Source organism: Cyclopterus lumpus, chromosome 10, assembly GCF_009769545.1.
Source record: "Cyclopterus lumpus isolate fCycLum1 chromosome 10, fCycLum1.pri, whole genome shotgun sequence".
NCBI classification, from domain to species: domain Eukaryota; kingdom Metazoa; phylum Chordata; class Actinopteri; order Perciformes; family Cyclopteridae; genus Cyclopterus; species Cyclopterus lumpus.
The window spans coordinates 10,146,896-10,267,209 of NC_046975.1; the positions used below are offsets into that span (position 1 = coordinate 10,146,896).

The following is a 120,314-nucleotide window of genomic DNA, read 5'->3' on the forward strand; positions in this document are numbered from 1 at the left end:
TGATGCTGTAAATTAAGTATTATACATCACGTGTTCAGATTACATTTCACAGTAAACCTTTCTCTAAAATGTCAAAGATTGCCGTAGAGTCCTTCTGGATATTAAAGTGCTATTAAATTCTTAAACACCTCTTGTTAATGGCTGAGAGAGGCCATGTGGCGTGGTATGTGTTTGTTTGGTTTTTGTTTACGCTGAAGATGAAGGTCACCCCCTCATTAGTGCAGCAACCTCTTTTTTTGATGTTGTGATATACATAGTAATCAAGTGTGGCTCACATCACTGTTTACCATTGACCTTTAGTTAAAAGCACATCGCTGTCGGGTCGGTTCGAAACTTAATTATGCTCCCATAAAACTCCAAGCCCCATGTAGAGTGGACAGACCTCATTTAATCTGTTGTCATTAGGCTACAGTAACCCTGTGCTCCCTCTGTAAATAGGGCCCACAACCAATAATGCTCATGAATCCATTATGCCTTTTTTTATATAAGAAAATAGATGCTGAGGGTTTTTCTGTGTCAAGTGCACTCGTGTACAACTCGGCTTTCAGCTATGTATTCAGAAATCCTGCTTGTCACACAACAATACACTTTGGCACCTCTCACTTCTCTGCAACTACCAGGCATTTGCATGTCAATAGCATCAGTCTACCACTGTGCTTTTGGCATTTGTGAATACTCTGAAAGGGAGCCAGGTAGTGGAGTGGAGGTCTCTGAAAAGAAACGTCGGAACAATGGGTTGGCTTCATGAACATGTTACTTTCTCAAAATGCCTCTCGGCTCAGTAATCACAATTAAGCACGTTGAGACGTGCAACTCAGTTTTAAAAGTATATGCAACATGTTAAAGCACATGCCTCAAGGGAACGGGAGAAGCTACACAACTGCTGCATATGATATATGATACAACACACTGGGATACTTTTAGATCACATGAAACTAATATATCCCCGTTCCAGCAGTCTAACACCATATTTTACCTGAATGTGGAATAGCTCCGTGTTTTGCACATTAACTATAACTGCTGCAAATGCGAAGGTACCTAATGCATTATTACCTCATTAATTTTACAGGCAGCATCTGGGTCATGTCTCTGCTTGGTATATGTATTATTGTGCGGAGCCCTTTCACACCGAATGATACAGCTGATCTTTCACTTTTCACTGAGCACTTCCGCCTACTTACCTTAAATTAAAGCTGTTATTTAGCTTATTAGGCCATGAAAGATTCATTTTCTCAGCATACTTACACTACATATCGTACATGCTCACACACACATACACACACACCCAAATGCACAAGGCAATTACATTTCACAGTGAAAGCTTTCATTTTGTGATAAAAAACTAACTTATAATAATAATTTTAAATTCTTCTGGACAAGTACATCAGAATTTTGTATCTTTCTCTGCAGAACACATAATTCAAAATGCAGTGGACGAAAGTGGTGAATTACATCCACTCATTGCAAGGCTTCACTGCTGTTTAAAATGCATAGCTAAGTGTTGTCCTCAGGATGACCAGCTCTTCAAAGGCCGGGCCTTGTGTGGTTTATGAGTATATATTCCTGTTTGTGTTTTAGTTTCTGGAATTGGTGCCGCAATAATTCATTTTCTCCGTTCTTAGTTGCATATCTACCTTTGATACTGTCTCTGCAAATGACTATTAAGGCCAAGGACACCTGCATGGACTCTTTAACCCAGAGGAAGGTTCAATACCCGCCAAAGGAGCTGGTCCATCTCTGATGTTGTAATGCAGTGCCAATGAACTTGGAGCCCTGATTGTGAGAGATCAACTCCCTGTTGTAATTACCATCCAGACCTCAATTAACTTACAGCAAACCTTCAGTACAACTCTATATGTTTGTGAAGTGTGTATAGCTGCTTTAAAAAAAATGTTTCCCCCACTCCCATCCACGTCAGTTTGGTGCGGCTGATCCACTTGGATCAGTGTGCGTTGCACTGCATGTTCAGATTCATTACCTGAAGCATTTAATAGAGTTTAAATAGGAAACAAACAATTTATCCCAAATGATACTCTCATTAATTTCAAACCACAATCAATCAGTGTAAATGTTAGGTGTGTTTTCTTTTCAGGCAGTAACTCGTGGTAACAAGCCACGAGCTCCACGACGAGCAGCATTTCGTCCAAAGAATACAGCAGAAATAATACTCACCAGTTCACATGTAAAGTGACTGTCCTAAACTTTGATTGGCTTTATATATGTTGTGCCATGCCAGCGCTGTTTAGGTTCCTGGCACCTGCCTGAATTTTATAGGGGCTGCATCCCAGAATCCATCCTCCTTTCAACTGTAAGCCAGAAATTGATGTTAGTGCTGCCATGTTATACGTGCTGTCCTCACATTGAAGGAGATGAGAGGAGCTGCTTGAAATATCTGCTGAATTCTCCTTGGCATGCTCGAGTGTGTATGCTCTCTAGGAATTCAATCAGGTTTCACATGTGCTCACCATGTCCAATCAAATGTGTTGCCACTTCATAGTTGTGGGATGATGATTTGACCAGCAACTCGGACACATAACATACAAACAGGTAGCCATGTTAGTAGAGCACACCTTGAAAATCAGCTGATCACAGGCACTTAGGTGATAATACGCTGGATATTTACCCAGGCGTCATGCTGAATTTGAAACACACAGAAGCCATAGAAATGCTGGCCTACTCTTCTTCACCGTGAATCTTTTCCCCCTCTAGTTTCTCATCAGCAATAGTCTTGTAAAAGTGGTGTCATGGATGAAGGGGACAATAAAAGGCAAACACGAGTAAGGCTGTTATCTTACACCCTGCGGGATGCCGTACACATTGTTGTCATTGCCATGGGCGTGTTGGTTTTAAAAAGGAGGGGGGGGGGGGGTGTCTAGGGCTTTGACATTCTTTTATTTCATGACATGGATTAATCCCAAACGGTCGACTCTATTTCAACTATGAAATGCAATTTTTTATAAATTTAGGAAGAAATGTCGATATTAACACAAAGCATTGATGCTTTTCATCACATCATATAGTGTAGTTTATAGCTTAAAAACACAACTAGGTGTGAAGTTACTCCTTAATCCAGCACTAGGGATGTTAAATGTAAGTTTGTTTACCACCAAGAACCTTTTTGACCAGTTGCATATCTTGGTCTATATATTAATATTTCTGTATTAATCCAGTTTGTTGACGTTGAGCCTTTCAAATTCTCTGCAGTAATCTGCTCCCTTCTCTGAGTTGCTAAATCTGGCATTAAAATAGCAATGCACCAGGTGTCTACCCATTAAGGGGACTAGTTTTTCTGCTACTGTTGCCCCCAGTGCTTGTTCACAAGGGACTGTTAAGTCCCTGTAAATTATAGAGTACTGTCTAGACCTGCTCTATATGAAAAGGGTCCCAAGATAACTTCTGTTATAATTTGACGCTTTATAAATATATCGAATTGAATAAACAGTCTACTGCATGCTAGCATCTCTGTGAGGCTGAGATGCACAGAGGTGCCTTAATCTAAAGGCAAAATTATGCTAACAGTGCTAACACGCTGATTTTCAGCAGGTATATTGTTTGACATTTTCACCATCTTAGTTGAGTGTGTTATTACATTATCATTACATTACATTACATTACATTAAATGTCATTTAGCTGACACTTTTATCCAAAGCGACTTACAATCATGTTACATTCATACACTGTAGACACAGCTACAGGGAACAATGCAGGGTTAAGTGTCTTGCTCAAGGACACATCGACTAGGGCGGGGATTGAACCGCCAACCCCCTGATTGACGGGCATGCTAACCACTGACCCACAGTCGCCCATTATCATTTGCCAAAGTACTGAACACAAAGTACAGCTGAGGCTGATGGGAATGTCATTTGTGTTGCAGGTATTTGGGTATAAATACACAATTATTGGACACATTTTGACCTGATGATGGTGCTAGTTAAAAAGTCATTAAATGTACTTGAACTCGGACCAGACTAACATTGGCAACCATAGAGCCGAGAGATAAGGAAATCCTTAAAATGTATAGTATACCTATGTTTAATACTAATGCAGAGATGTGACAACATAGCCTAGATATGGTTAGATGAAATGGTTTGTAACAGATGATGTGAAATGTGTAAAATGAATTAAATTAACCCTTTTTTAATTAGACTTTCCTTGTTTATATTCACGAGTTGGTTATGAATTAAATTAACCCTTTTTTAATTAGACTTTCCTTGTTTATATTCACGAGTTGGTTATTTATTTTATATAACAACATGACAGAGGCCATCTTTGCCTTGCGCTCTTTTGTTAGCAGCACTTTGGAGCTGCGTTGCCAGGGTGATAGAAAATGCCCACAAAACACTTCGTCAAGTGAACAGATCTCACCCTGCAAACGGCATCTGTGGGAGGGTGGATAATGAGTATGCCATGTGTAAAGCCTTAATGTGTTTACATACAGCTAGATTAGAGACAGACCCAATACGTGCCCCTGCGGTTTCTCAAAGAATCCCTGTGGGCTGCTTGAGTGATTAGCTAGTTTGAGTTTCTTTCCTGAAGGAGTGTCTAGTGGGATGCTGCACTGGATCGATAGGAGTTAGGATGATGAACTCTTGGGGAAATTTTTTTTTTTTTTTTTTTTTTTATGTAACCTCCCCAGTCCTTTTCTATTTAATTCAGTCAGTTGGCCTTGATTAATATCCCTATACCCCCACATATTGTTTTACATATTGTATTACTGCCTCAACCATATCTGACATTCAGAGGCATGCACAGCCGGTGAAGAGAAAAAGCAGCAGTATCAGTGTAGGCACGGGCCGCTGCCTCGACTTGCAGCTTCTAGATCAAATCTGTCCCTATTATTTTAGTCACGAAGAGCAAACAGTTGTTTCAAGCACCGTCAGCAGTTAACAGAATTGCCATTATTTATTTGCTGTGCAGCCATAGAATTCATCTCAACACCTGGAATCTGTCTTTATTTGGCCTGCCAAGCTCACCTCCCCATGTTTCCTTGGCCGCATGGCTGTTAACGATACACGCGGAAGCATTTATCCAGCAGCCAGGAGAAGGGGTGGAGACAGACGGCTTAGCAGGCGGCCACAGTGGCAGTGCCGTCATTCCATACCTTCTCCCTTTTTGCTTCCTTAGAAATATGTCAGCATCGCCGCGTGATTAGCAGTCAGAATGTGCTGCGTCTTTGTCCTTGATTTAATGCGAAATCTCCTAAGTAATAACGACTGCACAGACTCTGTCTCTGACGGGGAAAAAAAGTAAAAGGAAGAAAGAGTGGGCCCTCATCCCTCACTATTCTAGTAGCACTGGTTCCCAGCAGGAGCCTTATGAAGCCGCAGTTTGCTTTGACGTTGTGTGAATGTTGTTTCCGAAACATGCCAATCTCCTTGATTTAATATGGTGGGCTGTTGTTCGTCAAGCCCGGGGGCTTACATACAGAGGAGAGGAGCCGTGCAGTATGTGTACATTCAATATTGATTTTGCTGTGCTGAAATCCATGTTTGCCTATTTGAAATAAACACGTGTAAGCAGACAATTTACACATATTTTTCCCACATTATTGACACACAGAGGCCAGAGAGCAATCCGATCATCAGCTGAGCTTGTTTTAAAATGGAGCCGTCGCACTGATGTCGATTGGTGTCCTTCTGGAGCACAAATGGGCGGTGAAGACACACAATTAAGTTTTTGCCGTTGCCTCTCACATTTTAATGAGTTCAGCCGAGGTAACCGCTCGGGTACATGGGTTTCTGCCTTCTGCTTCCTATCTTGTTGCTCGTCTCTTAACGTTTCTATAATGGCACTTTCAGCCTTTGTTATAATGTAACAGCACCAGAATCATTTGTAATCAGTGATTACACTCTCTCAGGTCAGGACAGCTCACTTCATCGGAAGTTAGATGTTCCAGGGGACTAATGCAGCTTTGTGAATGCTTTTGTTGCAGTCCAGCTACAATAATAACAGAGTGGTGAGAGTCAGAAACTCCATCTACTTAGAACTGGTATTGGTTCCTTTTTTTTTAACAGAGTCCATTCAGCCTCTCTCTAAGGGATGTCAGGGCGTTAGGAGGACATTTGGCTCTGTGCTAAGACTTTTATTGCGATGCAGAGATCTCTCGGCTGCAGGAGAACAAAGGGTCTTCTACAATAGGCGAACACAGCTGTGGGCTCAGACCAAAATAAAGTCGAATAAAGTCCACGTATTTCCTCTAAATATGGGGATCTGTATGGGGACAACTCACATGTTGTTACTTTGTACCTCTTTTTGAATATTGATGAATAGGGATTGGACTGGCAGAATCTAACATGTCCTATCTATTCAGAGACCGTAGAATTGGGGCGGATTGTGTTTAACGGCTTGTACTTGGTGGAGTGCCGTCTGGCATTAAGGGCTAATAACCTCCCTTAGGACTCAGCACCCCCTCCTTCTCTCCTCCCCCGCCTCCATCGCCCAGTTGTATTTATTATGGGATGCAAGGCCACGGTGATGAGACGATCAATATTTCTGGGATGATGAGGGAGAACTCATGCAATCGCTCCCTCTCTCTCTCTGTTTCCTCCCTTGGCAGTGCTTCAGCAGGTGGAGAGATCAAAGCGGAGAGGACCTTTGAGATGCTGTTGGAGGGGAGACAGATGAAGTCCCTGGTGTGCTGTGTGTCCTCCTAAACACACACACTCCATCACACTGTCCTATGTCCTTGCTGTGTCCTGATTAAAAAGTTTGACCTGATGTAGTTCATCTCGACAATAATTTGTGTTATTACACTCATTCTGTGCTGTGTGTGCAGATCTAAACATGAATGGCCTCCGTTGAAATAGAAAATAATGTGTCTATGGGGAATAATAATGTGCCAAGACATCTTTGAATACATGTTGAAACAGTGTTTACTGAGGAATCAGAAATGTGTCAGAGATCATCAGCTGCCTTTTTTTGCTTGTTTTTTTTATGGTGTTACGCCCATTCTGTGTTCATTTTTTATTTTATTTTTTACAAAGCACACACATCCAGACTATGAGTACTAGGTGATGGACAGAGAACAAGTAAGAGACGGAAAAAATAGAGTTTGCACATTAGATAATGCTCCCCATGAACATGTGTTTAATTACGCCAAGTAGCTTTTTGAGTGTCCTCTAAAGAAGTTCATGAGAGCAATATCTAGTCTGCTCCCATTTACATTTGTTTCTTTACAAACCCTTTCGGGCCACAGTGGTCCACTAAGTGGACAGCTATCAAAAGCGTTTTTTTTTTGGCTTTATGCATGGGGCTTGATGGTGTAGCTGAACACCAGCCACCACACTAGACACCATTGCATTCACCCAGCTGTGGGCCACATACTGGCCAGTGCACCTGGAAGTGCCAAAAAATGTTCTCAAACCAAGATGGCCGACGAACAGCCACAAACTGTGAATCCAGGATCTCTTACCCAGCTTCTGTACTAGACCCTTTCAGGTAAATGACATTTGGGAAAGGCAAGCAACAACTAAGGAGTATTTAAATATTTAAATATATATATATATATATATATATATATATATATATATATAAAATATCTGAGTATTTATTTTATATTGAGAGAAGACCAAAAGCCAGCTTCAACATTTTTTATAGTTTTATATTGGAATAAACATCCTGACTGAGGTTATCAAAATGTATGAATGAAAGGGTCTTTAACTATATTCTCAATGTTACTGAACAGAGAAACACAGGACTTTCCCCGGAAATATGTAATGACCCTATTCATGTAATTGCCATAATTTTATCAAATTTGTTTCTGAGAAATCCTGTTTTGTCTGTAATTGGGACAGAGGATATTTCAAAACATTACAATACCCAGGAGCCTTGGCGGCTGTTGCCATGGAAAGGAGGCCAGTCTGGGGCACGAATCGGAGCAGCTGTAAATTTATAATGCTTCATTGTTACAGTTAAGAGTGAATTAATTTAAGCTGAATAAATAATATTTTGCTTCCACTGAATTTCAAGCCAGAGGATTCAATGTTTCTTGCCAAATGCACCTTGGGAGTCGTAGTTAACTTTTCTCTCAAAGTTTTTATGTAGACAGGCTTCTACTCTCGACTTTCTATCAAATATCCAGATATTTTCTTAATTTTTTTACTAATGATTTTTGACTCGAGAATTTCATGCAATCTATGAGAAAATAAATGGGCCTTTCAACTTCAGAACCAGCTTCGTGATCATTTTTATAGTTTATGGTTCTGTTGAATTGCATTGCATCATATTTCCAATATATTAGTCACTGAAATACATCAAATTTGTTTTGGTTAGAAAAGGATGTAAATGGGTGGTCAAACTATTAGAAAACCCTCAGGATATGCAATATAATTCAACAGCACCACAAACTACAGCTTCGAAAATGCCCATAAAGTGTAATCAACACTTCTCTAAAACGGTTTCAACAAAAGCGTAACATTACTGTATAACCTTCATGTCGATGGGATTTGTTTGCAGGACTGTTGTATTAAACAGAATTAGTTAGGTGTAGCCAATAAACTTGCAACAGAGCGCATTATATGGACTTATATTACTGGTTGGGTTTTGTGGTGTTTGAAGGTGTTTTCTTGGTGAGCAGTGTTTTCTCATAAAGGTCCATCCTAGGTTCAATCATATCACTCGTATGTGGCACTGATCAATGATATATGTCTTTAACAATATATATATATATATATATAATATATATATATATATATATATCTAATATATATATATATATATATATATCTTTTAACAATATAGTTTTATATAGTATTTGAAGTTGGTGATATGGCAGTAACGTTCTGCTAGGTTTTCCGCTCCTGCAACGAAGCCTTTGCCAGCCCCCCCAGCAATGCATGCCTTTTGGTATCTGGATTGGATATGGATGGCTTTTCATGTAACTATGATTTAGCCGGTGCTCGGCGGGCCGAGTCTCTGAGGAATAGTCCACCTCACACATTTTGTTTGCACAAGTATCAGTGAAGGTGGACTCATCCGCAGTATTTACAATATGTACTGTGCATTACTGTATATATAGGCTTACGTTGTACAACTTCCAACGGCAGGCTTTCGGTTGATCAAGGTCTGCAGCAAATGGGAAAGCCGCCAGCGATAACAACACCACCAGGAATGTCGGGATTGCTTTCTATCAGTGGTTAGTGGCCCACCAACGGCTGCTGGTACATTATAAATCATTTACACAGTCATTTTGGAATGCAATACCCTCCTCTAAATGCTGGCTTTTCTTCTCCATTGTTATTAAAGCAAATACTGCAGTAGGCGCACACCGCTGAGAGGGACCCTAAGCCACAGAAATTGAAAATTGATCAGGCAGTGTGGGAAGGTGTTGTCACTGGCACCACAGGTTCACCCTGGGATTGTTGATTAGCATTTACAGCGCTGTCGCTGGAGGTAACTGTGCTGCCTGTAGCTACATCCTCCCTTCTGCTGTTAATCCCAAAAAGGGATCTGTTGTAGGAGCAAGAAGGGAGATGACATTTATACTCTACCTTGTTCATATCTATACCAAAGGGAAACGCTGCATAACATTAAGCAGGGTATGTCTTTTTTTATCCTGTTATTATGTGCTTGTGTATGACTGCTGCTGATGGGTTTTAGGAGTGCTTTCCCTGTAAATGTAGATCATCTTAAAGGATCCGTTCATACTTGCCTAATATCCATTCCTCATGTGTTTCAAGGGAATTGACGGGGGACAAAATCCACAGTCCTATCTCTCTGCAAATATACATGCTATAATTAATCTGCGGTTATTATGAGGCTTCAGCACTCTGAAATAGTGGAATCAAGAGGGTGTCTTTTAAGTATAAACCCCTCTCTCTTTGTTTCTATTCTCCCACTGCAGCTTAACGGGAAGAGGGAAACTAAAAGGCTGTAACTTTGGGCGATACCCACTTGATTTGACTCATTCAGACTGTAGAATTCTCATATTTGCTCCAGATAAACCTTTAGATATGTGTTTGTCTCACATCACTTCCATTGGAAGCATGTTGAGCCAAGTTCACACGACACAATCCTCAAAGTCGTCGGGTCGCTGTACTGTTCGTACTACACATGCTGTTTTGTAATCGGGAGTCTTTAAGTTCTTGGGCTTTTCACACTACACGACTGACCGGCGACAGAAGGTCACACACTACAGGATCTTTCACCAGGAGGAATCCCCAATGAGTATGTCTGGCCTCCAAACTACGTTTTATCACAACAACACGCTCAGAAAAGGGGGTTAGTGTAGTCGCTGTTTATGACGTTTTCTTCCGCACATGTCTTTACTATGTCCCCTATGTAGATCAGTCACTGAGTTATGAAAACATCCAACACCCTTATGTGCAACGTTGGTTCACAATGCAAATGCAGCACATACATTAAAGCTCCTACTGTTACAACCCCGTTGTCGGTATTCCCCTCAACCCATGTCTCATGCTCCCAGGTCAGATACTCAGCATGGTAGATATCTGGAATGTGTCTGCGATGCACTGAGACTGTCGGCTCACATCTCTGAACAGTTCACACATAGCACTCGAGCGCCCGATGTGCGAGCGCCAAGCCAATGCATATTTGGCTTTCATTTGGGGCTTTTCACCAAGAGATTCAAAAACTGTCGGCAAGCGGAAAATCCTGGCTTAATTTGTGTCTCGTGATCTCGACATTAGGAGGGGATCTTTAATGGTCAATATACACAGGAGGAAATATTACAGCGAACCTGTGTTAGCGTTCATACTGGCATCTGATGTTTGTTTTATGAAAGAAAAAACATTGTGAACCTATTCTTAAACTATTACCGTAATCATTGGCCTTTGAAATAGAGAATAATGCCCCACTCTCAGTTGATGCCTTTCACATTTCACTTATCAGCATTATTAGGAACATCTTGACAAGTTGCCCAGCAGTTCATTGCAATATCCAAGTCAAAGGCAGCTTCTTGATTATGTGAATTGATGATGAAGCTCTGTCATGTTTTCTGTGAGCTATTTAATGTTGAACCAGAGAAGAACTCTACAAAGTCAATAAAAATGACTGACTAAAAATGATAACCGCAAACTGATGGCCTGTCAAGGAAATGTCATTAATTTTCCTGTCCTCTTCTCTTGCAGTACGGGATAGAAGATCGGACGAGAGGACAGTGAATAAGGAACTCGCTGCAGAGAGGAGTGCGTAACTGTGACTGCTGCTCCTCGTCTACAAGCCGGCGGGCTCCAGTGTCCCAGCTGATGACTGTCCCTCAGGTGGCTGGACTGCAGGGCTGAGCGGGAAGTTTGTGCTGAGGGGGGTTCGCCCCGGCTTGTATGTTGATCAATTACAGTCGCACTCGCTCTCGCTCCCGCTCTCAAGGACCATGTGGTTCTCTCCAAAGAGAGGTCACCTCCCCTCTCAGAACTGGCCCGGTGCCCGCAGCTGCACCAGTTTCGATGTGTCCTTGTGGGTGTTAAGTTTTTGTTGGTGCTTGCTGGCCGTGAGAGGTCAGAACTACCACCCCACTGTCAACACGCAGTATGGCAAACTCCGAGGGGTGAGGGTGCCCCTGCCCAGTGAGATTCTCGGGCCGGTGGACCAGTATCTGGGGGTTCCGTACGCCGCCTCCCCTGTGGGAGAAAAACGCTTCATGCCCCCGGAGGCCCCTTCCTCCTGGTCAGGGATCAAGAACGCCACTCATTTTGGTCCTGTCTGCCCCCAAAATATTCACAACGCTGTGCCAGAGATCATGATGCCTATCTGGTTCACCTTCAACCTGGATATAGTTACTACGTACATACAGGATCAACACGAGGATTGTCTTTATCTAAACATCTATGTTCCAACTGAGGATGGTGAGTGCGTCGAGTAAACAGGACCAAACAAAACTTCTCCTCCTACTATTCTGTCTCTTGCCTCCTTCTCACTCTGTCTTTCCTCTTAAATTGTGTGTCAACTCTGTATTTTGCGCGGAGCATGACCTGTTGTCTGGCGCATGCTGTGTCCGTGTCCATCATCTCAACCCCCCATCTTGACTTGATCCTTCATTTAGTCTTTTCATCAACTTTCCCTTTCCATGCCATTGTTAGAGGTTCCTCTTTTGATGACTAAATGACTTATTAATATGACCCCCCAAAAAGAAAAGAAATGTAATCATACAAAGAGCAGATTGGAAATACTTGGTGCACCTTCCTACCCTCACTGTCTTGACTGTTCTGGGGGTATTGGCCATTAGCGATTAGTAGCCTGCCTCATAAGTGAATGATCTACTACTGTAGGGTTGGTGAAATATTCTGTCTGGTACACGAGAGGCCTGTGGCATCAGCCTGACCTATGTAAGACCCTTTACTCTCCTTGCTTCATCCGGTTTGTCCTTGCACAAAGCTAAAAGCAAGAGCAGGTTTTGTGCAAAAGGCAAACAACAGATTGGGCTCCACTGGGACTCAAAGTCTCACAAGTTTCAGATGTCTTGATGTTGACTCTTTTAAATGGCCACCATTATTTCAGCACTTGAAGGAGACCCACACAGGGAAAAAAAGGCTTGAAATGTTAAGTGCTCTGAGAATCAAATGGGCAATGTCAAATAACACTCTCACTTATCAGATTACAATGTGAACTGCAAAACGTTGGAATGCAGTCTCCCTGCCTACTGTGTGGCTGTAATGGGTCTTAAATAGAAGTGCATGTGAATATGGGCTTCCTGTGTCCCAGGATGCAGCAAATTCATTCCACCATTTTGGAATATTTCTGCAGCAACACCCCAGTTACTTTCTCAACAGGTCCTCTGTTGTTGTTCTTGTTGTTGATGATGACTGGGACGATGGGAGGAGGAGGGTGAAGAGGGGGAAGAGATGGGTGGGGGGAGGGGGAGGGTCTGACTCAGTCTGAGTTGTTGCATGTCACATGCGATTTTTTCCAGAGCTCTCTGTTATTTTGTAGTTTTTCCATTCATTTTACAGTCAAAAGAATATCCAAGGAATGTGCCAGGAAACCCAACAAGAAAATGTGTAGAAAAGGAGGTATGTAAAAAAAAAAAAAAAAAAAAGAAGAAAAAAAAGAGAAAGCCAACACGGAACGAAAGAAAGGAATTGAGAGAGTAAAAGAGAGAGGAGAATGATGGGTGCATCCTTCCAAAGCTGCCAATATCACCACCTGTCAACTCCCAAATCAAAGTGCTAATTGGGATGAACGTGGGACTTGTGACTCAGATCAACCTTGACATGAACGTGAGAGATGAGCGAGTGGTTGTGTTGCATGTGTATGTGTGCGTGTGTGTGTGTGTGTGTGTGTGTGTGTGTGTTTGTGTGTGTGTGTGTTTGTGCACGCATGCTGAAGTGTGGTTTTGCGAGGTGAGCGAAAATGCAGGTCTCTAAATAAATAATGGCTCGTTGTCAAACAATAGATCATGATGTCTGAGAATAAGATCTATTTATTTCTTTTTATACATGATTGTATGGCTTGTTCATGTTTAAAGTGTAATCCTCTTCAATTCAAATACAACTGTTGATTAAATCAGAGGCATGAGTGCTGCTTTAAAACACTAGAAGATCAAATTTGGACTTGGTATGCAAATAACTTTGATCATGTTTCAGACGGCTCTGACAGCACTTTAGACACCAGCTTATTGGAAGTATTTGTCAAACATGACACCTGAAAGCGTCGGAGCCCTCAGCAGTTGATTAAATTTACACTAAAAAGTGGAGGGCCACCTTTCTCTTGAATTTATGATTCACAATTGTTCAAATAGGGCCTAGTGGTGTATTTTATTGGCATGACAGCTTTCATCTACCCATGTGGCAAATGCTCACAGCCACAGAGAAACGCAGTCCAATTTCATTAGCAGCAGTTAAACTCTCACTGTTGGTAACAACAGAGGTCAAATGCTCTCAGCCTGCCTGAAGGCAATCGAGGACCTTACGAGTAGCCTGAAGACGAAGAGCAAGTCTCGCTCCACAGAAAAGATTCTGTTTCAGCTGCGAGACCTCTGCTGTTGATTTCCATGGAGGCAGAAGTCAGCTATTGGCCTCCCTCTGTGCGCTCATACATTCTGCTTCGGTAAAACCAATTTTGTGAGAGAAAGACTGGCCCTCCAGGCACATCTGCTTCCGAATTAGTCCCAGTTGTGGAATATATACAGAAATATCTCTTTAATATTCCCCTTCCACTTTTTCAATTATCTCCCCCATGTTTGGTAATGAGAAAATGGTTTATCACAAGTTTTATATGTTGGTTTTGTGACACATTAATGTGCAGAAAGATGATTGTTTCATAGTTTCTCCGTCGCTTTATTCACAAAGGGTTGCTGGGAACTGGTGTAAATACAGAATAATTTACAAAGCAAGCACTACCTCATATGTTGGTTTTGGTTGAATGTTTGCAACAAGAAAGTTAAATTCTTGTTTGACCAATTCAGACTGAATTGGGAATAACTTCTCTCATTAAATATTTGAATCTCAATAGTTGAATCAGATCCATATAATTGGTAATACAATTAGGTAGGGTATATGTTTTCTATTTAAAGTTTTGCGATGCTTTCAATTGAGACCTGTTCACGGCAGTAGAGTCATACACACACTGCATATTCAGTACTATTAATGCCTCCACTACCATTTCTACAATCCGTATATATATGAATGGGCTTCCTCTGGAGTATTGCATTTGACTATTGATGACTTGATGAAACGGTTGTGTAGTTGTTGCCAAGCAACAGTATGCTGTTTGTGACAGGAGCGGGTAAATGGCCCTCTTACCTAGTGTGAAGGACATTTGTTTTCACTGGTGATGCTTATCAAGTGAGAAAGATAATGTACGTCGACCAGGAACCTTGCAAACTGCATCATACCTGATTCTTCTGTTTTATGAGACAAGAAGCCAGTATGCAATGAGTTGTACAATGGAGAGCTTGTGTAAATCCAGTGGTGGTAACAATATATTTGTAGAATTTGTTTTTTAAGAAATAATTCTCATCTCACTTAGAGATTGAGAATGATTGAGACGGTCTGCCTTATATATCCTGTGCTATTACCACCCTACTGGGCATTGTGAAGCCACTAATATCAAATATGTAATTTTCCTCCATTAAACAGGAGGAAAGCTCTTAAACCGCACAGTAGTGCCCTGACAAAAGATCAAAGACACTCATTCCAAAAATAATGGAAGGCTCAAGACAAAATTATAGTGAATGTAACTATTTTCAGCATGATAGGTTGCTATTGAGGGCTTGTTGTGCAGCGTTTGCTAAATCAACAGAGCATTGCTCTTTGTTCAGAAACAAATTATTGTTTGCACTGACGTAAATACAATTGTGAGAATGGCTGTCCCTACCCCCTGCTAGACCAGTGCAGCACCGTGTGTCCAAGATGTCTAATATGCAAGATCAGCACCGTAGCACACTGCTCCCTCTGAAGTGGCCTTATAGAGCGCACCCAGGGCACAGAGCAGCAGACTCTGGAGCCTTGGCTTTATCACTCGGTCATTTTCTCTTCCCTGAGTCAGAGTGAGTGGAGTGAAGAGAGGGGTAATGATGTGCGGGGACACAGCTAAGCACTATTCAGCCTCAGAGTGCTGGATTGGCTCGAGACGGGTCAATTTTGAAATATTTTTTGTCAATCTTTATCTTTAAAAAAGGTTTACACCGTTAAGTTGATTGACAGACTTTGCTTTTGATGAGATCATTGAGGATCCTGTGATAAGGTGCACTCACTGTGCTGCATGCTGCCCGTTTATGCAATATGAAAATTATTGTCTCTGGGGTTTTAGAGCATGTCTCCTTTACCGCCCCTCACCCTCTTATAAAAAATGTCCTGAGAGTCCTTCAACCTGGTCTCTCTGAATAACACAGCCTCCGAGAGACACTCTGATATCACACTTCCTGACTCCTAAAATCATCCCTCATCATGAGTCTATTTGAGATAAGTGCAACAAAATCTGTTCTACATTTTGGCTTGATTTGGACCACTCAAATATCATTCTTATGCAGCCCTCACAGGCAGCAGGCTGCCATGTGTTACGCAGCCCGGTGCCAGGACCGAACAGCCCCATCAGTTGCCAAACCTGTAGATTAAGTATCCCGAAGCAGAAACACTGGACATTTTTTTCTCCATCTTAACAGATGACCTCCAGATGCTAGAGAGCTGTGAAAGACAGGGCCCCAATCCTGGTGAGACTGCGTCTGTGCCGTGGCAGTCGGTAACCACACCATGGTTAATCCCTGTGGTTGGCCGACTCAACCCTGCTGCGAGGGGGGGGGGGGGGGGGTGGGGGGGGGGGGGGGGGGGAATCTGTACGCCAAGCAGACTGCACAAAAAACCTTCCAAGAAGACGGGAACAAATATTAGCCTGTGTGATTTGAAAACAGAGCAGATGTCTGCTTTTGTTTGACGGAAAATTACTTCCATGATCTCCTGTGATCGTCCTTTCCGGGACAGTTTATGACCCCAGCGAGTGAGGGCTGTAACAGCCAGTGGCAGATCCAGTCACTCTAACTTGAGATGCAAGACGCGACCTAAGCAGGAAGTCCCTATTCAGAAGCCTCATGCCGCTGTGCTGTCCAGCTTCCCCAGTCAATCCAAGGCTCAATATCTCTCTTGTTTATCCCAAACTAAAAAGGAATAGAAGACACAGCCTGTGGGGTCTTAAAGCCCTGTTTATTTGTTGATTCTGGGATCTCTGTAGCTGAGAGCCATGTTCTTGATCCCTAATGTCCCCTTAATTTTCTCCTTTAAGTTTATTTAACAAATCGGTCAATTTATGGCCGCACCATAACAGTCATACTTTCAGACAAATCCTCTTGCAATTCAGGCTAATACATTTGATATCTGTGGGATGTTTTGGCATTTGCCATGGAGATTAAGGTCCCCGACGAAGTTCACTTGTAAACAAATAAAAGTCATCTATACATTTAGCATTTCTCACCAAAACGCATTGTTGCATCCCTGAGGTTCAACACGTTCTTTGAGAGCATTTGTGCGCTGATTCCTTTCATATTTTAAATTGAGCAGCATTCATGCTTGCTTGCTCACAATATTCCTCTTCACTGCCTTCGGCTGTGTTTTGCCACTTTTCTTGGTCTGCTACCGCCACCAACTGTGTTGAAGGCTGCATGCATACCTGCATTGTTCTGGCTTTCAACGGCGTTGAATGCATCGGAAATCAGTAATGACGCATACAGTATTCAGTAACTGTGGTGCAGCAGATACTTAAATGATTAAGAAGCCGAAAGCCTGGTGAGTCTTGATTGTTTCTGTTATATATTTGTGCAGAGTAGTCTTTTTGTTCCTAATATGGGGAATAAATGGTTCATTAGGGATCTAGAACAGAGGTAAGAGACCTCAGTGTGTTCGACTGCCACCATACTCAGAAGCCTGTGGTCTCTGTTAAACATGTCTCTTTTCATTATCGAGCTGTAGACAGGAAGAAAGACAACTTGGCTGCCTTCTATTTGTTTTTCTTTTTGTATTTTGGGAACAGCTGAAGCGCAGTGTGAGTTTTGGCTGTCCTTTACTGCAGGATTACAGCCTCCTTAACCTTTTAGCTGCATTCTCCATCATTCTCTCTTATGTGTCCCTCCCAAGCTGTTCCTTAACCTCTACACTGGGAGACGGATTGAGAGAGATGGAGACAGACACAGAAAGAGAGAAAGAGGGACATGGAGAGCAGAGAAACAGGAAGAGAGACGGATCCGGCACTCTGAAATGGCCACCTGAGGATTAGAGACCGAATATAACTGCTCTAAATTGTCATGGCTGCAACATTTCACATTTCACTAAGTCCCTTTCCACATTCTGACCTTTCTGATATTTAACTCTAAGGCCCATCTATTGTCAGTGAACCTTTTTCCAGCAGAGGAAAAGCAGTTAACATTCAGCCCTTCCACGATGTATTGAGTGAATTTTGTATTCATTCAAGGAGTCTCGAGGGGCTCACAGTACTCTATATCTTCATGTGTGTGTGTGTGTGTGTGTGCATGCTTTGGTTTATTCATGTACAATTCTACAGCCCAATACTTGCGTCTTTTGTTTGGAATTCTATCCTGCTGAAAATGTTCAATTTCAACAGCTTTTATGTAACAAGTAAGCCCATCAAACGCAGTTTCTTTGAACCTGATTTGATAAAATGCAACAGGTTTCTATTTTGCTTGTCAAGGAACATGAATAAAAGCTTTTATTCTAGATGCCACATGTTTTAAAGAGATGCAAATGTCAACTCCTGGAGGCCCGCTCAACAAAGAAACTTGTCAATTCCCTGTATTTGATTGCAATGTCCCACTCGGCGTCACTTTAAAAGAGTCAAGGTCAAATATAGGCTTCTTTGCTGAGTCACTGAGGGTGTTACGTTCGAAGCTCCTATTATAGATCCAGCATTTGACACACACAGACTCACAGACGACGCGATTAAGAGTGACAGAGCTTCCCTGTCGACACCTGCCATCCAATCTATGTCAACCACTGTTTTGCCATGTCGACGGCACAGTGAATGCTAGAATAACCGCAATCACTAACCAGACATAATGAAGCCTGTTTCAGCAGGTGAGGCATCTTTGTTTGGGTGCTGGCTGTTATTCTGCTAAAGCATAGCGTAGGTTCCCTTGCAGCTCACATGAGAGAGACATGACATCTGATAGCTTTTAGGCAGAATGAGTAGGATTTGTCGCCTGCAGCTGACCCCAGAGTCACAATTTCTTTTGGAATGAGCTTTTTCCCGCTTGGCGTTTTGCCTCGCTTTATTCGTTTATTGTCCTCTGCCGCTGTTTTGTGCCATGTTCCTGGCCTCCTCTTGGATGCGTGCACTGCTTACAAACTGGCACGGGGTCGCTACATTTTTAAGTTGATGCCCAGAAATGACCTAAACACAGCACAATAAGAAAGTACAGGCAGAGGGCAGGGTCCCTGCAGACGCAGCCTCCGCCACACACTTCATAAGTGATGAATGAGAGGGATTATTTTTGTATGAGTCTAAACATTGTTTTTTTTTTTTTGAAAAATCCAACCGGTTCTGCCTTTAATGGCAGTTATTCCCTGTACAAGGAATATGCTCTTGACTGACCTGTTGCTGCTATGACATTTGTTCAGCTTTAAAGCGCCATACCTGCCAAACTCTGAGAATGAGGCCATTTTTAGACTGACACTGACGGCCACTGAACAACGCACTGTATCGGCAGCGGTGCCGATGCAGAGGGCTTCAGGAGTAAACGCTGGCTCTCAACAAGTGGAGATTGGCTCATTCTTTATTCGTCAATGTGCTGCGTTGGACAATTAAATACCTGCAAGCTTACAGTCCAGGTGGATTACTTTGTAACGTAGATGTCGTATTTCTGCTCATTCTCTTACAAAAGATGAAACATTCCGGAGTTGTAAAACCCAGTCCGCTACCAGAAACAACACACCACCATCAACACCACTAATATCCACCTGATTCACGTAGTAACACATGCAAACAACTTTAATATTGTATGTTGTTCATGGATTATACATTTTGATTACATTACCACACCTGGCAAGCCATTTACTTTACCCTTTCCAATAGCTAATACAGATTTACACAACCTTCCAATAACCTGTTTCAGCCAAAGTAGTAGCTTGAAGTTGTCATAGTCCTATGATTATGTTTGCTTGTCTAAAGCCCATAAAGCTGCCCATACAGACTGCATTATGCATCATGCCTATTTATTAGACTGAACAAGGTCACCGCACAGACTGTGGAGTCAACAAATTCAAGCTTCTCCACTTAAAGAGCTTGAATTTACTCAGTAAATGTCATGACTGTTGCATGGCCTGTTACATAATGCAATATATTGCAACTTTCAATTAACAATGGATGATGTCACGCCGGAGCACTAATGAAAGAACCCAAATGCACGACCCGAGGCAGAGAGTAAAGTTCACAAGGATTCCTTTATTGATAAAGGTAATATTGCAACAGGATAGAGTCTCTGGAGAAGGACCGCCGAAGGTTCTCCCGATGTAACTGGGGAGGGACTGAGGCCGGTCGGCAAGGCTCTGACCCGCTGTGGTGAGAGCAGCTGTCTCACTCAGGGGAGAGTAGAATCGTCAACGTAAACAGTCCAGGGTCATTCACAGGAAGGCAGTCAAACTCGGCAGAGGTACAGGCAGGGATCGGGCTTACTCGGAAACGAAGGGACGTCGGAATCAGAACAGGATATCAGGCAGGAAAAACGCTGGTAAGTTGACTCACAGGTGAAGAAAAACGAACTGGCAACGAGACAAGTGAAGCACAGAGTATATATACACACTGGGAGGGGAGTTAACGAGACACAGGTGAAACACATCAGGGCAGGGAGAGGTAATCACATATGAGGAAGTAAAGACAGCAGACATGACACAGGAGGATGATTTCAAAGTAAAACAGGAAGTGACAAGACAACAAAAATAAAAGCACTACCGTCTAGTGACGGTTGTGACAGATGAGGTGTTCAAACAGAGAGGTGCATTCATTCAAATGAAGGCTATTTAACTGGTACCTATGCCAGGCTGGCTTGCTTCCACACAAATGACAGTAATAGTGTTTTAAAGACTTAGTGACTTTTAAGGAATTATTGAATGTAACATTTGAAATTGTGATCATTCAAAGAGTCTTCGGGCCTGAGCACATCATGGGACTTGCCACTTTGCCAAATTTCCCCACACTGGCCTGTTTGTGCATCATCTTCTAGGGACCATGAATATCCGCACCTAATTTAATGCTATGCAGACTATTAGCTGTCTTGAAGAAAAAGTTCATACTTTGGTCAAAGGGTAGCAAGCGACCAGGGTTCCCCAGGTAATTGTTTGTCCCATGACCAATTTACTTAGCCGACGACAGCTCAATCAACAGCCACATGATGTGAGATGAGGTTATTTTTGTTTCAACACTTTGAGAAACGATACACATCATGAATGCTTCAGTAAATTCCCTGACAGTCAGCCCATTAGATTTTGATATTAATTTGTATTCATAGAGGAAAAGTCCAAGGTCACAAAAACATTAGGATTTACTGTGTCAAGAGCTGCTCAGGAGGAAAATCTGAACTGACAGTGGTGCTCGATGAAAGGTCAGGGTATCACCAAAACTGTAAAATTCTTCAAAAATATCATATTTCTATAAATTATTGTCAGAAGCTGATCAATTGTTGAATGCATAAACTGATGTGTTTAGCCAACTGACTAGCCAGCAATGAAATCATTAAGCCTTGCTGTTAGTGGGCATTCAAAATGATTACAGACTAATCAGTTTAGAATACCACTGTGTGAGCAGTAGGTCAAGATAGGGCTTGTTCACTATATGTGTATATGGTGTGCATGCGCCCTAGGGTTCTAGATCTTCATACTAACATCTAGCACAAGGACAACGGCATATTACCTCCTCTTTAGGGCAAAGAGACGAGCCGAAGTGACTGCACACATCGCTGAGTATACATAATACACGCAGTCTTATGATTTATTCAAATCTCCAGCACCTCAAGGGAAGTTGCAATCCTGCACATATTTTTTTGTTTTACTTTAAAAACTCTGTTCATCCTGATTTTTATATTCTTTAACTTGCCAGTCACCACATTTTCATTTTCTTTGCCTTGTCATGTCATCTTTGGATGGCCACATTAGAAGAGAATAGAAGGTCAGTAAAGTCTTCACATCAAAACCCTGCTCAAAAAGCCTAAGTCTTTTATTATTTCAGAAAATCTTTTCAGCTAACGGTGTTCCTCAAACGTATATTGGATTCAGAGAGTTTTCCTTATAAAACAATACTAATTATTCTGAAATATGTCAGTGGTGTATGACTCTGCTCCAATTATGCTATGGTATGTTTTGGTTACCTTCTACGTCTTGATTTTTACATTGTTATAACGGTTTTGTGATCAGTATAGTTTTAGTTTTTCTGTATACTATGAAAATGTTTTTATTTTTCCTCTCTGTGTATGTGCTGAGAGCATTAACAAGAAACGCCCTGGTCTATCTGGTATATCACTCACGTGTGGTCTCAAATACAGATTTTTATTGAATTGCCTTTTTTCCCATCTGTGCGTTGCCAAACATGCTATTTTGAATTTCCCTGTGCCTCTCTATGTCTCTCCCTGCTTCAATAACAGGGGCCCATGCAAAAAAACAGGGCGAGGATTTATCGGATAACGACGGTGATGAAGATGAAGGTATTTTCCATGGTGAACAAAGATGGTGCATGTTTTTTCTTTTTTCTTCTAAAAATGTCACCGTTTTCTGATCATATTTGTTTTTTTGTTTGATTTTTGTTTGGTTTCAAATTGGAAAATCAATCATCAAGCACCCCGATCACATTACAATCTGTAGAGCAATGTTGTCTTTGATCAAATGTTTGACTGTGTGAGTGAATGTGAAGACTCCTGTCTCGGAGCATCAAAATTCAATCAATGACTAGAATGTTTGGCTTCAGAGTCAGATGGGACCTAGTAGTTGTCTAGATAACGAAGCCCAGATTGACTCATTTTAATATCTCACATAGTGACTGGAGCAACTGTGACTACAAGGGCAGAGGTAGTGGTGAGAGCCCCTTCTTAAGATGTGGCCAACAGCTGTCTTTGTGGCTATAATGGCAGAGGGAAAGTGAAGCAGCAGTGTAATATCAGACTGTTCACCGGGTCTACCAGCAGATTTAGATGAGGAGCGGCAGTTCAGGAGTGCTGCTGGAGAGGATTAGAGGCGAGAGGTGTTGAAAATGGGAAGTTGCTGCTCAGCAATCGCATTGTTCACTCTCCATATTTATCTTGGGATATTCCTGGCTCAGGGTGGATCTATGCCGAGATTACAATGAGAGACGATTCCTGTGCTGCAACAGAAACGGCTTAAGTCTCTGAATCTAAATCAAACCCTTGATATCGCCCCGCCCTTCTCTTCCTTTGCCACAGTAGGGAAGGTGATGCAAGCATGATGTTGGGTATCAAGGTAAAGCCGTTGATGTGCACTCTGTTTGGTATGCACAGATTGGATTTTTTAACATTATGTGTATATTCGGAGAGCAAGATTGTGTGTTTGGAGCCAAGATGTTTTTAACGGACCTTCTACTTAGCAGGAAAACTAGTATGTCACACCAAGTTGCCATATCCTTTCACTTATGAACATTGGCTTACTCAATACCAGCTTTGCTGAGGGTCCCGCGTTCGGTTTTAGAGCCACTGGAGGCCGACTGGCCAGGCTCCTTTCCAGATGTTTAAGGGATTGAAGTGAAGCTTCCTCTTTGCCGTTGGGCTCTTCTTTCAGAATGAAGCTTCACGCTGGCCTTGATCAGAGAGCAGGAAGCGTTGCCATGGCACCACTTTGACACACAGGTGTTCCTTCATTCAAGCCCAGGGCAAGCTGTGGCAACTGATGCCAAATTGCCTTCAGTTTTTGTCTTTACTGTGTGTACACTTGCGCATGCATGTGTATGTTTGTCTTCCCTCAAGCAAGCCCGCATGCGTCAGTGTATGTAGCCCTAAGTCCGTTCAAAATTGCTGACAAGTGTGGATCCCTTTGTCTGGCAAGTCTTTGCATGCGCTCACAGTGGCTTGGTCTCCAAGCCGTTGTGCAAGACTAGCCTCACTGAAAATGTGACAAGTCTATTCTTTCCTGAGCGCAACTAATGCTATTTACAGAGCATCACCGTAGAAGCACAGTACAGTCCCAGCAGAGTCTCTGCCACAGCGTTGTAACAGAGTTGGCCATCAATCCCGAAACATGATCCAGAAGATTTTCATTGTTCTGGTGAATGTGTCTGTTTTGAAGTGACATGGCCCATCACATGAAGTCAGTGTTCAGTAACATCCTCCTAATTCCCCCAAAAGAGGGACCGTTACCTCTTTGAGGAAAAAGACTTCACTCCTGACAAAGTCCTTGTAAGCTCTCTGACACACTACCACTCTCACTAGTGGCTGTAGGATTATTAGGGGTAATAGCAATCTCCGCGTCTACAGTAAATGTACTGCACACATAACCATTAACAATCAAACATTTGTATTCCAGTTAAAGGACATCTCGAATCAGAGCACACGCAGAAGTCCCTCCCTCTCTCTCTCACTCTTTAACCGATGCACCTCTTATCCACATATTCACATTCTGTCCAGAGAGCTGCTGTCTTGTCTTGTTTCTCTGTCTAACCCCCTCCATCTCTCAGTCTGTTCATCCCAACATTACCATGCTGTCTCAGTTGGCAGTCTGTCTATCCTTGGCTAATTCCCTCGCTCCCTCCACCATATTGGAGCCGCCCTCCTGCCTGTTATAACCCTCCAGACAAAATTCTAATACATTTTATTGGTACAATAAAGGATTTCTCACAACGCCAAAGAAATGTAAGTAACATATGTAATGGAAGAGTAAGATATACATTTACAATAAAAGGCAGTAGACCAGCTAATAAAAACTTTAATTGTAGCTGGGAATATAATAACTTTTTTTTAACACTTTATATCTCAGTCCGCTGGCTGTCCCAGAGGCTCACCTTTTTAGCCATGCTGTCTATCTGTGTATTCACGTGTCTTCCTATCTGTCCCTTTGTGTGCCCGCGCGTCTGTCTGAGCAATACTCCCCCCTCCCCCCCGGCACATCCAAAGTGCATTCAAATTATACGCAACACTCCCTCCAGCAACACGAGCGCATGGGCCAAGTTGCTGCGATTTACATCGGCTCACAATCAAGACTCAATTTTACAGAGGCAGTTATTGCACTGTAAAAAAGAAAAAAAGAAGAAAAAAGGAGCGCAAGCTTTCAATCACCTACCTGCTGTCGTTAGATAAAGGTGGGCATGTATATAGAGTGAGTCAGGCTGTGTAGGAGCTAAATCTCCCAGGAACATGGCATGGTGGAACATGGCAGTGATGCTGAGGTACTGTGCCCAGTGTGAGGCAGAGAGAGGCAGCCGTCCCTCCTCCACTTTGAGAGTGTCTCACACCACTGCTGCCTCGGCCCTCTCCCACTGATGAAAAATGGATGTGTGTGTATGTCTGTCTCTCATTTGGCACTTTGAGACTCCAGCTCTAATCAGGAGGAATGCCTCCACCCAGCGTGAGCATGCACACACTCAGACATGAACACCCGCATCCTTTAAACCAGTGAAGCATGCAAACACACGCGCGCACGTGTAGCACCAAATAGACAACACGCACGCATACCCCCTCCCCTGGAGAACCCCTCCGTTGCTGCTGTGCCAGAGAGCAGAGCTGAGCTCCACCTGCCTGGGTATTACCATTAATTCCATTGCACAGGCCTGACTGGATCCCCATCCAGCAAAGCCCTCAGCTCAGCTCAGGCAGGCTGGAGACTGAATCGACAGTAGGGGCCATTCACACATCATTCTCTCCGTTCTTCCACTATCCTATTCTCTGTGATGTGGCAAGGTTGAGGAATCATGCCCCTTTGAAGCTCTTTTATGCGGACGATATTTGGAATACTGCTGCTCAGCTTCTTTGCAAGATAAGCATTGCTGCTAATGGCTGCTCCACAAGGGCATCATTTGAGCCATTTCAAAGGATGGGGAGACTTAGACTGTTGCTGTCATCAATTTGTTTTTCTCACACTTGTCCTTTACTCTTCAGTGGCACGAAATAATTGGCATGGCAAAAACATGTAAAAACAAGGCTGCTTTTGAAAAATCTAGACAAGTGAACAAGAGTGAAGATAGGTTTTGAATTATCTCACTGAGGCACTTTCCGTATAATGCCACTGCACGTCTGCCCGAGGTTTGTGTTGTTTGTTCCTCTGTAATGTGTTTATCGGTGTGCTGCACTCCACCCTTCCATGGGTTTTTACAGCCGAGCGTCAGATTGTGTGGCTTTCGCCAACGACAGCAGTCTTCCTTGAAAGACTAAAGATGTAGTCTTCATTCACTCAAGGAGTAAAGAGCTGTCCGTGAGTCTTAGAGATGACAGCACCTCTACTGCCTCCTCCTCTCATCTCGATCCTGGCCAGCTGGAGGGGGCTTTGGCTAATAGCCTGGAATGCTTCTCACCGTGTCTTTCCTTTTATTTTTCTATCCCCGACTCTCTTTTCTCTCTATCCTCAAACACACTGCTCTGTGTCTGCCCCGTTGCCAACACCATATTTAACACACAAACACGCCAGCGAAGGGAGCAGGAAGTCACCTTGACACAAAGGTCATTCCTCCCATTACTTTTACTGTACCGATGTCAAGATTCATAGCAGACGTGCACACACTCACACACGTCTCCAATGCCATGTTGAGATTTTCTTTATTTACACATGTTGCTCTCAAAAATGTCAATTGTTGTGGATTCTGACATACTCTAACTACATGGTGCTCCTGTCATGCCCATCCCATCACTCCTGTGGATGTTCAGGCTCTGAAAGTCCACTGGTTTAAAAATAACAACAGCATTTGTTTTCATGGTCTTCTTCCACTGACTTCTCCAGGTCCGAAATAGAAACTGTGTTACTGTGTGTTTCTTCACTGCAGCCTCCGAGGCCTGGTAACACAGTGCTAGCTCATTGGATTCAACATAAAGGGAATATTAAGCAGACGTTTGGTGACATTCAGAATACTGTCAGTGACTTGTACAACAGCACAAGCTGCTGTATAATTCGGTGTAATTACAGTCCCTGTTTTGCAAGGAGCACTCCAGTTAAACGAATTGCATTTCTTAAATGTGAACATGGCCAGTAATGGACTTGTCATGAATGAAGCGTGAAGCTTGGCCTGACACGAGCTCTACAGTAGGGTGCATGTCATGTCCTGCCACATCAGGACATTGTCACCCCCCCTCATTCCCCCCCGTGACCCTCCCACCTCAGACCTCACTGATAGCTGCTGACAGACACCATGTTTTACCAAGTGTTGACACAGTGAATGCCACTGACACTTATCTCCACACTCGCCTCTGTCCTGTCCTGATCCGGAGTGTCAAGGCCGCTTCTGGGGGCGCTTAATGTCAGATATATGGCCGACTGGTTTCATTGGAGGGAAAGCCAAAGGACAAAAAGCTGGAGGTACAGTGGGGGATAGAAAATATGATAGAGGAGAAATGAACGAGTCGTCCCAGCTCTCCTGGTGAGTTTCACTTGCAGCAGCAACACTTAGACGCTCAGCTCAGGCCTGAGTTATGCCTCCCACTGACACTCCAATCAGTCCAGGGCCACTGTGATGCACCTATGAGAGGTTGTGCTCCTCAGATCCTGTTAAAATCCATGCCCTGTGATGTATTTGTAGGTGTGACTGTCCTCTGCCCTTTGAGCTAGTGCAGTGAACTGAGGACTTTTTATTTATTTCCTCTACTGTGATACAATTATTTGCTATTTGATATACATGCCATATTTGATATGTGCAGGGTGTGTATGTCACTGTATAATAGATGCTGCGTGATCTGATTGAGCGAAACATGTGAGAGAGAATGATGTGTTATTATGAATAATGTTTTTGTTCAGCTCACTCTTCATTGCACATCAGCTGTCATCTGCATTTCTATCACGCACAGATTTCTTTGTTTATCACCAAAACATGAGTTTATTGGTCCTTTTTATTCATTCATTTTATTTTCAACTTGTGCATGCGATTCTATTGCAAATATACTCATGTGTGCATTAATGAACCTATCACTGTTTCTTTCCTAGCACAGAGCTCTGTGCTACATTGTGATGCTGTGAATACTTGTGTTGATGTAATGATGTGTTTGCCTCCGAGAAGTTTGTGAATCAGGAGGCAGCTTTTCAAGGTAACCACTGTTACACCAGATTAGGCCGTCCGCAGCAACCGAAAAAGCTCTGATCTGATAGGTTAAGGAGAGCTACTCACCTCCTTACCTCCACATCATGCTGTGCTGCTGCCCACATGTGGGTTTACCTAGAAAGGATCATTATTTCTCACTTTAAAGTCCAATTGGGATCTGTTGCATGTATATTTTCCTCTGACACAAATCAGAGTGAGTGAGAAACTATATATCATATCTGTGTGACACCGCCCACATCAGATCAAAACAATAAATAGATTAGAACAAGTGGAGCTTCAATGTTTTGTATCGCTCTCCCAAAGGGATGTAACTGTTGTCATGGAGACCTGATGTGAATCAACAAAAGAGGTGACTGATAACATTGACATGACTAATCTCTTTTTCTTATTTCTGCCCTCTGCTCCGTCTTCCTCTATGCCATTCCCCTTGTATCTGTGGCCCATTTGTTTGAGTACCTTGTGTAGGATATGCTGTTTTTCTCCCTTTCTTCCCCCCTTTTCCCCTCTCTGACTGAACCTTTCACGCTTTCTCACTGCATCCCCTCCTCCTCTTGTAGAAGATAAGTGTGTGCATAGAGAAGTGTCAGCCGTAAATCACATTTCACTGTGTAGCCCTCTCAGATACCAGCAAGATAAAGAAAGCCATAAATAAGGCCACATCATATACAAGTTATGGCTTTTCTTTTAAACGTAACAGGGCCATGAATAACCAACAGAATAACAGGGGAAAAAAACCTGTGAATCAAGGCTGAGCTCTGCTATAGAGGTTACAGAAAAAACATGTCTCTACTAAATGCATTTAAGTAGTTGTCCTCGGTGTTAGGCATGCTAATGTGATGGGGTGCATAACGACGAGCAGTGCCTGCAGATGGATGCAGATTGGGCCGTGCAGGATGTGGTCTGCGATTAGCTGTTCTTGAGGATTTTGAATTTTGGCTCTCAGTCACCATAGCAACCCAAATACAATACCACCATTTTATATCTGAGTCCATTGCTTTCTCTCTTCTTTTTTTTTTACATGTTCTCTCCTTCTGTGTTATATCTTTATTCCTTTCTGTCCTTTTTATTTTTCCTCCTTTTTGCCTTCCTTTCTATTATACTTATTTCTAATCTCTCTCTCTCTCTCTCTCTCTCTCTCTCTCTCTCTCTCTCTCTCTCTCTGTCTTCCTCACTCTTTGCCCTCCCACCCCATCTCATTCTCACCACGTTTGGGGGGGGGGGGAGAAACAAGGAGTTGGACAGAGATGGAGGGAAGGCGGGAGAGAAACAGGGAGAGACAGGGGAGAGTCTGTGAGTGAAAGTGATACAAAGTGAGGGAGGGGAAGGCGAAAAGCTACACAGAACACAGGGGGGGAGCAGGAGTGAAAATGAGAGAGAGTTTCTTGTCTTGTCTCCCAGCTCTAGCTAGCCAGCCAGTAATTCAGTCTATTCCTCAAACAGAGGCTTTTTTCTTCCCTCTACCTCTGGATGTGCTTTATCTGGCTGGAGTGTCGCTCCAGCTGGGTATCAAGCTCTGGTTCGGGAATAGAATAAACAACATTTTACCAAAACTAAAGCACAGATGTAACTGCCTGCAATGCCAAGCAAGACCGTGCAAATAAAGTGTTGCACAGAGATAGGCCTGCGTAAAAAGGAGGCAGCGGTAGCATTGTGTAATTAGCCGGTGCATTTTCCCTATCCCTGTCAAGCCAGATTAGCCTTCTCCCCGGTTAGGAGATGTGTCAGAGTACCTCTCTCTTTATTCTCCCTAATGGCTTCCTGCGTGTCTATATTGGAAAGTGCGTCCACCTCCTGGAATACAACACAAAGCCAAATACGGCCCTAATAGTTTGGTTTATGATAAATATTTAATCTTGTAAATGGCAAGCCATATTTTCAGCTGAGATGGCCAATTACTATAATAAAGTTGAGTCGACATAATGAGTGGACCTTAATTTGTATCTCATAGAGCAAATATGAAATAATATTGCCTCCATTAGTAGGTAGTAGCAGACTTCATCCCACAGCTGGTATCTGAGAGGTGACCGTCAGCTTGTCTGTTTGTGGCCACCATGCGCTGTATCTGCTGTATCTGAATCTGAGCTGACCCTTTGATCGGAGTGGGTGGACCACAATGTGAATGTGTTAATGATGGCCGCTCTTGCAGACATACGAGACACCGGGGCCAAGCCTGTGATGGTCTACATCCACGGAGGATCCTACATGGAGGGGACGGGCAACATGATCGACGGGAGTGTCCTCGCCAGCTACGGAAACGTCATCGTTATCACTCTCAACTACCGCGTAGGTGTCCTCGGTAAGCAGCTTTTCCTGTCTTTTTTTCTTCTTCTTCAGCGCCTCCTTCAAGGACATTTTTCTGGGCCGTCTTTATAGGGCAGCTAGGTGTAATGAGCACTGCTGATTGCCACATACACTCCAAATAAGGCCGAGGGAAAAAACACAGCACTGTAAATACACGGACGGGTTCCTGTGCTTCTTGTTGATGTGGTGCTCGTGTATCAAAATCACAGTAATTGAGTGTGCTGAATGTGGGTTTGTTGTTGTGACTGGGGTTTAGAATAAATTAAAAAATTATTGTAATGAGGTTGAAAAAAGTGATGAGATGGGCGTGATACTGGAGAGATAGAAGAGAGGAGAAGAGTCTGTGAGAGAGCACGAGAGGTTCTCTCTGAGTTGCAGATTGACACACACAGCTGAATCCTCTTTCAGGATTGTGTGTGTGTGTGTGTGTGTGTGTGTGTGTGTGTGTGCGTGCGTGTGCGTGCGTGCGTGCGTGCGTGCGTGCGTGCGTGCGTGCGTGCGTGCGTGCGTGCGTGCGTGCGTGTGTGTGTGTGTGCGTGTGTGTGTGAAGAAAAGAGTGGAGAGAAAGAGAGAGAGCGAAAGAGAAGGAGAGAGCGCTCCATGGAAACAGCTGCAGTAACACAAAATGGAGTTTGTTAGCACACTACCCAAGCTTTGTAGCTTTTCAAACCATCTCTTAATTTCCCTCCTCACACATTTTATTTATTTATTTAGAGTGGTTGTGTTCTGAGTACAACATTTCCCTGAGTTGTTATCTGCATTTGTGGAGAATATTGCCTCTGATTTGGAAGTTCCCTGGCTGCTATTAACATAAAGAATACGGCAAAGTCTATATGTTTCCTTAGGTCGACAAATCCCATGAAAACTTTAAAACCGACAATTCATAAATCTCTCTCTCAGTGCTGTCAGACTTCTCTACTATCTGTGGCTCACAGCCTATTGGTTGTAACTGAAGATATAAATATTTAATTCTTCACAAATATATCATTCCATTTTTAGCTCCGAGTTCAAGTAATGTAATAAAAAGGCTTGAGCACTGTCGTTTTTGGCAAACGCTTTTCAAGGAGAGGTACATATTGCGTTTGTCGGGGACAGTTCACAGCCGCAGATTAAATTGAATATTTGCAAACAGCTGTGTGAAGTGAAAATGCAGCGTAACATCAGCAGAGAAGTTACGTTGCGTGGCTGCTAAAATCCTATCTTGTTCAAGTAGACCGGACCAGTCAGTGTCCTGTGAGGAGCGACTGACGGCTACAGGTGAGGCCTAAATGTGTGCGAGAGGCGTTGTTGGCTCTAAACAACAATGGCGGCTCCGGAGTAGGTGAGCATAGATGTAACAGCATCAGCTACATCAGAACTGGAGAGTTGTTTTTAGAAAGCGCAAAGAATGACGCTGAAGGCTTTTCCCATTGGAAAAGATGTTTTTGCTTTTCTCACGACCCGCGTCGGTATGAGTTTGATTGACAGATGGTTCATCCAATCACTTGCCGTGTATTTTTTTTAAATGCCTGCCCTTTTCCAAAGAAGAGCCGAGTTGCAGAGAAGTGACTGTACTGTCTACAAAGCACGACCTATTTAATGTTTGCTAGCATGGACCACCGTACACTACCCTGAGAGGAGTGAAATCGAGTGCAGTGAAGAGTGATTTTATTACTTATAATAGATCATATTGTATTCGTAATAGAATGAGTGTGCAATTTCCTCTTTATTTCAAAGTTAAATTGTATTCACTGGTGTGCTAATGAGTATTTACTGCAGCTTTAACTCAAACACACAACAGTGTCCATGGTCAGTTAGTCTCTCCTAACCTGGGGGTCGGGCCCATAAGAGGTCGCTCTAATCAATCTGAACAGTCACAGGATGATTAACAAGATAGGAAAGAAGATGAGAAGTGTCTGCTACACCAACATTTGATTAACATGTTCTCTGTCTCTTTTCTTGTTAAACATTGACTAGATTTACAACATGTATATGAAATTAACAATCCGTGACAAGGTGCCATAATTACACATTGCTTTGTTTTAATGGGTCGAAAGGCAAAAGGATCAAGGGCACTGAGCGATATCAAACTTAGGCTGCATATGCTCGTTGGTAGGATCCGTGCATTGTTGACATTTGTCTTTTCGTGGCATTTGGCGATAGCAAGAAAAATATTGAATATGACCGACCAGCCTTATCCTGAAAGGAGCAGAGCCTTGCTGCTCCACTGTTGAGAGCAATAGGGTGACTGAGGAGAGGTGCCTCCTAACCCTTCAGGACATTGAGATGACTGGTGTGGTTGACTCACGCAGGGACAACTTCATTCATCCTGAGACTCTCTTTTTAATGGAGATGAGAGCGCTGCGGCCTATCGATTTTGTCATCAGGATCGCTTGCCTTGAATGCGCTCTGTTTTCCTCTATTCCTGTCATTTTTGTGCAGTATCACTTTGAGCATTGTAATCAGCCTTCAGGGTTGTCAGGTAATCAGAGTACTGTCTGAGCACACTGCCTCGTGCCACTGCTGCCTGTTTTAAAGCCCAGCACGTAAGCCTAATACAGATTCATGATCATATTTCTTTCATGGCACTTCAATTATGAGTCAGATGTTTCTGCTCTCGCTGCCACATTTCGCTAAATGTCATTCTACATGCATGCACACACACCCTCGAACACCACATAGGAGTACTCTGAGCATGTGCACCCTCACACACGTTAGTGTGTAAGACACAAGCAAAAACAATCTGCACACACACGCGGAATGCGTTTTTTAAAATCAGAAACATGCACAGACATAGACACATGTACTGTTCACCAAGCGGCTCTCTTGGTAAAGCTCCCCAGCAGCCAATCTGAAAAATGGGCAGAGAAGAAGCGATGCATGTAGCTGAACGATAATGTCCATCGCTGGAGAACGGTTTGATAATCTCCCCATGGTACGGCTTTAAACTGTTATTACAGACACACTCGTATAAACCAAATAAAACCAAGGCCAGAGAGAAATCAGACCATGATGGGCCAATTAACGCTAAGCTGTCTGAAGACTTTCAGTCATAAAGCGTGAATTGCAATGCTGAGAACATGAAAAGTTGTAATTACATGTATTAATTTTATTTTTTTGCAGTTTCTCATTGAATACGGGTGCCATTAACAGTTTCAGTGTTAATCTAGTCTAGATAGCATTAAGTGGAGTAGATTAGCGGTTTGTGTTGGACACTGTGCTTTAGCCACTGCACACAGAGTGTAACATCAGGTCATCTGACAGCTAGATGAGAGCAAATACTCCAGTTTGTACTTCTTCTGTGGCTTCCGCTCAAGTACTGTGCAGCAGGACTCCCTTTATTTGAGGAGTGGAAGAAAAGAAAATCATTAACTTAGATTCCACACTGGGTGACGCAGTTCCATGTAGAAATGCTAAATAAATAAATATTAATGAAAAAATGAAAGCTCTTTTAATTAGGCTGCTTAGAGGGATGAGGGAATAATGAAGGCTGAGAGAATTAGACAAGATAATGAGTTTAAAGTGAAAGCAGACAAGGCAACAAACTACGCTTTCTGACACTAATATAGCTCTCCCACCATCCCTGGGCAATCTGTATACGGAATTAATAATGCAGTAAATACCTTAGTTTGAAACAATCAGAATAGTAACTCATTTTACATAAACAATAGGCCCAGAACTATTACGCAACAACACGAACGAATCTCTGGAAGCCCTTTTCAATACGAAGAACAAAAACATGTTTTCACCAGCAAACTTCAAAAATTTAGACAGAACCAAAACATTGGTAAATGTCAGTGACGGATGTTATATTTATCTATTGCATTTATTTCACTTTCAATCTATAGTTTATTTACAGCTTCCAGCGCTTTTTTCAACGTTTTACTCAATTGGGGCAAAGTTATTGAAAGATGATGCTCAGTGCGTTATGAAATATGGATTTAGCATTTGTTTGGTATTTTCCAAAAGACAGGCCGCAGTGGATCTAGTCTACATTTCAGCGTGGTCTTATATAATGCACAATTGTACAGTGAAACTCAAACACTAGCAGAGAAAAAAAGGGAGGAGAGATGCTGTAGAAAGAAGTGGTAACATGGTGGAGACAAATTCCAGTCGGAGACCGTCGGCGACTCCCAGTTCCAATTAAAGAGGAGTCCACTAAGTTTCCAGTGCCGTTCATCCCCCAGCAGCTTTTAGCCCTACGCTGCTGCAATGGTAATTATTGCTTCAAAGGGTGGACCACAATTCTCCTGAGGCACCATTTGGAAACTTTCATATCTGAACCTTCAACTATTTAGAATTCATTTCAGATGTGATCTGATTATTTATTGACCCAGCGCCGTATGATTACCACCGGATGAGGTGTGGAGCGTTTTACACTGTCCTGTTAGGACTTGTCCGCTCTTCAGGTCAGTGGCCCTGAAGAGCAGAGTTTGTTTACCAAAGAGAAACAGTGTTTGGCTTTCTGCTCATTGATCTGTATGTGTGAGAAAGAAAGAGACATTGTGTGTCTGTCTCAAAGTGTGTGTGTGTGTGTGTGTGTGTGTGTATGTGTGTGTGTGTGTGTGTATGTGTGCGTGTGTGTGTGTGCGTGTGTGTGTGTGTGTGTGTGTGTGTGCCTAGTTGCCGTGCCTCTCTAATGATGTGTAATGAGTCCCAGTCAGAAGGGAGAATCTTGTATCACTGCTCTTTACAAATATAATTACTCACTGGCTCTCCAGAGCATGTCAATTTCCCAGTCCATTGGGGGGGAGGGGAGGTGGGGAGGAGGCCCTTAATTACTAGTTTCCAAATGCATTAAAAATTAACAAAGGCTGCCTCTCTTGCCAAAACTCAAGGTGAGATTCTCCCTTCCTCTAAAAAAAAAAGAAAGAGAATGGTCAAGTACACAGAGTTTTCCCCCTCGACAGGGTTTATTTGTGACCTTTGATGTCTATCTCCCATATCTATTTGATCGCAGCCATTTTATGGTGGGACCGTCACACAGCTATGGACTGGCACCTTAGACCACCCGAGTTATCCAGACCTTCAGAAGAATAGTTTTAGATCCAATCAAAATAACCTCAGCCTACGGTAAGAGTGCACGTGGAAGCGCCGGTGTTGAGCTTTGCTTTGTTCAGTTGCCTGAGTTATTCTGTGTGACTCCGACTTACTCTCCTGTCCCTTTCCCAAACTAAAGATGGGGACTGTTGGTAATTCAGCCAGGGATTTGGGGAGCAGAGGATATGTGTGGCTGTGTGCGAGCAAAAGATAGTCTATCACACAAGTTTGTATAGTTGTTTTTCACTTACTGAAGTCCACTGAGAGCTGAAGAGCGCCGCGTGGCTGAATGCCTCCTGACCCAGATGCTGCAGTCTGCTGGATGCTGGTTAAGTAGTAATACTACAGGGTGACTTCCTGCCTGAGGTTTAAAACCATTGGCCCTATAGGTTTTCCAAAGCTACTGTTCAGGCAAATGAAGTTTGGCCTTCTCCAGTCCAGAAGGATCGGTAATGCACCTGATGTTGTTTTCAAACTGCCAGAAATAGCAGAAAAAGAATAACATGGTCACTTTAGCAGCTTTGAACCACTCCTTGAATGTTGGCTGACTTTACAAATGAGTCGCCAAAACACGTGAAATAAAAGTGTAAAAGTTGCGGTGGTGTCTTCCTGTCTAATAACAAATGCTCCCGGCCGCAGGATTTTATTATATTGTTTCATTTATAAAGTCTGTCTGGGAATTACTTTTTTGGTTTCGTTTTACCACAAGTTAAGAAGCAGGATATAATAATTAGAGTGCATCTAAGTTGTCACATCGGATGTCTGGGATCACAAAAATCTCCCTGTGAGTTACTGCGGAATAAAGTTCAGCATGACAACCTCCTGTGTGGCGCGGGTGAATCAACTTAAAATAAAGAGCCTCCCTCGGTAAGTGTTCCCAGTCATTTCGGTTATCATCTGATATATGAGCTTGGCGCCGAGCGGAGGAATTCTCAAACAGTAGGTGGAAGAAAAAGCAAAGGCAGAGTGAGTTCTCTTTGTCTTCTATTACGAGGAAGAGGGCTGAGATAGATATTTACTTGTTTCCATTGCCATTTGGATGGATTCATTCAAATTAAGCAGAGAACAAAAACATTTATTCATCCTATTAATGTCAGGGAGTGAGGGATTGAAGTAATGGTTTTCATGCTCCGGTCTGCAGCCGCTTGTTGATGCTGCTCTCCTACAAATCACTGCCAGGAAATTAACTCTTAAGCCGCTCATGCTAGACACACTGCAACAGACGTCTGGCTCTGCAAGACACGGCCCAGATGGGCCCCATTGTTTCCCAGTGCTCGGCTTTTCACCGTCTCCCAAGAAGATGTTTGCTTTCTAGCTTAAAACTGTTGGATAAGTATTGATTTGTAAAGTTGGAATACTACTGAGTAGTACTTACACAGCAGTAACTACAATCTTCTTCATGGAGGATAAGGTTTGCATATAGCACTGTTCTAAAATCAATAGGTTGTGCGCTATCAACTTTTCATGAATTTCTTTTAATGTTTTTTTTTAATTGATGGACTTTATAATAATTATTCCTTTGTTAAATCCTCTATATAGTACGTTCTTAGTTGCAGTCGTGGCACTGTGCTTTGATTGGCTCACAAAGCAATCTGCACCACATCCAGAGAGTGTGTAATTTAAAATGCTGGAGACCTCCCTGATTGAAAGAATGTAGTCGGTTGTTGAGGGAGGGGAACCAATCAAGACTAATTGTGTTTTCGCACACTGATGGGACCGTCCAAAATGTGGAACCCCCAACTGGGTTTCTCGCAGCATTGCCTTAATGCAGTATTTTTAAATCCACGCAGACATGAAACATTATAAATAGACATTTTAAAGCTTAACAGCGTAATACATATTACTTATAGTTGCTGTTGTTCAGCAATAACCATTCAATGTATTTACATCCATAATGACCTCGTAATGTAGTAGTTTTCATGGCTAGTGGCATGGTCATACTACCTACCCTCCGTGCATGAGCCTAATTCCCACTCCAACAGCACCTGTCAGAGGCTCATAACCAGATCTTTTAATGTAAATTTTAAAGGTGTTTTTAGGACTAGTCTTCTGCTAGTGCACTCACAGAAGAGTGAGGGCAGACCTCCGAGAACGCCATTCACTACGACTAAGCAAAACATGTTTTTAATGCTATTCCTTTATTTAAAAGCCTGTCTTCCTTCTTCTTGGAGAGACTAAGTCTGTGCTCTAATCTAATTCTCACAGTTAAAATGTTCATTCAGATAAATGTATGTTCAGTCATTATAGCCGAAGGAGGTAACACAAATATGATTACAGCCCACTGATGAAAATATTGCAATATTTATGTTTTTTTCGTCTTGGTGTCTGTGGCGTCATTCCTGGTAAAATATATAGGTCTATTACAGTTTTTCTCCACTGTATGCACACACAAATGGAGTTATGCACAATTCTAAACAAAATCACTTTAGCATGTAATTTCAGAGGCAGCCCAATACTCCAGAGTACTAAACTTAAGTTTAATGTCATTGTTTTCACTCAAATAGAAACCCTCAATTGGCCAGGACAGAAATACAGCTCACACACATCCCCGCCCCCACCACACACACACACACACACACAACATTGACCATTGGAGACTCAATAACCAGGGACATGTGCTTCACAAACGCCATCACACACTGTCTTCCTCGTGCCACAGTCCCCGTCACACTGGATGAACTCTTGGACCTCCTGCCCTCACTGTATCAAAAGAATAGTGCTTCATGTGTGGGCAAGCGACACATCCCTTAGGGATGTCTGAGTGCACCAAATACTATTTCAAAGGAAAGTGAAATGAGTGTTTTTATTTCAGAACCCGTTCCTCCATTTCTCGGTCATCTGCACGCCTTGTTGCAGTCAGCATGCAGATCTCACAACATGTTTTGTAACAATAATGTGTACTTCTTCTGGGACTGAGCCTCCTTGTTGATAAGAGTTTATTATTCCTTGTTTATTCATCCCAACAAGCGGGGTAACATTCAGCATCCTCTCCATGTGCATCTACACAATGCACACCCACTAAAGCACACCCCTCTTCTTCTCCCGCCTCATCTCAGGTTGCCGTACTTTTCAATATTGTCAAGGAAATAAGGGTGGAGGGACAACTGTAATCTACAGACCTACCGCTTTAATTGCTGAATTTAACATAGGTGTTGATAATTTAACAGATGCCCAAGCCAAAGAACTGTTGGATTGTATGGCTTTTAAACAGCAAGTTAACCCACCGACTCACAAGCTTGAGCACACTCTAGATATTATTATATATTATTGGTCCTCACATTAGTATATCTTCAGTCATTGATCCGGCTCTTTCTGACCACCACTGTATGTTTTTGTAACAGTTTTGATCCTTCTCTCAAAGCATCAAAGAACTTATTATTAAAAAAATGCTACATTGCCTACAAAAACAATGTCTCACCATCGCCCTGTGAAGACGATAGATTAATGCTACTTACCTCTCGAGAAAAAAAATTAAAATCTTGGACAAGAAAATTAGTAATCTATCAAAATATACAACAATGCAATTCAAACATCACAGCAAACATTTTCCAAATCTGGTAAACACCAACACACAGAGTCCCAGACTGCTTTTTAGTACAATAGATTCTCGAGTAAACCTGACAACGAACCACAGAATCAAGATTCTTAAAGGGATGAGTTTGCTACTGCAGATAGAAAACAATCATGAGATCTATAACACCCAAAAGGGCACACTACTTCTAATCTATCTCGTATACACACTGATGTCAGGTTTTGACCTGGCTGATGCTGAAACTCTATGAGCTGAAGACCTCCACGTGTTCCCTTGACCCAATTCCAGCCTCAATTCAAATGTATTTTTATTCTGTTTCTGAAGACATCCATGCCATCCTAAATTACTCCCTCCAGCTTAGTGTCTTCCCAACTGGTTTTAAAACCGCTTTAGTATAACTGCTTTTAAAGACATGCAACTCGGACATTTCAACATCAGCAATTTTAGACCGATTTCAAATCTTCCTTTTTATGCAAATGTTGGGATAAACTGCTTTTTAAAGTACCTTTTTTAATGCAGACACTAGATTTGAAATGTTCCAATCAGTTTTCGGGACACATCACAGCACAGACAGCCCTACTAAAACAAGTGAATTATGTCACAACCAGATGCTGCTTGACCTGGACAAAACAGAAGGACTAATAATTGGTTTAATGGCTCAGTGAGAGAAACTGGCTGTCAAACTGAATGCACGAGGTTTCAACCGAAGCCAAAAAGCAAGAAATCTGGGAGAGATTTTTTTACTCTCATTTTAACAAGGCTTTGCAACGTATCATACATTTTATCATTTGAAGAACATCTCCAAAGTGAGGCCATTTCTCTCTGAGGAACATAGAGAGACTGACGCACTCTCAAGCTGGACACTCCTCTTTCTGGTCTACGAAAGACTACAATAAGCCAGCAACAATTAATACAAAAATATTCTGCCCGAGTATTAACTTGGACCAAAAGGAGAGAACATATTCTGCTTATTTTTTAATTTTTATTCTGGTTCCGTGGTAGTTTTCCTATTGATTTTAAAGTTATTTTATTAGTTTATAAGGCACTACATGGCCTTGCACAAGACTACCTCTCAGAAATGCGTTTACTTTATGAGCCAGTGAAGCCTCAAACCCTCTGGTTCTTCTCTTGGACCTGTTCCACAGAGCAGAACAAAAACATTTGGCGATGCAGCTTTTAGTCTGAAGCTCGAAGCCGTTGGAACAGTTTAAGTCTATTCTGGCTTTGTAGTGTTTTATCATTTAAATTCCTTTATTATTATTGCCTATTATTTAATCACGCTTATTTCATACAGTGTTTTATGTGTTTTTACGCTATGGTTTTAGTATTTATGCATATTTTATTTCTTTTTTTATTTCACTTTAATTATATTTGAGTGCAGTGGACTCTTCATATTCCTTTTCCATTAGTTTTTCTTCTTTTAACATCCTTTTTGTTTGTGTCTATCATTTTACCTTTGACTTGTTTGAAATGTGCTATATGAATACAACTTTAATAATTAAATGATACCGATGCACAACATTCAAAGGAAAGGATCCTGAAGTCATATCAGAGAAGTATTATGTTACTGCTCATGCAAAACCGAATGTTTTCCACTGCAGCTAGCTCACATTAATTTCATGTAATGTGTTTATGTAACTCTGAAACACTGTTCATTCTGTACACATGACATCTATTGCTTCTGTCCATCCGGGGAGAGGGATCCTCCTCTGTTGCTCTCCTGAAAGTTTCTTCCCTTTTTTCCCTGTGAAAGGTTATTTTGTTTTTTTTTCCTGATTCAATGTGAGGTCCTGGGACAGGGATGTCGTATGTGTACAGATTGTAAAGCCCTCTGAGGCAAATTTGTAATTTGTGATATTGGGCTATATAAAATGAAATGAAATTGAAATTAAAAGTAACGAATAGCAAAACCTGCTGTGGCACGTATGTGAAGCAGGCACAAGGAATGCAAAACAAGACGTTGTCATTTGCGACATTTTGTGATAGAGGATCAGTTTAAAATATGATCTGCATATTGGAGACTATTGGTTTGTGTTACCACCACATCCTTTTATCTCACAGCGGTGGAGCGTTCACTTGTTTTCATTGAGTCTTATTGGCTACATCCGCTAAACAAATCACACTTAGTAAATTAGAAAAGGAGATGTGGACACAGAGAGGCAGCAGAATGAAAAATATTCGCTTACTTTTTTCCCCTTTGATCACTCAGAAACAAGTGTTTGGGTTGATTTTATGGATATTGACTCAACTTTGACATGGTCAGCCTTTGACACCACTGACGGACAACATGCTTAATTACTTTTTCCAATTTCTATTGCCCGTTGTGATATCTTGAACGTCTGTATATTTAATACCTTGTTTGACGTACTGTTTCTTTAAGTTCAACCACCTGCTCAGAATCATCATAGCAGCGTTGTGTAAAGATGTTCGACACTGAAGGACACACTCCCCCCTCACTGTTGTGACTTGAACTCAGATTGCTGATGTATTTTTAATGAGAATTTGTCCTTCTTTTTCATCTTACAACAAATGGAAACAGGAACAAAGCTCATTATATTTCATAAGCATGATATTTCAGAACACTGTGACATTAAGAAATCAATTTCTACGGTACAGTAGTGATTTTCACTATGCAAAACAAGCTTTGTCGTAACACTGCCTTGAGATGAATACATCTTTAGATTACCGCAGTACTTCCACCAAAACAGTAAATATGCATAACAAAGACATCAAAGAGCTGACCCGACAATTTGCTTTCATCTGGTCAAGGGGTCTTCTGCAGCGTCTCATGTAAGAACGCCACACTTCACCCAATATGAAGTGCACAGATGGAACGGCAGTTCACTGAAGGAAAATGTCGACCTTTTGTCAGTGTTTGTGGTTGAGATGCTTTATTGATGGATGTATGACCTTTACTGCTAGTGATGGAAGATGTGCTTGTTGTAAAGCTTTAATTTACATCCTAAACGTTAGTAAACATTATTCTTATTCAGTCGAGGCAAAACTTAGTGCTACGCGGGGTGGAGATTTGAGTGGGAAAGAAGACGAATATCTCTCTTGCAACGGCATGCATGCTAGAGATGGCATTTATATGTCCACCTCAGCAAAATCTGACCTCATACGGATTCAGCTACAATTTCCAGGTTTGAACTTATGCAGGAAAACTTTTTACATATTTTCAAGTGGTCCTTAAATTGAGTGTAAGACTAAAATAAAATAAAGTACCCAATAGGTCATTCATAATGCAACGCATGCACAGTGGCAAGTGTTGCCAATGTAGTGATTATGCTATTCTTTCACCTTTGGTTTTTGTGGCAGAGGATATTAACTTGCACAAATAGACGTTACAGAGTTTTGTGAATCCCCGGCTGGCCTTCGCCTTTGCTTTCAGAGCCAGATGCTCTTTTAATAGCCACGCCAGTAAATCCCAAAATATATTCACACCAACGGGGGCTTTTGTGTGACCTGCTATACTTGGTCGCATTTAAGCTTGTTTATTGCCCAGCAATTTCAAAATGACCTTGGTTTGCAATGGAAGGTCACCTTAACCTTTACTGTGCCGTTGCATAACACACCAGCTTCATAACATCACCACCGTCCGATGTGTCGCTGTTACAATGTACTCCCCCCCCCCCCGAGTCATACAAAACTACATGCATACTGAAATAAGATTTACTAAGATTTCTCAAAACATATCTGAAAAGTTCTAGACTCAATAAAACAGTAAATGTAAGATGAAATTGTAGCACTAAATAATGCAAAAACAAAAGCATTACCAAACTAAAATACATTGAGGTGCTCAAAATGCCCCAGAAACAAAACATTGCAGTAATGGGAACAGCAAATTACTGTTTTGTTCGTCCACTGAGATATAGACTGTGGGAACGAAAATCAATTAAATGAAAACAGTACATATCTTTGTGCAAGGTCTTTGAACAAATATCACTTTATCAGAAGATGACACGTAAGATATATTGTATACCCAAATGTGAATATTTGTATTTTCTGAGACTTTTAGAACTTTAGTCTATTCCCATCTCGCATTTGGCTTCTTGTTTATGGAGCCTGAAAGAATTATCTGTGGTGATTCATTGCGTGAATGCTTTGTTTTGCTTTATTCTCGACTCTAGGAGGGAGTATGGGGCTTCTAATGGCAGCCCTGCTTTTCTTCTTACTGCATTTGTCCTTGAGGGAGTTTTAACTTCACAACCAAAAAAACACACAGGCACTCCTTCTTCCTCAGGGCAAAATACGTACAGGTAACAAACAGCCTTATCGAATGGAAGCCAGCATGGACACTTTCCAGATGAGCCCCGTGCGGCATGTTTGATCATTCAGAGGAGGAAAAAAAAAATCTTTGAATCTAAAACTCCCTCCTTTTCATCTTCTTACTCCTTCTCAGCAGCATTGTGATGGGGGAAGGGGGTGGAATAGAGAGCAAGAACAGGAGGAAGGGCGGAGGTTAGGATTTGTCCATCATCAGGTGTGTCCTGAGACAGGAATGATGTGTGTAAGAAGATATATATTGGCAAGGCAGGTAGAGGTACTTGCTTCTGGTCTTGTCGAGGCATTAATCATAGCAGCGGCCAAGCCTAACCGCCAAGGTCAGCAGTCCTAGCATGTGTGGGAGGCAGCCGCCACCACAAAGCACTGCAGCAGAGGGGCTAACAGAGGCAGGAGTCTGAAGAGGGTGAGGAGTAGGGGTGTCGAATTGGCAAGGTGATAGTAGGACTAGGAAGGTGATAGTAGGACTAGAAGAAAGGGGAGGAGAACATAGTGTGTGTGTGTGTGAGGGGGGGGGGGGGTGGGGGGGGGGGTGGGGGGGGGGGGGGGGGGGGGGGGGGGGGGGGGGGGGGGGGGGGGGGGGGGGGGGGGGGGGGGGGGGGGGGGGGGGGGGGGGGGGGGGGGGGGGGGGGGGGGGGGCATTGTTGGTAAAGAGCAGCAATTGAGGTGGTAGTGAAGGAGATTGCTAAGGCAAAGGTAGGTGGACATTTTGGGATAATGCATTGAAGTGGGCAGCACTACTGGGGAGGGGGAGCAAAAATAACAGCATGTGATGCACTTGTACAGTGGGTGGAACCAATCAGAAGGAGGAAGGTTGGGAGGGACAGCGTGTGAACAAGGTCTGGTCACAATGCTCTTAGTCACACCTCTCGAGTAGGACATTGGTATTATTAGAAGAGGACAGAGGTGAGAACGAATGCCCATTTAGGGAGAATCGTGACTGCTTGAAGCTTTGTGAAAGATGCCAGATGATAAAGGTGCTGCTAATGTAGCAGAATACACAGACAGATATCCAGTGTAGTGCTTACACTTAAGACAAAAATGTGTCATAACCCCTCAATTCCTGCTCAACTGACTGCTGTGAAGAAAAAACAATAATGTCCTCGGTGCTGTGAACAAGAGGTGCACTTTATCCTTACGTTCTGCAGCTAACTGAGCCGTGGCTGCAGATCTACTTAGTCCAACTTCATCTCCTTGAGTATTTAGGAGCTTTGATTGGTATAAAATTGATCCAAGTGGGATTTCCTTTGCCCGTCCATTCCTTTCAATCCCAGGAACGAGGAGAAACTCTGGAGGGAAATGTAGAGAATAAGAACACACTGGAAGGGCTTTGTTGTAGTGAGCCAATGTACATGGCACTGCCTTTGCCCGAGTGCCCTCTGCTTATGTAACTTTTGCAGTCATTTCAGGTGTGGGAGGGTTTGGGGGGGTTGTACCTGTCTCTAGGCATCATTGTATGAGCCTGATTAGTTGTTCTTATTTTGTAGAAATGTGGATGCAAACACAGAAGCTGTCTTCAGTGGTTTTTTTCAAGGTTATGACAGTCTCCTTTATAAATAAACTTGTAGTCAAGGTCTAATGTGCAACACTGTAAGGAAATAGTGGATAATTGGGAGAGTTAAAGTAAGACAAAAAAATTCATATTATTAACAGTGACACAAAAATAATCACATTTTCTCTTAATTTCTTCTACTTTAAATAACAATTTAACATGACTCAAGTGCAGAGAACACATCACATGCATCATTTATAACTTGATATATCTTTTCGTTGATCAAGCAAACAAAAAAACAGGAGAATCTTCCACCAGAATAGGAAGGCAAAACTAACCAAAGCGACCAATGACAAAAGGCTCCCAAATAACTTTAAACACTCTCTTAACAAGGCAGAACTTTCTGAAATGTGGAGGGAGCTCAGCGTTGGCGTTGGCGTCTCTAAGACTCAGCAACTAGGATCTGGAACAGCAAGGTATATATAATGAGCTTTGATGGTGAAGCAAATGATGAGGCTATTAAACATCAGCCCCCAGCAGCGGGATCCCTGAACACAGTGGACAGCCCCATTTCAGCACCTTGGACAGCGGTCATGACATCCACTGATTTAACTTAAGGTAGGGCTGGCTACACTGTTGTATACATTATGAGTGTTGATTTTGAGAAAGAGTCAGATTTAATTTGTAGAAACATTTGATGCTTTGAAATAGGTCAGTGTTGAATGTTTACAAGGTAGTTTTAAATATCTGAAGGTTTAAATGTGAAATAATTGTGCAAAAGATTAATAAAACTAAAAACTAAAACATATAAGTATATTCAAAAAGCATTGCACCAGAGTCCATTTTAAGCACTTGTAGGAAATCCTTGAAACCATAATCTCATCCTGACAGACTGACCTGCCTTTGGTGCTTCATGACTAGAATTAAAAATGTCTCATCCACGTGTTGCTGAAGATTGATTTGTTTTGATTCTAATGTAAGACAACAACAACAACAAAGGAAACAGCAGCCTGAAGAGGGGATGTAAAATAACAGCATGACAAAGCAGCTTACAGAGGAAGGGTAGTGGTGCAGATACCTAACAATTCATTTTAAAATTACATATTTACAGTGTAAGTCTGACATGCCTGTGGATAAACTGGGAAAACAAATCATAGAAAACAAATTAAAATGCCATCATGACATGCAAAGGGAATCAGGTTCAACCAAGGAAGCTTTACGCATGCACATGGTTTGAGCAGCTGCATGTGTGTGTGATGCATGCAAGGAAAGTTGAGACATACTTTTAATGAATTGGAAATGTTCCCGTCAAAATTAACGATTGATACTGCACACATGTTACACAGTTCTACTTTTTAAACTGTTGTCGCTTAATTTGATTTGTAATGTTTATCAGAGGATTACATATGTTTTTCAAGGGGTTGTTTCACCAGCAGAAGATAATAATAATAATAATAATAATAATAATAATAATAATAATAATTCACCACAAATAATACTCGCCGATGTGTAAATCACAGTAAGACTCTGAGGATGGGTGATGAAATGGTACATTTTGAAGCAGATATTCCATTTTAGATTTTTTTTAAATAATAATAATAAAATGAACATAGCAATATGAAATAGTAAGCTATGGAAATATAATTCCATTTAATGAAAGCAAGGATGAGAAAAAAAAGATATCCTCCAGACTTCATACTGTTGGACTTTTTTAATTTTACAGTGTTAATTCTATACAGATTTTTAACTGCACACAGAGTGCCTAATCAACAGCAGGGCTTTATTGAGATTAGTCCATAGAATAAGAAGAGGCTTTGTTCCTCGCAGGCAAAAGAAGTTCATGGGATTCTTGTAAATATCACGCCGGACTGATAAGAGCGAATGCCAGTCTTCTCATGAATAATAGAAGCAAAATGTGTTGATAAGTCCTGAATGTCTTGTTGGAGTTGCTTCAGGTGTTGGCTGACATTCTCTCCGTGGAGCTGCCTGTCAAACCTGCTGGCCCTCTGGAGCGCCGTCTCTCCCTTTGCGTGTTATTTTTCAATTGCTGCACTTGAACATCCTGCTGCTCTTAAGTAATACGAGTGTAATCCAGAAAATCCACAACCTCACTAGCATTGCACCAAGATTCTCCACCCATTATATTCTGTTCCGTTTTTTTTTATTTACACAATTATGAGCCTGGCTGTGTTTTCCCATATCAAACTGTATTTGTCTCTATCATCGCTAACACAACATAGCAGGCTAATAAAAGCATCAGTGAAGCGTGCAGCACATGGCAGCCGCTCAGGGAGGGTTGCTGCAGAGTAGCAGCTCTCATCTGGTTTAGAAGAATTGTGGGTCCTGCTCCCATATATTGGCCAAGAGCCCATGTGAGTTGTGACCCCATGCTACTTGTCCTTTACACTCACTGGCTGCATGCTGGCAAGTTGACCTTTATCATTAACCCTGCTGCGTGCTTGTCATTTGAAGTCTTTATTATTCACGCTTCCCTTTGGGTATATTGTGTACCGGGAAGCATGGAGGAGAGCCGCTCACACATTTACTCTCGGCAATTACAGCACTTAGATGCTGCTAAGAGAAACCAACAACACACTTTCAAGCACACAAATACATGCAATACAAAAATAATTGGGATTTTCTCAAACAGTTACAACCATCTCTCAGACATGCAGCAACACACCAGGAGAAAGACACGCTCCTTTTACTTTATCTCACAGGCAAACATATCCCTTTTTACTACTGCACACGCCCACATGCATTGGCTTCAGCACAATATTGTAAAAGAATACATGAATGCAAACAAAGTGAAACATCAGATGCACATTTGTTTATATTATTGATTAGTCTCATCTCTTCACTATAGTCACAGTTTCTTTCATACAACAGCAGCTGTTCCGTTTTTTTTTAACTTTGATGTTTAAAGCCCAGCCTGGAGAGAGGCGCACACTGTGGCTGAGGGTACTGTTGATATTCTCGACGCTCATCTTCTTCCACAGCAGTGTTAATCAGCAGCCACTCCAATTAAACTCAGTTTGCACTCGAAATGCTTTAAAACATGTTCAAACACTTCTGAACGACAACTGTTTGATAGCACACATTGCTGCTTCTGTCCTGTTCGCGGGTGATAAGAGCAGCTTGTGCAAGGAAAGTCGACAGGGATGTATTTTAAAGTGCAGATTGTCTGCGTGTTATCAAACTAAGTCAATCCGCGTCACACACTTCCCTTATGATATTATTCATGAATGTTTGTTACCCCCGATCCCACATCCATTACATCTTTATCACAACTGTTTTCATTATCATCCGGCTCTGCCACTTACCTTCACTCAACCTCCTTCTGCTGCTTGCCAAGTCAGCAGACGCCCACCAAAAGTAATCCACTGCCTTTACTGACGGGATGTGATGTTGCGCTCAACGTCTCAGAGCCGCCGCGACGGCCACAGAACGTCCGCCTTGTCAACTATTACATTTGAACAGAACCCTAACAACGCAAATCCTATACCAAATTACTCGATTATGGTATAGATCCAATTACAATGATTAGGTGCGGCTATCAACCCGGGCATTTGCAGTTAGGGTGGTGGAATATCAACCTTGTGTTTCGATCCAAATGATACAGCTTACTTGTGCATGTTGTTTGCATGTGCTCTGTTTTGTCCTGTCAAAACCTGTGCAGCCCTGCATACCATATTACATAACATTTAGCCAAAAGACAAAGGACAAATGACAAAACGCTTTTGCCTCGCAAATTTCCCATCATTAATAAGGAAAGCCATTCTGATTTCAAATGTGCAAATGCATGATTTTTTCCCCTTTTGAGCCTGTCTGAATCAATTGAACAAACCAGCAATGATATTTGATGGCCTGTGAGCTCCAATTATTAGAACAATATTATGGATGTGGTAAGTCAGGGGCACTCCACTGGAATTCCAATAGTGTTTGGAAGCTATTTGTATTGGTGTTAGTCCTTCGGGAGCTGTAGAAGGGCATACAGCTCAATAACTCAATTCTTAACAATTAGCCCCTGACATGTCCCCCAGAAAACAGATAGAGAGGACTCTAGTGGATAGAGATAGAAAGAAAGTATAGAGATTATTGTTTCAAAGCCCAAAACAGAATTGCAAAATAAGTTGTGGCTCTGGTTTCAAATCATACCTGCCCCCTGATAAGATCGGAGTTGATAAGTGTGTAATTCCTCATCACTCAGCTGTTTAGGTGGCTTTTATTTTGTCGGCATCAGCATGGACCTCATCACAAGCTGAAGCACCAAGAGCTTCATGTTGTACTGTGAACAAACAACTAGGCTGTTCTCCAAGGTCACTAATTATCAACAGCACTCTTGCAACAAATTTCAAATGGCACAGACCTTATCACTCTCAATTATAAAGGTATTGTACTGTAATCCGAAGGGCTCTCAGATCCGGGATCAGACCTCATCTAACTCGCCGTGTGCCTGCCGGTACCCTCCCCTCCCCCGTGCACACCTCCACAGCCGTGGACCCAGCAGAGAGCGACCTTGGACCGGGGCCGACCTTGCTGCATCACCAAAGTCTGATGTTATTAGATTGTCCAGGAAGGAGAAAGGTTGAAAAAGCATACGCGGTCCATCTCACCTTTCATTTGGTCTTCGGTGCACTTTCAAGGGGATAGGAAGAACAAATAGTGCTGTCTGAGGGTGTTTGACTTTTATGTGCGTGGGTGCAAAAGTGTGTTTGTGTGTTTGATGTTTGACAGATACGGAGGTGGCATTTGGATTTGCCATCTCAGGAGAGGGCTCCCAATGCCGAAGGGGATCATACTCAGTCGGGCTCACCTATGGGTCCTGGTGGGTCGTGCGGCGTAGTCCGATTGTAAAGAGGTCATAGCTTTGTGAAGGGAGCCCCAGAGGCCAGCTAGAACAATTAGAAATGTGTGCTTATGGGTTAGTGGAGCACAGCTACAAGTCTTGTAATGCTATTCTATTTCTTGACAGTGGAGGCAGAGGGAGTGGCTTTACTCTGGCTTTTGTGAGATTTGTGTTGTGATATCTCTGTGGTGGAAACACCATGCCTGCTGCTTTGTTTACACTGGTTTACACTTGCAACAATGCCATAGATGTCCAGGCTTTTACTGTATACTGTATATTTTAATCTTGCTCTCCCCATCTCAGCAGTCCTTAAATCTGAGCTGCAAACACAGCAGTGGCTATACAAATGCATGAGCAGTAACCCAAGGAAGCTAAGCCAAATGTAAACAAGGCCAACATTTCCCATATGCATAGCACACTGTACCATGCACCTTTTTGAGTGATATTTCTATGAAAAACAGACCTCAGTATTCCATACATTTTTGATGAAATCAAAAATACAGGGTCTGCAGAATCCACTATACAAGAAGACGTATAATTCAATCCATTGTTGCTGTACCGCCACTGTGAGGCTAATGCTTTCATTGGTAGCAAATTGCCAGGAGCTGTATACCTCTCTCTGAGGCAGCATATCGGGTGCTTAATATAGCAGTAAACAAGTTAACAATGCTTGACAGGGATTAAAAGGGATATAGATTCCTGAGTGGCAGAAATGCAATGACACAGATCATATTAGTTGAACTGTTAAAAGTGTCAGACCATGTAAGCTGAATTCAGATTTTAAGTTGTGTGTCACTCTCCCTGACTGATTCAGGAACTCTGTAATTCTTTGACTTTCTTGAAACGTCAAGATCACCAAAGAGTACAAGGTTTTCACCTGACAACAACAATATATGGAGGATGTTACACGTTTTATATCTGCCTTCGTGAAATATGAAAGGGCATAGGCAGGATGAGTCACACTGGGTCTGTGATCAGTGGCTCAAGCTGTTATGTATGACTGAGAATATGGAACAGTATGAATTATTGTAAGTGGTATAAGGGCTGCATCAAAACAGATTATTGACCGACTCAATAATTGTGTAGGGTTGTCTAACTTGATCATCCGCCCCCATCATTTTAGACATGGATTGTGTATCAATTACCTCCCCGGCAAGAGCAGGCTGGGCTCTAAGTACAGCCCGGTATGATTTGGTATCATAGTTTTGGTATCTAAATGCAAGGTAACATTTATCATGCAGGATTATAAAATGCTGACTGCATGCCTTTACGTGCTGCATTTTAATGTCAACCCCCATTTACATTTGCCAACAATACCACGGTGGTCAAGATGATAATGGCAATGCCAGGAATTGCGTGTGAATAAATAGTTTGGAGGAAAAATGTCTGACAAGCTTTTAAGAACAGGGAAAGCCCCATTTCTTTGAGATAGAAAGCAAACACATTTTTCTCTGCAAACAAGTCAGGGTTCAGTGCCATTTGCTGGTGGCACCACTGCTCTAATGCCCATTTCCCTCCATGTTGTAAAGGGCTAAATTAGCCTCCTCTGGAGCCAATTTAGCTGAATTAAGGAGCTTAGAAAGGTTAGACTTACATTTCATTTGAATTTAATAGACATTGCAATACGAGTGCTTTGCTGTGTTTGCCTACACCACCAGCAGACACTCTTCAAAGACCAAATATTCAGTCATTATTCCTGATCCCCCATCATCCAGGAGCTTTACAGGTGGCTAGGCCAAAACATCTCAGATATTCAATATCTTTGTGGCATTTCCCCAAATTAGGCCTCACGATCCATTGTATGTTTGGCCACTGAGCCACCTCGTTAAATTAAATAATGAATGAATTGCACGGTTAATTATGAAAACTCTCACACTGCTCACAAGCGGGACTAATGCTTCTGCTGGTTTAATTAGAGAAGGAGCCTGCCACTCAGGGCTGTTCCCCACCCCAATCCTGAGGACAGAAAGGTGGATTCTCAGGCTGGGAGAGATAAGGCTCAACTCAGGAGCTCGGCATGGAACAAATCTGCCACCGTTGCACAGGCTGCTGCAGGTAACAGGGCTGCATGGTTTCTCCCCACAGGTAAGGATGCTACTGGCAGTGAGTAACAACTCACAAACAGGAAGAGCAGTTAACCACCTGTCTCTTAACATGGGAGCTACTGTTAACCTATCCAAGAAAAGAGAAAAGAAAGTATTGTCATAAGCATATGTCTTGATAGCACCACAGAGAGCATTAATAGACATTATAGAGCTTTATCCACAGCGCAGCCAGTTAGTGGACACTGAAGTGAAATAATAGACGTGGGGTTGCAGAACGGGGGATGATTCGATCAAGACAATTGGCTTTATTTCTGCTCTGCACCTCCAAACTGTTTGCTGCTGGTGCTATCATGCAGCCAGAGGGGATACTGCAGCACTGACTGAAACAAGATGTCCAGCTAATAAGATTCACAATCCTTCCTTCCATTAGAACACGTCAGTTTCTCTCCCATTATTGGCATTGTAGTCGGGTCAGTAATCCACCCTTGTAACCTCTAGGCAAACACACTCTGAAGGATACAGAGTTGACAACAAAGAGTGTCACATGGGAGATGGCCAGCGGCGGGGCAGCAATGCTCGTTTAGGCTTGGGCTGGACTCAGGAGAGGTGACATTGGCCTTGACTACCCAGAAGGTCCACAAAACAATCTGTATAATGAGTGGTTTCCCCTCTGACTGAGTTGGCTTGTCATTCCATTCATACGTCGGAGCTCGATTCATCCTTCCCAGCTCTAGTCGGCCCTCTTAAGCATGAGGGGAGAAGAGAAGATAGTGGGGATGACATACACACAGAGTGTTAACCGAGGGGAAAAGGAGCGTACACTTTATAATGTCTTTAAATTAAATACACTGTCACATTGATTCAGTTGCTTTGATAATAATATCACAATTACAGAGTAACCATGTTCACTAAAAAATGAGAATGTATCGCTTGAATTAGGGTTTTATTTTCTTATATGCTAATACAGTACCCTTTGCATATTTGACAGAAATCGGCTACACTTATTCACGTCCTTGGTGTATAACAAATATCTGAGCTCATGTTATTGTTTACACTCTCTGAAAGGTGTAATGATCTGCCCTAGACAAGCCCATAGGCTTATGCAGCATGCACAGTTCGAACATATGAATGTATAAATGTCTGCGATCAAATAAAGCAAAAAAAACTCAATTAGGGGAAGAGATCTGGTGGGGATAGCATCAAATTAGTTGACAGACAAGCCCTGAAATCTGCAGCATATAGCATTTTTCATGCGATAAAACTCAGAGATGTCCTTGGAAAATGGGGTATGTGGTGATGCTCAGCTGATAGAGAGGGACGAGAGCATATAGCTGTCGGGGCGGGGGTCATGTACGAATACTGTGACAATTTCTTCCGACAATGTCCCGTCATATTTTTGCTTCGTCAGCCTGCTCTTTAAAGCTGGGATGTCATATTTAATTAAATTACCTGCGAGAGCTGCTCCTTCCTTTATTAATTTATTGAGGCGGGGTGAGGGGAGTCGGGGTGAATGAAGGTGCACGGATGAGCCCCTTTGGGATGAGTGTGTTTGTGCTCTCTGAAACATGTACCAGAGAAGGCTGAGCTAACAGGAGCTGACAGTGGCAACCGCCCTACTGCTCGACTGTGAGAGGACCAGTCGGCTTTTTCGCTCGGGCCTCTTTAGGGAAATTGTGTGAAGAGTCATCTGAGGCTCAGAGACGGGAGCTGGCTCTGGTGCCGCTGCCGTTCAGAGAAAAATGGATCAGGTTTGACAGACTGAGAAGCTGCTATCTTAAAGTTGGGTACTAATTCATAGTCAGTGTATTACCTTCAATAAATGGCGGTTGACACCCCCCCAGTTTGGATAAGCAGGCAGAAGTAGAAGATTCAAAAGGCCCACCATAAAAAATATAAAAATCTGATTAAGTGTACGTTGTGGCAGACCACCCTTTCCGACGACGAGCCACTATGCTCTCTTTAAAACCACAAGACTACTTTGACAGGAACAATAATTTTAACTAGAACACGTAGGACTTTGGTGAATCCGGACTGACCCTTTAAAATCACACAATAATACTAACTAACTACATCTTCCTTGTTGTGTACAAATTATTGTAACCTAATTGGATATTGATTTGTTAGGTGGGCATTTCTTTTAGGTGGCTAAAATTGTTTTTGCTACTGCCCCCATCCACAGCAGTACATTGCTTGATTTCCATGCTGGTACTCTGTTTCTTCAAACTGGGGGTGTGCCAACCGCCATCTACTGTAGGTAATACAATGACTACGGATTAGTACCTTATACAACCCCACTTGAAAAAATCCAAACCATCCTTTTAAGTCATTGTGAGCATAGGGGGCTCTTATCCAATCACGTCTCCTTGCAATGTAGAAGGATGCTAAATTAGTGCTGTTGGTGATGATATATCTGTAATAATCTCTCAGGTTAAAACCTCCAGTCTGATTTTCCATCAAAGCTTTTTTTTTTGTTATCAATGGGGATATAACGTGAGAAGTTAACAAAATGTGGCGATGGCACATGCAGCGATATTAACAAGACTGGATGCTGCTCTCTGTCACTGTCTCCTCTTACTCAGTGCGTTGGCCTTCGGGCTCTCAGGTGTACAGTGCATCTGGCCAGCCTATAGGTCGCGTGGAACAAAGCCACGGTGACATTTTATCTGGCGGTAGCTCCTGTGGGGCGTGAGCCATGTTGCCGAACTGTCAGGCAGATTTCAGCACGACGAGGAGGGGGAAGAAAGCCAAACAAACAGAGCACAATCTCCCATCGCCAAGCAGCGCAGACAAGCACAGAGAGACGTCCCTGGGGATTGCAGGATGCCGAGATGAAACGGGAAGCGAGATCTAACCTTTTTGTTGCTGCTGGAACCTAGTCCTCTAGTGCTGCTAGATTAAAAGAAAGAACAGCAAAGGAAAATGAAATACTGACTAACTTCAGCTGTTCAATTGTGCAGATTCTCGCTAGCAACAGGACTTCAATATCAATTGAAAGGAAAGAAAATAAAGCAAATAAGTCATCTTTTGTCTTTTGTATTGTGTGTGCCTCTTGTGTTACATGCAACAATGCATAACAGGCACACTCGAAGCGTTATGGTAATCATACACACTATTTTAAAAGCTTTTCATCCATTTTTCATTTCCCACTGTTCTTGGGGTGAGAGCACAGGCATGTCTCATCAACAAAGGAATATGTGACGCCAAGCAAGCCGAGCACCCTCTGAAGGTAGAAGGTAATATATTCTGCACTGAGTGGTTTCAGTTTCTTGGAGACAGGAACTCATCCGACCACCAATATCGACATATCAAATATGTTCAGTGGTGGTGAGCATTGTTAACAATCCACATAACCACAGGTCCATATTCCCAAGTCACCCACTTTGATTGCTGATGAAAACATGTACTCACAGTTCACAGAAGGGCTGCTGCATTGACTGCTGCTGCATTTTGTTGGGTCTTTCTCAGGCTTTAGATTTAGATGGGCCTTTAAATGCAGATGTGTAGGGGTATAATTAGATCTGTAGCACAATGAAGTTCCTTCCCCCTCTCACTCCTCTCTATAGGGTTGGAATTAACCTCCTGACGCTTTCACAGGCAGATGAAGAGATACCCACCGCCACTGATGTTAAGCTGGAAATGGAGCTGGAGGCCCTGGAGGCTCTGATCAAATCCCCAACTTAGTGCTCCAGTGTGCACTGCGTAGCCCAGTTCAGCCTCACATGGCCCAGTCTGCCCTAGCTTATACCAAAGTGATCCTCTTGCATCATCCCACTGGAGAGAGGAAGAGGAGGATCGCAGCGGAGAGAGACAGAGATCAGATGGAGAAGAGAGAGGGAGGAAGCAGAAAGAGAGAAGGTGTGGGAGAAATAAGACGGTGATTGAGAGGTAGTTTAACAAGGAGGGCGAGGAGGAAAGTCCACAGCACAGTGAAGTTCTACAAGGTCAAAGTTCACTCAAGAAAGGAAGGACTTTGAAATGAGGCTCACTTGCTCCTTAGCAGCAGTCAGACCTTTAAAAACAGGGCTTAACACTTCTTGTGTGGGTGACAGACACTTCAAAATCAGCCCTGGCTACATTCGTTATTGGTGCTAGGCTTTTAAGAACAAGGCTGCAAGCTATGAGGAGGCAAGGCCTTTTATACCTGAACTCAGTTAGTCAGCGCCACTGCTCACTATGGTGACTGGTACAGATCGTATACCTCTTTCTACATCAGAGAGTAGATGCATATCATTACCATTGGCCCAAGTGACTACTCGTATAGCCATCGCTCCGCTGCGGCCCTTCATTAAATTGATATTGTGGGAAAACACACAGGCAGTGCCCAATCTTTAGTTCATAAACACACCCAGACCCTCTGCCAGATCCCACTGGGAAGTGTGCTGGTCGTAGACCTATTCAGTGTGCTTGGCTGATAATATGAATGGTAATGAGTGACTGGCTGCTGGGATTGAAAGCAAAAGTGCTGTCATAATTGAGTTAGAGTAATTAAAGGACCCCCACTGTATCCTTACAGATCAGTGCATCTTGTTAGAGGGCTGTGCTATGAGTAGGGGCACCGGTGGGGGTTGTGTGTTTGTGGCCAAAGTGTATGTGTTTGTATGTGTGTAACCTGCAGATTGTGGGTTAGGTGGGTTGTTGTGTGAGGAACTAATTGAAATGAGAGGCGATGTGCGAGTCTCAGCCAACATGGCCGTTCCATTTGTCAGGGTGACATCACTGCACTCACACCCCATCCATCTCCGCCCGGCGCCACAGAACCATGCTCCTCCTGGTGATTAATATCCATACCTCCCTCACCACACTGCATACACCGCCCCCTTCCCCTTCCGAGCACTCGCACACTACTGCTGCTGCTCCACACATGCTCACCACGCAAACAAATACTCACACACACACTGTTCTCTGTTGGAAGCCCTCTTCTTCACTTATGCACACAGTAGCTGCACACTCAGTGCCACGGCACCTCCATTGACTCTCTCATACACACATGGCTGCAGCCCAGGGTGCAGCCAGTCACACACACAAACTTCCTAATTGTTCCAAACGCAAACTGTCCTTGCTCGTTGGTTGCATATACACTTTATTGATTCTGGTTCTACTTACTAATTCCAGTTATATGATATTAATATATACATCTTTATATATAGTTTTTTAAAGCAAACAGCATCTTTATTTAGGCGTATTCATGTTTATTCTCCATAAATAGTCATGTGTCATAACTAATTAGGTAATTATTGATTATTTTTTGTAGAAATTGTATGAATAATAATGAATGCATTCGCTGATTCATTATGGCTAAGATTGGGAAATGAAAACACTGATTCTTATATTATATTAACTTTCCTCATGTAATTATTTTCCTGTAATGATTTAGAGCTACAGCCTCTGGCACTAACAACAAGCCCATTTGTGACCATTGAAGATGTAACTCACTTAAAAGCAGGGCACGGATATATACTTAGATTATTTTAAAAGGCCAGATAATTGCTCATAAGATCTTGAAAAGTGTTGGGGCATTTCTTTTCAGCCAAAGATTTGTGCTGGTATTTAAGGCAGTTTATGTGAGATTGACAAAAAAGCAACAGTATCAGTTTTCATCATTATGGAGGAACATGTCATCCAGTGCAATGCTGTGTCTGATTCATCTGTTTCTAATAGTTTTTAGACAACAATGGAGCTTTATGTCACATAGGAATACGATATATTAGGCTGAGGCTAGAATTCAGTTTGATTTGTTGTAAATAGAAAACTATATATCACCATAACTTAATTTTAAGTCTTTATTTAAGCGCTCATTATTGTGTGGCACAGTGTAAACAGTGTACACGTGCAATAACATATGTAACATAACTGGCGATCAAGTTAAAATCGGAGCAGATCCAAATTTTCAGTGTTCGTTAAGCGGAATCAAAATGCACGTTTCCTCACTAATCCTTACTTCCTCTCAATTTAGAGCGAGTTCTAAATCCCAACTCAACCTCACTGGCAGCAGCAACACCAGAAATATAATATACCCTTCCGAAGACAAATAAAACATCACTCACACCTTACACACAGCAGTGCTAATCCTCAGGAAAAAAAGATGTCCATTTAAATTGCTGTCGTTGATTTGCATCTAAAGTTGGCAGGGTTTTACAAAGGAACACATTTAAGAAGAAAGGATTGACAGTAGTGAGAATAAAAGCTGTAGAATGGACTGTCTGGGCGTATTTCTTGTGAGGAAGGGTCAACCAAAACTAAAGTCATTAAAGCCAGCTATCAGGGCTACCTGAACCTGAGGAGCTGGGCTTTGAAGATCCGTTAAATGACGACCTCTCTGTCCTACTCTGCTCCGCTGGTGTGCTTTGATAAGCCGGCCTCTGATCTGCTCCGTGGGATCACGGCGCATCACTGCACAACTGCCTCGGCCTCCCTGAGCTGGATGGTGCTAAACTTTCTCACCACGCCCTCAAATTACATCACCCCGACTAGCTGTCATGTTTCACACCATGCCTTTGAACTCCTGCAGCCCACTGGGGCCAACAATTGAGACAGAACACCTTGCACATAGTGTTGGGTTGTTTGAACAAAAGATTGAGAGTATACTGTAAGAATGTATATTCTTTTAAACACGAGATTTAAGGCAAATTGTTGTTCTCCCCAAGATGCATGCTCCTCCGTCTGGAACCAAAGAGCCGCTTGACCTCACAGTTGTGACTCTGCAACACCAGCTTCTCCCTCTCCCTCTGCAGCAGCATGCAGGCCCGCCTCCGCACCAGCTGCCAGATGCAAAGCTTCCCTTAGTGTAAAAAGCCTTTCACTGTCTTTGAGAATCCATTGTCTGTGCTATTCGCTGAAAGGAAAGATGTCGAGAGATGCAAAGAATAGAGAAGGTAATAAGTGGGAGGGGAGGGAGATGGGGGCGGGGGGAGAACAGAGAGAGACACTGAGCGGAGGACGACAGGAAACATGACTCGAGCAAAGGGAGAAATGTTGAAGGGAGGGTGGGAGGGAAGCAAAGGGAGATCAAAATAAATAAAAAATGAAAGCCGACAGCAGCTAGACGATGTGTTATTGATTGAGTGGCGTTCAGGTGCCAGTGCCAGGGGTCATACATATTCAAACTGCTCATTTCTAGTTGCTGCCAGGGCTGCTGTTGAGCCCTTGAATAGTGTCGCCTGACCACCGAGACACATCAAACAATCAGATTAAGCAGCCCCAAAGTCACATGCATGACGACCAACAGCTGCCACGTGCACCACCAGCACTGCTTACAGTATCTGTTTCTCATCCCTGTCTGCTGTAACAGGCCCTTGTCTGTCTGCAAGAGATCTGGGTTTTAGGGGCTCAGATATGTGTCAGATGGGCTTTAGTGTTTGTGCGTCGCAGGTTTTTACTCTTGACATTTTGTTGTTTGCTTTTTTTTCCTACAGTGCTTTGTTGCACACAAACCACATTTTCCATTTGAGTGGCTCAGTCTGTATACAGCAGCACAGTATGCATGATGCTCTATCTCCAGCGCCAGGCATCAGACTGTCCCACAACCTTTTCAGCACACGCAATACAGTCGCAGTGTTGGTTCACGCTTCCTACGCCTCATCTGTCTGTGTCATTGTGTGCACAGGGGGTGCATATTCAAGCTGAACTAGGTTTCTGTTAGTCATTGGTCTACTCCTATTTGAGACCTACAGTTTAGTGAGCATGTTATCATTCAGTTTGAGCTTGCCCAGTGTCGAGGGGCAGGCCCCTGAAACATGGGATGACTTTGTTTCCTTTCAAGCCGGTCTGATATTTCCTTTAATTATTGATTCGTGGTGAGGCCAGCTGGAATCAAGAGCTCATGCATAAATTATTTTTGATTCTGCTATTACGCTGTATTCATTTTATACAGAACTAGTGGGGACGACAATCAAAACGTTTTGGGGTTTTTTCAAGTCTTTATTTTCTCCTCCACCGGAAACAATGATGTGGTGTTGGGTAAATGGCCTGCAGTGTTCAGGCTACCATAAAGAGCCTTTCTTGTGCTTGCCTGCCCTTTTATGTCTCTCTCTCTCTCTCTCTCTCTGTTTCTCTATCGCTCTCGCTCTCCTGCCCTCAGATCAGACTGCGCTCCAGCCATGCTATTGGGCAGCGAGCTGTAAACAAGGAGCTGTACACTGATCCAAGTGGCAATCACCTTCATCTCCTGCCCCCTTGCCTTTACCCTGCTTTCATTTTTTTTAATTTTTGTTGTTGTTTCGACGTCGTGCTGAAACCTTCACCGCCCCCTAAAAAAGAGGAGGACACATCTTGTGGGAATGACTCCCTGTGTGGAGGATGGATCTCTGGGTATGTCCCTTGCTCATCGGGAGCATGACACACAGGGCCTTTATGTGGCTGTGTGGAGGGTGGGCCCCTTCCCTTCCCTCCTCTGCTTCTCATCCACACCCTAGAGGCTCCCATTCAGCCCAGGCCTGGCTGGGGGGAAGTTGGAGCTCTTTTGTAGTGGGGGATTCTTAGGGGAGGCTGTCAAGGCTGCAACTGTGTGGCCCTTTATTTCCCCAGAGAAGAGGAGGGGGGAGAACCGATAGAGGGAGAGGGAGGCGGGGGGAGTACCAAAGGAGAGTTTGGACACAGACGGCCTTGTTAACAGGCACCCCCAAAGAGGGAGAGGATGAGAGGGAGAAAGCAACAGGGAGAGAGTAACAGTAACAGCGAGAATGAATGAAAGCCAGAAAACTTTCCCTCAGTTACGTCACCGCTGTTATTCCCATCCTCCTTGTCCTCCTCCTTTTTTTCTCTCCTCCTCCTCCCTATCTGCTCCCTCCATTTGTCCCTATGTAAGCTAACTCGGCAGCTCAATAACAAGCTTTTGCCCTCCCCGTCACCCTTCCTCACCCCCTTCTCACCCTCCGCCATTACTTTACACACATTCCATTATCTGGGAGACCAGGCTAAGAGAGATGTCTGGGGTCGGAGCGATCATTATCATCACCTCTCTCTCCGCAACACTCTGAGTTATAGCCCACCGTGTGGGAAACAGACATTTAAATCATAATCAATAGAGCAATATCAATGCTGAGAGGCATGGCAAAAGGAAATCGCTGCCGCGGCTCTGGAGGAAACAGAGACGCTCAGTTTAGACTGAGATAGCGGTGCTCGCTTATTGATAAAATACGATCAAGCCGCAAACTGCATTATGTGGCATCACGCTCGGCGCTGGCTTTTTCTGAAAAATAAACTCACTTTTCGTTGATATAATGGTGATGCAACGATTATGGCTGGTGTGTGAATATGTGTGTAATTGGTCTCTGCTGCTTCGTGTGTATGCTTCCGGCCTCGTTGGCTGAAGCTCAAGCTTCCTCAGAGCTGTATACATTAACCGACCCTCTGGTCATGTTAAGTTGACAAGGGTGGCTCAGTTCCTCGCAGGGGGAGTTGTCCTACAGACACACAATGTGTTTGTCCAGCGAGAGCGATGCAAGGTGACAGGTGCGACCTGAACCGGCTGCGACCGGACCACGGCTGCCACCGCCACTCCGACTGAGATCAGGACTGAGTCCAATACCAGCTCTTCATACAGCAACAGTTCACCGCATCACTGTCAAGGACGAGCAGCTCTGAGACACGTTACAAAAACACATCATGTAATCAGTCAGGACAAATTACAGTTCTACACGTCGAGAATGTACAGAATCCCTGTGATTAACTCATACTGGTGGTTTGCTGTGGATCAGGAACTCTCTTATCCAGGTGACACGTGTAGACAGGTTGGATTCCATTTTTCAGTATCTTTGTTTCACAATTTGAGATGTTATTGGTTGAATTTTTGTAACTTATATCAACGGTTTTCTCAACAGATCTTGTTTAATGAGTTTGGGATTTGACGGACATGATTCCAGGCGGTTGGTCTAACACGGGATGACTTTTGGGGATTTCTTCTCTCCAGTGTAGTTCAGAAGCATTTACGACATCGATGTTCCTCCTGAAGGTGTAAGGCTTGGGCTTTGCCTCATTTTTTGAGACTAAATTGAGAAATAAAACATCCCACATTTAATCTAAATGTTGTTACTGAACTAAGAACAGCCACGACTAATAACGTCGCTGAGAAATTGAATTAGCACAAATTGATTTGCATGCACATCACTTTCAAAGTATCACATTAACTAGAACTATTTACTATTTAATTATTATTATTTGGATTAACTTGTAATTGTGTTTACTGTTAAAGTTAATTGGTCAGATCATTTAGAAGATAATTTGCATATCGATTTAAGTGCAGGCCACTAACAAAGATGGATATAATGTGATTACAGTTTATAATTAAATGCTTATTGTAAAGCGGCACCTAGTGTGTATTAAACTTTCGATTGAATGCCAGGCTTAGTAGCGCAGTCAAGCACAAAGTCAGCCTGACCAAATAGTTCAGAAGCACTGAGCTGCAGCCCAGAATCCCGAGGTCCTGTGTAGGAGTGAGCTGTGAACAGATAGTGATCCACACGTCACGGTTCACGAGGGGCCAAAGCCCACGCAGTGCTGATGAGACGGGGATCATCTGCTAGATCTGGAAATCTATAACCCAATCCCTGGTGACTGAGGAGGTTCGGAAATCTAGATAAGTCAATCCAGAGACAAAGGGAATACGTAGTGTGATATGTGACATTATTAAAATAGTCATTTCCTGTACCTTATGAAGCAAAGTAGGCTGAAAGTCCCGAGGTCATGCTGAAAACTAAAAAGAGCAAACACCTCCAGAGCGCAAGCATTAAGTCAATGGTCTGCTATAGATGTAAAAATAGAAATAACCATGCATGAAAACAATTATTTTGCTATCTTAATTGCTTTCCAAAGAAAATACTTTCTGTCACCTTTCCAATTAAAACATAACCAGCAGCTATATTGTATGTATTTTAAAATGGTGCCTGCAGCATGCCTTGTTGTCTAAGATATTGGATTCCACCTCTACATTTTAATGACCAGTTTCATTTATAGATGCAGAGAGGAATCAACACTGCTAAACAAAAATAAATCCCAAAAAGACGAGAACATTAAGCGGTGCTTTATTCTGCCAGCTGGGGATCCAGCTCCAATGATTTACATGTTGTCATTTAGTAATGCCTCATATTACAATGCCAAACGGATACTGTTTTGCTATATATTTTCAATTAGGCAAACAGTTGCACAAAATCCGTTTTTCCTGCCGGTCTCCTGACATTTCTCAACCCATCTGACATACAATTGGTGAAGTGTGAACCAATTCGCAAATGAGGGTTATTCTGGGAGAGTCTTGTCTCCTCCCTCTCTCCACGGCACCCGGGAGAGGGTTGTAAAAGCTGTTGTCCTTTGGATAGGACGACGCGAGGAGGGGCCGCAAGAGAAAAAGAAAAGCTCTTCAATTGGAGTCCTCCTTTCTCCTCTCTCCCTCGTTCTCTTTCTCTGTCTGCGTCTCTGTTCCCCTGCCTGTCTCTTTCACTCTCTCTCTCTCTCTCTCTGCATGTGCCCTGCTGCTCTGTCATCCTCAGGGGTGCGTCTGAAGGAGACCATCTGTTGATCCATTTGTCTCTTGCTTTGCTTACTGTGCCACCGCCTCTCTCCTATCAATGATCAGGCCTGGCCTTGCCCCTGCCCACCCTCTTGGTTGCTTCCAACAGGCACTCAGGGCGAGGCGGGTGTCCTGTTGGGGGTGGGGCAGGAGGCTGTGCCCTGCATAGTCTCTGATTCACACAAAAAAAAGAAAATGCATCATTTTTGTACATACACAAGACCAGAGCATATGCTTTGTAATCAGTTTTTTTTTCTAAAGTGAGCAAAGCAGTCAAAAAATAAAGATTTATATATTTATTTGTGCAATATTGATATCCAAACTATTCCTTTTTGTCCCCTTAGGACTTGAATACGGATAGCGCTTTCATTATATGAGGCACAGACCATGAAATAGATGTTAGAAACAATGCTGTGATACTGAAGAACCGTCACGGGAGGCTTCTGAGCATTCCAACACAGTTATTGCTTGTGAAGTGATGCCACTAAAGAGGGGGGGTGGGGGGGGTCTTGGTTTTTTTCACGCACGTCTCCTAGCTGTCACCTTGCATGCATGTTCAGGGGTTTGATGGACACTGAGTCCACCGTGGGGACTTCAGGGATTGCTTGCCTTTGATCTTCTCCCACGACTCTCGATTACCCATCATTCAGCAGGGCTTAGGCCCTGGAGAGCAGCTGGGAGAGGGTGGTGTGTTAACATGAGCTATGATGTACCCAAGAGAGACTCACTGTCCAACTCAAGGCATCATATAGCAGATTACACGGACACAGAGGAAAATGTGCGCGGATAGTGCCTGTTGTGAGTGTTTGGACTGGAAGTATCTGGGACTTCAGAGTGTGGGAGAGAATTAAAAATATGTCAGAGCAAGGTGGTAACTCTGATGGGATATGTAATGAGGTTGCAGCATCGAAATGATTGTTAATCTTGTTATCATCTTTTTCTCTCCATCTGTGGAGTTTTCATAGATTCCTCAGGTTTTCATCAGGACTGCTCAATATAGCCGTTGATGGGTACTCACCCGGGGAGTAATGCCATTGATTTCCGATAAGGTGCAGACGACATGTGGTCACACGCGCTCCTATTTTACCAACAGCCATGTCGTCCAATAAGTCATGGGGTCAGCGCTTCTGTCACCCGGTGTGATTGTTCTTCTGAAAACATTTAGGGTGGGGTTAGTCACTGCACAAACGCTTTTATGTTGCAGGTGCACAAGGAAAATAATTATCTGCGGCCTATTGCACGTGCAAGTTGTAGAACAACTACTTTTTTTATTTTTGGTCAATTGCAAATATCGTTATTAAAAATGTGATTTTGTTCCTTTTAATTAGAATGTTTCTGGTTGACTTTTTAATCTCTCGTTGTCTGTGTGTGTTGCAGGCTTCCTCAGTACTGGTGACCAGGCTGCTAAAGGGAACTACGGGCTCCTGGACCAGATCCAGGCTTTAAGGTGGATCAGCGAGAACATCGGCTTCTTCGGAGGAGACTCAAACCGCATCACTGTGTTCGGTTCTGGCATCGGAGCTTCCTGCGTCAGCCTGCTCACCCTCTCCCACCACTCTGAAGGTACAGTAGAGCAGGGATGAGGGGGAGGGGTGACACAGCTGTGGATTTTAGAAACTGGCAATGCAGCTAGAGAGTTATTGACTAATGTATTCTACTGTACTGCACAGCATAACAAATGTGTTAGGAGCAGGTGTTTGCATTTAAATTATTGTCTTGTTCATTACCATCCAGAAATTGAAACTGCACGGCAGATTTCAAACCACATATGGGTCTTCATGTACTCTGCTGGTATTCTGGTATCCCTTTCTGTCAGAAATAAACACGTCTCTTTGTAAGCAAGATATAAAAAAAAGGGGACATGGTGTACTCGGGAGAGCTTTTTAGTGGCAGGCTAAATGACACACACTCTCTTTGTGAACATTTTTTTCATCTGCTGGCTACCTTAGTGCTATTTCATGATGATTTACTGCCCACGTTGGCCATGTCTGAAATACTGAATGCAGCATGCACACTCAACCTGGACATGTGATAAACATTGCTCATACTCATTGTACCTCTGATGCGTCATTGAATTAGGATGGAGCCTTACTCTCTATTGGTAAGTTCATGCAGGAAGTCCTTTGGCTTATGCGAATGAGCCGGTCCTTTGAGCTCCATCCATGAATTGCAGACTCCAGAGCCAAATGGACACAGCATCATCCTCACCCTGAAAATATTACAGTCAGTCACGTATTCGACCGTCCGTTCAAAAAGGCTGGCTTGTTTGTTTTGCATTTAATTGATAGCGGTGTCGTGTACAATGTACATGACAGGCTATTAGGATATTGAGGTGTTGGTGTGTATAGCAATGTTTATGTTCTCCTACATTGTTAATGTGGTGGTAATATTCCAAATGAGAAATCTTTAGACTCAGCCACGCTCACAAAGCCTGCTTGTGAACATATTAACAAGCCACAAACATGCTGCTTTGGACATGCATGGTTGGAAATGTAACACATGGCTTTTACTCGACATTACATATCAGCGAACTACATTTAACAAATCACTCTTGCGTGATATAAAGGATTGGTCTAAGGCAATACTGTGGTCAGGAAGATATTAAGTGGCTTACTCCCGAACACCACACACACTAATGCCTAATTTATACTCATACGGAAATGCTTGTGCAGAGCTTCTGCCGAGCCCCAGAGAGGGTTTGAGGAGCTCGCTGAAAGCTGCACCTTCTGAAAAATGTGACTTTCACAAAAGGCTGAACATTAGAGCCGGAAGGTTTTCCTGACAAGTTCTTCACATGCTTTTACAACAACGACCTCCTTTATTAATTCTAGGCCCAGGAGCTCCCCATCATTCATCCAGCTCTTCCATCAATGTTTTTACAGCCATGGAATTACGTTGGGCCAAACTTATAAGGGACTATTGTATCACGCCTATATAATACTTTAAATCAAAGACCGCCTGACAAAAGATTTTAAATCAAAAATGAAAATACATGCTACACGAAATCCAACGCAGTACTATGTATATGCCAGGTGTGCGTGAGAGGTATAAGTCAGGTATTACATACATACACACACATTTAATTTTCTTGTCACTAGGCAGAGTAGACGGTGTGTTCTTGTTTTTTGATGAGTAGGCCCATGTGCATCAGAAAGCGGTCATTTGAGCTGCTCTTCTTGGGTTCCTATTACAGTGCCAGGGATTTGTGATCTGTTTTGCGTTCTCCAATTTGCATTAAAGTGTTACTAATTGCCTTGATTTCCTCCGATGAATGATGACTGCTTTTCGATTGAATTTTTACCATAAATGCCTCTTATATTCATACTCCATAATGTTACGCTCCATGTAGCATGTTATTATACTGCCAGTGAAACCATCTCCTCTGCCTCCCAGTAAATTGGATATTACCGGGTCTGTTTTTTCCCCTGAATGGAAATGTATGCCCCACTGATAGGATAAAAAAAAAAAAGCCACTAAAACTTGACAGATTCTAGCAAATTGAAACAGGAAGCCTTCTATCACGCCGGGACTCTTGCTGCGAATGTTACCAATGGCAATCGGATTTCACACAGTCTCTCTCGGAGCACAGATTGTTGTAATTATATAAAGTTTAGGACTGGAGTGGGCTGCAGGATGTGACAGGAAATCCAAGTGAAGAAATATCTTTTTGCACCTGCTTTCACAACCTCCGCTGTACTCTACCCTTCCTCTCCTCCTCCTCCTCCTCCTCCTCCTCCTCCTCCTCCTCCTCCTCCTCCATCTTAAATGTTGAGGTGAAACCTGGTACGACGTTCTTGTTGCCAAGACAACGCAGTAAACAAGAAAGAAATCAAAGTGTCTGGATCTGCTTAGTGGTGATGGTGAAATCTATCATCAAATGAATTATACACTGTGGCATGAGCACACCTGGTTTCAGGTGGCTTCCAGAAAAGGATTTGTGTAATCATTCCCTATCTGTGTTAGCAGAGCCAGGTAGAGAATCTTACATTAAGTTTTATACTTTGCCCTCTGAATGGAAATTAAGTCAGGAAACAAGATTGTTCATGTCCTGATTCGGCTTTTCATTTCGACTTGCTCGCCAATAAAAGAAAGTCATACTCTCCTGCGTGTTTGAATTCCAGAGTGGCATACGGTAGGATATGATAACATAGTGTGGATAGTCGTGGTGTAACGGACCGCGGGTCTACGTAATGTAGTGTTGTTGAGAACCAAATGTTTGAATGTATAAGGGGGGGGAAAAATCATTTTAGGTGACTCTATAAAAGTAAAAGGAAACATTTTTAATGGTTTACTGACTTGAGATGATGTTTGGGACAGTGGCCAAAAAAAGAATTGTCTGCAACATTGTTGACTGGCTGCAATAATCAAACAACAATTTTGATCAGCACTGATTAGCAATTTGTATCGTCGGCAAAAAAACCTGATCAGGGATCGCTAAAAGTTATATTTGCTCCCTTTTTTCTTTCGTGCTAATCCGATCTGTGAGAACCATGAGTTGTATGATCCGTTGCACCACTAATGGATAGGTGTTCACATTTGTCTCACACAAACATTTCTCTTCCCCTGCTGCTCAGATGCAGGATAACGAGGCCCGGCTAAAGAAAAAAGTAAATCAGCGGTGACACACTGTTCTGGAGTTCCCTGGTGTGTCGGTGTGTTTAATGACAGTACTCCTACTCTTACTGTACACAGTCTGTCATCACTGCCTACAGTACATAAACTTTCCATTTTTTCTAACAGAGACTCCTTTTGTGCCTGTTGGTGGCAGAGTGACAACTTACTTCAGATGCCCCATGCTCTTCCTGAAGCCTATTTAATAAGCTGGATCCTCCTATATCATCCTAGCCCTCTGGCCTCTCTCTCTTTGATTGCCTGCTCCTCTGGCCTGGCCTTGGTGGCGTCTCCATGGTGGGCGTGCCGAGGGCTCCAGTCACAGGGTGCATCCATCACCCCCCCGCCCCCTCTCTGGCCTGAGTGGGGGCTGGCTTGGACGTACTCTCGTGAGGGCTGGATTTTTTAGACCCCGATCTGTGCCCTGCCTCCTCCATCTAATCTCCTCCTCACTGCACCCATCTGTCTCCCTGCCTTCACAGACAGTAAAAGCATGCGAGGGACACACGCTTTCTCTCCATGTGCCAGTGTTTCTCTCTCCCTTTCTCCCTCCCTGGGTTTCTGCTCCTTAGTCTGCAGCATGTGCGGTGTGTTGCTATTAATAAGATGGCTGCCTTGTCTGCTATGTGGCAAGCAATCGAGCCGCACATCTGAGACTTTGGAAGCAGGATGGTCATTAAAAACGCAGTCCCTCTCGGCAGGAGAGTGTTGTTGACCAGCTTATTAAATATAGCTCAACAGTTGTGTTCATCACAGATGGAAATCTCTGTCCCAATCTTCTTTTTACCGGGCTTCAAATGGGAAACGGCTGAAGAAGTTCAGAAGCAAGGACATTAGCCAGTTCCATGTATTATCTATCTGGCATCGGCGCAGGCACTAATTGAACATGGAGATTTGGCTTTTTCCTTATCTCATAATAATCATTATGATATCAAATGTGAGATAGCTTCTATGTGCACTAAAATAATACTAAGTATCCAGTGACTCAGAGGTGAAGCCTATATTTTGTGTGTGTGTGTATATATCTGTTTGTCCCGTGACAACCTACAGAAAGCCTACTGTATATCTATGCACATGTTTCGGTGCGCGTGTCCCGACTTTCCTCATATGTGCATGCCGCCGCCTCTTTTCACAAAGCTCACATGAGGGAAGGGCTAGTTGTCGAGCTGATGAAGGTCGTTTGGTTTCTTCTTTTTTTTCTCCTCTTCCTGTAAGCAATCAGGATAAAAGCTCCGCTTCTGAGGAAGTGCTCCCCTTTTAATGGAACGTCTTGGACATTAAAGACAGCTCGTGTGGGGGGATCCTTCATGCCAATGTCAGCTTTCATTTTTATTAAGACTTCTGGGTTATTGAGGACCATAAATGTTCATGTTAAATGCTTGGCTTTTATTGTGGCAGTGCAATGAGTACCAATACTTTTTAATGCAAGACCACCACCTAGCAAACACTGAAACCCCTTGAACCATCAGTATTAAGAGGGCAGTGTGACAGGTATTCTGTTTTCAGCTAAGTTTTTGAATCCATTTAGTGTGAAGGATGGCATAGAAGGTGATTAAGAGAAGGAATGCATCGTGGGATGTGTAGAAATCGAGGATCAGAGAGATTGAAAAAAAACAAAATGGCGTAGCAGGACATTTTTCTCAAATCTGAAATATTATCTTTATTAATGGCTGCTCTTCATAGTGAAGTACTTGCTGTGGATTTCCGGACAAAAATGTATGATTCATGCAGTCTTGGAAAGGATGTGACTTGGAAGTCATAGGAATTTATGTATTACTGTACAGTTTCCCTCTGATTGGGTGAGAAACTAGTTTCTGTTAGAGTGACTTAAGTGTGATGTTGTGATTACAGGGAGGCACAAACGGCCGTGTACTTTATGATCAAGTATGGTCAAGTACTCTATGTGCAGTCAGTGAATCATCTGAAGGCAAAATGGCTGGCAAAAAAAAAACTCAGATGCGTCGCAAATTTAGACTTGCATATATGAGAGGATTAGTTGGTGAAATAATATAGCAACGTTGGTAAAGGATTATTCAATGGATACATTTGATCTCACGTTTAACTTGAAGAAGACTTATTTAAACAAAAACTGAACATTTATCTTGATTTTATTATTCACTTTGTAATATTCATCGACAATAAATCAGAATTGTGTCACTGAGTTTGCGCTGGTTCGACTTTAGTGTCATGGATAGCATTATAAGCTACACACAGCAACATTCAGCAAATTTTTCAGCACTTTTCTCCCCCACGTCATCAAGACATAACTCCTTCTTCTGTTGTATAAACATAACACATACTTCATATAGAATGGATATTGATACAGAGGCAAATAAGTAGAAGTGATGAAGGAGTAGGAATTAACTTAACAAGAATGATGAGAATGTGTAACATGTTAAATCATGTGTTTAGGTTAAATATTTCATAATATGGACCCCAAATAAATCCATGTTTGCAAAAAAAGATTCTTAATCGTATCAATTGCTTCATTAACCCAAAGGCTGCCTCACTTTCACATGTTCCGGCTTTACACATTTGTGTATAAAAGTCAGACGAACAGTATTCAGTTACAGCGAAGGCTTCATTTCTTATTTAATTTTAAGTAAGTTCTCTTCCTCCTCAGTTTCAAACACATATATTCAGAGCTCTGTCTATTCATACAAAGTAGTTATAATGTGTATTAGTATGAGCACTACTTATAATCTTTAAAGCAACTTTGTGTATTATCTATAATATATGTGTAGTGCTGACATGTCTGGAGACACAATTAGTCTATTAGTCGGTTGACTGAGAATTATCGATAATCAATAAATCTTTGAAACATTACTTGAAAACAAAAATGAGTTCCAGAGCAACACATGTGAATATGTGCTGGTTATCTTCTTGGATGGTATTATCCATGACTATATGCATCAATTATATTTGAATCGCTTACAATGTGAGGGTTAAATGGCTTTGAGTGTGACATCACATAGAAGGTTTGGGACCAGACCTCCTTGTAAAGTGTTGTCTGGGCCCTCTTGTTATTGCATTTATCTCGTGGACCTATAGAGGACTTGAGTAAGACTGGCAACAATGTTTATTGGAACTCGTATCAATCGGCCTCTGTCAATCTTGCCGATACAATGCTGCCGTGGTGGGATTTAAAGCCTGCATTGCCACGAGCACCTAACCTCTGCTCCGACAATCAGTTACGTGTACATGCAGGCTCCTAGTTGTCCTGAGAGGAAACAGTACAAACAAACGGTTGTAGTGAGGCTGCTGGGAATTGTGCGTCTGTGTGGGGCTTTAAGAATGTGTGTACTCATTCATTGCTGTACCTTGAGATATCGACAGGTAATCCAGGGCTAATGTGAAATGCTGCTCTAAATTACCTTATCTCACGGAGTGGGGAAGGAAACCAGAAGACCATATAAACCATATAGATGAAGAGTGTGTGAGTGTTACTCTACATCACTGCTTCAACTGTAATGTTATATCTGGCTCTGACCTTTGAAAATAACCAATATGGGTTTCTTCTCTGAAACGAGACCCGTGGGAGGGTTTCCTTGTGGAACGGCCTACAGGGCTGCATACCCCCACTCCTTAATACCCCCATGCTGGTCTCTCAACGTACAGATATGGATGTGCAATCCATCCATATTTGGTGCCACTGTCTTTTCTGCGGGCTCAGGCATCCTGTAGCAGCCATCCATCTCCTGTAGAGTTTAAGCATCGAATAAAGGCACGTTGCAAGAGCTGGAATGTGAATTGAAGTCACGGGGAAAGATAGCTGCATAACCACATCCCTGGGATTTTATTCATATGCGATTCAGCTGCCATTGTTGTGCAAATGCCTAGTGCTTGAGAAAAACCAGGGACAATTGTCGAAGTTGAATAGACCCTATTTCTGAGATGTCAAAGGCATTCAGCAACTCGACACTGTAAAGTTACATGAGTGTTTGGGGCAACAGAACGCCTCCATCTCCAGGTTTGATTTGGCTGTTTGCTGAAGGGTGTATGTGCATCCCAGGGTGTGAAAAACGCCTATGCGAGATGAGAGAATGGGGACGCGCCTTGTCAGGTGCCGTATTCTTCCACCTCGATTGACAAGAGCGATAATTAAACCAGGGGGATGCCATCTCTGCGGAGCAAGAATGCTTGTATTTATTTACGCTGACTATTCGGCTTTGTTGTCTGCCATATAAAGTGGCCGTTATTGTGTGGAAAAAGCAAACCGCTTTTAACAAGTGGCTTTTGTGGCATTTTCCAGTCACTCTTTGAACAGCAGTGTCTTTGAATTTGTAGAGCAGAGAAAAAAAATTGCTTTATATTAAAGATGGAGAATTAGTCGCCAACTAAAAAGCATTTCTCTCCTTTGGACTCGTAGGAAATTGGAAACGACCTAATTCAAGTTTGTTTTCTCCTCAAGGTTGCAAAGAGAAAATTAAGCCAAAGTTGCATTGAGCAGAAGAAGAATATGGGGTGGGAGGTGTGTTGTTGGGCTAAAGATGACTCCACTGAGGTCAGTTAGCCAGTTTGAGGTAACACTCTAGAAAATAATATCGAGTTGGGCTGTCCATCAGAGTGAGGCAGCTTTACCTATCCCGAGGCAGAAGAGAGCGGAGGAATGAAGAATTGACAAATGGCCTGAAAACGATGATGGCAGTTCATTCAGGTAGTCCAGCCATCAGTCTGTCTCTGCTTGCAGCAGGTAGTTGAGCCTATAAAGTATGGCGTTATAGGTGTTAAAGAGCCGAGCAGCAGGTCAGAGAAAGAAGCAGGGGATAATTGAGTACTTTAGTAAATCCGTGCCTCTATCAACCCAAGTAATATCTCAGAGCATTGCAAATACCTGTAGCGAAACCACGACCGTACGAATGGGCTTCGGCAGCTTGAGCGACATGTGGCACACATGGGCTGCCTCAGCAATATTCTCCAAGACAATACAATGAGACCCATCTGGTGATGTATCGCTGAGATTGCTTTTGGAATCTAATCGCAGCTGATGAACGAGGCGACTACAGAATATGTCATCTGTTGATGACCTGCAATCCCCAGTGAAGACACTGGCAAGTCATTAGTTCAGTTTGATGCTATCCATGAATCATTCTTGATAAATCATTGTGAAGGGCGCATGCATACACCTCCTAATGGACAGTGACAGTAGGATGCCGTAGGGGGGGGACAGTGGCTGCAGCTCCTGGTTGGCTGGCATTCTTTGATCCTGTTAGGCTTTAGATCAATTAAACCAATAGCTGCATCATATTGCTTCCAGACAGTCTCGTCTGTTTCCTCTCTTAATTGGTCTAATAGCTTGATGGAGGTTTGCGTCTATCTGTTTTTCTGTCTCTCCATTTTCCTGCTTCCTCGACTCCACTGCCTTAATCTCTGTGGAATTTTCCTCAGCTCCTTTTCCCTGTTGCTCATAGCTGTATCTTTCTTTCTTTTCCAGTACCCACCCTCCCCCATGTCTCTCCTTCGTCTTCTCACCATGTCTCCCTCTCTCTGCCTCAGTCTTTCTCTCCCTGGCACCAGTGTAAAGCATCCATTATAGAGTGATGCATGGGTGTCTGTGTGAGTGGGAGAGAGGGACTTGGCACTCCTCCTGCCCCACCTGCAGAGGAAGCACTGACAGCTGAGCATTGGGGGCTCATCTCTCCCCCTCCTCCTCCGCCCATCTCCACATCTCTACTGACCTCCCTCCTCCTCTCACACCTTCTCCATCTTCCTCTCTTTCTCACCCTTCCTTTATTCCCTGTTGTTCCACACATATTGGCCCAATTTCTGCCACCACTCACTAGTTTCCCTTTCGCTATTTTCACATTTCATCCTGTTTATCCATCTTTTCTTTTACACCGTCTTCTTCACTACACATTAAAATGTTCTTCTCTTTTTTTTACCCACGGTTGTATAAGAGTTTATTCATTAGGCATTCCGCACAAGGAAACACAGCCAGCTAGATGTGTTGTTAAATAGACTGTTCTCCCTGTTTGTCTGCCAGATGAACAACTACAGTGTAATTAGCTGAACTTTGCCCTTTAGTGATGATCACGAGCACTCTGTGTTTGCTTGTCGTTGCTGACAGCACTCCTCTGCGGCGAGCCAGATCAGTGGTAGACTTTCCATACATCTGTTTATCCCTGCTGAGAGAAAAGTGTGCAGTGCCTCTGCATGAATACCAGAAAGAGAACTCAATCAATTTCAGAGGTGTGCATAACATGTGATTTATATACATCTTCTGCAGCGAGAAGGTAACATTACCAGACTTTTTAAACTTGGTGTTTTGGAAACTTCTCAATTATTTTCAAAATAGGAAATGTATGACTTTGGGCTCACTTAATTCTGCCGTAACCACTTCTTCTGCACAGAGAAGAAAAAATACTTACTGCATGATTATAGGCATCCAGGAGTATATCATTCTGTTTACACAGAGCCTGCTTGCTACAGTCTCTGCTTACAGACAGAATGATATGGAAAGAAAATTGTTTTTTCCAACGTGTGATAAGAAATGTCACATAGAAAAAAAACATCAGTCCAATTACTTTGCTGTATGGACTGAGGTGGTGGGATATGCTGGGTGAGAGCATACAACGGTGTGATATGGAGAATGGAATTCATGTATACCAACTGTCCCGCGTGTGTGCACACGCAGCCACAAGCTGTAGCCTGCCTACCAAGACATTCAATTCTGGGCAGTGCAAACCTTAGCTGTGAAATTTGCATAGTCTGAGCACAATTAAATCCCCAATGAGAGGAACTTCTGCAAAACATGCTGACGAGCAGAAACCTCTACGATAAAGGGCCAGCATTGTGCAACCTGACAAAAAGTCTAAATCTTTAGCTTTCAGGGCCGCAAGGCTGTAATAGATTTTTAGCTTCGAGAGGTAACATACACTATAGATCTTTTTCAGTGGTAAAAGGGAGTTACTCACCAATGCGAATGCAACTGTCAGAAAACAATATTGCAAAGGTGCTATAATAAGATAATGTCCTTCTCCTGGATAGGAAACTCAACGTCAAGTTATAGTGCTCATATTTGTTTAATACCTGAACGGAGAGGCTACCTGCTGCTGCAGACTGAAAAGACATACAGTATATGCAGTTTGACAATCTTCCTCCATGCTTTTAACAAAACTATCTTGCACGACCGACCACGTGTGACAAATGTAATCGTTCCCACGTTTTCCAAACAACTAGTTCTAAGATGGGGGGAGAAGCTGACTAAAATATAGGCATTCGATTATAAACAAGAGAAGTCATAAACCTAAGCAGCTCCGGGATTCCTTTTGTACTGTGTTTCCTAGTCAGATAGAAATCTCACTTTCTTCTGCCTCCAAAGAAATGTCCCAAAATTCCTGTTGCAGCATTATCTATATCAAAATGTGTAGCTCCAAGGTTCTTGGCTATCTTTAGAGCCACAATTCAACACTTGGTGCAGCAGCTTAGCAGAAAAGGCCTTCAAGGGCACCTTACAGCCCTCATGTGTAGGATGTGAAAATGTCAGATTTTTGCAGAATCTTATCTGAAGACACAAAGGCAACACTGAGATCACATCCTTGTGAGTTTTTTTCGGTAATGTTGGGGGTTCTGTAGCTTTGCACTTTGTTCATTCTACAGTCAAAATTAATGTCTAACTGATGGCTTTTTTAAACATAATTGAATTTTGATTTGTAGCATGGAGAAGGTTTTGAACAAATATTTAGAGATGGGAGATGAAATTGCAACACTTTATTTTTTGGGACTTTTCTGGATAGAATTATGTAATTTGGTGCCAATTATAAGCAATATTGTTATTTTAGTTAGTTAGTTGAGTTCATAAACAGCTGGTGATTTGCTGAATAATTCCCCTATAATAACTTTTAATAATAAACATGCAACAATTTTTCACAATGATTGTCTCATTTTTTAACAATCAAAAACATATGCCATCAAAATATATATTTCTGTAATCTCATACTACATCTACACTGCATTGGTCAGATTCCATGAAGGTGTTTTTGTCCCAGATGATTTCAGTAGAATAACAATGGCCGGCATACAAACAGCAATCAAGGAACAAGAAAAATCGCATCGGCTACAAAATTTATTATGCAGCCTGAAGCTTTTATTGTGAAGCAGCTGCAGGAAGTGCCGAGGAAGTGTTTGCTGACAAAGCGCCGCCATGAAGTGGATCAGAAACCAGTAAGGCTGCTATCTGTTAGATGAAAGGTTCGAACAGGAATGTAGGCGTAAAACCAAACTCCCAGTGCGACTCTTATGATATCCGTGAGCTAACAAATGCAGATTAAAGCAAACACGAAAAGGAAAGCGCTTCCTCAAAGCTGTTCATGATGAGCAGTTTAGTATTCAACACAGTGGCAGGCGTAGTAGCTGTGTGAGGAATGAAGAAAAAAAGAAATAGAGTACTGGAAACTCTGCCTATTTACACACCTAAGCACACCTTGCTAATTGCTGAGAAGATACAGTATAAGTGTAGACTTTCAGAATCCCACGTTCAGAACAGCTTTTCATTTCAACCGTGCAGCAGCCTTGACAGCTAAAGCGACTGCACAACTACGGCATGCAAAGTTAACGCATGTATCATTTGAAGGTGACCTGATCCGTCGTCAGACAATGACGCCTTTGACAGACTCCACATTTAACTAGAACAAATGCAGCTTTTTGCTAGTAAAGCATAATGCCGCATCAACTTCATCCAATGAAAAGTAGGCATCGCTCCTGAGACATTTCTCCTTGTTTAAGTGAAGGCTGTGTGGAGAGCATGCATCCTCCGCAGTGTTTCAAATGTGGACATAACCATATGGCATGCCACTAATCTTGATCGATGCCCATTACTGCGAACACTTCTTGCACTGTAGAGGATAATGAAGTGTAGCAATGCAACATTTCACAAAAGTCATCGCAGCGATCTGTTTATTATATATTATGAAAGGCATCATGGCGTCTGCTGTTTTGCACTCGGATAAAAACAATGCAAAAGAGTGTTTAATCTCCAAACACAGAGCCGCGCATAGTGCTCATAAAAATATCTTCTCTGCCCAATGTGCTATTCTTAGGGTTCCCCTTGGAGCCACTCTGTAATTGGAGCCTTGGTTATCCTATCGATGAAGCTATCCTCCGCACAGACTTTTTTATGAGGCCTGTGAGTGACTAAGATTCCCTGTCAGGGTGTCTGTGGCAGTTCTACCGCATGTCCCGGGACTCCCGCTCATCGGTGAAGGCTTCATTAGCCGGGGATGGGAGGTGGCAGCAGAGAGAGAACAGCTGTTTAGCTAACCACTTGCATTGTTAGCCAGCCTTCTCCGTATGCCTAACTGCCTAAATCCGTCCCCTAGCTGCTAATAGATTGCTCATTAGGAGAGGGGAGGGAGACTCTATGGGAAACAGCGCCACTCTGCTGCTGCCCGACCACCTCTTACTACTCCTCCTCTCCCTCTGGTCTCTATTAGAGCACTATATGGAATAAATCCTCCCTGGGTGAATACACTACCTATCCAACCCACCTAGATCTCTCACCCTGACCTCCTGGGAAAGACATGAGGTGTATGAACACCTGAGTTCTCCTCTGAGACAACCACCAGCGTTTGTGATTCCAAAACATGGTCCTCTGAAAGATACAAGATTACACAATCCCAGAGGACCGTCGGATGATACCTCCTGCTTCAAACCCCGAAGACAGAAGGGGTTAGATTGGTGTGTAGGTTAACTTTTTTTGTGCAAATTTCCCCAAGCGGTACGGTTTTAAATTATTCAAACACTGTAGATTGTGCTGCCGTAATTTGTCAGTAACCCAAAAGCACCACTCTATTTCTCTGCGTCGAAACTGATGAAGCTGGAGAAGAGGAGGAGAAAAAGCTGCGACATCCGAGCTGGCACTGTGAATATCTGATGGTGTTTATGGGAACAGCTACAGATCAGAGCCAGAAACACTGCACCCCCGTCACAACCAAAACACATCCCTGGCTGAAAGAGGGTGGCCTGTGTTTGATTAAAATTCAAACGGGAAAACATGTTACCATGGAGGGACTTCATTGAGTAAACACAGGCCTGTCGCTAACATTCCCTGTGCAGAAATGCAGGCAAACAAAGTGCACAGAGACGCGTGGAGGGGAACAATGTGTGGTAGAACTGATATGCTCCAAGCTATTTACAGTAAATGACATCAACTGTAGATGCTGCTGTCATGTGGAAATGCACTCGGGGATAGTGTACACAGAATAGCAAATATTCTCACCTGTGAATAATAATACCACATTGGCCAATTATAAGACCACCATGATAATGAGACAGTGTTCCCTTTTGACTGTTTGTTGATAACATAGGAAGCACTCTGAATGAGACACGGTGGGCATATGTGTATCTTAAATCTTTTAAATTAAGGTTGGGGACCATAATGATGTGTACTGTCAGAGATGATATACTGTTATTTGACCATTGTGGGCAATGTTGCAAATCAATAAGCAGGAATGTTGTCGGTTTTTTAAAATAATGTTTGCCTCAATGTGATGAAGTGCTTTGACTTGTCAGTTATTTATTTTGCTACATTTGCCAAAAACAGACATTCTTGTCTTGCTGTTTTACTCCAAAACACTCTAAAGTGGATTTTTCCTTATACTACATAACAATAAAAAACAATATGACATAAACAGTGATATTTGATTTCATCCATATGGCCCCAACACACTATTTCAAATGCATTTTCACATTTAAATACAAATTAAATAGACTATAACTATGAAAATACATTAAAATAGAGTGATTACATATTAAATCAAACGGCATTATCATTGACGAAGCAATCACAACTCAAAGTCCCTAACGAGCACTTGTGCGATGCAAAAATGGGGTGCGGGAACACAGAAAAAAAAAAAGTTTATGTCATCAAATGGAAGAAATGATTTTATTTGTCAAAATAATAAAGACCTCGACCTCGATTTCAGGGAGGAAATCAATGTCTTTCTGATTACCTTTTCTAGTCCAAGTCTCAAATGTCCCACAAGGGTGTTGCAAGACTTTATAAAAACCCACAAAATACATTTTACAAATGTCCTTATATTGGACGAAAGCTGTGCTTTTTGTGAAATGGTTTTAAAACCGTTCTTATCAACAGATGGAATTCGATTGGTTTTCACGTAGATGAAGCCATTGATATGAGAACTTTGTTTAATTTGTATCCATTGACCTTTAAGGACTACTTGCCAATGCATGGATGAAGAACCTGTCATTTGGTTGAAGGTACCTGAGTAGACCTTGAGGTGGGATTGTTTTGTCAGATTTCTATTTCCAAAGTCAAGGATGAACTTCTCTGCGTATCCTTAATTTAATTGTATTACTTTTAAAAGTAATAACATTTAAAATAAAACATAAATGAATGCACTTAATTTAAAGAAAAGAGAAGATTAATATTAGACCTTTAAAACCCAAAGTAAGTTGCTGCTGTTTGATATATAGATTAATATTTCCCTCATGCCGAGCAGCTAATCTGTCTGATACAGACCGGACCTGTGTGTCACTTCTCTATGTGGTGATGGAAGATGACAATGACACTTTCTATAGTGATGGCAAAAGGCCGACCAATGCCACTCTGAAAGTGTGCTGGAAAAGAATGTCTGCGGGTGAGAAATGTGTCAAGTGTTGTGACGTTAGTTGCTGTTGAATATCTGTTAGCTTGACATTGAGAAAGTGGAGCGTGCCAGCATGCAGCCTAACTGATAGACGAGCACACTGAGTCTCACACACACACACACGCACACACACACACCAGCCCGTACACACACACATAACTCATCTCCACAGACTCACATCAATGCTGCACAAACATGTACGTACTTGCACAAACACTGCTCTACACCGGCTCAGCTCTGCACACAAGCAAACACACACACACACACACACACACACACACACAGAGGGAGAGTCCATCTGTACATGTAAGTCCACAAACTCTCCCACTCCAGGGGATTTCATGTGGCTACAGCTGTGTGCCTACTGGCGCTGGCAGCAAGAGGCACAACAGAAAAAAAGATAATATAGGGGGAGATATGGAAATCGACAGATTTCAGTGAAAGGCATGTTACCATGGAAAAGGGGACAAAAACCTCAGAAAGGAATTTTTGCACTCCCCTTACACGATTTGTGAATTTTTTCCTTTCCTCTTTTTTTTCTTCTTTTCTCTCCTCCGCTGCCGACAACCTGGTTTGAATGTAAAAAGACTGATAATCTGAAGTGTGACCGCTGAGGCGGAAAGGCAACTATTGAATGCCTTTTCTTAGCTTTGCGAGGCGATCGCACAGCTCCACGAGCAGCGTGGGGGAGTTCACCAGAATGCAGACTTGTGTGAACGCACAAGGACCCACACAACGTGAGCTAAGAGAAGGACGCTAGCCAGCATGGGCAGTATGTTAACACACACAGACAGACGCACAAATAAATAGTGAATGAGGCTGACGGGGCAGGGTCACCCTAGCGCAGCTCACAGCTCCGTGCCCTCTGCCATTGTCTCTCTGTTAATCTGCCTTTTAATCCCTGCGCCACCAACTCCTCTGTAAGCAACCAACATCATTTGGGGTTTTGAGATGGTGAAGAAACTGGCCACCATTTCCCATTTGGCCTTTGCATAGCTTGACAGAAAGGACTGGAGGTATAAAAAAAAATACACTGCATTCTGTTCTGCCAAAATTGAATATTGCTGGAGTGCTGCTGTGGAAGGGGAGCGTATATAGGTCTTGTTATTAGGCCGACTGGTCTGAAATGAGTTTGACACGGCGCCAGACATTGAGATGTTTTCTGTCACTTCGTTTTTTTGTGTGTAATCTAAAATTCAATATGATACATTAGTGTCCAAAATGAGTCTGTGCAATAGATATTAATTACTTGTCCATTACGTTTTGTGACACTATCAATCTGTTATCAGCTGGCTACCCCAGTGACTGAAATTAACTGTCACTTCTCAATATCAGCCAAGTCATCTTCGTGCTTTATTGCCTTTGTTACAATATTCATTTCTTAAATGGTATCCTCCTGAGATCGGACGGTGACCAAGACGTTGGCGAACGTTAATACAACAGATCGATGCCACGGCGTATTTATTGGCACACTGTTGGTAAATGTCAATGTTGGTTTCAAACACCTTACAAGGAACAATAATGTGTTGTGGACTTGAGGAAATAATGGGTGTGCAGCCATATCATGATTTCCTGAGGTCCATGTATATTTGATAGGGCCCGCCAGATGTGGCCTTGGATATGTGGATGTTAATCAGAAAGCAATCTCTCTCTCTGAGCTCGCAGATTTCATCTCAGGCCCCAGATCTAATACACAGACTTATATTTACCTACAGTTGCAGAGCGTCATAAGCCAATATGACCCTACAGAGGGGTGGCGGAGCCGGACAAAATACAGTTAAATGAAAATGCTTTCAGCAAACTGTTCCGAAAGCCATCGAAGCTTATTAGCCATGAACTAGTTTAGAGTTTAGTCATCGTCTTCGATATAATATAATAATAATCATCATATCGTTGTTGAATGGTGTAGACGCTCTCACGTTATCCCGTGAGTCTTGGACAGAAAGAGACGAAGCAACAAGGGTTATTTGGGGTTCACACAAGTTCTTTTATTGCGTATCGCACACAAACACGGTACTCTTTTCGCACTGCCTCTCCTTCCCCGTCACTACTGCTCCTTTTGAGGGAAAAACAGACACACACACACACACACTCAGTAACCTCAGCTGGGCTGATTAACCCTCACCCCAGCTGAGGTTGATTAGACCTGTCCCGACACCATTCCTTGAACCACACCCCCGCTCCACCCACTCTGCAGCCGAGCCTAACCACACCCCACTGCCACAAATGGGTCTGACAAATCTACTTCAGGAGGAAAATAGTTGAATCTCTGGTATGTCATGTATAGAAACATGTTGATGTTAAGACGTTTAATTCAACCAAATCACTATGAAAACATTTCAGAGCCTTTGTATTGAGCTCAAGAAACAGCGCGATGTGAAATGGATGCATGAGTCATCCAATGCATTGAAATGCCTGTGTCTTCCTCACAATGAATGCAAAGTCACAGTTAGCATGCAGAGATCCATTTTCTTATGCAGAGAGCATTTGCCTGCTGTGAATACTCCACTGGGACAATAGCACCCACTGAGGAATTGTGAGTTTCCTTGCTTTTTTCTTTTTTCTTTTTTAACTTTCTCCTCCTCTCTTATCCTCCCATGACCTCCCCTACTTTCCTCCCTCCTCTCTCAGTCTGTGACACAATGAAAATAGATGTGTGCAGCCTAGTTCATCCATAGGACTGTCTGTTTATCTTGCTAAGATGTATTTTCTAGTTTGTAGCGCAGATAAATGTGTGTAGTCAGCACGCTTTTGTTCAGAGGAGGCAGAAATGAACGATCTCAGACTGATGAACACTTTGGTCAACAGATGTTTAATCTTTATGACTAAAGTCAACATCTCAGCAAGCCAGCGAACTAACTTGCAGCAGATCGATGCTCAGTGGCCGAATGCTGAGTTCAGATAGGCTGCACAAATAGCTCTTGATTGTTGGAATTTCCAGTTGACTTGATTTGTTCCAGTAGAGTTACTGGGAGACGCGGCTGCCGATGGACATACAGTATGACATGTCATAACCCAATTGTCTCAATGTCCACTTGCAGTAAGTGGCTATGGTGACTAAAGAGACTGCCACAGTAATTGACTCAATAGGAGTTTACAGTATGAAGAATGAGGCAGGGGAGGCAGGCATAGTGCTCTCCAGGGATGGGCTGTTGTGACAGTGCTGCTATCCTTCAAATGTGTTTCTTTCAGCACACACTATACAGGCTACTCATACACACAGGCAGAAGCACACACACACACACTCAATAAAGGCACCAACAAAGCAGCCTTCCGCTGAGCAGGTAATTCCACAGTCAGGTGCTGGGATCACATTCAGGGCACCGTCCCATCCCGGACCTGAGTTTCGCTCTCAATCTTTAATGCGTGCCCAAGAATGAGGGCGAGGCGTTTCCATCCTATTTCGGTCCGCTGTTTGCATGGTGTGCCGCCTTGAATTAGACCGAGCTTGTGTGGCTTCTGGCTGCAGGGCGGCTGGCACAATGGGCAGAGCAGGGAACAGTGGTGTCAGGCGCTGTGAGGGAGGAACACACAGAGTGTCATAGACACAGCTAGAAGAATATGTTCACACTGTTGGAGCCCAGCCTGGCACGTTCGTGCTTTGCACAATAGTTAATCAGCTCGGACGCTGCTGCTGGTGTGACCACACACCCTAAAAGGCTTTGGTAACAGGGGGACTGTCTCTAATAGGAAGGGCACTATATTTTCGAGTGGGGTGGTTCTGCTTCATTAATGGTGGTTTGGATTTAAAAGAGTTGCTGATGTTCTAGGACAGAGAAAAAAGGTTGCTGCCTACTAGGTGCTCTGTGTGTGGTGCCTAATGAGCTTCCTGAATTATATGAGCATGTGTATGTTTGCAGGTGTGTGTGTGTGTGTGTTTGTGTGTGTGTGTGTGTGTGTGTGTGTGTGTGTGTGTGTGTGTGTGTGTGTGTGTGTGTGTGTGTGTGTGCATGCTGGTATCATTTATGTGGGTGTATAATATACAATACATTTACATTTTCTGTGTAGCTGCAGTAGAACTTCCCTCTAGAAACAGTCAATATTTAGAGAGTGAGCATGTGTAGCTAAGCCCAAATGGTTACGAACACCGTGCACATTTAAATTGTTTGCCTTTCTATGTAAGCTACTATCAGATGTAAATTGGGGACATGTCCTTTTCTGCACCAGACTCAAAAGCTTGTAAGCAATTGATCTTCTGTATTGGAAGAATGTGAAAAGGACCAGGGTACGACATAAGCATCCACCCACCTCCTGCTTTAGGCTGAGATGTGTGTATCCATCTCAGTTTCACCTCCTGCACCCCTACAGCTCACAGCTAATCTGTTTCTTCAAGACTTAGGCAGTTAGGCCGAGGTCTGTCTGTCTCTGTCTCTCTCTCTTGTTATCTGTCATTCTCTCTTTCTCTCTCTCTCTCTGCTCTGAATTCATCCGATTCCCCCCCCCCCCTAGTGGGGTGTACACTTGCGATAATTTGTCCGTCACAAATGCAACTGCGCCCTCTTCGTGGCTTTGCTTGGTCCAAAAAAGGAGTTTTAGCCATCACAGGCAAGATGTCGCCAAGAATAGAAGCTTCCTATCCTTCCACATTTCATTACATTACATTACATGTCATTGAGCTGACGCTTTTATCCAAAGCGACTTACAATTAGTAAGTATGACAATATGACAATTCAGCCATTTCATGGCTGAATTGTCATATTTGTGTGTGACTTATATCTTTGACCCTGCTCGGTGAAACATATTTTTACAACTGATTTGTACTCGAAGTGAGTGCACTCTTTATCTTTTGCTGTCACTGCTTGCTGCATATATAAAAATTAACCAAGCGATGGGGCTGCTATACAATGCAGATGGGGTGTAAAATATGGTGCATATATTTAGGAACAACAGGAGTGAGATGTTTGCACGGTTACTGAACAGCAGCCACAATTCTCCTATGAAAACCAGTTACTCTGGGAGCTAAAGGCACTTCCTCTCAGCGAACTGATCTGCAATCTATTTGTGGACGCAGCAGGAGAAGAGAGAGGAAATCAGAAAACATCTTTAACAACTTGTCCCATCTAATGAGATTAGCAGAGGCGCTTACACAGTCATGACATGGAGATACACACAGATAACCCTGTAATAACTCATTATTCTTCCCATTTCCACATCGATGCCTAGTCAAGGCTCGCCGACGGTGCGTGTTGTTGTGCGCACACAGCTATCAGGCCAATCTAGGCACAGCAGCAATGTGGCGTGAGCTCGGTGAATACTGCTTCGAATGCCACAGCACAAAGAGAGCTAGCAGTTGAAGGACACGGAGATAGTATTCTATGCTTTTCAGAGTCTGCAGCATTAGTGACACATGCATGGGTGCAAATGGAAAAATTCACCGTGCAGGCTCTCTGTTTCTCTTGGTTTGGCAGGGAGGCTGCGAGGGAAGAGGAGGACAGAAATCAATTCGGTTTGTATATTTTCAGGCATGAGTGGTCATGAGAATGCACAGATAACATGCCCAAAAATACCGGAAGAAATAGTAAATGCAGTGAAGGGCATTTTGTTGCCTTGATTGTAAGTGCACACACGATCGATAATGATAGAACATTGTTCAGTGATGTCCTCCTTCCGTTGTTGAAACTTTTCTATCTTGTAGTTTTTCCTTGATAACAATGTTTCTATTTATAGATGTAGCGTGATTTGTATGTCTGAGAGTATATGCTAAATACACTGCATGACTTTGTCAGGCACCAAATGTCAACCAAAGAAAGGTGAGCCTACTTGCACCCTGCGAATAAACACATTTTAACAGCAAAGTACTCACAGTACAGCAAAAGCTGCCCTTACTTTATTTAAGTGTCATAAGATGTTTTTTTAGCTGGTAGTAAGTGAACAGATTCATGTTCAAGCGTATGCTTCTGTCTGTGGCCACCATAACTGGATCACATAGGATTTTCGAATAAATAGCATTGTTATCCTACCAAAAGTATCATATCCATCCATCCATTTTCAATACCGCTTATCCTCATTAGGGTCGCAGGAGCCTATCCCAGCTGACATAGGGCGAAGGCAGGGGACACCCTGGACAGGCCGCCAGTCCATCGAGGGCACATGTAGGGACATACAACCATTCACTCTCACATTCACACCTATGGGCAATTTAGAGATCAATTAACCTGCAGCATGTCTTTGGACTGTGGGAGGAAGCCGGAGAGCCCGGAGAGAACCCACGCTGCCACGGGGAGAACATGCAAACTCCACACAGAAGGACCGCTCCGACCGGGAATTGAACCCGCGGCCCTCTTGCTGTGAGGCAACAGTGCTAGCCACTACACCACCGTGCAGTACCATATCCAATTTGGCATATTTGGACCATAAAACACAAAGGGCTAAAAAGTGTATACAATCACAGAAGTGTACTTTAAATTTAAATGTAATCTGCTTTACAGCGAACGACATCATGCACTAATCTGAAATGTCCCGATGCAGATAGGTAGACCCCCGATTACGGCAATTTCTAGGCCAAAATACATTCTGAAAATTAGTCTACAAATACTGTTCGACTCAGGTGTGGTGTGCATGCCTGTGATTAGCAGCCAGATTGATGAGGTCAAGGAGGAGCAGTGGCCCTGTTGTGCTGTGCGTGCCGACCGAGGAAGGCCGGCTTGCATGTGATGATGACGCCTGGAGTGTGTGTTATTGACCAGTGGATGTCATGTCGTGATTAGTAGGAGATATCACACTCGCGGGGCTCAGATACACATCGATCCTGCAACCTGGCTACAGCTTGTCAATGGGGTCATTTGTATCCTCCTTTCCTTTCCTTTCCTTTCCTCTCCTCTCCTCTCCTCTCCTCTCCTCTCCTCTCCTCTTCTCTCCTCTCCTTTTGCCTCCTGCTATTCTCCATCTTCTATTCTCTTCCATACTCATACCTTAATTTCTTCTCCATTTTCCTCTCCCATCCCATCCTTTTTTGTCTTTTATTCCCCTTCTTTGTCTCTCCTCTGTTCTGCTTTCCCATTCCCTCCTTCTTCCCTCCATCCACCCACATGGATCAAACTCTTTATCTGGCCTAAGCCACAGCCTGCAGGCAAGCAGTCAGTCTCTACAGGGGCTGGAGCAGCAGACCAACAGCTTCAAACAACATTATATAGGGCTGGCATGAAGCATGTCTCACACTGATTGATGAAAACACTAGCCCCTCAAACACGGTCTCCATATGGACATGATGAAACAGGAGCAGGGCAGTCCTTCTGTCTCAAAGTCCACTGCTCTTCACTTGTATGTTGCTACAACGCCGCCCGGAATGGAAGACAGGCTTAAGTTTTGTCGGAATTAGGCAACAGTTCACTTTTGTGCTCTGATCCATGCAAAACAAAACAGTCAGTTTCTGGGATGAAGATGCATTTTCTCTGGCAGCTATCCTTTTGGATCATTTGTTATGAAATCAGTCCAGTGGAAATCTGGTTCAGAGGAGATATGTGAAGCCAGGTAACGAGAACAGTCATAAAAGAGCAAGAAAACAAGTCGTGCACACAATGAATCGTAAGTAGTGAGTCCTGTTGGGGACATTGTATGTCATTTTTAAAAAAAATGAAGCAAACAAGTACAGCAAATAAGAGCCATGCTTGGATTAAAGCTCATGCACACACACACACACACATGCTTTAATTTACAGTATATCCCTGTAGCCTGAGGGAATCCACAAAGCGTATTCAAAGACACTGCTGTCTCAGAAAGGAAAGCGTTGCCCTTTTCCTGATTCCATCAGCCCGTTCGTTGGTTTTGAAGTCGATGAGTCCGATATTGGGCAGAACTTTTTATGAAACAAAAAAACAATGTCTGTGTTGTTTCAGGGCTGCCAGACCAATGTGAAATTATCCATGGACTAATGCATGATCACACCAGAGGCACTTGTGTTTAAGTGGATGCAGCCTGTGGTACTGTAGGCTGTAGCCATGGAGACAGCAGCTTTAACCCTGTGTTATGAGACTGCAAGTGGCCAAGGATGTACCATTAGGCAAAATGTGTAAGAGTGTGCATCTCCCAGCTGGATTTAAATATATCAGGTGTTTTATATATCTTTATCATTTGGATAAATAGAAACACTGTGGATTCATGAAAGAGAACTAGGAAAGAATGGGAAGCACTGAGGAAGAGAAAATGAAGAAGAGTGAAATGAAGCAACAGAGGCAGAGCAACATTTATTAAGTGTGCTAGCCTAGTTTGACTGTAGACGGAGAGAAATGTTTGCAACAGAGGGAGCTCTGCACAGTCCACGGGTCTGTGGAGATTTGGTTACAGTGAAGCGATGGTGGAGGTAAGATGGCTCAGAGGATTCAGGCTCTGCTGAACGTGAGCTTATGTCTAATAATCAGCAGGGAGGGACTCAGCATGGTCCCTCAGAAAAAGAGACATGGAGAGAGATAGAAAAACAGAGCAGAGAGCGGAGGAAGGCTTGAAAGGCAAGGAAAAGGCATGTAGTCTAGTACAGTCTAGTGTGTGTGTGTGTGGGGGGGGGACGTGTCCCTGTGGCCACGTTATTTCTCTCTTGCGATGGCTTTTATGTGTCTGAGAAGAATTCCGATAAGATTTTGCTGCTTTACATATTTTCTATCCTATTACCTCTTAAAGTCATGATGAATGCTGTTAAGAAAATGAATCACTGACCTATAAAATGAGACTTGGCCAATCTAAACTTTCAAGGTCATCTGATAGACTTTGTAAAGTTTTTAGTTTTTTATGTGGAGGACATTGTTGAGCTTGTAGTGGTTTATGCAGCATACATATTACAGTCACATTTATTTCCGGGCCAGAGTGATAAAACTCACCGCTGATGCTTCAGTGATTTCTGCCAGCTGTTCCAGATTACAAAGTACAGTCATTTACGGAGCTTACTGGCATCGTCACCAACAGAACATCCTTGTCCATTAACACGGACTGAACACTCACACATGCCCGTAGTTGCCACGTAATACATTAGCAGGGATCCAGCCATGTCATGTTACTCTCTCTCCACTAGTGCATTGGCTTGTTTGTCAGCATGTCATTCATATTGCCGTTTTCAAAACGTGGCCTGAACTGTGTTTGTTTGAGCTTGTGCGGATTTTGGCTCTCTCACCAATATGGGGGTCGTCATACCCTCAAGGTCAAGCTTTTTTTTTCTTTACCTATCAACGTGAATTATCTTCGCGGGCAACTCAGCCAATCCAGGGCCTGAACTGCATGCTCGTTTAACAGGTGTCTAGTGAGAGGGCAGCGCGGTCGAGGTCGGCAAACCGGCTGCAGAGCGACGCAACAGCATTTTAGCAGGGATCCAATGAGTGATTACCTCGGAGCTCCAGTCATAATTCAGCGTGACCTCAATCTGCCAGCAACACTATGGTTTGATGGATCTGCTCGCAGTTTGGGTGTCGGAATCTCGCATGTCAAACACGGGCAAATGATGATAGGGCTATCTGTTGCTTTTACAAAGTAAAACATGCAAGGTATGAACGTGACACACGTGTTGATGGTGTTGCGTCATGCCCTTCCTGTTAATTATTTCAGGATGTGAGTCGATACTGAAGACAAAGCAATGTCACAAATGGTTAACCCCTATCATGATGATGCCTGTCGTCTGTCGATCCATTCATCATCTCTGTGTCTTATCTATCAACGTCAGCATAAATATACATACGTGCACACGCGTGCACTCACAGACACACATGTTCACCTCCCAGTGTGGATAATTAGTGGATTTCCTCAGTGGGTGAGAAAGCCTGTGCTCTTCTCTCCTCTCTCCCTGACCTTCCCCCGTGAGCGTCCTCCCCCAGTGGGGCTCATCACACACAGCTCTAATGCATATTTATCAGTCCGGTGACAGCTCATGTGCGCTGGATTTATATGTTTCTCGACAAACAATAGTAAAGCCTCAGTCACTCGTCCTCCCTTTCATCAACCAAAGCGGGAGATAAATCTAACGTTGTCAAACCGGCTGCAGCCTCCTCAGCAGTCAGCCAACTGTGGGTTCAGACAGACACCTGAGCAAGCCTAGTTGCATTCAAGCCGCACTCCTCAATTACGGCAAACGGATTTGATATACGTATGTCTGTCAAAATCACCTTGCCAATCACAAGAGCTGCTCTGCTGGCAAACGTTTTCCTAGAACAACTTTCTGATCAAAGACATTTAGAAAGTGGCTGTGGATTGTCGGCTTTGGGATTCTGGACAGACTCCCTGCACCATGACTGGCTCTGTTTGCACAGCGCAATCTTGAGTTGAGATGTGAAGAGAGGCAATACCACTAAAGAGCGAGGGGAGGGGAGAGGAGGAAGAGAGGGGAGGGATTGCAGGATTAAGCCCCAGCCCCCCTCTTTGCCTCTGAGCAGCCATCTTTCATCTTGCGGCTGCCCCTCTAATGCTTCCAAGTGGGTGAAACCCTCAACATCTGCTTCAGCTCCCTGGGACACGGCACGGGCCACCGTCCTGCAGAGACGCACATCCACAGGACAGCTCGAAGGTCAGCGTCCCGGCAGGGCCACAGAGATTTGACAAGCTCTTCCACGTAAAATGATGCAGGAACAGAAAAACAGAAACATTACTTTCATTCCGGTTAAATCAAAAATGTATATTCGGCCATGTTGTGAAATCTTCGCTGCCAACAGCAAGCCGCATTCAGACCCAAACTCATTGTTCAAATACACAGATTCTGGCTTATACCAGTAAACACACTCACCACAGAAACATTTCACTAACCCAAACACATTAATTCTACTTACTACTTGCGAACAAATAAATGTAAATAGCTCTGTAAATAAACGCTTCATCTTCGCCAAGAAGAAATAAGCCCCCCGCCGCCTCTGATTAAGACTACCAAAGTGATATATTTGGCACTTAAGTCTGCTGTTTACCTCATAAACACAAAGACTTGAACACAGCCACCCACACTGATGCTGAAATATCTCAAACTGAGTCTACGGGCCTGTATATATTTCTCTGCTAGTCTTTGTGGCTTAAATGTGTGATCGTCTATTGACTCTTCTACGCTTTAATGCGTGCCATTTCTGGAGCATTTCATCTACTGTGGCTTTCAATATCATGAGTTCAGCGGTATTTCAAGACTCTGGCAGTGAAAGCGCCATGAGCAATAAAGAAGAATGGTGAAGTGGTCTCTGATTTTCTTTGAGATTGGTAAAACAGCACTCGTGATTTTGAAAACCCTATCAGGAGGAACCTATGAGTGGTGCTGTCAAACAGAGACTGCGAGGCATGGGCGACGACGTGGGGGAGGGCCCCCGAGACAGAGGGGATACCATGTCACCTTCACTCTACTGTCTGTAAGGAGGAAGGAGGGTTTTTTTCAAAGGGGAAGCAATTCAATTATTTCTGAGGAAATGATGTTTGTTGTTTGGGATCTGTTCCTTGTGGGGAAAAGTCATTGAAGATTTCCTTCATACTGCACTGCGACTAAAATGTAATTTAATTTGATTAGCAGATTTGTTCGCCTTCGTCTCTGAACCCCCTCCGTCCCCCTTTAAAGCCCACCCACGCACAAACACTAAGCGCCTATGTAGATTCATGTAATAGATGGTCTGTTGACTTTCATTGTGTGCCACCATGTTGCATTGTATTGCCAGGTGAATATGTGCAGTTCCATTCCTTCTGCATATGTAGGGAGTAGGAGTCTGGTTTTATTTATATCAATCCAGCCACAGGCCGTAGAATGTAGTGATCTTTTTAGATAAAAATGACTTTTAACTTGCATGCGCAAGGCATAACTGATGCAGAGGTGCTGTGTGTGTGTGTGTGTATGTAATGACTGCGAAAAGGGAGCATCTGTGTCTATAATTGCAGTGTTTGAGCTTCTTCCAATTCAAGCTACTTTGAAAAGTACATTAACAGGGGGGATGGCATGTGTGCAGAGTTTTTATATATTCAAGAACACTTAAATTGGATTTACTGCATTTCTGCATTTCATACAAGAACGGGACTTCATTCTTGGGTATGGACCCATCGACGCAGCATCTGCTCCTGACAAACATACAGGGATTAATATCAAGAGAGCATATAGAGATGGATGGAGGAAGGAAAGATGACAGACAGAGTACTGATTCCCTTCTATGTCTGCGAGCTGTCCAGGCCATCTGCACATTCATTATCAAAGCCATGATTCCATTATTGTTCTGTCTGGCCTCTGTTATTCTTATCAACTGTGGAGCTGACAGACCCCTTTTCATCATGGCAGCAACAAAATTAACAATCATGTGGTGTAGCACATAACTGAATTACCCTCCGTAGTAGTGACACACTGAACATCATCCTGTCTCTTCTTCCTGTTTCCTTGTGCAGGTCTGTTCCACAGAGCCATCATTCAGAGTGGGTCAGCCCTCTCCAGCTGGGCGGTAAACTACCAGCCGGTCAAGTATACACGTCTCCTGGCTGAGAAGGTGGGCTGTAATGTCCTGGACACCTTGGACATGGTGGACTGCCTGAGGAAGAAGAGCTCCAGGGAGCTGGTGGAGCAGGACATACAACCAGCGAGGTACCACGTGGCCTTTGGACCTGTAATTGATGGGGATGTTATCCCTGACGACCCAGAGATCCTGATGGAGCAGGGCGAGTTCCTCAACTATGATATCATGCTGGGGGTCAACCAGGGCGAAGGGCTGCGGTTTGTGGAGAACGTGGTGGATTCAGAGGATGGCGTGTCAGGAAATGACTTTGACTTCTCTGTGTCAGACTTTGTGGACAGTCTGTACGGGTACCCGGAGGGCAAGGACACGTTGAGGGAGACCATTAAGTTCATGTACACCGACTGGGCCGACAGAGACAATCCAGAGACCAGGCGCAAGACGCTGGTGGCTCTGTTCACCGACCACCAGTGGGTGGAGCCTTCCGTGGTGACGGCTGATCTTCACGCTCGCTACGGCTCACCCACCTACTTCTACGCCTTTTACCACCACTGCCAGAGCCTGATGAAGCCCGCCTGGTCAGATGCCGCCCACGGGGACGAGGTGCCCTATGTTTTCGGAATTCCTATGATTGGTCCCACTGATCTTTTCCCCTGTAACTTCTCAAAGAATGATGTCATGCTCAGTGCTGTGGTCATGACCTATTGGACCAACTTTGCCAAGACTGGGTGAGTAATTGTTTCATTGCTTATCCCAACTGGTATTGATACCGATACTGCTTATCTGTATCGATACCTATCGATACTCTCATCAATAATCCTCCTTAATTTAAACTAGACACACCAGTGTTAAGTGTGCCTTTTATTTAATATGATCATGGTATACTTTTAATAGTCCATCGGGAGAAAGAGAAGATTGTGAGATCGATGGCTGGTACTAAGGATGTAACGATCCGTCAATCTGGGTCAATGTAGCGGGGTTAACGAGTGGGGTTAATAGCATAATATTAGCTAGTATGTGGTCGGCAAAGAGAGAGAAAGAGAACCTTTTTGTGTGACCGTGAGTATCAATAGCTGTGAACGTAGCATTGTGTACAGTTTATTATTAGCGTTGAATAAATGCTCCTCAAGACCGCAGCCAATGACTGCAACCTAAGCTCACTTAAGTTGGGATGACTTTTAAGGTGGACAGCTGTTCTTATTTTAGTGACGCGACACTCACCAGCATTCACCAGCAGCCAGACCTCCAAAAACAGGAATATATTTATTGAATCAGGTTTAATGGACTGGCTCTAGTGATGGTGGAGCTGCAGTTGCTTTGGTCAGAAAGTGAAACACTGAATATATACAGCATTTCATCCCATTTGGGTCCCCTATGTTACCCCTGTTACACAACTACATTCAGCCTCCTCTTCGTAGCATTTTAATCTGCCTGCTTTACAGTCCTCATGATGGAAACACAACCATGATGGAGTTGCGCAATGTAAAAAAACATCGTTATTAGCAGATGGCTGACTGTATGTCAGGAAAAACTAATTTAATGATAGTCTACCTGTAAATGCTGAATGAATGAATGATATTCAAATACTGATAGCCATAATGACTACTCAAGGATCATTACAGTATTATGAATCTGAGTAATCAGGAACCAATTAATATCAATTCAAGACCAGACAATATCCATCTCTGGTACATATTTAGATCAAACAGGTTTTTGTTTTTAATCTTGGGTCTAATAATAGTTGTAACAGAACATATTCACGCATGTTATTAGTTTGTCTTTAAATTACGTTTAACAACATTACTTGCAAATTAGTAAAAACAGTGATTGCACAATTATCAACTTGTTATAAATAGAAAGTCACAGAGAGAAATCCTATCTCAGTCCTATTAGCAGGAGGTCTGTGCTACAGAAAAGAAGCTGCAGGAAAAAAGGAAGGAGTTACAATAGATAGTATAGGACAGAAAATGCAGTTTTTTGCCTGGACTTTCTGGGTCCTAGTCTGAAAACCTGAGACATATTGAATCTGAGGAAGATAAAATGTTCCTCCAGAGTGTGCGCTATTTGTGCTTGGCTGCCTGTTTGGGTTGAGTATGTGTGCATGGCTGCCTGCCTTTCTGTATCCTTCTGTGTGTGCATGTGTGTGCTTGTGTGTGTATTTGGCTGGAAATACTATATATGCTCTATTACACCAAGGCTCAAAAGACACAGAGACTTATCAGGGAGACATATCAAACTCTTGCCCTCAGTGGTATCGATTCCCTCAGCGTGGACCCAGTCGATCACCCGTGCCCTGGGTGAGTCCCGCTTCCCACAATGCTCAATTTCACCCCCACCCATCACAAAGCCTGGCCATTTTGTATGACTACTAGTAATCATTTCCAACAATGGAAATTGTATTTGTCATTCCCTGTTGCAAGAGAGGTATTGATCCCATCCTGAATGGGAAGCAATCTGAAATCTTGTTCTGTTTTTTATCTGTCTCTATATCATCTGCTGTCCAATCAGGTGGCATTTACATCTGTCTGTCTGATAGGCTGAGCTCCGTGCCGCCGGCTCCGCTAGTTCCTTGAAATGCTAATGGCAGACTAGTGCAGATGGACTGATCTCGGCTCCTCAAGGAAAACTCTGAGGTCCATCAGTGATGCTGGGACTAAACAGCTGTCTCCTCTGCCTGCCAGGCAACCATCTTGTGTCAACACATACAAGGCTGCAATTTGTAGATACAGATGGATTTTTTCTTCCTTGTCCTTTCAAGAATATTATCTGCTGCTTAAAGAAGAGCGAGTGTGTTTAATTTTAATGAGAAACGTTTGAGGCCTCAAGGTAACAATGCACGCTGCTTATGTACTGAATCACTCTCAACTTGGATCTTGCAACGTCAGTGAAATGAATCCTCATAGATGATGATAGACAGTCTGCCTGTCTTACCCACAACCACTCTGACTCATCACAATGCCTTGGCCAGGAAGCCTTCCATAACCCTGACCCGGCCTTCAACCTTGCAAGCAGCAAAAGTAAAAAAACAAATAGCACTTTCACTCCTGACCCTATGGCTACATCCACACTAATACTTTTTCATTTAAAACCAGGGTTTTAAAACAAAAACGAGCTTGTCCACATGGGCGTTTCAGCATCGTTTTCTAATTAATCCGTACATAACACATGTCTATTCACGTGCACTAGGCATGCGCGTGCCGGTGTAAACAGGAAGTAGATTGGATGCTTAGTTACAGAAAATACACCATAGTATTATAATACTCTTTAATAATAACAGGCTGTGCTTGATACTTAAGATATGCATTTTAAAATGGAAACGTAGTAGAGTGGGTCTAGCCTATGTCAGTTTTGTAGATTTCCACATCACTGATTTATTGAGACCATAGAAGCAGAGTTGTGGGAGCGCAAAGTGGTTCTAGACCTCATCACGTACATAAAGGGTAGTATCCTTGGCATAATTCTAGACTGGGGGGTTACAGACCACAATTAGGCACTCAGATGGTAAAAAGACTGGGATTAGATTCCTGGATAATAGAAAACTCAGCCATGCTGCTCCAAAGGGTAATTTTACCCCAGTCCAAATAAAGGACTCTACCATCAATGCCTCAGCTGTGGGTGGCGGCATTGAGGATGTGAGATATTTCTTATAGTTTCTGAAGTTCATCATCCTCATTTAGACCACACTAGGGATATAGATCTTTCCCCCAATACCACCCAACCCAGTCTGGCTCGAGAGGACATCCTTTTAATTAAGAGACAGTTGAATTCCCTTTGCCTTCGCACATCGTCTTCCCTATATCTCTAAAGCAGCTCTCGCTCCCCTTCCAGATGTTCGTAATGAACTGACCCAGATTGCACTTCCTGCCCCTCTCTAAATTGTCTGTAGAAACATGTGTGACATGATGTGAGACAGTTGGACTGCATGTCAACAGTGTATATCATAGCAGCGTTGCCCCCAAAGCTCTTTCTGTCCCTGGCTCTCATGTGTCATCTTTACAGGGCAAATCCCTGCCCATACGCTTCGTTCCTCCCCCCCCCCTTCCCCTCTCCCCCCCCCCCCCCCATCAGTGTCAGTGAAGCATAAAAGCATACAGAGAGTGCATGCTGTCAAATCTTCTTAGTGTGTGTGTGAGTGCGATTGAGAGAGTGCGTGTTTACACCATGAGAGTTCGGGATGTTTCAGAAGCTGGGGATTTACTCAGCTCAGAGTTATTTTTCTGGCTGTAACATTTGTTTTACTATTGACAGGCAAAGATTGCCTGCGCTTTATTGCCACAACAACTTCTTCTGAACAGTTTCTCCAAAAGTTTTGCAGCAATTCCACATCCTGCGACTTCCATACTTTCTCGAACACAAATGCAAGCACAGCAGCGCAACTATACACGAAAACACTGGCAGAACACTTCAGAAAAGACAGACTGATGAAAGCCCCAGAAAAGATCAATCATTATATATCATTAGTGCTATAAATATGTTGGTCCATCTTCCCACTACTTTTTTTTTCCCTGCTGGCTGGTGCTCATTTCCCCTGTTCTGTGTGAGCTGTGCCCCATGCTGCGCAGGGGCCTTGCTAGGTAGGTAAAGAGCAGAGCGCTGTCATGTGTTGAATATTTTTCCTCATTAATCTCTAAAAAAAAGAAAAGAAAGTCTACTTATGTTTTACATTTACAACATGAGCTAACATATGCAGTATTGATTGCTTTGTCTTTAGTGACAACGGATGTCGAACCAAACAAATGCAGATAGAAGTAACTACAGTGTGTCCACAGTTCAGTTAAACAGCCAGCGCTTTGATTTACAACCCTGCAAGTTGATTATTTTTGTTCTCCTCCCGTCTATCAAATGCACACCCCTCCTCAGTAGGGTTAACGATGCATACATCAACTGTTTTTTCCCGTCTGACCTCATTCACGCACTCCTTTTAGCCTTTTTTTCTTTATTTAATTTTTTTACCCCAGCTGTCTCGTAGTTACATCACTCATCCCTGATCCCCGTTCTTGTCCTTGCTCCAGATTATCCCCTGTTCCCTTCAGCTTCCTTCATTAAGACCAACTCAACCTGTACCAGGAGTCTGTGAATGTTTGGCATTGTGGAACAGCACAGCCATCTAGCTACTCCATTAAATAGGCACTCACTTGATAGGAGATGTATAGCCAATATCTTGATTTGCATTAGAGAAGGTAAGGAAGTGGTGTGGCTTGTTAAGGGGCCTGGTTGCCATTGATCGGTGTCCATGCTGTGTGCTGCATGTAATGAGAGGAGGGCCGCAGGGGGAGAAAAGGAAATAGATCTGCATGTGTGTGTTGTTGTCAGATTAAAAAGGCGATATTTACTAATTGTAAGTTACAAACATTAGAAGATAGAGGTAGAAAGCTGCTAATTGGTTTAAAGAGGGAGAATGGGGATGCAAGGAAGGTGTGGGAGGCATTTTGGTTGATGCCACTCATCTAATCAAACCAATCAATGGCATCCATAATAAGGAGTGGTCCGAGAGCTGTGTCCTCCAACACTTCTGCACGCCCCAAAGTCACAGCGCCTCGCCCTGCATCACTTAGCCTGCTGAACCGGAGGCTGCCATTAAATATGAACCACGCATCAGTCAGCCCTCTGCCCCAGCGTGCAACCACATGAAGGGTAAAAGAGCACAGCCTGATAATTTGCCCGCTCAGTGCTGAAGTTGCCCCCTACACCGAGCCGAGACCAAGTCTACAAAGAGAATTAGATTGAGTGTATTTATAAAAAATGTACACAGAATGCAGCGAGAGGTGTTGGGAACCTTCTGTTGGAGTTCGAAATTACAATTAGCTGCTTACTTTGTGCTACCTGGTAAGTAGATAAACAACTTCAGGGGATGAATTTGTTTCACAACAGTAACAACAATAACTTAAAAAAAAAAAAAAAAACAGGCTTCAACTTTGCATATGTTAGCAGCTACGCAAAATGAGCATCAGTGCCACTGAATTAATGCGTTTTTCTTGTTTTATAATGGGAGCTATACTCAGCTGCAAATTCAGAGACCCTGAGTGTAGTGAAAATAGATTCTTGTCTCCTGCCTTAGGGCGCCTCAACGTGTCTTTTCAGATTTGGTGATGGCTAGGTCTATGATCATTCAAGCGCTTCAAATTACATCAGGATGAGAAGGGGAAGGAGGTACATGGAGAATGAAAAAAGAAAGAAAATGATAGTCATTCTTCCCCCTTATCTACCTTTAACATCAGTGAGTAAAGATAGGGCTTAGAATAGGTAATGAGCTCAGGCCCCCCGTTCTGCCACACGTGTGGGTAGAGCTGGGAGTTGTGTCTGTCACCCTGGTGCTGCAGCATCTTATAGAAGAGCAGTTTAACAGTTACAGAAGACTTCTTTCTCCCATCAGCCTGGAGAGGCTCGTCATCAACACTGCACGGCATGTACTGTTTTGTGAAACGGGACATGTCTTGTGTTCAAGTGCTGCTCTTATGTGGCCCCAGAGGTCATCACAGCATAGTATGCCACAAATACAAACACATACACACACACACACACAGACACACACACACATGTGCACAAGCTGACAGACAGGAGATGGAGAGCACACACATAAACTCCCAGACAATCTCAAATACAAACACATGGGAGCACTTAAACACGCATGGCAGGCCAAGGTTAGCAGGGGTCAGCAGGTCATCACGAGGGGAGAGGGGGGTTGAGGGGGAGATGAAGATGATGGTTTATAGTTCTGCAGCCATATGAACACATCAGAGGAAATCTGAAAGGCCATTAAACGCCTGCTTTTATGGGTGTAATAATCCCTCTCCTCTGCCTGGGAGTCCAGCCATAGCTCCAATGACCATCCAGATTAAGTGGGAGGTCTGACAGGAGGCTGGCTATCAGCTAATGCAGGGGAGCTCTGAGAGCCCGACAGGACCACGAACACCACATAATGCCAGGGCTGTTCATACAACGAGGCGTTTGCAATAGAGCTGAACACATACAGCGAGCTCGGGGAAGTGCTTTGACAGCGACGCAGTGTTCAGCGTTTTATCCTGGTGGAAATATTTGAATGTGAAATTATGACCAGGAGGTTCAAATGGCCTCTGTAATTTGAGGCTATTCAGGCAAACAGGTGAAGCAAAAGCAGCCTTTTATTTTGTATTCGTACCCTTTACACCTCTTCAGTTCGGCTTGCAGCTTAAGATAATGATAAGTGTTTTCATTTGATTTATGTTGATCTTTAACAAAAACTCTTTACAGTGCAGTGGCTTCTAAAAGTCTTCAGCCCATCAAGATCAGCAGACTGTTGATATCTTATCGCCAAGCTTCTCTTTCCGGCCTATTTAATTATATTATATTCAGTCTGTATTTCTGAGTATTCAGCTGCGACCAGTTGACCTCATAGTCAGTATATTGTTTTAAAGCAATAAGAGCCCAGATCCCAAACACACGATCATGGAGCTCACTGTAGAGATTAAGACACTGCACAGTGTAGGTATCACAGCCTCAACCCTTCCTTATTTATTTATTTATTTATTATCTACAAAGTGTGAACACAACAATATCTTGTGGAGCTTGTATTTTTTTGTGTGTCACATTGTGACTGTTGCAAAGAAAGTCTGTGTGCTTTGCTGTTCTTAATTATGTCCAACGTTATTCTTGTTTTTAGTCCTCCCATGCAAGGGAAAAGACCTGTAAGATTTATAGATCGTCAGCTTCAGTCTGGCATTATTCACCATAAAACTATTGGATTGGATTATTTTTGAACAGTTAAAAGCTGAACCACATACAATTTCCAACACCTAAAACGTCAGCAATGATTACATCACCATTTCTTCCACGTTCAGATGGAAAACACAGCAGCGCGCGCAACACACAGGAACCATTATAAAGTGGATCTGACTACAGCGCATCACACACGCCCAGTAAGCCTCAGTACAAATGCAGCAGGGTAACCTGGTATCTCTCACCAAATGGAGCAGCGGAGACCGAGCTCAGATCACTCTCTCCGACTCTACAGCTCAGGGCAGGACTTCAAAGCCAGCATGCAGCCCAGAGCTGAGCAGCGGTGGTAGAAATTGTTCAAAGGAATGTAGCCTGTTTACTATTGACTTTGCAACAATTACCCAAGCATATGTGTGTGTAATTAGATAAGGCAGCCAGTTGTTCTCCAATGCGGCAAATCAAATTAACTAAAGATGCCACATTGATTTCTTTGTGTTCCCTAAATTATTCATCTTCACTTGCATTGAACCAGCCAGCCACCAAAGAGCTTTTCTAACTCCTCCACGCCACCGCTTCTTTGCTCCCTGCACACACTGATTATTTTGTGAGATCCGACCATGTACCTTTTCAATATTTTTGCTATAACAATTGGGCAAATAGACACTCCAGAAAAGAAAGCATTTGTAGTATTATGGAAATGCACGGAATTACCATTAACTGAGATTGCTCTGACCCCCATCATTGTTGTCATGTGCGTGCATGTATACGTGTGTGAGAAAGCGAGGGGGAGACAATTTGCTTTCATGCGCGTGCAGGTGTGCGCGTGTGTGTGCGCGTGTGTGTGACAGCATACACAAGACTGCTGTGAAAATTCATGAAGCACGCAGGCTGCAGACAACCACGTCTCAGGCTGCTCCATTGACGTCCTGTTCTCTGGCATGTTGCACACAGGGAGATCAATATGACCTTACCTCCACCACCCACTCCTTTGAAACTTAATTACTGATATTCAGCTACAAAGTCATCATAGCCTGGCTGTCAATATTCATTGGGGATCATTACGGGCCTAATAAAAGAGGTTATTTACGGGCTGCTCTGCTGACACCGGCCCTGGCCAGGGATTCAGCTCCAACCATCTCAATTTGTTTTACCTCTCTCTCACTCTCTCTCTCTCTCTCTCTCTCTCTCTCTCTCTCTCTCTCTCTCTAACTCTCTCCCACCTCTCCCAGAAGCACTGACCTGAAAAAGAAAAAAATGACAACAGAGGAACGAACAGGAGAGAGGATGGAGGGTGAATTCTTCTGGCATGGCTTTTAATTCTTTTGGCTGTGTTTGGAGGTTTTTATAGCCTGTGCCAAAAAAACACTGTAGGCATCATATCCCCATACCCCGAACTGAATTTGAACTTTGCTTGCCACTGACTTCAATATCAGACCCACAAAGGGGGTATTTCAGACATTTAGAGAAATGTTGTGCAGATCCTTGCCTCCTTCCAACAATACAGTTTTAACTTCTCGGTTCCAACATCAACTCTTGTGTTTTAAAGGCCGCAGCGCTATTCTTCTGGTTCTTTCACAGAAAGTAATTTGCTATAGAAAGTAATATGCTATAGCAAAGAGCCGCAAAACTCCCACTCCCAACATTGTATGGCAACATAGAGTTGTGTGATTGTGGGATGCTGCTATATGGTAATTCATTCAATAAATCAATAGTTTCACTGTAATTGAAATGGGTGGCCATCCGGTGTTGAAGCAACATGTCAAAGGACTGAAAGGTGAAACAGTGAGCTCTGTAGATCAGAAGAAGTACTGCATCCAGAAAATCTCTCTCTCTTTTCCTCTTTCTCTCTCTCCCTCGCTCAGGCACACACAGACACTCTCACACATATCTTTTTACTCTCGCTCTCAGTCTCACACGCACACAAACATCCTTATATTCAACCACACACGCTCCTCTGCAGTTCCCTCTTAGTGTCTTGATTAATATGGTCCACTTTACATCGGTGCACTGGATGCCAATGCACACTGTGCTGCCTTCCCTAAGCAATTAGCAGAGGGGCTCCACCAGCGTTGGATTATCAACATCAAGATGCCTCCTGACGCGAGCCCTAAAGCATGCTGACTTATTCATATGTGTTTACTTTAAAAGCCTCTGCCCTGGTTTTTGTGGGTGGGCTGCATCTGAACGGAAATTAGAACAACATCTGGGGTAAGAGGATAGGGGAGGATGAGACAGACATTGAGACACATTACGCCCACACAGAGGTCGCTGAGAGGGGATGAGGTCGGGCTGTATGGAGATCTTGTGGTACAAACAACAATGTAAGTGGATTGGGGAAACAAATAGAAATCAGTGTCTGTTGATGCAGCTACAGAAAGTGTAATATTTACCACACCATACACACATTGGCCAATTATTACCTGCAGCCTGTTAGTTGCCGTTGTGGGTTTGTGCTTTCGCTGTTGTGGGTTTTGCCAAGCATTATCAATAAATTCTCCAGTGGTGGCTGAACTCCGTTCGCACCCAAATTTAAGCTGTGCTACTGTTATGTTTTGTTCTTAGTGTTTTCATGGTCTTCATATTCCCACATGAATGTGGCAGCATGAATAATTAAATGTACTGTCAGAATCTCATTTAACACTCTACCACGTCTTTCAACTCTCTTTCTGTAGGGATCCCAACAAGCCAGTTCCCCAAGACACCAAGTTCATCCACACCAAGGCCAACCGCTTTGAAGAGGTGGCCTGGTCCAAGTACAACCCCCAGGACCAGCTCTACCTGCATATCGGCCTGAAGCCACGCGTGCGGGACCACTACCGTGCCACCAAAGTGGCCTTCTGGAAACACCTCGTGCCCCACCTGTACAACCTCCACGACATGTTCCACTACACCTCCACCACCACCAAAGTGCCCCCGCCAGAGACCACCCAGAACACCTTGTCCACTAAGAGGCCCAATGGGAAAACCTGGCCCTTCAACACCAAGCGGCCTCCCATGTCCCCGGCCTACAACAGTGAAGACAAAGACTCTTGGAATGACGAGGAGGAGACGGGGCCGCTAGTGGTGGAGAACCAGCGGGATTATTCCACAGAGCTCAGTGTCACTATTGCTGTGGGAGCCTCGCTGCTGTTCCTCAATGTGCTGGCTTTCGCAGCCCTCTACTACCGCAAGGACAAGCGGCGGCAGGACTCCGGCCACGGGCAGCCCAGCCCGCAACGCCAAACCACCTCCAACGACATTGGCCACCACGCGCCCGAGGAGGAGATCATGTCGCTGCAGATGAACCAGACGCACCATGAGTGCGAGGCGGGGAACAGCAATGAGGGGGCACTGCGCTTGGCCTCGCTGCCCGACTACACGCTCACTCTGCGGCGCTCTCCGGACGACATTCCCCTAATGACCCCTAACACCATCACCATGATCCCCAATTCCCTTGTGGGTATGCCCAATCTGCACCCCTACAACACCTTCACAACCGGCTTCAACTCCACCGGCCTGCCGCACTCCCACTCAACCACCCGCGTATAGCTTTAAGGAGGCCAGGGGCAGCCCGTGCAGGCGGGGGAGGAGGAGGAGGAGGAGGAGGAGGAGGAGGAGGAGGCTGCGGTGGTGGTGGAGGAGGAGAAGCAGGATGAACGAACGGAGGCGAGGATTGTGTTTTATAAATATCACAGGGAGGGGGAGGGGCGGGGAAGGGAAGGGCATGAGTCGGATTAAAACGTGAAGAGATTTAACTAGACTTTTACTACAAGGAGAGTTGCTGAAAGCTCTCTATGGATGTCAAGTTGTGCAGAGCTGCCAAAATCAAACTGCTTCCCTTCTCCTGATCGGGGAGGGGTCTTTCTGCAGTGTTTTTTTCTAAAATAATCATTTTAAAAGCCTTTTTAAGCAGACTAAGGAGATATCAACACTTATCGTGAATTCATAACAAAAACAAAGAGAAGTGCTTTTTATTTCCCATCCCTTCTTCCTGCGGGAGACACATCTCGAACAATGGCCTCTATGTCAATATTCGCAAATGTTTTTAATTGCTTCTTTGTTTTCTTTTACGTTTCAATGCCTTACAAAGCTTGTTCTTTTTTGTCATTATTTCTATTCCCTGAGACTATTCCAAGTGGAGTGTGTAAGAAACCGATATGACTCAAAGATGAGAGACTGAATCCAGGGATGGGAACCTAGAGGATATGCAGATGTAGAGATTTTGAACCCATTTTGAGCAGCTCATTTTTTTCTTTCTGTTGTGTACCAACACAGCAGCCACACAAATGGTGTTATCTTTTTTTAAATCTCGTATATAAATGATTTGTCGGGGACAGCTCTTGCCGGGAGATGAGAAGGCAGAGATAAATACTATGTTACTGTGATTGTTTTGTTAAGAAAAAAAGTGAATCTTTTACAGCCAATTTATCTGTTAAGCTATCTGATATCTCCACAAAGTGTGCACGTACACATGCTGCTTAGAGCACCTGTGTGTTTGTGTGCATGTGAAAATGATTTCTCGTTCCTTGCGCGCAAGCGTGCGAGGCTAAGATACAGGAAGAGACTCATTGTCGGAACTTGCAAGAGTGGCGAGCGAGTGAGTATGTGTGTGTGTGAGTGAGAGAGAGAGAGAGAGTGTGGGTGTGTGTGTGTGTGTGTGTGTGTGTGTGTGCGCGCATGTGTCGTTGCACCTGTTTTTTGTTTGTAGGTTGTATAATGTGGTTTTTGGGAGGGGGGTGGGGGCTGAGTACTTTCTCATGTTGTTGATTTTCTTTCACCACCAGCAGTGTTTCTGCTGCGTCTCTGGGTGTATGTCTTCGCAAAATAGCACTTTCGTTATTTTCAAAGTTATATATGTCTAATTTTGCTTAAAGGTTACAAAATAAATATATTATTTTACGTGTAAGAGAAAAAAATAGCTAAAGATTCAACTGAACTAACTGACATGATTCCATTGACTTTGTAAGAGTTCCTCCTCAAAAGCAGACAGTGGCCTGAATAAACCTCCATCAGTGCACACTTGTATTTCTTTGAATATATATATAAATATGGGCATACATACATATATGTATAGGGCTTACAAAACAATTAAAACAATGGTCAGACTACAAAGCACCAACACAAATAATTTCGATGTCTTGTTGTTGTCATTTGAAACATCCTCAAAAGCTAAGACTTCTCTAGGTGTCTTTGTAAGAGCTCTATATGTATATTTATGTATAAAATATTTAATATTTATTTATGTATACCAGATGCATACATGCTGATTGTGCCATGTGCCAAATTAAAACTGTAAAAAAAAAAAAGAATAATATAAAGTTTTACAAAACTTTTTTCTTTTCTTGATCAAAATTATTTTCCTCCCTTTTATGACTTTTTTATTATTTCCTTTTTGAATGAGTTAAAAAGAAACATTCTTACAGCAAGTGCAAGTCTCCCCCCAGGACTTCCTCTCTACCTCCCCCTTCCTCTCTCCCCTCCTACTCCCCCTCCCTCTCTCCTCTTAACTTGCTGAAGCCTTTGAGAAAAACAGGCTAACAGCTTGGGGCCTATCTGCGTGCATAACTCCAGATTTTACTGTAATTCATGCAAAGTAGTGCTGCAGCAATGGGAGATTGTGAAAAGATTGCCTTGATGTACTCATATCGCATCCTATTATATTTTATTCTCGGGGAGAAAACTGGAGTTATTGATTCTGCGCGTAAAACTGGCAATTTTCATTAAGTGTCTTGGCGTAACACATATTGTCTCCTTTCCTACGGCGAAGTGCAGTAATGCGACCTGACCAGTGATCCTCGATCAGTGTTGCAATTCTTAGATAGCTCATGCACGTAGACCTCAACATTTTTATGAAGTATTCCATTACAACTTTCCCTGGTATTTAATGATTGGAGATGCAGCAGAGCGAGAAGTACAGTCTGGTCAGCTCGCCGATCCTGCCAGTCGCAGAAAGTGAGACGGGGTTATGTGAGGGAAATTGCTTGGAGACTGATCTTTATGAGTCATCTCGTTTTTGCTCGTCGTGCCATATATGGGCCTCACCTAATTAGCTACCGTCTTCAGCTGAGCCTCAGCCACTAAGAAAGAATCAGTCTGGTTTCTACCTGGAGCTGTCTCACACATACAGAAACAATTAATAATATCAATCTAGGCGAATCAAATAGTTAAACTTGTTTGCGGAAATGTGATCTCCGAGTTGTTTTTTAGATGACACATTATTGATGGCAGTTTGATGAGCAAAAATAGTTTTTTGTTAAAAGCTCCTGACTGCAAAATAGATTTAAAACTTTCTAATTGGAATGTTTCTTCGAGAATTCATTCACCCAAATGATCTAAAAGCATCATATTTTTTAAACGTACTAATACCTAGACATTTTAGTTTTTTTATTTGTCACGCTTTTGAGAACTGTGTCTCTTTCAGCAGCCACCTGAATACAATGGGAGTTGAAGGAATTGTGTTTGTCGTGCTCACAGCATTGAAATACATAATTTAACAACAACTAAAAAGGAAGACAAGAAACCCCCATTTCTTTTTGGTTTAAAATAGTTCCAATAAAAACTGTTCACGGTGAGGTCTGTGGATTATTCAGAGTCACAAGGACACCATTGAATTATTCAAAGACCAATTAATATTTTTAAACTAACAATGGTTCAAATGACTCATGTGTATCATCAGGGACGAACCCACACATAGTTATGCAGTCCTACAGAGCATTTTGCCATCTTTAAGATTATTGTTTTGGTTTACGGCTGGCCACTTTATTTCAACCTGTGGTTCCTTTTACTCCTCTCATCGTTTCCTTTCAAGACACAGCAGGCTTTCAGCGAAACAAACACTATTCCACCGCACGCTACCTGACCAACAGCAGAAAACCAGCTGGCGAACAGAGTGAATAGAGCTCCTGGATGTGCAAATGAGCAACTGTTTGCTAACAAGTTCACTTTATCAACTTAAAAGATGATATTCAGTATTCAAATCAGTTGGGTTGAGATAAAAAATAATGTTATGCTGTTTGCACCACAAACAAGATGTCGACTGCCAGGATGTGGCTGAAAAGCCCTGAAGATCTTTTGTTATAAATATGTAGTCTTTTTTTGCTATTTGAGTGACCCAAACCTTTAAAACCGAATATAAATCAAAGTAGTCCCCTCTTTTGATCTGCCTGCAGTGGTGGGAGGTCAGTTTCCATTGGCTCCAATTCACACACACACACATACTGTGGCACAGGGCTAAAATTGAGTGGCGGCGTTGAGAGTGAAGTATCAAAGGGAAGAAATATCATGAGAGGGCAACTTGGTTTTTGCCATGTCATTTTCCCATATGCTGTCAAAGCAGACAGATTTCACTGAGTATTGGCAAGGGGTAGACCTGTTGGCCTCAGGGACACGGTCTGGGATACATGGCCCTGTGAAGAGCCACATAAAGTGCAAGACCAAAGAGGAAGACCAGGGAAAGTGCAGTGGTGTGGTGTAGTGAGAGAAAACGGGGTCGAACTCCTTGAGCAATCAGAGGCTGGATGAAATTAGACCAACCCTTCCATGACAAGAATCACCACAAGTAGAAAAATGGGACAGTTATGAGCGAGACACTTTTCCACAGTCGAGTGTGCTTTGAAAGTGACATCATTCAAGGATTGGCTGGAATACCCCGATGGGGTTTGTGACTGCCTCCTGTCTCGACAGCACGGAAGACAAACCCAGCCCAGGAAATGGATGTGCCAAATTACACAGGGCCACCCGCTGGGAGAGAGCTGCAAGTGTGTGTGTGTGTGTGTGTGTGCAAAAATTGAGAATTGTATTTCTACCGTGGCCAAGGTGTTGTTACTTCCATCATCCTCTCCCTCCTCCTCATTGCTCTCTCTTCGTCTTTATTCTCTCCTTCCTCTTTCATGCAGTTTTTTTTGTTAAATCTTTCCTCATACAAAAATGCAATCTGAGCAGCTCTACCTCTCTCTCACATGGACGCAACTGGCCAATTTTCTCTTTCTTCTGCGATATGTAAGTGCCATAATCTGGACTGCCTGCTCATTTCCAATCATTTAAGGTCTCATTTAGTTGAGTTGCTATGTTTCTCTGCTGACTAAGACGCTAATAAAGATTACTTATAGGGAAGCCAAGAAGAACCAAAACTTGTGTAGTTCAAATGTAAATAGCCTGTTTTTCTCTAAAGGGATACCGTTCTGATTTTCTGTCAAACATTGATAATCTATTATTTCCATGTGAAAAAACCTCTCTCGACGATTTTTCTTTTGTACCCACAGAACATAGACAAATCACTGTCATATTTTCAGGTTTTCCTAAAAAGAGCCAACCCGCGCTGGAGCTTTTTTGGAGGCATTAAACCCAGATACTCACACATTTGTCACTAGACACTAGAACTGATACAACAAAGCCAATGGTGTATGAGCCCAAATACATCATGATAAATCTCTGTTATCTCAGTGTCACTGTACAGATTACTAAAGATGCCCTGTTACTTCTATGTTTGTGTCCATAGAATGTATTTATAATCTCGCAAACTGGAGTAATCAAAAATAAAATATCTATTCTTTCTGTATCTTATTGTGGTTCTCATGAATATAGAACATGACATTCACTTTCAGCGGGCGTGAAACCAGGAAGTTTGGTGCTGATAATAGTGTTTTTGTATATTTTTTATTCAACAAAATGATTATAGAGAGTTTTGCATTTCTAAGTCTTGTATTTGAGCGCCCTGTTTAAAAAAAACACAATCACAGCTTTTGCATGAAAGAATAAGGCCAGCATATTTAATCTTTTATTGTATCATCATCAAATCCACCAACAGACCTATACCATGAATTTATCCTGCTAACAAGTACTGACTTCACAGCCAGAGGTAGTGTGTGCCTCTGTGCCATTGAACTCATTGCAGTCCAACAACTATTAAAAAGACAGATAAAAAGAGCCTGACTTGTGCATTTGGTGACATATTCTTTAATGACAATGAACAAACACAGTGTAGCTCCTTCCTCACAGCTCGTCAAACTAGCAAAGCAAAGAGCCAACATCCCCCAGCATGTTCAGTCGGCTCAACATGGCGCTTCTGTCCAGAGAAAATGCTGCTGCAGAGTTGTGTCAAAATAAACTAGATTATCACCCAAAGGTGTTGCTGTTTTATATGTTTTTAATGGTTTTTGGATGGCGATGGAGATCTGTGGCACAGAGGCAGAAGCTACAAGCTGTGGCTGCACAGACAGCACTTGTTAGCAGGATAAATTCATTGCTGTGTTTTGGTCTTTTAATGGGATTTGTTGGTAAAAAAAAAAAATGAAAAAAAAAAAGAAAGAAAAAAGATTAAGTAACACCAGCTTGGTCCTTTAATGCAGCTTTGGGCGCAACACACTGCAGCAGCATTGTAAAAGTGGAACAAGCTCAAGTGTAATGGAGTATTCAACAGTAAAAGGGGATGGTTTGGTTTTTATGGAGGTCTAGTAAAGAACAGCAGCAGCCCATAGTTCATCTAGTACAAGCAGTCCCACCTGCAACCGGCCTAAAGCTGCCTGTCGACTACATAATGATCTGCTCTCTGCAAGATGAATGGCTTGGAGATACCGCTGGGGCTGCCGAGGATAAAGCTTGCACGCTTTAAGTGTGTGTGAGAGAAGTAACAACAGCGGGCAACAAGCACATTGTAAGCCTCTACATGGTATCTATTCTGTTTCCTGTCCAGAAAACCCTGTTCCCACAAGATGCTGTTTGACGACTAATTTTTCCTACCCGTCGGTCCAGTTTCCAGCAGGATTGGAGAAGAGGTTTCAAAGCCCGAATTCACAACTTCTAGAGTGTTTCATTGCTTCACTAACTGCTCTTCTTATTCAAAGCATTATCTTGCAGATTCAGAGCCATATTTGACGAGTCGTTCCTAGCCAGCTGAGGCCAGACCCAAGCCGCTATCTCTTAGTTGCATCAGCTGGAGTTCACCATCAGATGGCAGTCCACTAATGCCTTTCTCAGATGTGGCTTACTGGTGGCAGGGGAAGGTTGCGTCAGTGGACCTTTCTAGCACAGAATACAGAGGACTCCCAGAGGACTTCCCGAAAGTATCCTATCACTTAGATCACATTACAATGGCTTTCAGTGGCACCAATTTGATTGAAAGTGCTAATCCAGGCTACCAGGCTTTTCACAGATCTTTCAGATCAAATCCACTGTCAATATCTGAGCTTACTCCCTAAAAAAAATCTGCACCATTTTTTATGTGAAAACTACTGGAACACTCCTTTGAAGTTAAGCTTATTTTTGCCCCAAGAGGCAGAGACATTCATTTGTCAGTGATGTCTAAATGTTAGTCCTGTGAAGTGAATTCTCCAATGTTCCTGACAAATTGAATAGATGATTGCATGGTAATGTTTTAACCTAAATAGACCCTGATATTGTTCAAACTTAATCAGAAAGTTGAATGACCTCACGAAACTTGTACACATGTGTTTTTAAAGATGCAATAGTTTTGCTGATGGGAATCTACTTTGAAGCCCACCATATTTTTAAATGCAGGTACGTTTGCCTTAAGTGTTTACGCATAATACAAACTAGAAACAAATACATTTCACACGCTCTGCAATAATAAATTGAGAGCACCTGTTGTGTTATTAGTTTTGGTAAAAAGATGACAGCTTATCGATTAGAAAGACGTATCCACAAAAATGGTTCACACCACTGAAAAACATAAGAGAATTCAGCAACAAGGCAGTCAGAACTCTCAGGTCTACTCTTGGATCTTACAAATGTTGTTTCCATTCACTCTCCTGAAACTACTGCTTCACTGGAAACATTGTCACAGCTGTAAAGATGCACTGAGACGTCCTTGTGTGACTGACAGCTTCCTAGCTTGGTACAATACAATAAAGAACATTGTTTTTCCTGCCCACGAGGTACTGGAGACCATTTGTTAAAGCTATGTTCATTGCCACTTCCATTCACACATTCGCATCTTCTCACAGCCTGTTTGTACTCCCTATTCTCACCAGTGTTCAATATATAACCAGAGCTTAAATGTAACATTATTTAAAAATACACAGGCTCCATAATCCAAGAATGTTATGAACAATATTTGAGCTCTTTGATAAACTCTGACTCAGTAATTAATTTGAGTAAATTGCCTGCCAGAGTTGAAAGAGGAAGGGTGAAGTGGTGTCGAGAAATCCCCAGTCAGCAGTGATGTAATGGCTCATTTGAAGTCCAGTGAAGGCTGGATGAGTCACATTCTTCAAGAATTAACTCCTCTGAAAATAATCATACTGGTTTCCTGTTCTATACAATGAAGTCTGGAGCGTAAGAGACAAAAACAGGAAATTACATGGACTATAGGTCGAGACTTGGATTTACACGACAGCAACCACAAAAATATTTAAATAAGCCATGAATGTGTTGAAGATCTATTTCACTTGACCAGCAGAGGACTTCAAGTTAATAATGTTTCCTAATGCTTTGAAATTTTTTTTTAACATCATTAATTTTTGTAAACACACAGAAAAACTGTTCAAATGCCTAATTATGATATGTTTACAACCACAAAATGCTGATTTTGCATCATTGATATACACTCTTTAATTAGTATACAAACATTTAACTATACAAGACTGTTGTCGTCAGTCGTTTACTGCCCTGTTATGTCATGAAATTAAAATAAACAAGAAATGGTTTTACAGTATTTATGGCTTACATGAATAACTCAGTGGTGTCATATGAGGGATATTATTTCACTCCACCAAGAATAACAAAGCAGTGATCACAATCCTTGATCCAGGCCTCAGTTATGTAAGACCCAGTGTGTGTGTGTGTGTGTGTGTGTGTGTGTGTGTGTGTGTGTGTGTGTGTGTGTGCGTGCGTGCGTGCGTGCGTGCGTGCGTGCGTGCGTGCGTGCGTGCGTGCGTGCGTGCGTGCGTGCGTGCGTGCGTGCGTGCGTGCGTGCGTGCGTGCGTGTGTGCGTGTGTGTGTTGGACGGTTGAGCCCACTAATTCCTTGGGAGAGCGTTGTTAGCCTGGACCATTTGGGGATCTCTCAGGAGAGAGGCGCCGCTCCGTTCCCTCATCAGGCAGATGACAGAAGGCTGCGTGCTCCGCATGCTGCACTCATCTAGGCCATGATAGCTTCACTGCGCAGGCCATATCTCTGCTTCACTTACTCATTGTCTGATAATAACAAGTGTCTCCTTTCTGCTATACTCAATTACATCGTCATTTGCCTGCTAACTAGCTTAAAACAAACCAGCCAGATTTTAAGTTGATGTGACATTTATTACCAAAGTGCCTGAGTCTATAGGTGATTATGTCTTCATCTACTCTCAAGATTATCCATTGTCTCATCGTAACATTAATTCATTCCCAATTCATCAGCTAATGAACTCAGTTCATTCATCATTTACTCTGTTATCTAAACAAGGCGACTGGCTGACATATTGGCCTCTTACTTTGGTGCCCTGCCAATCAAATAGTGCTCTCGTAGTAATTAGTACAACAACGGGGAGTTCAGAATCAGATCCCAATGAAGAGCTTGTGAAACCGTGAAAACCATACAGCATAATTGGCAGCGGGCGAGTCTTTACGTACAATGAAACGAGTGTGAATAAGAGCAGGGAAGTGCGTCAACAATGTTGAGTGACAGACCAGATACAGAGCTGCAAACCTCAGACAGACTGGGACAAAACCACCACGGGACACACAAAGGGAGAATTCCAATCAAATGTCTTTTGGTTTCATCTGTACGACGCCGTCACATTTCCTGCTTTCTTACATTCATTCTCTGAGAAGCAGGATGTGCCCTTCGTTTGTGAGGGAAGTTCCATCATGTCAAAGCAAACTTTGTTTGTTACCATTCTCAACAGCTGTGGCCTCAATCAGTAATCCTCGCCTCTCTCGAAGTAGAACAGAGAACACAGGAGGAGCAAGTTACTTTATACCACCCCTGTGTATTTCCCCATTGTTTGAACACTCTCATTTCCCCCTTTGGTCTCTCCCTGTTCCAATTATTCCTCTTTGCTTTACTGTAATGTCAAATTGTAAGATAATTTGCTTTCACCACGATACCCTTCTCTCCTCAAGCCTGCGCCAACTCTCATCCCGTCACTAGGGTTAAATAGTGGGCCAGAGTTCAGAGCAGTGAACTCTCTGAACAAAAGTGTCTTTTAATGAGACAAAAACAGACAGGAAACAGTATCTTGAATGTCCAGCCTTCCTTCCAGTCAAAAAGCAGGTCCACCCAAGCAGTCTAACTATAATACATCACCAGGGCTGGTGGTATAGATGACGGGCTGTATCAAACACCTTTCAAGGGATTTTTAAGGAGAAAACAATGACAATTCAATATATACTGCTGGTTCATGATATTTCCAAGAGGGCAATACTTTTCCTTGGCTCTCAACACCCTGAAACCAGAGTCTTATGTGGGATTAGAATAAACTGTGCAGCTAAATACTTCAGAGATTGTTTACTGTTGATTGTGGATCCTTATTCAACCTAATCCTGAAGTGAAATCTGGCAGTTCTTTAGCAGACTAAAAATAATTTTGCACTCTTCAGATGGATTATGCAGCACGTCACTCAATGTAAAACCACAAGTCACAAGTGAAAAATCACACCGTACAACCGCAACATCCACCTCGGCCTTGTCTGTTTCTCTAAGCAGTGTTGCTCTGACAACAGGGAGGAGACACCTGTAAATTGATGAGACTCGGTGGAGGGGAATGACAGCGGGATATCAACAACACCATGGTGGAAAAGTCACCGCTATTAAAGTTCGAGATGCTCTTTTACAGGCAACTCAAACAAAGCCGAACATGCTTGGATTTGTAGCAATAAGTTACAGCAGAGTCAAAGCCCACGCAAAAAGAATGAAAGCACAAAGTCTTAATGAGCATTGTTTCTCACAGCACAGCTGACGCACTTCCTGTTTAAGCTGCCTTCACATGGTGTCTGAGCCACATTTGTGGGTTTCCTGATTTAGAGGAAGAAGTGAAACTCAAAGCATAGTCAGGACAGACCTACAGGAAGCTTAGGGTACAAACTAGAGAGAATGGATGAAGGGCTCCGAAGACATGTGGTGTGACAGTAGCGACCGTCAATTCAGGAGATACTGTAGGTGGAGGCACATTAGATACAATTTGTTGTCACTACTGTCAGGAGTATTTTTTTCAGAAAAGTGAAAGGCTTTCAACATTGCATGTGTGTTTAGAACCAGCGGTTTCTCTGTACTCAATCTGAAACCAGATTGAATGTATCAGATATATCGACAACAACAAAAAGGAAATGTCTATGTCTTTGAAATTCATTCAAAATGTATCTTTATTTATGTGCATTAATCTGTACAACAATTTATTAAAAAAACTTATATTAACAAGAACTGTACACTGGAAATGTCAGCAAATAAACGTAATTTGATTTACACAACAGATCTGAACCCCTTGGACAGATTAAAATCCAAGCGCCATCCGTAATTTGTAACAGTCTCCTTTAAAAAAATGTAAGTATTTGCTGGCATAGTATTTATTTAAATTTGAATTGTGGCACCAAATGCTTTCTAAACTCTGTGCAGACGGACAGATGGAAGCTGTGTCTAGTTCCTGGAGTATGTCTCACATCTCGGATGTGATGCTGCAGGGATGTAGTCTTGCCGGCTGGACGCAGCGTCGCCAGGGGTCTCAGGGTGTTCTTGCATTTTGGAATAGAGTGCCCTTTTAATTTCTGATGTTAACCTTTTCCCCTGGAGCAGCCAGGGGAGCATTTGCTTCGTCAGATCTGCTCTGGTGTAGAGCTGCCTATCTGCTCTGCAATAGCCAGCGATGTCGCCCCCGGCCTGTTTCTCCCCCCTCTACGTGGCTCGCTTTCTCTTTCTGTTCACATCTCTGCAAAAGAGAGGGGAAGAGGAAACGACAAAAGCTCAGGAGCCAGAATAAGAGGAAGCACCGGCATATTAACACACACAGAAAAATGTAAAGATGCAGCGGAGGGGGAGGGGTTACATTTTAATTTTGTAACTTTTATTCTCTCTGCGTTAAGACCTCTGATAGCACCAGATGTATGTTTTGTTCTTTGAGGTGTGTGTGCGTGTGTGTGTGTGAGGTTGTGTGTGTGTGTGTGTACAGGACCATGCATGTGTTCACAGGCCTCAGAAACACCACTGCTTTGGTGCTGATAGCAGAATCACGGTGCTCATGCAGTCAAGTATGTTATTATCACAAAAGGTTGGGTAGATAGTCCACCTGAGTCCCCAGACATGGCATTTACAGACAAGAGGTGCTCAGAGATAAATGGTGGTGGTGGGGTGTCTGGGGGGGGTAGTAGTACAGGGGAGAAACAAGGTGGCTACTACTGGGGACTCTGTTTTTCAATTTGTCACAAAACATGCACTCTATCTGGGTGTCTGCGACCATTACAAAGTGCTGCCTGCTGGCTTGTCTGCATAAGTGCTAAAGGAATAAAGAAAAGACTGAGTAGGAGGGGGTCAATTCTCTTAAATATGCACCTGCAAGTTCCCGGTCCAACATGTCGATAAAACTCTCAAGTTCCCTTGTGTCTCCCAGCTTGGCTGCAGAAAGAGGACAGAAAGAAAAGGAATTTGAGAAACTATAGAAAAGCAGTGGAACATTTTAGTGGAGAAATGCAACTCAGTTTAATGGTATTTCCTTTGGAACAAAAGCTGAAAACTAATCTAAATCACAGAATTGCATTCGAACGAAACTGCTTTTGGACCTGAAGCTTTAAAAAAATTTTTTTTTAAAGATTTCAGATGATCTTCTACAATCTGAGATAAAGCTGTACAACCCAGGCAGCTTGATGGCTCCGACCAGGATCTCTATTGTAAATATCTTCAGGGATTCTGCGTAAACACAGGCGGAGTGAATGTCACCTTCAAGTTTGCATCCATTGATTCTAACGGTCGTCTTCAGAGCAAGAAAATGAAACAGTTCTCATTGATTCTCATAGAGGGGAGGGGGGGGGGGGGGGGGGGGGGACGTCACAACGTCAATGGCTGTTGTTGTGGAAAAACAAGAGAGCTCCCAGCCCAATGTAAAGGGTTTTTTGTGTGGTTGTGATAGTGATCAGAGCAAAAGTGATAGTGATCACTGTAAGAACGAGGGCTATCTGGATGGAGATAAGCTGATGGGCGCCTCTAGTACCTTTCGGTGCCCGTGTTATGCCTGCTGTGTGAAGCTCTTCCTCGCTGGTGTTCAAACTGTTTCCCAAAGAAGCTTCGCTGCCTGGGGGGAAAGGGAGGGAGGGAGACAAGGAGGGAGGAGAGGAGAGGGTGAGCGGAGATAATAAACAGAAGACAAGCACTAAGGCCAGCCCGTGTAAATGAACATCAACAACAACATGACAACAACTTTAAAACAATGCAGGAGCTTCACATAATAATAGCATGCAGTAAAATTAAGATAAACGCGTGTTCTCTGTTAGACTCCCAAGTGTCAGCTTTTGAAACGTTCGGGGGCCAAAAAGCTCTCAATAATGACGACGCATGGGAACAGAGAAACACACTTTTATCTTGTGACTGTCGACGAACGCACAACAGCAGCAGCAACACACACACACAAGAATTCCAGACAATTACGGAAGATGGGTTATGCGTAATTGCAGTTCATTCTGGTTCACCGCTATTCTCATGAGCAAAGCAGCCACTTTAATAGAAGTGTACAGTGATGTGTCCTCTTGTAACACTTAGTTCATGCAAATGGAAAGTGTCAAGCTGCGGTTGTTTGGGCTGATAAAGGGGCTCAACGGGCACCCATGGGAGCTCCCTACAGCCTCACTCTCCAGCAAAGGATGCACTAAATAATGTCCTTCCTTCCCCGTGCTAAGTAAGCAAATATCATCTTAATCACAGCAGCATTGTTTTAGTGTGATGATGATTTTGGCACTCACTGTAGTCCGAGTCCTCGACTCCGCTGTCGTCCCCGAGCCCTGTGCGACCTTTGGCCTCGTGGAGGACGTGCTGGTACGCATGGGGTTTGCTTTGAGAAGGGGTCTTCAGCTCCTCCACCACATCCTGGAACTCCTGCAGCAACTCGCCCAACTCCAGCTCAAAGTCTGCGGAAAATGTGACAGCAGTTGGAGGGAAACCACATTACTCCACTAAAAGAAAATGTTCTCGAGTTTCTTTTCAGAAATACAAAATGTGTCTGTCCTGACAAAATGACATGTACACACATATATATTTTTTAATTAAACCAACAAACAAAAACTAATATATCTGAAATATTTATGAATATAAGAAATAACAAATGTATCCTGGGTTATAATAAATTAAATGCAGTTGAAGTTTGTCAGTGGGTTGAATCCGATAACTTGATGCGTGAATGTAAACCTAACAGCCCATACATAAGTCATAAAAAAACATCTAATAGCCTGTAAAACACCTGGTCTGCTCACTGTGATACATAAATATGACATTTAAAATCCAAAGTGCTATGCTTTTGCCCATTCCTTGAATAAATGTCATTAAATAATAGATGATCACACCTGTTTAACCACATTTTATGATTATGATGATAGAGTTTTTACAGTCCCCTATGGGGTAAAGAAAGCAAAAAGTGTAGCAAACGTTTGATGCAGTAAGATAAATATAAGCACACACACACACACACACACATTAAAAAATGCCAATGTCTGGTACTTTCCGAAAGAAGACGGCCGGCAGCAAGTAATCTTTTTTTCAACGTGTAATTTATCCTGTCATCTGTTCAAAATGTATCAACAAATAGGAACTCATGATGTAAGAAAAATAGCAAGCTACATGATTTAGAAAACTGCGCTCACTTTCTTAGTATAACTTTCATATATATATATATATATATATATATATATATATATATATATATATATATATATATATATATGTGTGTGTGTATACAGTATATTAGAAAAGGATGAGGCTAGTGAGGAACTCGAACAATATAACAATATAGTGTACAGCCTCTGATGAAGGTACAGGTGTCAGCGGTTTGTTACGGGCCCACGAGCACTATCACGTGATCACTACTTAAAACTAATAGTCGTCAGGCTCACCTGCGGTGATATCGGAGGTCATGCTGGAACAGTGGAATGAAACACCACCGGGCGGCTGTGCGTCTGGACTCTGAACTGTCTGGAGCTGACAGTCAGGGCGGTAGTTTTATGATGAAGCCCTCCACGCACTCACACACACGCACGCACGCACACACATGCTCAGCTAACGGACCCAAATCAACCAATCATGTCGCAGGCAAACCTCAGCGTTCTACTGTGACTGGAAAAAGTGGGCGGAAAGTTCAGAGGAAAACTCCACGCAAATGAGACAGACAGACGTTTGAGAAGAAGTCATTACGTAACTTTCCTTGCTTTGAAATTAAGAACGAAACTGTGTAGATACGTTTCGTTTAGTGTTCATAATAGATGCCGGACTATCATTTTTGTTTGGGGGGGGGCTCGAGGATCTCGCTACAATAAGATTTTACATTAAAGAGTAATCTGAGTTTGAGTGAAGTGTTATTAAAGAATACAAACGGGGCTGATGTTCAACCACTCTGTAAAGGTGTTGTCACACTGCAGTCAGATATGATCCTTTAAAAACATCTGGGCTGTTTTACTTAGCCACGTAGGATCGGAAGAATCTGTACTTATTCTTGAATGTAAAAAAATAGTGTCCATGAGTCATACAACTTTTTAATAGCATAGTTCTGCTGTGAGTGGTGCAGTACTCTGCTCCACCGACAGAGGGCCCTCAAGTGCAACTCCCACAGACGTGGTACTCTGATCCCTACCTTGACGTAAAAGTATGAGGCCTAGGGTAACATACTCCAAATACAGCTCATTTATTCTAACGCCTTTGACAGTGGTGAGGTTAGCTTCTGATTCGCTACTTCCAATGTTGCACTTTCGGGGAGGGTTATGGAAAACTGGGAATGAAGGTCTTTTGCAACTCTCACTGTGGTGCCAGCCTGAGAGACACTTTAGGTAAAGCCTTAACGCTGTCTGAAACACACTTTCAGATTTGTGAAAGCGTTACTCCATTTGTGTATGTGTGATTTATATGTTGCTTTTTTTACATCTAGAGCACATCAAAAAACCATATAGCTAAAAATTAAGAAGTAATAGAAAGCTTATAGTAAAATATGTTGTTTTTCTTTAGGTCCAAGCATGTCGAAACAAAATCATGGATAAGTCACAGTAGAGTATGTTACTGCATCTCGGCGCATAGAATGATATGAAATAAAATACCTTTCTTTGTCTCTTGTTGTTAAATAGAAATTGAAGCAGTTCGGATAATTTGCTGACGTTGATGTATTTGCATGATTTCTGCAATTCTGGAGTTTTATCCACATTGGAAAGTGCACTTTTGGGAAGTGGCTTTGGATAAAAGAGGACGTAATGTAATGGCACTAGACTTTTTTTTTATTTGGTTGAGGAAATAACTGACTTCCTCAAAACTTTAATAATTTACATATTTTAATAGTTCAAGATATTCAATTTTTCCGTTTTTTTTTTTCAAACAAATCTTTTATACAAAAAAAAAATGACATTACAAAAATGCAAATTGATTTTATAACTTTTATTCAATGAGCACTGGATCAGCATACAATGAAAGGAAGCGGTGCACTCAACAACAAAAAATATAAGTATTCATTTCAAAGAGATCAGTTGAAAATAATGTGTTAATAGACTTTAACATCCAGTGACTGTCAAGACATGTTCAACACTCGGATGAGCATAAAACTCAAAGTGCTCCAGATCTTTGAATCTGCCCACACCACCAACAGCACGAGTCAACTGGACACAGAGTGTAAGGAGTTGACAATTCGGTTTAATATCGGGAAAAGTGAAATCCTTTGAAAGATCAGACATTTTAGCTTTAAAAATGCAGTCAACTACAAATCCCAGAGTGCACTGCAATAAGAAAGAAAGAATATAGAGCATCAAAGTATAAATAAAATGTTAAATTAGAACTTGCGCTTTGTAGAGCCTGCTGCATTTGATTCAGTTCACCTTTTAAATAATTTTGGCCCAATCCAGCAGCAGTAGTGAGTGTTGTCTCTATTTCCAGTAATGTAGCTATGTAGGATATATTGTATAGGGCCAGACGTAAGATGAAAGGCAAATTGTTATTCAGTGGATAAGTTACTTGTTTTCATAGTTTGGTTTGAGCCAGTGACAGCTACAAACTGTCCCTCTGTAGGGGCCCAAGGACTTATTGTTATGTGCGCAGCTGCAGGGCACTGGACCCAAACGCCATCAACACTGGAAAAGGCAACTTTATTGCTCAACAGGATTCAAAACAAACAAAACAGGCTCACAAACATGATCTTCAATGATCTACACAAGACGAACCGACAAAGGGGAATGACATGAACAGGACTTAAATACAGAGGGCTGGTGCAGGTGATTGGACACAGGAGGAAACAATCAGGGACAGGGCAGACAATCACAGGGACAGGAAGTGCAGAGAAACAGAGGACACGAGAGACAAGGACTTCAAAATAAAACAGGAAACACGACAACACTACAGATCCTGACACTTACTTTGTGAACGAGCAATAGTTCATTCTCAGATGTACCTTAATGGTGAGTGGCGAGAAGGAATGGCTGAGAGGTGAGAGAGAATAGCATCGGCCCAATTTAAAAACATGACATATATGTGAAACAGAGGGATCAAATCCAGCGTTCCTTAGAGTTTTCAATATATCTTTTGTCATGAACGTGGACAAGAACATCAATGAAAAGATAATCTTTTACCAAAGGTGTGGCTCATGAAGAAAATACAACAAAAGTCTCAATTGAAAAGATACAATCTCGGCTCCCCTGTCTAGCTTAACAAAAGCTCTATGAAACAATATACAAATGTCTCATATCAAATTGCTCAGGATGATAGATGACTGCTCAGAAAACTGGAGGCTGTGGGTTCGATCCTCATGAGACGCAGTGAATTCTAAGGTCAAACACTGAAAGTAATGAAGTCAAATATGCTTGAGGGACTGAACTTGTGTGTCAGATGAGATAGCTCAGGGTAATTCAAGGCTGCTCTGAATATTTGAGGTTGTGTGTTGTATGTGGTGCAGTGCATTTTAAGGTTCAAAACAAAAAGTGAAGAAGTCGAACACTAATAGTAATAGCTAGTATTGCTCAATGTGAGAGAAGTCTGAAGACTGAAGGTTGTGCGCTCAAACCCTATGTGGTGCATTTGGAGGTCTCACACCCACTGTTGGCTCAGAAGGTAGAGCGGGTCGGTTGAGTGGTCCGAAGACTAGATAAAAGTCTATTTACCAAATGAAAATATCAAATACAGGAAGAGAATAGTAAGTGCAATTGGAATTGCTGGTTAGTTAAAAGGTGCAAAGGACGAGTTGGAGTTCTCGCACTAGTGTCCAGACCAACAAGGGAGCATGAGGCTGTGTATTGGTCAGACAGAAGGA

The 120,314-nt window shown here is 42.9% G+C and overlaps 2 protein-coding genes across 11 annotated transcripts; one reads left to right on the forward strand and one right to left on the reverse strand.

Annotated features, from left to right (window-relative positions):
* Nucleotides 1–11,330: 11,330 nt before the first annotated feature.
* On the forward strand, nt 11,331–102,461 carry nlgn3a (neuroligin 3a). Of its 10 annotated transcripts, none has more exons than XM_034543324.1 (8): nt 11,398–11,802; nt 12,907–12,966; nt 29,775–29,924; nt 64,028–64,218; nt 79,876–79,883; nt 88,422–88,435; nt 91,177–91,966; nt 101,606–102,461. In XM_034543324.1, exons 1-8 carry the CDS (start codon nt 11,598–11,600, stop codon nt 102,459–102,461), a joined length of 2,274 nt encoding a protein of 757 aa, XP_034399215.1. In that variant the 5' UTR covers nt 11,398–11,597. The 10 variants fall into 10 exon arrangements, with proteins under 10 accessions (XP_034399211.1, XP_034399208.1, XP_034399209.1 ...); XM_034543323.1 differs by lacking the exon at nt 12,907–12,966 and adding an exon at nt 22,032–22,091; XM_034543320.1 differs by lacking the exons at nt 12,907–12,966; nt 79,876–79,883; nt 88,422–88,435 and adding exons at nt 19,819–19,852; nt 20,705–20,716 and having other exon boundaries at nt 11,331–11,810; nt 64,028–64,213.
* Nucleotides 102,462–113,193: 10,732 nt separating this feature from the next.
* On the reverse strand, nt 113,194–117,078 carry si:dkey-27i16.2 (regulator of cell cycle RGCC). The gene is made up of 5 exons (XM_034543337.1): nt 116,935–117,078; nt 115,792–115,956; nt 115,047–115,127; nt 114,392–114,454; nt 113,194–113,771 (listed from the first exon to the last, which is right to left on the reverse strand). The coding sequence occupies exons 1-5, from the start codon at nt 116,954–116,956 to the stop codon at nt 113,764–113,766; spliced, it is 339 nt and encodes a 112-aa protein (XP_034399228.1). The 5' UTR covers nt 116,957–117,078; the 3' UTR covers nt 113,194–113,763.
* Between the last annotated feature and the right edge of the window lie 3,236 nt (nt 117,079–120,314).

What these genes read in the sequence shown, in the direction of transcription:
- nlgn3a (XM_034543317.1), top strand. Translation starts at nt 11,331, where the DNA reads ATGTGGTTCTCTCCAAAGAGAGGTCACCTCCCCTCTCAGAACTGGCCC. An exon ending in GAAAATGTGTAGAAAAGGAG is followed by an intron (nt 12,967 to 22,031) that starts GTATGTAAAAAA and finishes CTTCAATAACAG; the next exon opens with GGGCCCATGCAAAAAAACAG. An exon ending in CTACCGCGTAGGTGTCCTCG is followed by an intron (nt 29,925 to 64,027) that starts GTAAGCAGCTTT and finishes TGTGTGTTGCAG; the next exon opens with GCTTCCTCAGTACTGGTGAC.
- si:dkey-27i16.2 (XM_034543337.1), bottom strand. Translation starts at nt 116,956, where the DNA reads ATGACCTCCGATATCACCGCAG. An exon ending in GACCTCCGATATCACCGCAG is followed by an intron (nt 115,957 to 116,934) that starts GTGAGCCTGACG and finishes CATTTTCCGCAG; the next exon opens with ACTTTGAGCTGGAGTTGGGC. An exon ending in AGTCGAGGACTCGGACTACA is followed by an intron (nt 115,128 to 115,791) that starts GTGAGTGCCAAA and finishes CTTTCCCCCCAG; the next exon opens with GCAGCGAAGCTTCTTTGGGA.